Source organism: Camellia sinensis, chromosome 10, assembly GCF_055761805.1.
Source record: "Camellia sinensis isolate YWXY chromosome 10, ASM5576180v1, whole genome shotgun sequence".
NCBI lineage: Eukaryota > Viridiplantae > Streptophyta > Magnoliopsida > Ericales > Theaceae > Camellia > Camellia sinensis.
In genome coordinates this window covers 91,989,089-92,133,267 of record NC_138970.1, presented here as the reverse complement: position 1 = coordinate 92,133,267, position 144,179 = coordinate 91,989,089, and the positions used below count along the sequence as shown (strand labels likewise).

Sequence of the window (144,179 nt, the reverse complement as noted above, 5' to 3'; positions counted from 1 at the left end):
AAAATCCATACTCTTAACCATTAATTCAGTTTAAGATATATCAAGGTGTTGTTTCTTGTGTACAAATTGAATTTGGATAAATGGATTTTTTGATGCTGGTAGCAGAGGTGTGTTTTTAGGAGCTAAGTCCCAACAACCCTTGGTATTAGGTTGAATTTGCTGAATTAATTCCGATTGTTTTGGGTCTATACCCTTGGTCCACCATTTATAAAAGAAAACTCTTTTCAAATGGGGAATTTTATTTTGGTAATCACATTTATAATCCCACCTCCAAATCCATGGGATACTGAAATTGACCATAAAGGTTACAAAGGATTTGGACATAGAGATGGAAGTATTGCCAGGTGTGCGTGCATATGCTGCTTGCCACCAATTAAATTCTCATCGGATTGGTCCTGGTAAAAAAATCAAGGGAATGACCCAATTTATCCCACCAAATGTAAAACCGTTTGGTATACCTGTTTGTAGATTGTTGGCAAACTTTAAGAAATCAAGAATGATTACAGATTGAATTCTGGTAATATAATGCTTTTGAAAAAGCATCAACATAGTCAAATAACTATATTTCTGGTCATGTTGGCCAATACTGAGAATTCTGGTGGTATGAAAATGAATACCCCATTTGGCAATTGGCATAATATTTTTGATAATAACCTTACTAAACTTAATTGGGGTATTAGTTCTGTTTTCGTCAAAAAGATGACCGGTAAATTCTACTACTGCAGTATCTTTGAGAATATTCTTATAGATATACCTATACTCATCAAATTGAGGGGGAAATTGTTGTGTCGTCAAATAATGACTCTTGATTTCCCAAGGATCTGCCATCCATTTGGCATTCCCTCCCTTCAACTTTCATCAACTATCCCATTTTCCCCAAACCCTAACCCTAACCCCAATAGCAACCATAACAGACCGTGTTAGTAACCTTAGCATTTGACGCACTTGTCGTGTCAGCTTCACTCTCAAATGTCGCTTCCTCATTCTTTTTCTTCTTCTTCGCCACAGTTTGTTCCTCTATTTTCTTTGTCAGCTCCATCATCCATTTCAGCGCCTCTGGACCAAAGGGTGGTGGAATGGCCATTGGAGTTCTTGCTCACCACCTAACCCCTCCTCTTCCACCCACCTCCTTCTTATCTCTCAACCCTCCATCTTTTCTCCACCAGTTTGGCGGCTTAGCTCAAAATGCAGCCAATGCCCCTGACTTTGTCACCCGTGCCACCACATCATAGATCGCGTTCTTGTTTCTTTGACTAGTTTGCCTTTATATATATGTGTGTATATATATATTGTATTTGAATTTGTATAGGTTTTATTGTTTAATTGTATATGTATATAATCCAAGCATGATGCATTTTCAATTTGAGAAAATTTGAAATTGAATAGCAATCTTAGATGGTTTTACCTAGGAGAAAAATCATTCAAATATTTTTTAGATATGAAGTTACAATTACTGGATTGATGAGAAGGGTATTCGTCAAGTGGAAAAACTTACCAACTAACTTGTACGCCTGATATAATATAATATAGGGGAAATTAACTAAAAAAAATCCTAGAGTTTGGCTCTTATAACAAATTAAGCTCTGAATTTTAAATTTTATCAATTTAAATTTTAAAGTTTTAATTTGATTTCAATCGAAATCATTTTCCCATTTCCGTTAGTTAAAATCGATGAAAAAAAGTAATATTTTAGTTATTAAACTTAATAAAAATGATATTTTAGACATTTTATGTATTTCTACATTGAGTTTAATGACTAAAATACTCTTTTTATGTTGATCTTACTTAACAAAAACAAGCTAATAATTTAGATTGAAAATAAATCAAAAAATTGAGTTTTAAATTAACAAAATTGAAAATTGTTTATTTTCTTATAAGTCTCAAATCTTGGGATTTTTTTTTTTTCCCCTTATGATATAATAGAATAGATAGATAGATAATTGGATAAATAGATAGAATAGATGTTTAGGAACTATTCATATGAAAACACTCACACATGCATATATAGTATATATGAAACTATTTATAGTTTCCTTGAGTGTTTGTTTGTATGGACTAGATAAAAGGGGAATGGAATGCAATGGACAGTTTGTCTTGAGATAAATAGTCTATGGGATTATTTCGTTGAGAATGAATTGTATTTGACTATTAGTCCAACCTTCACTTTTCAAACCAAATGATGAAATCTTTTGGACATGGAGTCCAATTTCATGTCTCAATCCTATGAAACAAACGTCTACTCTAATTTTTGTTAAGTATGTGTACAATGAGTGGGATTGTTTAAGTGGTATTTGTGTTGTTTGTTGTTTGAAATATATGGGTGAGACATCCTATGCAAGGAACTCAAGGAATGGCATCCATAAGGTCATTTGGTTCGGGCCATCCATCGCGACGAGGTGGAATTGCTGTAGCTCATCATCAAAGACCATCTGTTAGACCACAAACTGCACCAAATAACCAGTCCTCTACTTCACAAGTCAGTACTGAGTTTTGAAATTTAAGTTCTTAATTCTTTTTGTTGTGTACTAAATCCCTAGAACTTCAATGATGATAACAAACTATATGGATTGTTCTATAATTTAATGGGAGGCGCATAATTTAGGGCAAGTATGGGTAGAAAATTATCGGCTAGGACTTTTGAATTGTTGCAGAAATGCCCTGCTAAGTCAATGTTCTTTCTTTTGAAGATTGTGAAGGAAAATATAGTAGCTATGTAAAAATTGCACAGAGTGTTTAATGTACTTGAAATTTTATAAATTATTAAAGACCCATTTCAATAGTTATCTAGATGAGCTTTGTGCTATTAAATTTAAAGATTAAAGCACAAGATGCTTTGATATAGTTGAAGGGCATATTATAATCTTTTTGGCATTTAACAAAGCTATTAGATGATCTCCATGTGCCCATACTAAAGATTTCTGGTTTCTATTATTAAATCTAGTCTATGCAATTATATATGTGTAATTAATCCCCCTTTTTGCAGAATTTCAAGGACATGGCTTGGTAAGAGTTTCAACAATTGGATCTCCAAGACTCATTAAAACATAAGAAAACAATTTAGACTAAGTGAAACATAAGTAAGTGAAAAGAGATTTATGAATAAATGTCTCTAATTTTTATGTATTCATTTATATATATTGGATAAATCACAAATATACTTCTAAGGTTTACTTAAAATATAGATTGCCCCTATAGTTTGAAAAATTACAAATATTCTATTGTCAGAATTTTTTATTTGACAAAATTAACTAAAAAAAAAATTTCTAACTACTCTTATATACAATAATAAAATTACTTGAATTATTAATTGAAATAAGTTTTTGACATCATTAAAAACTATTAATTGATTAGATGATTTATTAACAAAATAAGCTATTTATTATGAAATTAAAATTTTCAAAGAACATGATATAATTTTCAGAACCACCAGGGAAATTTATATTTTAAGTAAATCTTAGAATATGTATTTATAATTTTTTTCGGGTACATATTCGTTGTTTTCATTGACTTAAATATCGGTGTCATGTATATGACATTTCCTCCATTCCAAAATATTAGTTCCTTATTCCATTTTTTATTGTCTTAAAATATTAGTCAATTTTAAAATATTAGGATTAAAATAACACAAATTTCCTATTTTGTCCTTCTTTCAAATTCATTAACAACTCAAAAAGTACAATTTTGACAATTGATATTTGAAAAAAAGTGTACTATCAAAGGGTAATTTTGAAAAGTTAATATTTTTAGAGAGCTGTTATTAGCACCTACCTAATTTCTTTGAACCTCTCATTTCTTTGAACCCCCACCTTAAACTCTAAATTTTAATAAGATTTCTTTGAACACTCCACTTAATACCAAATTTACCCATATTCATAATATCATCACACTCAAATGCACACCACCTAATTTTGCACACCCCTTTTCTTCTTCTCTCAGTAAACAATGAATGATTGAGAACAACAAATGATTGAGAGACGAATCGATTGCTCCTCTCTACTCCTTCTTTCATAAATGATGGTCGCTTTCTCCTTATCACTGTGAATGATGGTATCTCAGCCAAAAATTTTGTTAGAAATCTCTTTGACGGTCTCTTTCTTCTTCTCTCAGGTAACTACCAACTCCCCATTACATACATATATATATTTGTTTATTTCGGGCAAAACCCTTGATATAGGGGATTTTAGATGGAAAAACTCTTATAAAAACTAGAAATAAGAGAAAAATCCTACAAAATGGAACCATTCGACATTTTAGTGCCGAAAAAAATGTTTATGTTTAGTACTATATTATTGAACTAAATGTTTAAGTTCAGCACTGTATTACTGAACAGAACCTTAACAGTCGGTAAACTAGTACCGAACCAAAAATGACCGTAAATATAAGATAAACTTACTAATACAACGCCAACCTCATCAAAGTTGTTGTAATCGTCCTCCATTACTTTATAAGTATCAACGAATAGTGAAAACGACCTCAAATGTAGAAACTCAAAGTCTGTAATAGGATTGTTTGCAATATTAACTAATTTGGAACACCAAACACATTTGAAATGACTGAACAAAACATTAATTGATTAGGTGGTTTCAAATGTTTTTCATTAAAAAGATGAATACGCGGGTTTAGAATGGTGATAAAGAAAAACACGATTATGGTTTAGATTGGTAAGGAATATGTATAGATGGGGATAGATGTGGGTATACAATATTGTAGATTGTCATTCTAATTGTTTTCATTTGGTGGGTGGGTGTTTCATTAAAAGTTGTTCTTTAATATAATTTTACTTTAGGGTTTAATTATAATAATAAAAAAAGGTGAGAATTGCGGGGTCCAAAGAAATTATGTACGTGCTAATAGCAGCAATCTATTTTTAAAGTTTAATAATTGTACTACAAAAAAATGGAATTCTCCAAAAGAGACTAATATTTTGGAACAGAGGGAATACTTGGGATCTAGGCATTGGGGACACATTTGAGCATACAACTCAGGAGGTTGGGATATTCCATGAGAATATTTGAGCAGCTACAAGTTTTCTATCAAATAAGATCCAAGTTAAATATGAAATTCTTTTTTTAAAAAAAAAACTTAACGTCGAAATTGACATAAAATTAACATTTTACTCTGTTTAACAGTATAATGTTACTTTATTTCACTTGATTTCGAGAGAGAACTTCGATTTCTGAGGATTCCATTGATAAGAAACTGAATCTCTGTGATAAATAGGGTTTAAACAACGCAGAGAGAGAGAGAGAGAGTGTTTGCGAGTGCATCGGTTCAATTTGAGAGTTGAGATTCTCAGATTTGAAAAAGGAAGCGCATGAGATAACACGCATTTGAAGACGTTTATAAACGCCTCCTATTCATAAAACGGTGCCGTTTTAATTAAAGAAAAATAAGATGTTTATAAAACGTCGTTAAATATTAGAAACAGTGGCGCTTTAAAAAATGCCGTTAAAAAAACGCCACCTAATCCCATATTTCCTGTAGTGGTTCTTTCATTACAAGTGCACAGACAAATCAACAATAATTAACAAACAACAATTCAAATCAACAATAATTAAACAACGAATCAATAATATAATGGTTGCGGCGTGGACCCGTTCTTTTCCATGTTCTTAGATCCAAAATTTCATATCTTTAATCATTGTTTATACCCTTTGCATCTTGTTGTTAGTTGAGTTTGGTTGTCGGAAGTTATTGGTTGCATTTGAAACTGGTTGAGAGTTGGTTTTTCAAAGGAGTTGTAGTCCATTTCATTTCTTGTTCACTCGAGCAGTGCTTTGGTTGCTCAAGTGGTCTTTGAGATCTTCCAGTATTTTTGCAAGTCTGTAAAACTTCTGAGAGTAGGGTAATCTTTGCTCGAGCGGTCTTTCGCAAGTCTGAACTTCTAGGAGGGGGTCATTATGTGCTCAAGTGGTGTCACTTATTGGGTTTGACGCTCGAGTGGTGGTTTGGTCACTCGAGCGGTCTATGCATATATCAGATCGGGGGAAAGTCTTTTTCAGTCACTTTTTCATCTCTATCTCTCTCTAAAACACTTATAAACCTAATTTCTTCACTCTCTCCCTCTAGTTCTTGCCTAAGTACCTCAAATACATCCAAATCCGTTGATTTCTGCACCATAGTTCCTTGGAGAAAAATGTAGAGCTCATTGAAAGCTTTGTTTCGGAGAAGATTTTGTTTTGGGCTTTGTCAAACTTTTACTCTTGCTCTCTTCCTCTTCTATTTTTGAGGTAGGGTTTTCTTTAACCTTTGTATGATTCTTAGCTTGGTTATTTGTTCTTTAAAAAGGTTTAGGGATTTGGGGACTTTGGGTTTAAATCTAGGGTTTGATTTTGAAATGTAAAATTTTTCAAAAGGAATCTTGAGAAAGGTGGTGGGTGTGTAAATATTGTTGGGTTGTGTTGAAATGTTGGAAATTCCTTCCTTTAAAGTGATCTTTGAAAGTAAAGGATGTTTTATTGGAAAATCATTGATGTTTGATTTATGAAAGAAAGGAAAAGGTGTTGTGTTTGAAAAGATAAGATAAATGTATTTGTTGATAATGAGAGTGGAATTGGATATATATATATATATATATATATATTCGCTCCCATTTTTGAAATTTATGAGATTATATATGTTTTTGGAAAATTGTCTATTGAGTAGAGATATCTATTTTGAGTTATTGGTGGAGGATAGCTTGATTATTGTAGAAATTGCATGAGGATTAGGTTAATTGAAACTAATTACTCATACATCTTGCCTTGAGCATCGTTCCATACTTAAACATTGCAAATGTATTGTTTTGAGAAAAATGGGTGTATATCTTGGTGAATCTGGTTAGGGCTTGTAGTTGTGGTTTATTATGTTAGCTTGTGTATCCTTGGTGAAAGTCTTAAAACCCGCGCGGTTAGGTTCCATTCCTTCCAGTTAGTACCGGTAAAATGGCTTTAGTAGTACTTGTATAGCCTACTAGCAAACATGTACCTAGAGATTCCCAGTATTTTGTATCCACTACCCTGTTTTTTGATTTAAAAAGTATTATTTTAAGAATTGGTATGCATATAATATAAACATTGCATTGTTTTAAAAGAGATAGCATAATGTTTGGTAAATGATATGCACATGCATTCACCTTATGACTTTGTTTAGCTTCATACATTTTGTTCAAGTATCTTAACGCCTTAGCTCACCCTACATAGAAAATAACTTTCAGGTGCTGATGACATGCCTCCACCAAGGACATAGCTTGGAAGGACTTGAAGCTGAGAGCTTCTTTTGTTTCTTTTTGTGTAATTATTTTATGCAAGGCTTAGACTTTTTATGTATTGAGTTTAACTCACTTTTGTTGTACCCAAGCAATGACTTGGAAAGAGTAGCCATTAGGGCAATAACTTATTTGTACTTCCTTTTATTACCATTCATTTACACATGTTAAATGCTACAGATTCAGGATCTAGGGTTTATGAATGTATATATGCACATGTCATCTTTTGTACGCTGAAATAGAATCAATGAAAGGTTAATATCATGTAAATTTATGTTTTTCCATTGATTATTATGCGATACATTATTGTTATTATTTTGGGGTGTTATAACTTAGTATCAAAATAATTGGGCTTAAATACTTTGGGATCATGAGATATGGTTTTTAACGCAATGGGTTTATTATCTCGCTAGATAATATGAAAAGTAGACCTGGTATGCTATGAGATACCATGTTTACATGATTAGATGAGTATGGGAATTGCTTTCTAAGATATTGATTGGGTCTACGAGTATTTAGAAGTCCTATTAGAAGAGCACTTGATCACTACTTATTTTAATTGGAACTCTGGCAATGTCGCGAAACAATTATTATCTAGAAATGAAGTTTGTTCGTAATTATGTGACTCGGTGCTTATGTGGAATGAATTAATTGTTGTCCGTTGTATTAAGATGTGAGTGAACTAGTTTCGACACATTATAAATGTGCTAAACTATTGTGTTACCTTTATTAGAATGTCAGGACGAGGACGTGGTGGTGGTAGACGTGATAGGCCTAGGCGACAGGAGGTGCTGATATCAGATGAAATTTCGGCGCATGAAGAGGGAGTTGGTCAGGCCAACGTGATCAAGCTAGCAGGTCAACAAGCTATAAGCACCTTAGTCCACAAAATGACAGGAGAATTGTTGGAATCCATGGACATTCTCAGGGCTAAGAATCAAGTCCAGGCCCATGTTGCAGAAATAGGCCATATTTTCTGAAGAGGGAGTTTTTTCAGTCGAATTCGGACGAGTTTGTTAGGGATCCGAAAGAGCCACTGAAAGCCAACAAGTGGTTTGAATATATGGTGAAAACGTTCGAGATACTTGGCATTGGGGACGATGAGTTGAGAGTGACCTTGGCATCTTTCCAACTGAAAAGGAGATGTGGGTCAATGGTAGAAGTATGTATGAGGGCATATTGGGGTGACTTGGGAGGCTTTTGACCTGAGCTGATTGGGTAGGCTGATGGCTCTATATCTGTCTCAAACCAAACGCACCAGGTATGCCACTTGCCTAAGGGCAAAACCTCCTCAAGTGTCCCGACTACCCACAATGATAACAGGTAGACGGTTGCCCTCTTCCCTGCATCTGGCTTTGTGAACGAGCCCTCGACGGTGTAGACTATTGCCCTCCTCCTCTCTATGGGCAAACTAGAGACTTGTGACCCAACTAGCCACACTTAAAACAAGTGATTCCACCTTAGCTTCCTCTCCCTGAACCAGAACTCGGTACAAGGAAAGTGGATCTGAACTATGCTACATGGGACTACTGTGGGGTAGAACCCCTCTGCCTCTTGTTGTCCCGTGTCTCCCCAGAACTTCCTAACTCCTCTGCTTAGAGCTCCTTATCCTCTCCTTCTCCGCCTGAATCACGGTCTTTAAGTGAGCCACCGCCTCCACAAGACGATCGTAATCCCTAACCATACATCCAGCCACCTTGAATAGGAGCCCAGTACTCAACCACTTCTCAAACTCCACATAACGGTGTTCCTCAAACGCCACCAACTCTGGTGCAAACCTAGAGAGGCTAGTAAAAGCTGCCTCAAACTCAACTATAGGTGTGTTCAGTTGCTTGAGCTTTACGAACTAATCCCTAAACTTCTCGCAAGTAGTGAGAGGCAAGAACTTGTCCTAGAAGGCATTGACAAAGGCCTCCTAAGTCACCCAAATGCGCCCACGGGCATACTTTCACCACTGACTCATATCTTCCTTCAACTGGAAGGATGCCAAGGTCACTTTCAAGCTGTCGTCCTCGATGCCCAGTATGTTAAATGTCTTCATCATTTGCTCTAGCCACTCATACGCCTTCAGTGGCTCTTTAGGATCCCCCAAAAACTCATCCGAATCGACCGGCAGAACTCCATTTTCAAAAAAGATGGCCCTGTCTTAGCAACATGGGTCTGGACTTGATTCTCAGCCCTAAGAATATCCATGGACTCCCGCAAAGTGCCTATATCATGCTGACCTGTTGGCTTGGCCACGTTGGCCTGACCAACTCTTTCCTCTTGCGCTGAAATTTCATTCGATAATGACATCTCCTGCCATCTAGGCCTATCACGCCTACCACGACCACGTCCACGTCCCAACATCCTAATAAAGGTAACACAATAGATTAGCACATTCACAAATGTGCCGAAACTAATTCACTCACATCCTAATGTAGTGGACAACAGTTAATTCACTCCACTTACGCACTTAATCACATAAACACAAATGAATTTCCTTTCTAGATAGTGACCGTCCTGCGATATTGCCAGAGTTATAGTTAGAAATAGCAGTGATCAAGTGCTCTTCTAATAGGACTTCTAGAAACTCGTAGACCCAATCAATATCTAAAAAATTAAATCTCATATCCATGTAATCACATAAGCATGTTATCACATAGCATACCATGTCTCTTTCTAATATCATCTAGGAAAAAAACACATTGTGGTAATAATCACTTCCCACAATCCCAAAGTATTCAAACCCGATAGGTCTGATACCAAGTTGTAACGCTCCAAAATTTATAACATCAACCCATCTCATAATAGTACTATAATTGATTAAGCATTTCATATCTTCTATTCATTATATTTGTGATCATTACAAAAGATGGCATATGTAATATATATTCATAAATTCTCGATTCTGAATCTATAGCATATGACATGGATACAAGAGTAAAAAGGAAAATAAAACAATTACAGAGATGCCCTAATGGCTACAACTTTCCAAGATAATACTTGGTTACAACAAAATAATTTTAAACTTCATACATGTAGAGCTCGAGGCTTAATAAAAAATAATTACATAAAGAAACCAAAAAGGAAGCCTTAAGCTCTGAGTTCTCCCAAGCTATGTCTTTGGCGAAGGCATATCATCAGCACTTGAAAGTTGTTTCCCACATAGGGTGAGCCAAAGCCTAGCAGAGATACTCTAACACAATATATGAATCTTAGCAAAATCATAAGGTGAATGCACAATGCATGCCAGTTTCCAAACATTTCACGTTTTTCGTCTCAAAACAATGCAATGCCAGATTATAATTCAATTCATGAAACTAATCCTTTTTATAACAAAAAACAAGCCATGGATACAACACACTGGGAATCTCTAGATACATGTTTGCAAGTAGGTGTAGGCGCTTCATTCCGAACACCCGATGATGAAGCATTACGTTATGCAATCTTTCGAATCTTCAACAAAGGAATTCGGTTTTGAGCTTCAAACCCAAACCATGCACCCCTTTTTGACCAAAATCTTTTTTTTTTCTAGCCTAACCACTTAAAGAGCAACAGGCCAATTGATTGGCTCATTTCCTTTGGACTGACCGTACAATTGTTTGGTCAACCGGCCATGTTTAGTGTCAGATTTTGTATTTTCAACTGTGAGGCCATGAAATATCCCGTCACAGGGATTGTTGGTGAGATTCAACAAAGATAGTTCCATGAACCTGCAAGAGATAAATATGGTTGATCCCACCCAACTAGGGTTACCAGTTGGGGACACTCCAATGATGAAATTAGAATCCATAAATGAAGATTATAGATAGTCAAGAGTGTTCTGTGTGAAGTGTAGAGAAAGATCATACCTATCTGCCATGAGGTGCCTTCTTTTTATAGACGGGGGTGGGCCAAATAAGCCCAATAGTTGGACCCTTGGCAGGCCTCGTTTGGGTTAGACCAATAAGTTGATATATATTATTTTTTGTCTCCCACAATTGCCCCAAAACTTCCATTGTCTTTTGTAGAAGGAATGAGAGTTTTTATTGTCGAGTTATGCTGTTCAAACAGATGTTAGGTCCTTTGACAAAGAATACATTTGATAATTAAATAACATAAATGAATGAGTGGCTGGATGAATGCATGTATGTATGAATGTATGTACGAATATATGTATATAAAGGAGAGAGGTGAGCTAAAGCCTAGTGAGTAATACTATCTCTATAACGGTGGGCCACGGTATTATAACCCTCGGGCAAGGGTGTAGGTTGCGATATTAAAATCTCGAGCAAGGGTGTAATATATTGCCGAGTGCAAAGATTGCTTCCAAATATGAACTTTCGTGCCGAGCTAAAAATATTTCTATATGCCGAGCACGGAAATGATTGCTTGAACCAAAGAAGATAGATTAAATAAGGTAGATATATTAGCCAAAATATGGACCACGGTATTATTACCCCCAGGTGAGGGTGTAGACTTGCGGTATTATAACCCCTGGGTGAGGGTGTAGGCCGTGGTATTCTAACCTCCGGGAGTAGGTGTAGGCTGCGGTATTCTAACCTCCGGGCATAAGTGTAGGCCTTTGCTGATGGCGCTCCGTGTTCAGTGTGAAGATTACGCTGTGCTCGGAGACTTTTACTGATTTTAAGTGGCGACCAAGCACTAATATGGCAAGGACTTTAAAGAATGCATCATGTGTCAGTGATAGCTAGTATCGAATGAGGTAGACGTGTTAATCACAAAGAATATTGCTCCACTTGTAAGGAATGGCCAAGTAGATATTGGGCCAACTATTTAATTGCCGAGTAAATTTTGGACCAATTAGCATTGTTCGGTTTGCGTTTAGTCCAATGTAGACTTGCCACATTGCTTTTGAATGACAGGCGTTAGTCAGAAGGAATGCAGATTGGTCTTGCCCCATTGCCCTATGTGGCGGGGTAGATTCGGCTTTGGTAAAATGATGGCGTGCAAAAATATGTGAACTGCCGACTACCAAATACGAATGGTCGACTGCCAAGTGTGTAATGTATTGCCCCAAAACTGGTGCTTGTTTGGAGTGGTGCGAAAAGGAGCTGGAGTTTGTAACTAAAGTAAATTTTGTTGCAATGTTTGTACCATGTTGGCCTAGTATGCATGCATAAGAGAGGTACCGAGATGATGATCGGCTGATTAATGGCCAAGGTAACGCAGGTAACATAATGAATGATCAGGGAAGACGAAAGATTATATCCTTGCCCCAAGATACTGTTGTTGAAATTGCATGCCGATCAATTAACGCAAGTAACATAATGAATGATCAGGGAAGATGGATGATTATATCCTCGCCCCAAGATACTGTTGCTGAAATTGCATGCTGATCAATTGAACTACCAAGTGGCCGAATTGAAAACGCCAAGTAAGAGTTGTTCAGTGAGTTCGGCGATAAGCATTAAGTCGATTAAATTGTACCATTGTCATGGAATTAGATGGAAAATTGATTCCATTATCGTGAATATGTAACATTGGATTGTCGTTGCCCCATTGCTTGCGAATGATGTTAGGTATTCAGAAGAAATTCAGATTGGACGTTGGCCAATATTGACGAGAAGTAAACAGAGAACAAAGTATAGTTGCCCTACTGCGCTCGAATGAGTGGTTATTCCAAAAGAATTCGGAAGACTTGAGCCAAAATAGCCGAATGATGCAGGTTATTATAGTGGCGAGGAGACGCCAAAATTGCTGAATGCGGCATTGATCAAATGCCAGACTTGGCAGCAAAAGTATTGTTTGAGTTGCGATGGATATTTTCTAGTTATTGAATTTGTAAAATCAGATCGTACGGATGTGTGCAGTAGGCTCCAAATAGTTGGAAACAACTGTTAGATCATTAGAATTGGGCTCCAGGTGGCGTAATTGTAGCCAAAATGAATATAATGGCTCGGATCGGTTGAAAATTATGAGTGGTTGAAATCTGCAAATTTAGGGTATGGAATTTGCAAAATCGGGCCGTACAGATGTGTTCGAAATGTCCCAAATAACTGGAAATGACTATACCAGTGTAATTTGCATGTTGCGGAGCCGAAAGTAAAACAAATCCAAGTGGGTCTTACCCTAGTAGGCGGCATACGGCCAAGTGATGAATGAAGGATCGGCGAAGATGGATAATTGTTTCCTAGCTTCATGAGCCTTCTGTTAAAAATGCATGCCGATCAGACACGATCTGACTGTTGATCTATCATGTAACGTTCCCGAGTTGCCAATTTATTGATCCTAATTTGAGACTCAGAATTTGCAAATTTGGACCTCAAAAATGGATTCTACACGGCAAAAAACTATAAGGTAGGCATCCTCGAAGTTATTGGACCATCCGATTAATCGGAATGTAGTAAGATGCAACGAAGCACTTTGTGCAGAGAAGCGCAGGATAAATCCTTATTTCATCATCTTCATCTTCATGCTGCATGTCGTGGAAGGCATAATGGTCCAGTTTCGAACTCGTGACTTTGAGGCCCTGTATCTTCTTCGTTTTAAGTCTGATTTTGACGTGGTCTGTTGTGTTGGACTCGTCTCAATGAGTGCTTCACACTGATATAGTCAAAACTAGCTTTCGGTAACTTTTAAAATTTTAGTTTTCTGTAAATTTGGTCCGTTTCGCAACTACCAGCGAACTTTGTTGACCTTTTGGCTGGGTTTGGACTCCTTGAGTTGACACGAATCCTTTGGTATATTCAGATATTGATTTCGACAAGCCGAGATGCTAGTTCTATGCCGAGAGAGAAATGCCGATCAATATTGCTACTGAGAAATCATGAGATTCGTGCCGAAGAGGTAGGTGAATTGATAGTGTTTGTTTCGAGTTCCCAATGCTATGGAACATGTTGCCAAGATGCTACTCAAAGAGAATAACTAAATTTGTTCTCGGCATTGCGGTTGAGCTGTCGAATTTGGTCGAATTTGTGCGACTAAATTTTGACAATCGGAGGTATTGTCTTCTTAAACGACCGGTTAACGCAGAATGGTTGTCGAGTAGAACGTTCATGCATGGACATGCCGAGTAGCTTTCCGCAAGTTGTGTTGCCACTACCGGGTTGTTTAGGTACCAAGTAACAATGGGCAGCTTGGGTGAGCTGTAGTGATGCCGAGAAGGGTAATAGCTGCCAAACAGCCTTATAGGGTTGCCGAACATCTCCATTGTCGGTTTGCCGAACAACCTTTGTTGAAGAACTTGTGATTCTAGTTTAAACCAAAATGATGGGAAAGCTAAGGAACTTAAGTTGTGTGCCGAGTAAGTAGCGCCAAAACAACTGGATCCCTCTCGTTTATAATGTGATGACTTCGCCGAGAGCTTGGTCAGCATCACTTAGGGCTGCAATTGTAGCTACCATGATTATGTATACTTGAACCAATGAGCGTGGTGACAGAATTGTGGTGCCGAGCATCCAGAAATGGTTGAACGGCTGCACAAATTTAACAAGGCGGTGGCCGAATAACTTATGTTTGGCCGAGTAATGTGATGTAGGAGATGGGAATTTTTGAATAATGTTATCGACTAAGCAACTTGATAAAGTTGCCAAATACTGTTACTACTGTAAAAAAAAAAAAAAAAAAAATTAATTATATGTATATATATAATCCCCAATAGTGTTCTCTACAAACTGATATATATAAAATTCCTAATCATGGTCTCGGCAAAAAGGTAAGGGTTATAAGGGGAACAATGTTTTCGGCAAACTTCTAATACCATTATATATATATAATTTATTTTAATAGCCGAATTGATTGTGCCCACTGGAATGCTCCCTGGAAAGGTAGGTGACAAAAGTTAGTTCCCAATTTTTAGAGAGAGAAAGTAAAGACCCAAGTTTGGAGTCCATAGAAATTGTTATTATAGATATATATATATATATGTGTGTGTATGTATATTCTAAGAAGAGATGAAATTTCATCAATCAACTTGAACAGTGTGAAGTGCACTTGCATAAGTTGGTAAAGTGCCAACTAACAGCTTTAACAGATTCAACAAGAAAATTTCATCACTTAGCTTTAATATGCTGAAAAGATGCTCTCTTCAAGAAAAGTGAAACCTATTTGTAGAGAGAGAAAAAGGAGATGCAAAAGATTCACAATGAACAAAATGCTCTATTTTGTAAACATAAACATATATATATCCAATCCAAGAACCAATCTTAAAATAATTTTCAGAGAGCAAATAAATCAAAAATGTTGTTAAATTTGTACTTACAAGAACATGTTTGTTGTGTTCTTCATTGATCTCATTCAGTCATTCCCACAAACAGCGCCAATTGTGAGGCCATGAAATATCCCCTCACATGGATTGTTAGTGAGATTCAACAATGATAGTTCTGTGAACCTGCAAGAGATAAATATGGTTGATGCCACCCAACCGGGGTTACCGGCTGGGGACACTCCGATGATGAAGTTAGAATCCATGAATGAAGAGTATAGATAGTCAAGAGTGTTCTGTGTGAAGTGCAGAGAAAAATCATACCTATATGCCATAAGGTGCCTTCCTTTTATAGACGGGGGTGGGCCAAATAAGCCCAATAGTTGGCCCCTTGGTAGGCCTCGTTTGGGTTAGCCCAATAAGTTGATTTATATTATTTTTTGGCTTCCACAACAGCACAGGTTGCTCCCATGCATGGGATTTGGCTAGTTATCTTCTTTTGAAGATATTTTCGACGTGAGATGATGAAATTCTATAAATAGACCACCTCCCCTCAGAGTTTAGGGTTAGAAAAATTTTCCCAAAGGCTTAGAAGATTGCCCAAAGAATTTCTCTACCCTCTTGAATATAGATACACTATAAATACACCATTGAAGCTCAAACTTAAGCCTTTTACTGAAGTTTTGAACCTTATTTCAGATGCTTGAGGATGCTTAGATTAAAATTTGCTAACTAAGAAGCTCTTCTTCTTTCCAAGAGGTTAACCTTTGAAATCCTTTCATCACCTTTCTTTTATTCTTTTGCTCTTCATTTCTTGCCATAATACACTGATTTTCAAAGTTATTTTAGGCTTAAAAATGTGATTGAGCGTTGTCAAAAGTGGAAGGGCTAGCCACCCTTCCATAGGCTAGTTGTAATCCCTTTATGCTCTTTCATCTTCGCTTTTTTTTTTTTCTTTTTTTTTTCCACTTTTTTTAGTTACTTTTCAGCACTGTTTTAGGTTGTTTTTTGTGTGATATGAACTGAATATGGGCTTGTAATGGTCCTCACGGATTTGGTGTGTTTAGGATATAGCTGCCAATCCGTTTGAGTTAATCGCTTTACTTTTATTCTTATAGCTTTCCATATGTATATTGGAACCTTGTGGTCATGGGAGGTTTAGAACTTAGCCACCCCGCTACAAGTTTGATTAACTAGTTGTAAATCTTTCACTTTCATACTATTGTTGTTCACCTCGAAGCTAAGTGATAGCTTCATTTTCAAAAGTGTTGAAAAGCTCTATTCTTGATTATTTTTGGAACATGAAAATGGATGTTTCATCCTTATTCCATGAGTAGGAATAGGAGTTGTCAACAATTTTGATGAGTTGTGTGTTTGAGCTTTAGTAGGTAGCTTGATTTTGATTTTCCCTCTTGTCTTCTTTAAAGTGTTGTAAACTCTCTTCGAGTTCCATTTTGAAGCTTGGATATGGGTGTCTCATCCTTATTCCATGAGTAGGAAGATGAACATACAACAACTTTTTATAGCTTTCATTTATTTGCTTAGTTTTACTTTTATTTTGCTTTGAAGCCAAATGAGAGCTCTTTCATCGAAAGTATTAGAAACTCTCTCCTAGTTCCATTTTGAAGCATGGAAATGGATGTCAATCCATGTTCCATGAGTAGGGAGAAGAGTCTATACTTTCTTTCTTCAATGAAGTAATCTCTTGTTTATAAGCTTCCATTTAAAAAATGGTTCTCATTAACCTATTCTCTCTAATTCGAGTACTTATTTACTCTTATTCATTATGAGACGTAGTAGGTTTGAACCATTTCTTCATTTGAAGTTTCAAGCTTTAATTCTCATTATTTGTTAGATCTTTTATCCCGTTGCTTCACTAATCATCATGTAATACCATTAGGATGTTTGATGATTTGAGAAACAAACCTATTTCCTTCTTCAATATCTTCATGATAGGAGGGAACATGAAGGGTAAACATCCTTTGGAAATCCTTTGTTTGCTTTGTTCCAATTCTGTTCCAACAGGTTGTCCAGAATCAATGGTCGGCCGACCATTCAAGTGTATGGCCGACCATTTCATCAGGCCAGCCGACCAAATTTTTTGTACAACAAGTGTGATTGTTTAGCCAAGTAGAGCAGATCCTGAGGATAAAACAGAATTGTATTCACGAACAAGGCAATTTCTGGTGACAAGTAGAGAGGTTTCTGAAGGATGTTCTCATTTGCACACATACAACTTCCCTCCTTTCACTGCTTAAAAATTTATATTTTAATAATTAGTTAATTCATTTGTGTTTGTAATAATTAGTTAATTAGGACATTCGGACCCTGTCACGACCCCATTCCGCCCCTAGTAGAATGGTGCCATGATGGCCAATAATCCGAGATTACCCAAGGCCAACTGACAAAGATTCACACACAAATAGAGTATACATATGGGCCTTACATGTGCAGAAGCAATGAATTTAAATCTAATTAGTCCACAAGAGCTGTGCATAAATCAAATGAAATGACATACATAATACAGTTTTACATCTTGGATACAAATGAAATAGAGTACATAATACATCTTGATCAAAAGGCTTCTCAAGCCGACATATACAAAAGACATAAGTGCAAAGCTAAGAAGCATAATCTTCAAGATGCTAGCAAAAGTGGGAATCCAAAACAAACTTGCAAACAAACATCTAGGCGTCACCGCCTTCCTACTCGTCACCTACATATATATAGAGATGGTGAGCTTGGATACTCAGTGAATGATATTAGTAATAAAGGGTTGCATGAATGATATACGAGATCATTATAAAAACAATATCAAAACAACACATAGCATATCTAGTACAAAATCAAGGGATGAACCAAGTTCATCTATCAAATCTTTCAAGCTTCAAGGGATGCTTACAAGCATCAATAATACAAGGGATGACATTAAACAAAGGTGCAACAAAAGCCTAGAGTCCTCTAGCACGTAAGGACTTGTGCTACAAAGGCTTAAAGTCCACTAGCACGTACGGACTTGTGCTACAAAGGCTTAAAGTCCACCAGCACGTACGAACTTTCAAAATAAGGGTGCAGTTGCATTATAGTCCCCTGACACTAAGGACTTGTGCTACAAAGGCTTAAAGTCCCCTAGCACGTACGAACTTGTGCTATAAAAGTTTAGAGTCCCCTAGCACATACGGACATTTAAAGAATGTCATCCAAAACAAAGCTAATACTTGACACACAAAATAGGGATATCATTCATGCTTACAAATACTTTTCCAAACAAGGCAAAACAAGACTTTATCAAAACGTTATAACATAGCTTTATTAAAAATACCACTCACATAGTTCTTCGAGTGTAGGGCTTAAGGCAAGGATCCAAGACCTACAATCATATAACAAGGTCTACTGAATGCACATCAAGAAGACAAGAAGAGATGCTCAAAATGGATACGAAATGCATTCCCAAAACAAGCTTCACATGCATGTAAATGATCCCGGCATTTCCTTCAAGACTAGATCAAGACAAAGCAAAACATGTTGGGAGTTAAAACACTATTTTTTATCCCGGCAAACATGCTGGGCACTAACCAGGTCTTGGTCGAGGTCTCACAGCTCCTTGCCGAGGTGTGGTCCCGATGGCCACATTCAAGAGAGTGAAGTCGGAAAAATCTGGGTTTCCCTTCAAATAACATGAAGAACATGAACATGGAGAAGATGAAAAATATGAATGCTAAAATCATAACTTCTTTATTCAAAATCTGAGATTTCATGCTAGGAGTTCAAAAACATGGACCTGAGTACCCGTACTTGGAGATTCCATGAAAACAAACACGAAAACATAAAACTTGATATAAGCTTTTGGATCAAAACTTGGTTTGCTTTCAAGAACACGAGAACACCATTTTGTCTTTCTAAAACCAAATTTAAATCAATGCATGGCTTGCAAATCGTGCTCGATCTTACAATGCAGCTAAATAAACAATAAGAACGACAAGTGTGGATTAAGATTCTAACCTCAAGGCACGAATCTAACGGTTTGAATCCTAAGGATCAAGCTTGGAAATCTACTTCTCTCTCAAGAAATCCTTCTTCCTCCTCTAGAGCTTCTCTCTCCTCAAGAACAAAGACATGTAGCAAATGATATATTTTCCTAGGTCTGCCGGCTGACTTAACCCTCTGCAGGGCACGTGGCACTGCCGGATTGGTTCTCCTCAAAAAGTTGATTGAAAGACAAGACATGTGTGAGACAAAGTGTATAAAACAAGCTAGATGGCAAGGACACTCTGGCAAGCAATGACATCGGCTAGGAAAAGGTTTCAGCAAGTAAGGTTGCAATGATCTCGGCTAGGAAGGACAACACTTGACTTAGCTATGCCACACCTTGGCCTAGATGTGCCACACCTCAGTCTAGGTCGTACCAATCCAGGAACAAGATCACTTGGGTTCAAAGATAACATCTCGGCCTAGATAATACACATCTCGGCCTTGGTGATGCACACCTCGGCCTACATAGTGACATTTCGGCCAATATGCAAGGGTGAAGGTGGAGGTCAACCAAAGTGGTTCCAAGATGGTCCTAGGTGTAAGAGGTTCAAAGGCGACCTAGGCTTAAGATGACCTCGGCTACGCTCACCAAGCAAGAAACAAAGCATACAAGCAACACTTAAGCAAAACAAGACAAGATTTGCAATGCAAACTTAACAAGACAAAATCATATAAATGCATGCGAGCATGACTAAGATAAGGTGAGGGTTGTTACATCCTACCCTCCTTAAAGAAGTTTGGTCCCCAAACTTGAGTTACCTTGCCCCAAAAACAATTCCGGATGTTGGATCCTCATTTCTTCTTCCATTTCCCATGTAGCATCCTTGCCGTAATGCTCCTTCTATTCAATTTTCACCATCGGTATCGACTTACTCCTCAACTGTTTCACTTGCCTATCAATAATCCGTATCGATTTATCCTCGTATCCTAAATCTTCATTAACCACAATCTCAAAATGATCAATCACATGTAGTGGATCCCGTATATACTTCCTCAACATCGAAATGTGAAACACATTGTGAACTTGACTTAGTTCTGGTGGCAAAGTAAGTCTGTAAGCAACGGGGTTAACTTTCTCAAGAATTTCAAATGGCCCAATGTAACGAGGTGCTAACTTACCCTTCTTTCCAAATCTTGTAACTCATTTCATCGGCGAAACCTTCAGGAATACATGATCCCCGACTTCAAATTCTAACTCCTTTCTTCTCTAGTCAGCATAACTCTTCTACCGACTCTAAGCAGTTTTGATTCTTTGATGAATGAGCTTAATCTTTTCGGTTGTCACCTAAACTAGTTCTGGACCAATCAGAGCTTTGTCTCCCACCTCAGTCCAACATATCGGCGATCTGCACTTCCTTCCATACAAAGCTTCATACGGCGCCATGCCAATGCTAGCTTGATAACTGTTGTTACAAGCAAATTCCACTAATGGTAAGTGCACTTCTCAACTTCCCTTGAAGTCCAATACACATAGTCTAAGCATATCTTCAAGTGTTTGAATTGTTCTCTCTGTTTGCCCATCGGTCTGGGAATGAAAAGCTGTGCTAAACCTTAACTCGGCTCCTAAAGCCCTTTGTAAACTCTGCCAAAATCTAGAAACAAACTTCGGATCTCGGTCTGACACAATGGACATCGGCACTCCATGAAGTCTAACAATCTCATTCATATACAACAAAGCAAGTCGATCGGCGTTAAAGGTAGTCTTACCAGGCAAGAAGTGTGCTGACTAAGTTAATCTATCCACGATAACCCAAATTGAATCCATACCCTTTTGTGTCTTTGGCAAACCAACCATAAAATCCATGGAGATGTGTGTAGACACCCCATTTTTGACCGTCCTCAAGACTTGGACGTCACCGCTTGAACGCTCGGTGATCATTCATGTTTGTGTTCGTCTTGAGTCCCTGGAGGTCTCGGATACGCGCCTTACCTCAGGACCTCTCGACTTGACTGTTTTGTGTCTGGTTTTGCACCAAACACTTGTGGTTTGCCTTGGAGGGGCAGGGAATAGCTTGTGAGCCATCCCCACACTTCATCGGCCATGGCTTGAGGCCACTGGCTGTATTTTGTTGCCACCGGCCAAATGTTTGGCCGACCGGCACTATAGATGGCCGGTCGGCTATCTTTTTTTGGTCAATTGCATTTTTGGCCGGCCGACTACTGTGCATCTGCTTTTGCAGATATTTTCATGCAGTTGGCATGCACTTGGCTCCCCTCCATACACGTGTATGGAGGGATTTCCCTCTTAGCTAGCTTGTCTTGTAAGCTTACAAGATTGAAGCTTTATAAAGAGGGGCCTCTTCTCCCTTGTTCTAGGGTTAGACAACTTAGAGAACATTGTTAGGGAGCTCTGGTTTTAGGTTAGGATTTGTATCTATCCTATATCTATATCTCTCTTCCTTTTGTGTTTTGTGTGTGTATTTAGCCTTAGTTTTACACACAAACACCCACCATCACACCTTTTCTTGGAGTTAAGGCCCTTGAGGGTTGTTTTTGGAGTTGTGGAGCTGGTTTGAGCTTGAAGAACCAGCTGGTTCACCATTGGTGAAGAGGGTCTACAAGGGTAAGAAACTTGTCCCTTTATTTTCCATTTTTGCATTGCATTTTTGCCTACCTTGCATCTGTTTTTGAGCTTTGTGTATAACATATAAAAGTTCTGATTTTTAGTGCTCTAAATAGTTTGTTAAGGGTGTTTTAAGCTTTGGGGTTGTTTGACCCCTCTTAAGGCTTGTTTGGCCCTTGTTTTGTGCCATTTCGGTTGAGCTCCGGGACCATTGTGTTTGGGCTTCCTCACCACTAAAATCTTGAGGGATTTCAGAGGTGAGGATGGTGCCTTGAGGTCCTAAGAAGGAGAGGGCCACCCCCTCTCCTTGTTGTCCTTGAAAAGGGTCATTTTTGCCTCTTGAGGGAGCATCTATTCTAAGTGTGTGTTGGCCATGCTTTAGCTGATTTTTGTGCTTATTATGTCATAATATAGCTCTGTTTTTAGTTGGTTTTGGTACACCATGCTTGCTTAGCATACATGCCTTGTAATGCCATGTTTAGGTCTTAAAATGCTTTTGGTTTTGATCCTGGTTCTAGCATGATTTTGGCCAAGCTTTGTGAAGTTTTTGTGTTTGTTTTAGCATGCTTAAGCTCTGTTTTTGGTTGTTTTGGTCGACCATCACATGCTTAATATAGCCACCTTGCATTTTGGCTTGTTAGCCTTGGGTGTGTGAGTGTGTAACATGTATTACTTGCAGTGTTTCAGTGGTTTGGAACCACTTACCATGTTATTTCAGTCCTTATAATATGCTTGCATGCTTGCATTTAATGCTCCTTTGATGCTTTAAGAGGTTGTGTTGTATGCTTCATGTTTAAGCATTTGTGCATGCCTCCATGTGTAGATCATTTAGATGCCATCTAGGTGGTTTTTAGGACTTGCCTTAACATGATTTAGGACTGTTTTGATCTATTTTGGTCATTTGCTTCATGTGTCATATGATCATGCTTCAGGTCCTTGGACCAATTACATGCTTTGCTTGCTTTGATTAGTTGTTTAGCACCTCTTTTCTATGCAGTTTCAAAGCTTAAAGTGCATGTCATTTGTCCATAATAGCATCCTCTTAAGTGTGCTTGAGAGTTACTTTTGATGTTTAAAGTTTTAAGCCATGTTTGCATGCATGCTTATATATGTAGATACTTGGCTCATGACACATTGTTGCACACTTTTGTGTTGTTGCATTTGGCATGCTTTGTATCTAACATGTTGTCCATATTGCACCTTGCATGTGTGCATGTTGTTGTTACACTTTGCATGCTTGATTAGTTGCATCTTTGCATTACTTGCTTGCATGCCCATATTGCACACTTAGGCTCACATGCTTACGATTGCATTGCATTGGTATGCATGCTTCACCTCTTGATCAAGCCATGATAGAGGTTGAAAGCCCCCTTGGTTTGTTTATGTGCATTGCATTTCATTTGAAATCGAAATGCACACTTGATTCTTTGGGCCATCATGCATAGAAATGCACGATTGGTGGTCCGAGAATCGAGGCCCATCCTCCTTTGAGTCATACATATGATAAGGAGTGTGGTTGGTGCATACATTGCTTGAAATACATTGCCATGCCAAGTTCTGTCCTCTGCTGCTGTCAGTTGCAGGTTTCAGCAGGAAGAATTGGCTGGCCGGCAGTGTTGGGTGCCGACCGGCAAAACATGTTTGGCTGAGAGCATATTATGCGGCTGGTGACCATTCTCCACGGCCGGTGACCATTTCCCTCAGTCGGTGGTGCTCCACAGCACTCAGAGAAACAACCCTGGGACTTGTACAATTTTTAGAGGAGTAGAGCAGGGAAAACAGAGGCAAACTTGTGCATGGCGTTGGATTTCCGAGCAAACCCGAGCACGCGCGCATTGGACCCTCTTTCCGAGGCTGTTTACTACTTTCTTAGATTAGTTAATTTGCTTAACTAGTTTAACTAGTTTAATTTGTCTGTAATAATTAATTAGCTTGTAGGTTAGTTAATTGTATTATTCTTTTGGTCCCTCCGAGCGAGGGCAAATTTGTAATAAGTGTGGGTGCGTGTGTGCATGTCTTCCAACCTCCACTTCTTTCTCCCTTTTACTTACCTGCTTTTGATGGTTAGTATTAGGACATGTTTACTTTAGCATACCTTATGCTATGCATGCGTGCATCATTCATTAGTCTTGCATGCACCAGGCTCGGCGCATCATGCTAACTGCATAAGTATTTCAAATCTAACTTGAATACATGCTACTTGTGCATTTTCACATGTCATTCTTAGATTAGCCGAGCCTATTCTAGATTGCATTATGTATGCGTTGCATTAGCCACTTAACATGAGTTAGGATCATGCATTGATTACTAACTAGCTTTTGTTTTGGCTCGGAATACATTGTAAGTATTTTTATGCTTTAGCATACCGCATGCGTGTGAGTGTTGCCATAATAGCATGATTACCATGAGACTAGCTGCTTATGTGATATAACTGCTTGAATGCCTGTGGATGAAGGTTAGATTGTTTGAGTTGGGATAACTCGTTGAAATCCGTATTTTAGCCTACTTGTGAGTAGCAAATTCCAAAGCGTTTTCCAAACAAACGGATATGCAATGTTTTGTTCCAAATTAGGCGATCTAGTCTATACTTGTTTGCTGTACGCATAACATAGTAATTCTAAGCTAATAATCGGAATAAGAACACATAACGTTTTCAAAAACGGATATCACGGTTAGTAGAGGCCGATCTTCGGATCGGGCGAGAGGGGGTGCTCATAGCTGACCTTCCCTAATCGTACCCAAGCTCCCGAGCTAAGGCAACTTTGGTGATGACGGACACGTGGCCTTTGGCACCGAGTCAGGGTTTCCTAAATTTCCCAAAATAAAATATTTAGGTGGCGACTCTGTATCTGGCAAAGCAGTCCATGTTTGGCACTTCTTTTCAAAAATCTGTTTCTCAAAACGATTTGCCGGATTGGGACTCTTTGGTTCAAATTAAGAACCGTGACAATTTGAGAGTCCGAACTGTAGCAAGCCCAAAACGAACAGAACGGGGGACTCGTCCTCCCGGGGCGTTCGGAGACATCTACAGTTTCTGGCGACTCCGCTGGGGATTTAGAGAGCTTGACTCAAACTCGTGATATCCTATTTTGATTTCATTTATGTATCTCTTTGCATTGCATGTGCATTGGTGCGCCTAGGACACCGTGTTTGCCATCTGCCATTCCTGAACGGTTTGCCGAAGGCTTGACTTTGTCAAAGCATGCCATAAGGCTGACTGGTTGTGGGCTCTGACAGTATGTGAACACAAACCCCGGTTTTACCGGGGCACCCTTTTCGACCATTCGACCTAGTGCATATCAAAATCCATAGTGACTATTCCAAACTAGGACAGGTTGCTTACCCGATGTTAGGTTGTTTGAAAACGGCTGCGTGCATAGCGAAACCCTAGCTCCTGACAAAATAGGACAGGGAAACCCTACCCCTCCATAGGGGTGTTTTGGCTCTCTTTACTTGCTATGTGCTTTTAGAGTGCATCTCTACAGGGAACGTACATATCAGTTTGCAAGTTTGAGTATCAGGCCTGAGGGCACCAGTATCAGTTTATGAGAATCAGTTATATCTGTGGGTATCCGATTTAGTATTTTAGGGGCAGTGATTTCGGGCAACAATGGTCAGCAGTAGAGTACAGTTGTTCGGCTACATCTGTGTTTGATCCATTTGGGCTGAAACGCTGCTTGTTTTTCCTTTAGGTTCAGAGAGTTGATACAAAATAGCTAGTGTTCCCCCTTGCTGAGGCAAGACAGATATCTAATCCGTCAGTCACCGTTCAGTACGGCGGACTTATCATGACGCAGAATTCAGAGGAGGTTGTGGTTATGATGGCCGCATTAGATCAAGGAATCACTCTGCAAAGCGAGACCAATGTCGATGTACCGCATCCACCCAGGACGCCTGTCGCGCACCCTGTCTGGACCCCCCAGTTGTATCAGGCTCGTGAGCCCACCACATTCGAATTGATGGGAATGATAGGCGACCTCCAGAGGTCCGTGGCGGATCTCGCTTACGGAATGTCAGCTTCGCCACCAGCCGCACCGTATGCCAAGAATTTTGTACCACAGGAGCCCCCCACTGTTGGGACGGATTGTGATCGAACTTAGCCAACCCGAGGTGGTCTCCAACTATAACAATGACGTATCAACATCAACCCAAACCCTCGATCAGGATGAGGCCAGAGGCAAGAACAAAATGAAGACAGATGCCGATCCCATTGAACAACTGCTGTGGGCAGTCGAGGCTTTGAAAATCGAGGGGATGAGTAAACAACAGGTATTCGCAGTCGTAGCTAAGGTTGTGGATGATGTTTCCCCACTCCAACCGAAGGCAGTACAAGCCAGTTAGAAAATCGGGATAGGCCCCGTCATGCCAGAAAAGTTCCTTCCACTCCCAACCCTGCACCTGGGAAAGATCAGAAAGCCAAGGCGGCGCCTGCCGACCCTTTCGCTAGTGCGTCTAGCAAGAATACTCAACCTTCAAAGTACCTACCCCGAGGGCGCAGGGTCTTTCACGCTCTCTATATGCCATTGTCAAAGGCACTTCAGATCCTTGTCGAAAGGGGGCATCTTAAACCCTTGGAGCCTCGGCCTCTCCCAAAGAATCTCTCTACTACACATGATGCTGCCTTGTACTGTGCGTACCACCAGCAAACCGGTCATGCTACCGACAATTGTTTTCGCCTCCGTCATGAGGTGCAAGACTTGATCGACAACGAAGTTATCCTCCCGCCCACCTCAGCCAAGTCCGTTACTGCCCAGTTATTGGATTTTGAGGATACTGATACTGCAAGTATGTAATCAGGGAGTGAACCACCTGCGGGCGGCGCTCGGCGTATTTTGGATGTGGCGTCTGGCACGCATTTTTGGAGCATCTGCGAATACTAGTTTTTTAAATTCTGGCTTGGGTATTGAGTCAGTCTTTTGTTTTGTTTTGAGTCCGTCTCATTGTCTTGAGTCAGTCCTTTTGCTTATAGGTCTGTCTTATTGTAAGCGAGTCAGTCCCCTTTGTATAGAATGTTGGGTGATTCCGGAGCTGTTGCCTTGAATACCGTTTTGTTTTGTAATTACCCTTTTGCTTTCTTTTGAGTCTGTCTCTGTTGTGGAGCCAGTTGCAACTAGGGAATCTGAATGAAACAGCTGCGGCTATCATGTTTCCATGCTTACTACTATTCTGAACTAGTTGTGCCAGGGGACTTGAATGGAACAGCAGTACATTCCACCTGTTCTCTTGTGCCCTGAAAATCATTGCATTGACCTAAGTTTTTCATAGCTTTTTAAACACTGCGGTGAAAACAAAGAGGAAGGAATTCCTCGGGTTTTGCAAACTTTGATCAAATTGAGAGAAAGAGAGGCGTGCTAAGCCCTTAATGAACGAAATCATGCTTGTCAGCGTGAGTACTAAGAAGGACCCTGGCTTGATCCAGACTGGTTCCACACTATCTTCAGCGTGAGCGATTTGTCGCTTCTTTAAAAACTTTCATAAACAAAATGTTGTGCGCGATCTTGCGAAGACCTGTGTGGAATCACTCTCGAGATTGTGCAGCTTAGGATCGCTCTCAGCCTCAAGACTCGAGCCCTTGTTTTAAAGCCTTGAACCAGAATTCGGAGCGTTCAACGATCGACCATCAAGAGAGGCCTGTGTGGCCAGATTGGAAGCAGCCCTCGAACAAGAGGCACCAAAGTCAGATCAAGAAGATCAGATCTCATCAGAAGAAGCCTGTAAAGCTAGAACAGAAGCACCCCTCCAAACTAGAGGCAAAAATGTCCGATTTGCTCGAAGAGCCGAAGTTGGGTCCTTCAGTAAGTCAATGCAACAGCCACTCTCCTGGATACGGATGGCTTCAAAACCCTAAAACCGTTTGGCATGGATTTGTTACACTTTTACCCTTTGAGCGGCTCGCTGGGCCGAAAATTCGGAAGGGCAACCCAGGCAAAAGTTAGAGCAAAAGAAAATATATGCAAAAAAAAAGAGAAAAAACATACAAAAGAAAGAAAAATACGAAAAAAGAAAAAATAATAATATACAAAAGAGAGGAAAAAAAAAGAAAGGGAAGAAAGAAAAAGAAGAAAAGCTCGCAAGGTCGAAAACCCGCATCGGGCGCCTTGGCAAAAGTTAGAGCCTAAAAAGTGAAGGTTAAAATACCCGAGTGTACCTTAACCGGAACTACGTAAGGCTTGATACCCATGTTTGGGATACGTAGGCAACTTCGTCCTTAAGTCCAGCCCCCAACGCTCTCATAGCACCTCAGTCCATGTAATGGTTTTGATTATTCTTGCCCTCCCCGAATCCGATAGTTCGGTTGTGACAACCGGATACGTAGGCAACTTCATCTCGAAGTCCAGCCCCCAACACCTTCAAAGTGACTGTGTCCATATATTGGTTTTGACCATCTTCGTCTTCTCTGTATCCGAGAAAGTTTGGTCGTGATCATCACTGGTGAGGACTGTTTACAATATGCTGCAGCATCATCCAGACAAGGGGCAACTTTCTGTTGCCATGAGTCGCCGTTCAAACCAGGGACAACTTTCCATTGCCGTGCAGGGATTCAAACAAGGGGCAATTTTCCATTGCCTCCGATCCGAGGTTGTGCATCTCGAGAGTGAGTTCCGCGCTCGTTGGGCGGCGGCCGTTTGCCAAAAATAGTTTTTGAAAATTTTTACTGAGGTTGACTATTTTTTCAAAACTTAGACCATTTTGGACCCAAAAAGGAAAATTTTCAATGCTCATAGCCTGACTTGTATGGTTTTCAAATCAAAAATCGAACAAGTATGTTAATCTAACTCTCACATTGGTCAAAATTGTTTTAGTAGAAAACCAAAACAAAAAATGGTCATAATGATGAACTAGGGGCACAGTTGAGTCAGGTGTTCTGTCTTTCCCCGTCGTCAACATACTTGCCAAGAAGGGCACTACTGAAGTTGTTATTAAAGGGCTGAAAGCTCTCTTAACCTCCGAGCAACGAGGTATCGAACCAAGTGCGAAGCACGAATCTGAAGGGATCAAGGTACTCCGTTTCCTTACCTGGGGCATCGACCAAGCACCACCGGAAGAAACAGCCGTGAGCTAACCATGTCGGGCGTGAACCCACAACTTCCTATTCATCCATTAGAAATCCTGGGGAGGGATAAAAATGAGAGAATAAAGAATAGAGAGGTGTAAGTTGAGAGAAAAAGTGAGCAAAAAGGGTTTTGAGAGAAAAACCGAGCTTGAGTGCCAGAGTGATGTGAGAATCACAAATGAGAAAAGGGTGGGAAACAATACCCAGAGAAACTGGCTCCTCGTGATCTGAGGTCCCCCGTCTTTGTTAACGCGTCTGTATGTCGTGTCTTTTGTTTTGTTTACCTCAACCTTTGTTTTGAGTCTTTTTCAAGTGTGTCTCGTTGTGTTTAGGGTGTTTACTTTTTTCTCTCCGCTGTTGAGTCGTTCTCGCTATGTCCAGTTGTAGGCTCACTACCCCTGGTTTAAAAAAAAAAAGACCCTTCTTCAATTTCAAAAATTAATCGTTTTGTGCTCAGAATGCTGTGTCATTCTCCACATTTGTGCAAAAACATGATTTGGTTCTTTCATACAACTGCAGGGCCCACCCCCGATAAGTGTGAACAGAAAAAACTGGGCCTCTTTTGAAGCTTCTGGGTTTCAGATCGCATCTGAGCGTGCTTCAACTTCAGTAGATTCAACCTTCATGGTCCGTCTTGTCAGATTTGGGCTGTTTGTTCAAAATCCGCTATGTGCAAAATGAACCAAGCGCTGTGTTATGAGCTGTATGCAGATTAATCCCTAGTAGAGTATGAGCCGAGTGTTCAGAATGTGAAGTGGTTGGTATGGGTTGTTTTGCTGTTGGCTGGTTCGTTATCTGATTATTACAATGCGAGTGCTCAATTTTCAGACAACAAATCAATTTCATTTACATTGAGGTGCAACATGATGCAATGCGATGCAATATATGAAATGTACAAATGCAACACTTTTTCAGACAAAAAGTTTGTTTCATTTCATCATCTTTTTCAAGTACATGGTTTTGGAAATAAAAATCTGCCTGCGGCAGTACAAGGTACTCTAACTACTAGCAAAAGGTACAAAAGAAAAAGAAAAAGAAAAACAGTAAAAATCTGGATCAATGACAAAGGATCTCAGGCCTGGGAGTCCGTCCTAGTCCTCTTCCTGGACGAAGGTCCAGGAGCATCATCAGCGCTGTCATCTGAGCCCGAGTCCGAGCCGTCTCCAGTCTCCTCCGACGATGACTCTGCCTCCGTCTTCGCCTCCGACTTCTCGACATCATCATCAGGGACTGGAGCCCACGAGCTACTCCTGACGTGAGTGCGCCCCGCCTTGGTGCGGGGGTATACTCTGCCATCTCCTTCGATAGGAACAGAAGGTCCAGCTGGAACACCTCCCACAGTGGAAATCTGGAAAGGAGGCTGAAAAGTATAAGAGGCAAACACATCAGTATGCCGTAAGCAGTTTATCAGTACAGAATGTAGTGTATGAATACAGTGTGCGAAAACTATGAGCAGTGTATCAGTGCAGAATGCAGTTGTATGAATACAGTGTGTGAATACTGTGAGCAGTGTATCAGTGCAGAATGCAGTGGCATGAATATCATGTGTGAATACCGTGAGCAGTGTATCAATGCCGAATGTAGTGTATGAGTACAGTGTATGAATGCCGTGAGGGCAGTGTATCCAGTGTTGTGTTGTGCTTCAGATTGTGTGAAATAGTTTATGTATGGTTTGAGACCGCAGTCAGTGGAACATACCGGAATGTTGTAAATCGCCGAAAGGTCGAGGCTCTGCTGGAGCATCCCCATCACAGAGGCAGTCAGCTCTAGGGATTGGCGAGTGTACTTAGAAGAGGCCTGCGAAAGTATTAGATGTATCAGTATTCTGCGGAATATCGATAAACTGAAATAAAATGACAATGCAAGATGCAAGATGAAATAGTACATACCGGAGGTAAGTCATAGAACCCGACCAACTCATGATCAGCCGGAGGGGGAGCAATGGGAATCTGGTATGTCGCCCCGCCCTGTCCTCTGCATGTCATCGTCGTGGGTAGCGCTGGCCAGCTAACCCCCCGACCCCTCTGAGCCCCACTCCTGCCACGGACATGAGCTGTCCTCGACATCCCTGCCCCTGCTCCCGCTCCAACTACCGGTACCGCAGGCCTCTCCCTCTCAGCTCGACGGCCACCGCTCAAAGGCCGCATAATGTACGTCCGAACATACTCTGAGTAGTCACCCTCGCCCCTAAAGCCCTCCGTGTCCCAGCCGATCATGTAATCGGCCATCTCCTCGGCAGTGCACCTCTCGGTGTCCCTCATGTGGGTAGGAGGCAGACCCGGAACTATCTGCTCCGGAAAACCCAAGGTCTGGCATAGGAAACGCTCACCCAGGTACCAAGCCCGACAGACCGGGCCCTCCAGCAAAATCCTGAAACGTGCAGTCTTCTCTGCACCAGCAAATCGATCTCGAATCATCGCAGGCAATGGAGCCCAAGGCTGCCAAGTGATCTGTACATGACATGCAGCTTGTTATCTACTGTTATTGAAAATACAGTGTAAAGCCAAGCCAAACAAAACTCTAAAAGTTGAACATACCTCCGCGGGAGTGATGGTATCGAAGTAGCGATGGAAAAAGATAAATGTCTCCTGGGGCCTCCGCACGCACCTCACGTCAAAGCAGCGCGAGAACGGAACGACGAGAGGGGTCTCTACGTCTGGCACTGGGGCGAGTCTCGGAAAGTAGGCGTAGACCCACAACTGCAGAACAAATACCAGCAGGATCATCAGATAAAGCAGAATACAGAATAAAGCAAAAATTACAGAACCGTGTATTGTGCAGTGTATTGTGCAGAGTGTACAATATGTGCAGTGTACAGTCAGTGTAAAATAGGGTATATGTGCGCCGTGTGTGCAGTGTACATTCAGTGTGAAGCAGACCGCAGTGTGTGCAGTGTACAGAGTACAGAAAATGAAAGGCAGAAATGTAAAACAGAGAAAGAGGTATACCTCCCAAGCTCGCCAGTAACCCCCGAGTAACTGCCCGCTGCAACGGGAGGCTGAGCTCATGTATCCGTATAGAGTGGCTAGAGCAGCGCCACCCCAGTCAAAGCGCAGAATCCGTGTGATGTGCACCAGTGCGCTCAACAAACAGAGGGGCACGGTGTTCGCCCGATCGGTGAAGATAGTCGTCCCCAATAGAAACATGAGGAAGCCGCGTGCGTACTGCTCCTCCCTTACCTGAGTGGTCGGCGCCTGATCCCGGAAGTGGCTCTCAAACCAAGAATATCACACATATCCTGCCCGAGTGAGTGGCGGCTGAGTGCCAAGCAAGTAGATCTGAGCGGCCTCCCACTCGTCCATGTCTGTGTCGAAAGGGATCGGATCACCCCCTACCCCGATGCCGGTGAGTATCGAGAAATCATAGGGAGTCATCGTCATGTCTCTCGCTACAGAAAAGTGGAACGAGTCGGTGGTGTCCCACCACCTCTCCACCAGAGCGGCGATAAGAGGCTTGCTCGCAGTAAGCCGGGAGAGTCCCCTGCAGAATGCGCCGAAGCCGGCCTGATCCACGATGTGGCGAACTGCGTCAGGTAGCTCCATGTACCAATCCCTGGCGGTGACATTCCCATACCCGCGGACAGTATGGGAATCTCCCTGTTCAAAAGCAAATAGTTGCGAAACAATATTCAATGTACAGTTTTGAAGAACAGTAAAAAATTGATACAAATATAGCGTGTGTGCACGTTTTCAGATTCAAACAAATATCAAGTGTCAGCGTACTCGAAGTGAATTACGGCATATGACGTGTCAGTGTTTCCAAGTGGTCCAGTATAGATACAGCGTAAGTATGCATTTTCAGGTTTGAGCAAACATCGGGTGCCGGTGTGCTTATAGTGAACTACAACATGCGATGTGCCAGTGTGTTTGGGTGGTTCAGTGACAATGCAACGTGTGTGCACGTGTTCAGATTCAAACAGACATCAAGTGCCAGTGTGTTCACAGTCAACTACAACATACAGTGTATCAATGTATCCGGGTTAAGCAGTTAAAGAACAAAATCAACTATGGCAGTTAAGTGTTCTACATTGCGGAAAACAAAACGGGGAAGAATATACCTCGAAAGCGCCATATGATAGGTGTGACTCCAGCTCGCGCAGAAGGAGCTCTGATGACACGCCTCTCACAAAACTCCGGAACTGGCGAAGCCCGTCGGGAGGCAAGACGTGGACCGCCAGCCGGTAGGTCGCCGGGTCGAACGGGCGGACGCTCAAGGGAAGGAGCTCGGCCTTTGGGTCCATCTCGTGATCCGGGGGAGTCCCGTCCCGTGGAATATCATCTGCCATCTCAGAGAAAATGAGAAAATGACCGGGAAAGTGGAAACCGGATGAGAATACGAAAGGTCAACTAAAAAAGTCAACCCCGAGAGGGTGAAAAATGTCCGGAAAAGCCGAAATGTGGAAAATGTGATGAAATCAAGGAAAACTTGGGGGAAACAAACCCCAAGAGGCGGAAATCGAAAAAACTACACCGAAACGAAGTTTCGATCGGATGAAAGTGTTCGAAACGCGATGAACTTCGCGAATCAAACAACTAAATGGGCCCTAAAACCGAGGAAAGCGGCGAATGGGAGAGAGGAAAATACTCTAGAGAGAGGGGGGAAGGAATTTCGGCCAAGAGAAAGTGAAAAGAATAGGGCTAGAGGCCCTATTTTATAAAACCCAAGGCGAAAGGACAAAACTACCCCGATTCAGCAACATTTGTCCGGTCGGCTACATTTTTGGCCGGTGAGATGTTTTGATGGCCGATGGATGGCCGGTGACCTTCCCTGATGGCCGGTGAGCCTCCAACCACCTTTTTTTGGGTCAGGTGTATAGTTTGGGGTATTTATTGCTCAAGATAGTGCAAGAAATGGCATTTTCAAAGCTCGACCGGCCTCCGTTTTGACCTCGAACCGTGTCTTCTGTGCGTAGCACTCGAATATGTGCAAGGTGTATCCTTTTTGTATCCTTTTGTCTCTTTTAAGATTCGAAAGTTGCCCCACATGTGTTGTTTTGCAAACACGCGTTGAGTTATATGCATGTTATGCTTGCATTGTTATGCATTCGCCATGGTCTGGCGAGACCTTAAATACGCTCGGTCTAGGAGACCTTAAATCCTCGGAAGGTGCAAGACCTTTGGTGCATTGATATGCACAGATCATGTGCACTGTCATGCATTTCAAGCGGCTCGCGTCATCGCGCATTCAAATTCACAAATATGCTTTGTCATGCATCTTCTCTATCATGCATTGCCATACGCACTTATCTCGCATTGTCATGAGCATGTCATGCTTGCATTGTTATGCATTCGCTATGGTCTGGCGAGACCTTAAATACGCTCGGTCTAGGAGACCTTAAATCCTCTGAAGGTGCAAGTCCTTCGGTGTTTGTCGTGCCCGAACGACTTTCGGTAAGTTGCATTGTACATCTATTTCAAGCGACTCGCGTCGTCGCATATTCAAGTTCACATGCATTATCATGCATTTCAATCGATGCGCGTCGTCGCGCATTCGAGTTCATAAGCATTTCGAGCGACGCACGTAGTCGCACATTCAAGATCATTTGCATTGTCATGCATATCACAAGACGTGCGTTGTCACGCGTTTACATCAGCATACATCAACATGCATCATTTGCATTTCAAACAAAACCAAAAAAAAAAAAAAAAAAAAACATGCATATGTCATGCATTTCATCGTAGATAGTGCATATGTCATGCATCCCTTGTATACATTGCATATGTCATGCATTTCATTACCAATAGTACATATGTCATGCATCACTGTAAATATCGCATTTACATCCATCCATTGCATATTGTAGATATTGCATTGTAGCTTGCATGCATTCATTGCATCACTTCTATCTAGGGTTTGCACCTTTCCTTGTTGAGCTTGGTCTGATATGTGCCCATACTTTTCACGTCTATACACTTATAGTTCTGTATGACCGTTCTATGTTAGACGTGGTTTGTTTGTGTACATGTCTTTCCTAGGCAAGATTTGGTTTGGCCCGCGTGCCTTATCCATTGTATATATTCCATTCCAGTGCATGTTGCATTATAGCTTGCATGTATCCACTACATCACATCCATCTATGGCTTGCGTCTTTCCATGTTGAGCTTGGTCCGGTATGTGCCCATACTTTTCACGTCTATATACTCATAGTTCTGTATGACCGTTCTATGTTAGACGTGGCTTGTTTGTGTCCATGTCTTTCCTAGGTAAGATACGGTTTGGCCGTAGGCCTTAATCAACATGCATATGTCATGCATTTCATTGTAATATATTGCATATGTCATGCATCCCACTATATCCATTCCATTGCATATTGTAGATATTGCATTGTAGCTTGCATGCATTCATTGCATCACCTCCATCTAGGGTTTGCGCCTTTCCTTGTTGAGCTTGGACTGGTATGTGCCCATACTTTTCACATCTATACACTCATAGTTCTGTATGACCGTTCTATGTCAGACGTGGTTTGTTTGTGTCCATGCCTTTCCTAGGCAAGATTTGGTTTGGCCCGCGCGCCTTATCCATCATACATATTACATTGTAGTGTAATTTTTGCATCCTGCATTAGGATCATGTTCTTTCGTTAGCGGATCATTCTCCACTTGTGTCATTCCACCCAATTACTTGTTCTTGTGTCCGTCTACATCACTCATAGTTTTGTGTGACCTTTTCTATGGTAGACGGATTTGTTACCTCCATCAATCTATTTGACATTTGTGTGGTTTTGAACTGCTCAGGATTTGATCATGATTCAATTGCATTGCATATCGTTTGCATTGTTTCAATTGCATTGCATTTTCATTTGCATTGTTTATACATAGTTTTGTATATATTGCATATCGTTTTGCATTCATTTTGCATTGTTATGCATGTTGCTAACAATATTGTACCTGTTAAGTTTGCTTTCTTTTTAGGCACGATATTGTATGTACAGTTCATTTGAGGCTGGTGCAACCAGACGAACCGGACTGGTATTGTATCCTCTGCGTGAGACGTATCGAGAATTGCATAATTCTCTTACATCCTTTCTGTATTGTAGTGTAGTTTGGTATATGCTAGCTTAAAACTGTCGCATGTTATGCTTCGTTACAGTTTTCTTTGCATGATCATAAGTTATGTTCGGCCTTGTGCATTGTCTTGCATTTTGCCCCAGCCTTCAGGCGCATATCTTGTTTGTCTTGCATGTTTGTCTAAGTCTTCGGCCTTGTCAAAAATGGGTCGTCTCTGGGCTTTGACATTCACTCCCGTCATTGTTATGACTTTCGAGTTCTGCCAAAGAGGGGCAACTGTAGACACCCCATTTTTGACCGTCCTCAAGACTTGGACGTCACCGCTTGAACGCTCAGTGATCATCCATGTTTGTGTTCGTCTTGAGTCCCCGGAGGTCTCGGATACGCGCCTTGCCTCAGGACCTCTCGACTCGACTATTTTGTGTCTGGTTTTACACCAAACACTTGTGTTTTGCCTTGAGGGGGCAGGGAATGGCTTGTGAGCCATCCCCACACTTCATCGACCATGGCTTGAGGCCACCGACTGTATTTTGTTGCCACCGGCCAAATGTTTGGCCAGCCGGCACTATAGATGGCCGGCCGGCTATCTTTTTTTGGTCAATTGCATTTTTGGCCGGCCAACTACTGTGCATCTGCTTTTGCAGATATTTTCATGTAGCTGGCGTGCACTTGGCTCACTTGTCTTATAAGCTGACAAGATTGAAGCTCTATAAAGAGGGGCCTCTTCTCCCTTGTTCTAGGGTTAGACAACTTAGAGAACATTGTTAGGGAGCTCTGGTTTTAGGTTAGGATTTGTATCTATCCTATATCTATATCTCTCTTCCTTTTGTGTTTTGTGTGTGTATTTAGCCTTAGTTTTACACACAAACACCCACCATCACACCTTTTCTTGGAGCTAAGGCCCTTGAGGGTTGTTTTTGGAGTTGTGGAGCTAGTTTGAGCTTGAAGAACCAGCTGGTTCACCATTGGTGAAGAGGGTCTACAAGGGTAAGAAACTTGTCCCTTTATTCCCCATTTTTGCATTGCATTTTTGCCTACCTTGCATCTGTTTTTGAGCTTGTATAACATATAAAAGTTCTGATTTTTAGTGCTCTAAATAGTTTGTTAAGGGTGTTTTAAGCTTTGGGGTTGTTTGACCCCTCTTAAGGCTTGTTTGGCCCTTGTTTTGTGCCATTTCGGTTGAGCTCCGGGACCATTGTGTTTGGGCTTCCTCACCACTAAAATCTTGAGGGATTTCAAAGGTGAGGATGGTGCCTTGAGGTCCTAATAAGGAGAGGGCCACCCCCTCTCCTTGTTGTCCTTGAAAAGGGTCGTTTTTGCCTCTTGAGGGAACATCTAGTCTAAGTGTGTGTTGGCCATGCCTTAGCTGATTTTTGTGCTTATTATGTCATAATATAGCTCTGTTTTTAGTTGGTTTTGGTACACCATGCTTGCTTAGCATACATGCCTTGTAATGCCATGTTTAGGTCTTAACATGCTTTTGGTTTTGATCCTGGTTCTAGCATGATTTTGGCCAAGCTTTGTGAAGCTTTTGTATTTGTTTTAGCATGTTTAAGCTCTGTTTTTGGTTGTTTTGGTCGACCATCACATGCTTAATATAGCCACCTTGCATTTTGGCTTGTTAGCCTTGGGTGTGTGTGTGTAGCATGCATTACTTGCAGTGTTTCAGTGGTTTGGAACCACTTACCATGTTATTTCAGTCCTTATAATATGCTTGCATGCTTGCATTTAATGCTCCTTTGATGCTTTAAGAGGTTGTGTTGTATGCTCCATGTTTAAGCATTTGTGCATGCCTCCATGTGTAGATCATTTAGATGCCATCTAGGTGGTTTTTAGGACTTGCCTTAACATGATTTAGGACTGTTTTGATCTATTTTGGTCATTTGCTTCATGTGTCATATGATCATGCTTTAGGTCCTTGGACCAATTACATGCTTTGCTTGCTTTGATTAGTTGTTTAGCACCTCTTTTCTATGCAGTTTCAAAGCTTAAAGTGCATGCCATTTGTCCATGATTGCATCCTCTTAAGTGTGCTTGAGAGTTACTTTTGATGTTTAAAGTTTTAAGCCATGTTTGCATGCATGCTTATATATGTAGATACTTGGCTCATGACACATTGTTGCACGCTTTTGTGTTGTTGCATTTGGCATGCTTTGTATCTAACATGTTGTCCATATTGCACCTTGCATGTGTACATGTTGTTGTTACACTTTGCATGCTTGATTAGTTGCATCTTTGCATTACTTGCTTGCATGCCCATATTGCACACTTAGGCTCACATGCTTAGGATTGCATTGCATTGGCATGCATGCTTCACCTCTTGATCAAGCCATGATAGAGGTTGAAAGCCCCCTTGGTTTGTTTATGTGCATTGCATTTCATTTGAAATCGAAATGCACACTTGATTCTTTGGGCCATCATGCATAGAAATGCGCGATTGGTGGTCCGAGAATCGAGGCCCATCCTCCTTTGAGTCATACATATGATAAGGAGTGTGGTTAGTGCATACATTGCTTGAAATGCATTGCCATGCCAAGTTCTGTCCTCTGCTGCTGTCAGCTACAGGTTTCAGCAGGAAGAATTGGCTGGCCGGCAGTGTTGGGTGCCGACCGGAAAAACATGTTTGGCCGAGAGCATAATATGTGGCCGGTGAGCATTCTCCACGCCCGGTGACCAATTTCCTCAGCCGGTGGTGCTCCACAGCACTCAGAGAAGCAACCTTGGGACTTGTACAATTTTCAGAGGAGCAGAGTAGGGAAAACAGAGGCAAACTTGTGCATGGCGTTGGATTTTCGAGCAAACCCGAGCACGCGCGCATTGGACCCTCTTCCCGAGGCTGTTTACTGCTTTCTTAGATTAGTTAATTTGCTTAACTAGTTTAACTAGTTTAATTTGTCTGTAATAATTAATTAGCTTGTAGGTTAGTTAATTGTATTATTCTTTTGGTCCCTCCGAGCGAAGGCAAATTTGTAATAAGTGTGGGGGCGTGTGTGCATGTCTTCTAACCCCCACTTCTTTCTCCATTTTACTTACCTGCTTTTGATGGTTAGTATTAGGACATGTTTACTTTGGCATACCTTATGCTATGCATGCATGCATCATTCATTAGTCTTGCATGCACCAGGCTCGGCGCATCATGCTAACTGCATAAGTATTTCAAATCTAACTTGAATACATGCTACTTGTGCATTTTCACATGTCATTCTTAGATTAGCCGAGCCTATTCTAGATTGCATTCTGTATGCGTTGCATTAGCCACTTAACATGAGTTAGGATCATACATTGATTACTAACTAGCTTTTGTTTTGGCTCGGAGTACATTGTAAGTATTTTTATGCTTTAGCATACCGCATGCGTGTGAGTGTTGCCATAATAGCATGATTACCATGAGACTAGCTGCTTATGTGATATAACTGCTTGAATGCCTGTGGATGAAGGTTAGATTGTTTGAGTTGGGATAACTCGTTGAAATCCGTATTTTAGCCTACTTGTGAGTAGCAAATTCCAAAGCGTTTTCCAAACAAACGGATATGCAATGTTTTGTTCCAAATTAGGCGATCTAGTCTATACTTGTTTGCTATACGCATAACATAGTAATTCTAAGCTAATAATCGTAATAAGAACACATAACGTTTTCAAAAATGGATATCACGATTAGTAGAGGCCGATCTTCGGATCGGGCGAGAGGGGGTGCTCATAGCTGACCTTCCCCAATCGTAACCAAGCTCCCGAGCCGAGGCAACTTTGGTGATGACGGACACGTGGCCTTTGGCACCGAGTCAGGGTTTCCTAAATTTCCCAAAATAAGATATTTAGGTGGCGACTCTGTATCTGGCAAAGCAGTCCATGTTTGGCACTTCTTTTCAAAAATCTGTTTCTCAAAACGATTTGCCGGATTTGGACTCTTTGGTTCAGATTAAGAACCGTGACAATTTGAGAGTCCGAACTGTAGCAAGCCCAAAACGAACAGAACGGGGGACTCGTCCTCCCGGGGCATTCGGGGACGTCTACAATGTGTTCCCATTTCCACTCAGGAATCGGCAAGGGTCGAAGAAGTCCTGCTGGCCTCTGGTATTCTGCTTTCACTTGTTGACAATACAAACATTGGGATACGAACTCGACTATTTCTCTTTTCATATTTGGCCACCAAAAGGTCTGCTTCACATCTTGATACATCTTGGTGTTCCCTGGATGAACAGCAAGTCTAGAACCATGGACTTCTTGCAAAATTTTTCTTTTCATCTCCGGGATGTCGGCCACGCACAATCTTCCCTCGAACTTAAGTACTTGATTTTCGATAGTGTACCCTGATCTCAGCTTTGTGATAATCTCATCGGCTATCTTCATGAAGAATCCATCCTCCATTTGTCTTGCCTTAACTTCCTCAATAATAGTCGACTCCACTAAAATCATTGCTAGACAGGCCAAATTTCCAACTATCTTTTTGCTTAAAGCGTCAGCTACGGTGTTAGCTTTACCTGGGTGATACTGAATTTGCATGTCATAGTCCTTCAATAACTCAAGCCATCTTCTCTGTCTCATATTCAATTCTTTCTGAGTAAACAAGTACTTTAAACTCTTGTGGTTTGTAAAAACTTGACAAGAAGCTCCATACAAGTAGTGACGCCAAATCTTTAAAGCAAATACTACAACTGCCAGTTCTAAATCATGGGTAGGGTAATTCTTTTCATGGGGTTTCAACTGGCGGGATGCATATGCTATAACCTTACCCTCTTGCATTAATACACAACCCAGACCCTTATGTGAAGCATCACTATAAATCTAAAATTCCTCATTACCTGTTGGTAGTATGAGAACTGTTGCTGTGACTAACCTCGTCTTCAGCACCTGGAAGGCTGATTCCCTATCCTTGGTCTATTCGTATGCCGCTCCCTTCTTAGTCAATTGTGTCAATGGAATTGCAATCCTTGAGAAGTCCTTCACGAACTTTCTATAATAACTTGCTAAACCCAGAAAACTACGAACCTCGGACACATTAGTCGGCCTTGGCCAATTCACAACAGCTCCAATCTTACTAGGGTCAACCGAAATACCCTTTTCATCAATTACATGACCCAGAAATGAAATACTAGAAAGTCAAAACTCACACTTGTTGAACTTAGCATACAATTTCCGGTCCCTCAAAACTTGCAAGGTAAGTCTCAAATGATTCTCATGCTCAATTTTACTCTTAGAGTAGATCAATATATCGTCGATGAAAACAACTACAAACTCATCCAAGTACGGCTTAAAGACTCTGTTCATCAAATCCATAAATGTTGCGAGAGCATTAGTTACTCCAAAAGGCATTACTAAAAATTCGTAGTGGCCATACCTTGTCCAGAAAGTAATCTTCTCAACATCCTCGGCTTTAAACTTAAGCTGATGGTAGCCCGACCTAAGGTCAATTTTTGAAAAGACTCGTGCTCCTTGTAACTGATCAAACAAATCATCTATCCTCGGCAATGGATACTTATTCTTGATGGTTACCTTGTTTAGCTCTCGGTAATCAATACAAAGACGAAGTGTACCATCCTTCTTCTTAACAAACAAAACTGGCGCTCCCCAAGGTGAAGTGCTCGGCCTAATAAAACCCTTATCTAACAACTCTTGGAGTTGCAGTTTCAATTCCTTAAGCTCGGCGGGGGCCATTCTATAGGGTGTTTTAGAGATAGGCTTGGTTCCTGACATAACTTCGACTGTAAGTTCTACTTCTCTATCAACTAAATGGCCAGGCAAGTCGTTTGGAAAGACGCCTGGAAATTCATTAACAACTGGGACATCGGCCAATTCAACATTTCCTTTCATATTACTTAGTACACTACATAAATAACGCTGACACCCTTTTTGAATCAACTTATAAGCTTTCATGGATGAGATTAAGTACGGTGGGGATACTACTCCTTGACACTGAAACGTAACCTCTGCTTGGTTTGAGGGTTTCAATGTGACACTTTTGGAAACACAATCAATGGATGCATGATTCGTTATTAACCAATCCATTCCCAATATAACATCAAAATGAGTCATGTTCAACGGCATCAAATTAACTAACAGTTCGACATTCTCAATCACAATAACACATGCTCTATAAATGGATGCAACAATCATATTTCTCCCAGATGGAGTAGACACACATAACACATAATCAAGGGGTTCTAGTTCTCTATTTAACTTCTCGGCAAACTTAGCAGATACAAATGAATGTGTAGAACCCGAATCAATCAATATATAAGCTTCTTAAGAGCAAATGGGGAGTATACCTGACACTACTGTCTCGGCATTCTGAGTGTCTCCTAGCACTAATGCAAAAACTCTGCCCTGCCTCATCTGTCCTTTCCCGACATTACTTTTCTACGCGGAACCCAAGGTATTCCCGTCTTTCTTGTTATCATTAGTTTTTGTCTTGGGGCAATCTTTCACACGATGACCTACTTCACCACATTCAAAACAAGCTCCAGACGCCCAACGACAAACCCTGAAATGTGGCTTTCCACAACTTGAACACGTCGGCTTAGCGTTACCCTCCTGATTCGAGTTGCTGGAATTACCCATACTTGCCTTCTTCTTGGCTCCATACGACACTCGGCGATTGTCATAGTTCGGCCTCTTTCTTTGGTTTTCTCCTGAATTCTGGTACCTGTTTAGGTTAGTTTCTGCCAAGATGGTTTTGTCCAATACTCCGGCGTAAGTCAGCATGTTGGGCATGCTAACTCGATCTTGTATCGGTCCACGAAGCCCACTTTCAAACTTTCTAGCCTTCCTATATTCATCGTTGACCATGTGAGGTGCGTACCTCGCCAATTCGGTAAAAGTACAGTCGTATTCAGCCACTGTTCTGTTGCCCTGCATCAAAGTCTAGAATTTCGTGGTTTTGCGATCTCGGACACTGAGGGGAAAGTGCTTGTTGTAAAACAACTCCAAAAATCTGGCCTAAGTTAGACCTGGATTGCTTTCTCGGGTCATCATCCACCACCTACAAGCGTCGTCATCCAATGTGAATGCTGCCAATGACACCTTCTGAGCGTCGGTGCTGGGAAAAACCTCGAACAACTTCTCCATCTCAAGAACCCATGCTTCGACTTTCATCGGCTCTATACCCCCAAGGAACCTCGGCAGTTTCATTTTCTTAAACTCTTTAATCAAGGCTATCGTGCCGTCCCCATACAAGGCTGGCTGTAGGGGCACTTGTGATACTGGAGGAGGTGAAGGCGGAACTACATTTCGGCCGTTTGTCTGCTCGGCCTAAGTGGAGGTGGTACTAGTGTCTTGTGGCCTAGGTTGTCTCAACTCACGAACCAAACCTTCGACCAATCTCTCTAATCTGTCCAATCTATCCTCTGGATGATCTCGGCCAACTGGAGGTCTACCCCTTCTCATGATGCTAAGAGTATGCAAAATGTGGCTTTAAACAAAATGAGCAAATAGACATGTATGCAAGTAACAAATAATCATGCCGAGAGGATGCACATCTTGTCAAGTAGCAAGCAATATGATGCAATCCTAAGATCATTCTAAGGGAAATCCTATACTCTTTAGGACTCAAAGTGTGTGAATAACATACTATAAGGAATTTGTGCTCTAATACCAATCTGTCACAACCCTATTCCGCCCCTAGTAGAATGGTGCCATGATGGCCAGTAATTCGAGATTACCCAAGGCCAACTAACAAAGATTCACACACAACAGAGTATACATATGGGGCTTACATGTGCGGAAGCAATGAATTTAAATCTAATTAGTCCACAAGAGCTGTGCATAAATCAAATGAAGTGACATACATAATACAATTTTACATCTTGGATACAAATGAAATAGAGTACATAATACATCTTGATCAAAAGGTTTCTCAAGCCGACATATACAAAAGACATAAGTGCAAAGCCAAGAAGCATAATCTTCAAGATGCTAGCAAAAGTGGGAATCCAAAACAAACTTGCAAACAAACATCTAGGCATCACCGCCTTCCTGCTCGTCACCTACATATATATAGAGATGGTGAGCTTGGATACTCAGTGAATGATATTAGTAATAAAGGGTTGCATGAATGATATACGAGACCTTTATCAAAACAATATCAAAACAACACATAACACATCTAGTACAATATCAAGGGATAAACCAAGTTCATCTATCAAATCTTTCAAGCTTCAAGGGATGCTTACAAGCATCAATAATACAAGGGATGACATTAAACAAAGGTACTACAAAAGCTTAGAGTCCTCTAGCACGTAAGGATTTGTGCTACAAAGGCTTAGAGTCCACTAGCACGTACGGACTTGTGCTACAAAGGCTTAGAGTTCACTAGCACGTACGGACTTGTGCTACAAAGGCTTAAAGTCCACTAGCACGTATGGACTTCCAAAACAAGGGTGCAGTTGCATTATACTCCCTTGGCACTAAGGACTTGTGCTACAAAGGCTTAGAGTCCCCAGCACGTACGGACTTGTGCTACAAAAGTTTAGAGTCCTCTAGCATGTACAGACTTTCAAAGAATGTCATCCAAAACAAAGCCAATACTTGATACACAAAATAGGGATATCATTCATGCTTACAAATACTTTTCCAAACAAGGCAAAACAAGACTTTATCAAAACGTTATAACATAGCTTTATTAAGAATACCACTCACATAGCTCTTCGAGTGTAGGGCTTAAGGCAAGGATCCAAGACCTACAATTATATAACAAGGTCTACTGAATGCACTTCAAGAAGACAAGAAGAGATGCTCAAAATGGATACGAAATGCATTCCCAAAACAAGCTTTACATGCATGCAAATGATCCCGACATTTCCTTCAAAACTAGATCAAGACAAAGCAAAACATGCTAGGAGTTAAAATACTATTTTTCATCTCGAGAAACATGCTGGGCACTAACCAGGTCTTGGCCGAGGTCTCACACCTCCTTGCCGAGGTGTGTTCCCGATGGCCACATTCAAGAGAGTGAAGTCGGGAAAATCTGGGTTTCCCTTTAAAGAACATGAAGAACATGAACATGGAGAAGATGAAGAATATGAATGAACTTCTTTATTCAAAGTCTGAGATTTCATGCTAGGAGTTCGAAAACATGGACCTGAGTACCCGTACTTGGAGATTCCGTGAAAACAAACACGAAAACATAAAACTTGATATAAGCTTTTGGAGCAAAACTTGGTTTTCTTTCAAGAACACAAGAACACCATTTTCTCTTTCTAAAACCAACTTTAAATCAATGCATGGCTTGCAAATCGTGCTCGATCTTACAATGCAGCTAAATAAACAATAAGAACGACAAGTGTAGATTAAGATTCTAACCTCAAGACACGAATCTAACGATTTGAATCCTAAGGATCAAACTTAGAAATCTACTTCTCTCTCAAGAACTCCTTCTTCCTCCTCTAGAGCTTCTCTCTCCTCAAGATCAAAGACATGTAGCAAATGATATATTTTTTTAGGTCTGCCGGCTGACTTAACCCTCTGCAGGGCACGTGGCACTACCGAATTGGTTCTCCTCAAAAAGGTGATTGAATGACAAGACATGTGTAAGACAAAGTGTATAAGACAAGCTAGACGGCAAGAACACTCCGGCAAGCAATGACATCAGCTAGGAAAAGGTTTCGGCAAGTAAGGTTGCAATGATCTCGGCTAGGAAGGACAACACTTGACTTAGTTGTGCCACACCTTGGCCTAGATGTGCCACACCTAGGTCTAGGTCGTACCAGTCCAGGAACAAGATCACTTGGGTTCAAAGATAACATCTCGACCTAGATAATACACATCTCGGCCTTGGTGATGCACACCTCGGCCTAGATAGTGACATCTCGGCCAATATGCAAGGGTGAAGGTGGAGGTCAACCAAAGTGGTTCCAAGATGGTCCTAGGTGTAAGAGGTTCAAAGGCGACCTAGGCTTAAGATGACCTTGACTACGCTCACCAAGCAAGAAACAAAGCATACAAGCAACACTTAAGCAAACCAAGACAAGATTTGCAATGCAAACTTAACAAGACAAAATCATATAAATGCATGCGAGCATGACTAAGATAAGGTGACGGTTGTTACAGACCCTCTTGTAACGAAGGCGAATTTGTAACACTTGATGTATGTCTTCCAACATCTATTTCTTTCTCCCTTTTTATTTACATGCTTACCGTGGTTGTATAAAGCATCACGTTTTCCTTTATCATTCCCATGCATCGTATCCATTTTTGCATGTATTAAGGTTCGACTCATCATACTTGATGTCATTATCATTTCCTACTTGATTATGTGCGCCAGCTCATGTTTTGAGTTGATTCACATGTCATGTTAATAGCCGAATCTAGTAGTTACATTTTGTATGTGTTGCATTAGTCATGTGCATTTTTAGTGTGTCTGTTGTTACCATGTTGAGCATACTACCATGGGGCTATTTGCTTATTTGAAATATCTCTATGAATGTCTATGGATGGCGGCTATTTTGCTTAAATTGGAATGACTTTGATTGTTATACATATGAGCTCATTTTTCCTTTGAGTTGCACATATTGTAAACTCTTTCAAAATCACATGAGATCAAAGCATTCTAAAGTAAGTGACGCGGTCTATACTTGTTTGCCTCACATAGTAATGTTAGCATATTAATAAAATAGAATATAAGCATATAATGTCTATAAAATTCACATTATGACTTAGTAGAGGCCGAACTGAGACAACTTTGGTTATGACAGACAAAAGGCCTTTGACACGAGTCACATGATTTTTAATTCTCCCAAAAATATTAGGTGACGACTCTGAAATCTGGCAATGTTGTCCATTTTTGGCATCTTTGGTGATTAATGGATTTTTCTAAGATTTGTTGGATATGGACTCTTATTTGTTTTTCTGTTTCACATTACACTTGTGAAGCCAGATTTAGAACCACGAGAGTTCGAACTATAGGGAATCGTATCCGAGGAGACAAAACACCTCTGAGGAGCGTGAAAAACCAACTACAGTTTCTGGCTACTCTGCTGGGGATATTAGAGAACTTGACTTGAACTTTATGATGTGAACTTTTATCTACATATATATGTTCTTTGCATTGCATTTGCATGGTGCTCTTAAGTCACTGTGTTTACCACCTGATATCTTGGAGAGCTTGCTAGAGGCTTGCCAAAATGTTGGTTGAACGTAGGCAATGTCACGTTAGGAACACAACCCTTGGATCTGGGTTACTGCTGTACTGCTTGATCCTCCTTTTACTTTTCAGTGTTAGTTGTAAGAGGTATATTAGGTAATCTTGTTAAGGTAACCTTTTGACTAATTGGCCTAGTGCATGTAGCTAGTGACTTTCAAATTAAGACAGAATACTCTCTAATTTTTAGGATGTTGTGATACTGCTTGTTTGAATTAATGAAACTCTATATCATTCCAAAGCTAGGACAGGGTAACCCTACCTCCTTATAGGGGTGTTTTGCTCTCTTTACCAGATATGTGCTATATAGTGGATCTATACAGGGGTTCCTAAATTCATATCAGTGGTTCAGTTATATCATTTTGTGGGGCAAAATTTAGTGGGAGTACAGTCATTCAGTTATGATCATATCTGTTCTAGTGAAATTAGACTGAGGTGCTATCTGATTTTTTATTTTTGCTTTTCTTTTTATTTCTTTTGCTAGATAGTCTTGTAATCATAGCTTCGGAAAGACCTGAAATCCCCTAAGTTTTGTGGACTCGCACCAGTAGGCTTTGCAAGATCAGATATCTGGTTGAAGGCCAGCCAGTGTTAGTCTCTCTCCCGTTGGTTGTTTGAAGAACGAGAATCAGGCAGTTGTCGCCAGTATAGAGCATTCACTAGTCACCTATACATTCCCACGCACTCCGCTCGCCAATAGCTGACTCTACCATATCCGTAATGGCACAAAGTCCAGAAAAGGTTGCAGTCATGATGACGTCCTTTCAAAAGGCCATAGATACACTAAACTAGAGAATCGCCATGCAGATGAGACCATTGCTGAAATGCGACATCTATCTGGGGCATCTACTATACATCCAGTCCTAGCCACCCAGCCGAATCCCGACCCACCTCCGCTACTAAAGATTTGTAGGGTCCAGATCCTCAAGAAGGGTTAGCATAAGCCCGGGTTTTTAGACCTCTGGTACAGCCTAATAAGGGACTTTTCCCTCTTGATATTAATGATTTCAATCCTACCATGATAAAAATCTCCAAGCTTGAGAAAATGCTCAAAAAATCTCAAGGCTTTAACTCTATTCCGGACATCGAGGATAGTTACACTGAGGCTTCTGTAAGGTTGCCAGAGAAGTTTAAGATGTTGGATATTGACAAATTCGACGAAAGTGGAGATCCGATCATCCACACCCGTCTTTTCTCAGATGCTTTAAAACCAATGGGCCTAACGCAGGCTCAAAAATTGTCTTTGTTCGGAAGGACTCTATTAGAAGTGGCAGCCATTTAGTATGTCAAACTAGAGGATTCGACCAAGCAGAATTGGGAAGAATTAGCTGAGGGATTTGTTGATCAGTATTCCTATAACACTCAGATAGAGGTGACAATTAGCTAGAGGTAACTTCTCAGAATCCCAAAGAACCCTTTATTGACTTTGTTGCCAAATGGAGAGCAAAGACCGTCCAAATGATGAATAGGCCTTTAGAGAAAGAGTAAGTCCGGTTGGTGGTTCAGAATCTTAAACAAGACATGCTGCAAAGGATGATAGTCTCTCCACTGTCCACTCTCACCGCTTTATATGAATTAGGGGTTCAGATCGAGAGTGCATTAAAAAAGAGGATCATTTAGAGGACAAGCGAACCTGCAAAAAAGGCCATTTACCAGGGGTTCCAATGCTAGCGGTAGCGCTATTCCTAGGTCCGCTGAAGTCAATGTCGTCACCACCACAACAAAGACAGCTGATCCCTTTGTTGGTGTAAACCCATAAACCACCTGCTCGACTCAAACCCAACTCAGAACCTTTACCCCTCTTCACATGTCTGAACCATGCTTTGAAGGTCCTGACAGAAAAATGGCACCTCAAGCCTCTTGACCCTCGTCCTCTCCCCGACCTATTCTTGGCTAGGCATGACCCTACCCAGTGCTATGCTTTCTATCAGTAGGATAGCCATCATACTGACCATTGCATCCACCTTCGTCATAAGATTCAGGATCTTATTGACGATGAGATCATAGCTCCATCCAAAAAATCCTATACCACCACTAACCCATTACCTCTACACCTTAACCTAATCCATACACTGCCATCTACCTACAATCCCAGTGTATACATCACCCTAGACAATTTACCCAAGCCTGAGGCGTTCATTCTAGAAAGCATGGACTTGTGTATGATGGACGCACTTGAACTCCAATCACCTCAAACCTAAAAATTGAACTCCTTAATAGCCCAATTCCAATCCAACCCACTTCAAAGAGCCTAGCCCAACCAACTCACCAAGACCAAGTCGGTTCAAATACACCGCAAACACTAATGGTCAAACCTACTACTTCTAAGCTGATGAGCATGATTGAAGATCTTAAGAGAACTACGGCAGATTTAGCCTTTGGGGTCTTGGCTCCATCATCAACTACATCACATGCCAGAAATTTCACGTCAAAAAGCTCCCCAATCTTGGGGCAAGCTATAATTAGAAAGGGCCAACCCGAAGCTATCTCAAGTCTGGGTGATGACATGTTAACAACAAATGGGACTCGCTCCGATATAGCCACCTAATCCCTTGGCCAAGCTGAAACAAGTGCAAGAACAAGGCCGAGGCAAGTATTGATCCCTATGTACATCTTCGGTGGGCTATTGAGACTTTGAAGGTTAAAGGGCTGAACAAGCAGCAAGTACTTGCAATTGTTGCAAAGACTATGGATTACACTTTTGTCGCTCAAGTTGGGGGCATTTTGAATCAGGGGGTAAGCCATGAAAAAGGATGCCTTACTAGAAACACCTTTTTCAGCTCTAATCCTACACCCGTAAGAGATCTCCAAAGCCAATCAACACTTGCTAACCCTTCTGTCAATACTTCTAGGACTGGTAGTCGCCCCTTCAATACCCTTTACATGATCTTGTCCAAAGCTCTCCAAATCCTTATAGGGCAAGGCCATCTCAAACCCCTTGACCCTCGGCCTCTCCTTGATCGCTTTCCAGCCAGACATGATGCTGGCAAGTATTATGCCTTCCATCAGCAACCTGGCTACGACACTGACCGTTGTTTTCATCTTCGCCATGAAATTCAAGACTTGATGGACAACAAGATCATCGCCCCACCAGGTCCTACCTAGTCTATCGGAGCTGGATCAATGAACTTGGGGGATAATATGAGTAGTTATGTGATCGGGGATGAACCACTTGCTGATGGCACTCATTTTACTCCTATATCAAGTGGCTATTAATATCTAATCAATATAATTTTTTATGAGAATAAAGTACTTGACGAGTCTTACACATTGAATAGTTTGAATCGTTGAGATGTACTCAAAATGGGCCCATACTGAGCCAGACTATACCATCTAATTGACTAGCTCAACTGGAGGCAGTTCAAACCCTTTAAAAATTGTTAACCAATATTATTAGGACATTTGTTAATAAGATCATTTTTTTTAGTGGCCCACTTTTAAAAAGATCTCCCATACAATAAAAAAATTCTACCCTAGAACATAATACAAATTTTACAAATTTAGAAAAAGGTCTTGGTCCATGTAGTTTATAAATGAAAAGTAGCTATTATATTTTTTTAAAACTCCACATATTTTGAAAAAGACTCACTTAAAAAGAATAAAAAATAAAAATCTCTACCAATTTAAAATTAGTTGAAGTTTAGTCTTTAATTATTTTTTTTTTCTAGCATAGGCTACATTTTAAATCCATAAGCGCTAATTATTAGATAATCTTCATAAAAGCATTAAATAAAGGGAAAACTACAAATCATTGTAGTTTTTCAAAAAAAATCAAATTATTGAAAAACTATATAAACATTAATGATTAAATTTATAAATTTTTTCATTAATTTATAAATATTTTGTCCAATTCTCACTTATGTGTAATTTTTCCTAAAATAAATCATAAAATTAATAACATTTTCGAATAAGGCACTCAGCCCCATAAATTCAAATTTGATTTTTTTTTACCAAAACGCTAAACTATTACGTCTATAAGGAGATTTTTAAGTGTATAAGGACACCATTCTCTATCTATACAAATAAACACATCCTCTCTCTCTCTCTCTCTCTCTCTCTCTCTCCGAATAATCGAATATTCGCCATTATTCTCAACGCCGGCGATCTCAAATTTGAACGAGTCATAACTTAGGATCTGATCATCAAACCTTCATATCTCACAGAATTCGGTCGACGAGTCAAATGAAACTTGCACCAACTCAATGACATCTTCATCGCTCATCGTCATGTTCAATAGAGGAAGACCAAACTCGTCATCAGAAGCTTCAATAAGGAAACCTAGATCAGGTTGAGACTCACTAGAATATAACGTCAAATCCACTACTGTCACAGGTGGTGAAACGATTATCTTTACCTCAAAGCTCTTCATAAAGGAGTCCAGATCTAGACTTGTTGTGCACACATCTAAGTCATCAAGATTGCAAAGGAGATCATCTCTGAGCCTCTTCACCTCTGATGAGTCAGATTCTAACTTGTATGAGAGAGAGAGAGAGACGGATAGATAGATAGATAGATAGAGGAAATAATATGTAGGTTTATAGAGAGAGATAGGTTTTAGAGATAGCAAAATATATTTGATTCAATGTTCAAGAACGTCTAGCCTATCATCGTTGGTTATTGATTTAGGCTGGGGGATACTGAAGACACACTAGCTAATTCAAATCTGAGTAGGGTTAGAAACTCAAAGGAAATACTCTAATGAAATGGGTTTGTAAAGAGAGAGTTGGATTTTGAACAGATAAAAAAATATTTTGACAGATATAACCCCGCTCTCTCTCCCTCTCTCTCTCTCTTCTCTTTATATATATTTGTATGTGTATGAGAATTTGAACAGATAGAATAAAAAATTGAACAAATATGAAAAAACAAGCTTGGTGAATTGCAATAGATATGGAAAATAACCTTGGTGAATTTCAATAGATAGGAAAAAATAGACTTGGTGAATTTTAATAGATAGATACAAATTTGAACAAATAGGCTAAAATAAAAATTTCAACAAATATGTGGTAATATCCTTTTAACCAACAAATGTCCTTATCACCAAAAAAGATTTTTCTTTAGATCTAATATTATACCTTCTTTAAATTAGACTTTTCACAAATTTTCTCTTTCAAATTTATATTTAAATATTAAAAAAATCACTGGTATTTATTGTAAGCACTATTAAGTGCTAAGTTGGAGTGTAAATTTGTTTACACACACCTTCTCATTGAATCATTTTATATTTTTTGTGAGACCATCTCATTGGTTATTATTATTATTATTATTTTTTGGTAACCCTTAAACCCTCAAGGCCGAGCCCTTAGGACCCGACCCTATAAGCCAACTCAAGAGAGGATGTCGAGGACCTTACCCCTCACCCCCTAATTTCAGTCAAGGGCTATAAGAAGACTAGTAGAGGTTTTAAACCCTGAACTTATCGTCATGCTGGCTGATGCCTTACCATGTTGGTTTTAAACCCTGAACTTATCGTCATGCTGGCTGATACCTTACCATGTTATCCAACCTTGGGATATCTCATTGGTTATTTATTGGTTTAGAAAAAAGAAGAGAAAGTAATTTGTATTTTTGTGAACAAATTTTCTATCGTAAAACCAAGCCCTGCTACACTTGTATTAGGGTTGGATATCGGCCCGTTAACCTGCCTAACCTAGCTCTATTTTTCTAAGGCTTTGGAAGGTTACTTTACTCCATAGGGCCAGGCTGGACCAACATTTTCAATTCGAAATATTAATAGGCTGGGCTTCAGATTTATACTTTCAACCCAACTTGGCTTGCTAATTAATTAATTAATTATTTATAATACATTAATATATATATATATATATATTTGGGATCTAAACTTTATCTTTATTAATTTTATTATAACTCACATTTTCGGTGACGTATGATTGAATTTATTTGAGAAATCCTTCAATCTATATTCAAAATCTTTCAAATTTATAATAATGTCAATATATTTATTTAAGAAATATAATGTGTGATTAAATTTAATTATTGAATGTTTTAATTTTTTTTAATCACATAGCCCGATTTATAGATTTAGGATTTATAATTATTTTTTAAATCGAATTTAGACAAATATAAAGTCTCGATGTTAAGGCCTAACCATACTTAGATAGGCACAAAATATCTTATTACGGGTTTGGACCGGCATTTGCCCACCCTTAGGGCTATTTTGGGAAGAGGGCTAAAAGCCATCTTTCAACTTTTAACTCATTTTAAATCATAAGGTGATTTTACTTACACAACTACTTTACCTCTTTACATTCTCTATATGAGTTTTTCCCCCTCCCAATTTTGTCCATGTGTGAAATTACCTTTAAGGACAAAACACTAAAATTAAATTTATTTTGTTATCTCCTTATATCCCTTGGTCTTCAATTCCCACTCCTTTTTTTTCTTTTCTTTTACATATCTCTTTTCAAAAAGTGAGAATCATAATATTTTGATCATTAAAGAAAATAATGAATGAAGAAACAGTGGTGAAGAACCATCAAAAAAAGTAAAATGGTGGGTTTTTTTTTTATTTATTTGGTAAGTTTTTATTGCGTTTTTCTAGACTGGTGTTCGACTTTCGTTCAGTGATTCGAAATCAAACAAAATAAAATAGTTCAGCAGTACATTGTCGAACAAAAAATATAAGTTTGGTAACCAACTACCAAATAAAAGATACATTTTCGGTAACCCCAAATCGAATTTTTTTAATTTGTTCGGCTTCTCATTACCATATATTTTCAGTTTTATTTTTTTATATTTTTAATTTTTTTGCCTGAAATGATAATATTTATATTCATTGCAACAACGCAAGTACTTCAATATTAGTGGACACTAGTCATGAATTCATTACAGACGAAATTTGTTAAGTCTTTTTTTTTTTTTACAAATATAATTTTTTCTTATTTTTAATTTGTATTGAGTTTTATTAATAATTTAACGTATAAATGTATTATCTTTAGATTTTTTGTAGTCGTGAAACATGAATTAAATAGGCTTCTGACGTTGGGAAAAAGACTAGATTTATCATTGTTATAAAGACATCAGATGCGGAAGGCAATGGCAGAAAACTATGACTTACACTTGTTTGTAAAAGAAGTGGTTATTATAGAGATAACATGAAGATCAAGGGGGAACGATTGAGATTGACAGGCTCTAAAAAGTGTGGACGTCTATTTCTATTAAGAGGAGAAAAATTACCTAAAAATTATCAAGACGAATTGTGATAGCATGTTTGATTGATAGATGCAAACAATGACAGATTTTATGGATACTTTATGGATATTCGTACACTTAATGTTTTTATGAATAATTTTATGGATACTTTTTATGTATGATTTTATGGATGCGTGTTTGATTTATAAATTTTTTTATGGATGCTTCAAGAAAAAAGTAAATCTTTCAATGTACAACGACAAGGGCCTAGACAATTCTATTGTAGTTTGGCAACATAACATTATAATAATCCCATTTGTATAACAATGTATCACTGAACATGCACTTCACAAGTGACCCAAATTAATTTCTTATTATCATCTAATTGGACGGCAACATAATGCTGGGAAAAAAAATATTATCCGATAACATGGCACTGGAGTAATTTAAATTAATTAGCGTTGTATTACCGAACAGGCCCACCACAAATTAAAAAATCATTGTTTGAAAGAAAGTGTCTCTGTAAATGTATAACAACAAAATATTAGAGAGATCTATTTTTCCCAACAATATAACACCGAATAATATAAATTGTTTAGTATGGTGTTACCAAAATTAGTGGTGTAAAAAGATAAAATAATTAATTTAGGTTAGTTTTGGTAGTATATTGGGGGTGTAATAAGAATTACATTTTTTTTAGTGGTGCAATGAGATGAAAAGTATAAAAAAGTTAAATAATGGTGTAAGTACAATCACCCTAAATCATATCATCTCTCATATCTTTTACATAATTTTTTTAGAAAAAAACAAAAAAAATTAACTTTTAGGTCAATGATCAAGTCGCATATGTTTGTCGTTCTCTTTTGACATTACCTATCCAGCAGCGATCAAGTCCGTTGTAATGGTTTACCAGTAGGATTGCAAACGAAACGAACTGTTCACAAACAAGCTCGAACTTGGCTCGATTAGGCTCGACTCGAGTTTGGTTCGATTACTTAATAAACGAGCTCGAGCTAAAAATTTAAGCTCATTTTATTAACGAGCCGAGCCCGAGCTTGGTAAGGCAAGGCTCGGCTCGGTTGGGCTCGCGAGCCTGTATGTGTGTATATATATATAACAAATATATATATGTGTTATGAAATTAGGGTTCAGTCCTCATATTTGGAAGCTGCTGTGTGGTTTTCTCTCACCCAAAAAAAAAAAAAAACTTGTTTCCTTCCGTCGAAGGTTTTCCTGATTCGCATAAGTGTGAGAGATTTGGTCTCATCTCTATTTCAAGAAACGTTGTTCTACAAGCTTTGTCTGGTACTCCTGCTTCCTTATTTTCTTATTTTTCATCTCTATTTCAAGAGATTTGGTCTCATCTCATCTCTCTCTGCAGACAAATTTTGGGGCTACCTACGGTCACAAACCCTAGAACTCCTCACTCATCTTCATCGCCTTTCAATTTCTAGAGAGAGAGTGTATGTTTACAGATCGGAAATGGCGGAGACCGAGACGTTTGCTTTCCAGGTTGAGATCAACCAGTTGTTGAGTCTCATCATCAACACTTTCTACAGCAATAAAGTGATCTTTCTCCGTGAACTCATTAGCAATTCCTCTGATGTAAGTCTCTCTCTCTCTCTCTCTCTTACATGTTGATTATTGTTATTATTATTGATTTCAAGATTGATCTGGTTTGAATCGTTCGTTTTTTGTTCTCTTTGATTTAGATCCTCCTTTGTTTATGAAATTTCAAGATGTGTTGTATAGAAATCAAAGATCTATGATTTTGTATCTCATTGTTTTTGTTTAATGTTTCAATGGAATGGAAAATATGAAAATAGAATTGATATATATGTATATATATTTTGTAAAAAATGTGTACTAATCTCTAGGCATTGATGTTTTTATTTATTTATATTTATCTCCCACTTTTCATGTTGTTGCACCTGGTGCTTTAGATTAATGGTATAGGTTGGTGTTGTCTATATATATATATACATATATACACGGTAGATTGACCATTCTATAACAATATGATGATCCACGTTTGATTTGAGTATTTATTGTTTTAGTGTATCAGATCACCTATATTCATTTTGGGTATGGTAGTAAGATTTGTGCTTGTTTATTTGGTGAATTATTTAATATATAAGAACAAGTCTGAAAGATTCAATTGTGATTTGGATTTGATTTTGGCAGATTTGAACAAGTCTATAAGAACAAGGCAGATTTGATTTTGGCTTTGTTCATAGCTTAATTTGTTTGTGTGTTCGAGCTCGAGCTCGAGCTCGTTCGTTTGTAAACGAGCTATGTCGAGCCAAGCTCGAGCTTTATAAATATCTAGCGAGCCGAGCTCGAGCGCAACTTTCATAACTCGACTCGAGCTCGAGCCGAGCCCGAACATTATCAAATTCTATCGAACCGAGTTCGAGCTTCACAGAACTCGACTCGACTCGGCTCGTTTGTAGCCCTATCTACCAGAGCAGCTGAGCTTACAAAGTGCCTGTTTGGCAGAGCTTAATTACAGCTTATTTCAGCTTTCAGCTTAATTTAAGCTATTTTGATATGTTTAGTTTAGCTTATAGCTTATAACTTATAGCTTTTTGGAAGTCAGAAATCAGCTTATTCTTTGAGTGGGGCAGGAGATGCTTTAAGAATAAGCTGGAAATCAGCTTAAGCTGAAAGTTATAAGCTATAAGCTGTTGAGGCATAAGCTATAAGCACTTTCCCACAATTCTACCAAACAGGGCCAAACAAAGCTGACAAAAGGTTTGATTTATTAATATAATTCGGTAGCTCCGAAATCTGAACCCTGCTAGTAATATTCCTCTCGATTCACAGTTAACAGTTAATGGCATCTGGGACCCCCAACGAAATGGGTTCCGGGAAACTTGTTCGTGTGAAGATCATAATCGATACAGATCCTGGTATTGGTATGTTCTCTCTCTCTCTCTCTCTCTCACCACTGCATAATTGTTTTCCCATTTTATTCCTTAGCTACCTGTTTCAGTGTTGAGTCAATTGGGCTTCACATCATCTCTTTCAATTCTCTCTCCCATATACCCTTTTGATATGTTGTCCCCTACTTGCAAAAATAGATAAACAGTTCAATGTGGTAGGAGTTTTTTTTTTTTTTTTGTGTGTGTGTGTGTGTGTGTGTGTGTGTGTGTGTGTGTGTGTGTAATATAAGTGGTTTAAGTAATAAATTGATAGTTGATTTTAAATGGAAAATTTTTTTTAACAGAGCATTCTATGTCAGTGGAATTCTTATATATTTCCAGTTTTTTAACTGCTTATATTATTGGGCACGAGATTTTATTTATTGAATGATTATTTTTTAACAAGAATCGATCATAAGTATTTGCATATGTGGTTGTGACAAAAATTAATCATAAACATATTATTTGACCCCAAAAAAAAAAAAAAAGCAAAAAGAAAAAAGAAAAAGCAGTGTCCACTAGCTCAGTTGGGATATGTGGTGGGTGCTGTCACCGCACTTGTGCCGTGACACCTCATGGGATTTGTCCCGAACTTGTTTTCATAATCTGAACCGCTTATAATAGGGTTCGTCAAACATCTTATCCATAAAAAAATTAAAAAAAATAAAAATAAAAATAAAAGAGAGATTAATCGAATATGTGTAGCCTCATGATCAGACTTTAATTTTTTTTTTTTTTTTTGTTAAATGAAATTTTATTACCACAACATCAAGAAGATGCCAAAAGAATACAAAACCAAGGCCCGCAAAACGGGAGCCTAACCAACTACATTATCAACAAAATCTAAGAGAGCAAATAAATCTGGATTCGCCTTTCTTGACACCCGGTTGTACAAAACACCCAAAAACCAAGCCTCTAACCGTGCAATGGATTGAGCACTATCCTGAAAAATACGTCGATTTTGCTCACCAACCACATCAAACACAAAGGCGCAATCGCCAAACCCTTCTGCCGCTGCTTCCTAACTCAACCACCCCCTAACACCACAACACATCCATGACCCGCCTAGGTTGAACCCCGACCACACCAAACAAAGAGAAAACAAGCACCCGCAAGCGAGAAGCAAACGGGCAACGGAGCAGCAAATGGTTCACTGTTTCCGCATTAGATTTTAATTGTTCTCCAAAAGATATGTCCAATTAACCTAATTTTTTTCATGAATGATTTATTCAATGAACCCTATTATATGAATGTTTTGGATCATCGAAATAGGTTCGAGACATGTTCCCATGAGCTTCATAACATGGTGTTGTGCCTATAAGGGCATCTCCAACGGTTCACCAAATATTTCATCAAATCTGAATAAAAAAAGCACGAATTCCTTTATCTAATATCAGCCACTCTGACGGTGCTGTCATCAGAACATAGATCGACCGGGGGGATGACCGGGCTGACGTCCGGCTGATCGACCGGCAACTGTTCCAGCTTACAGAGGCAACATTCATCACTATTCTAGTCTGTGGAAACATCAACCTCCTCCTCTGTAAAGAAAGAACCACCGCGAACATCCATTGATGTCCTTTTCTTAGCAGTCTCAACCCTCATACTCAGATCAATATCCATATTCAGTTCAGTTGCCAGTGCTCTCTTACTAATCTCTGACCTTATGGCTTCCACTTCAATCACATCATCACAGAGGCACCAAAGTATCTCAATTCTTACTACTGCTAGTTGTTTGTAATAATCACTCTCAAATAGCTTCAAGTATCTCAATTTTAACAAAGAACTCTTCGTTGATGGATACTTTTCAATCAGAGAGAGAGAGAGGTGCTTTGATAATGGAGGTTGTTGAAGAATGTCCAAAACAGAGCATAAGTGAGAGAGACAGTGAGAGTGTTCTTGATATGTGCGAATGAGTGAGAGAAGAGAGAGACATTGATGGAAGCACTTTGAAAGTCAGGGGTGAGTTTATGAAAGCACTTGAGCCTTTTATAAAAGTGCCTCATCAACCATCACAACCACCTCCTCCTCTCCTTCTTCCCCCTTCTCTTCTCACTCTACTTCCTCCCTCTCTCCTCCCTCTACCTCCTCTTCTTCTTCTTCTTCCTCCAATTACCCTTTTGGCTCTCCTTACTCTTCTCTCTCTTCAGAGCCCAAACCATTGGAGATTTGGGGATTTCTCTTCCAGGCTGAACATAAAGTGGTGAGTTGGGGATTTCTAAAATGGGTCATCTTTAAAAAGTGAAACTTTTTGTTGTTGTTGTTGTTGTTTTGTTTTTGGGGTTTTGAAGCTCAGGTCTTTTTTGTGTGAGCTCTCGATTGTGTTTTTACCAAAATCTTTGAATATTGATTAAGTAATCTCTGGAGAGGCAAGTGGGTTTTTGAAATGAAAAGCTGTTTATGAGCTCAAAGCAATTCCATCTACTGTTCTTGGTCTGGCATTGGATTTAACTCCAACAATCCATGGTCGAAATGCTCGATCTTACGCTCCGAGGGCTAGAAGGTAATGTCACTATCATTTCTAAGCTCAAAGCATTGAAATAGCTTGACCTTTCATATAATAACTTACATGGATCAATCCCACCTGCTTTTGGGAATTTGTCTGAGCTTGAGTGTCTTGATTTGTCTTCAAATAAGCTTTTAAATTCAATGAATTGTTCAAGGAAGAGGATGACCAAGGGGGACATCTGGCCGGACATTCGGTGGGTTCCATCCTCAACGGTCATATACAGTATAATGGTGAAAGGTTCCTAGATCCTCAGTTTGATGAAACATTTGCTATTTTTTCAATTTGATACATGTTTGGTGAAACCATTGGAGCATAAAAAGAGCTACTTTTTCACCAAATTTGAATTTGATGATAGATCTGGTGAAGCGTTGGAGATGGCCTAACTCCACTTCGAGCTCAGTTGGCCACTACTGATAGGGTTAATCATTGCCAAAAGTGAAGATTGATTATTTTTTCACTATTAGGGTGTTTTTCTTTAGTTGTTTATTTAGTTCCTATTATGGGGTTCTTTGTTGTAGTGTTGTAATGATTGTTGGTGTTGAGCTTGTGGATGTGTTACAGATATATGTTGTTAGACATTCTTACATAGTTGATTGCCCAATTTGATATAATTCTCTAGAAAATTGTGAATAATCTTCTATTGATTGAAAAAAATAAAAAATGGAGTGACGTATAGTCAAGGTAATCTTGTTTTTCTTTTCTCTGAACAAGTTTTTTATAAATAAATGTGACTCTTCTTGACAACAAATTGAGGTGGCATCTTAATTACTTTTATACAAAATTTATCACAATTACATGGTTGTGAGAGTCTTGAAAATAAACACCATGTGTTTGGATTCTCTATCTTAAAATCATAGATTCAAATTCAATCATATTGTTCTCTATCCAATTACCATATATATTTTATGTTTGTATAGCATTATTGTAATTATGTTTCACATCAATTTATGTTTTGAAGAGAAGGCATATAATAAAATCTCACATCAGTTTGTAAATTTTGTTTGTGTGTTTATATAGCATTTCTTGCTGTGCCATTATCCTTGGTAGTGCTCACATTCTCTCTTTCATAATGTAATAAGATTCCTATTTCATAGTGACAAAAAGAAGGGGAAAAAATTACTTAATTGTCATGTGTGAGATGTGAATGGAATCTTCATTGATCTACACAGATGATAGCGTCGCGATCTTCATGGCATTCCAAACCCCACAGCTGGAGGTCTTAGGTTTAACAACAATATTTGGTAATGTTACTACAGAAGATGCCACTCGCAATGCTTTGATCCTTGTATGTATTAATTAGTCGATTCTAATTCTAATTTCCTATACAGTAAATATAATTTTTTCCATAATTTGCGGTCTTTGATGTTTTTGGAACATTTTCATGATTATTTTTGATGTGCAAATCGATAGGGTTAGATTGCAGGATATCCTGATGTTCCTGTGGCAGAGGGTAGCCCTGAGCCTCTAAAGGTAACTTCTTTTTATGAGTTTATCTATAATTTTCTGCACAGTTGCACTATACTATATCAAAACACAGGCTACATGTGCATTTAATGTATTTTGGAACAGGGTGGAACACCAGATGTAGCATACTTCATTCACGGTTCAGATGGATTAGGGAACACAAATTTACCTCCTCCAAAATCCAAGAAAATTGAAAAGACTGCATCAGAATTTTTGGTGGATATGGTTTCTGAATATCCTGGCCAAGTATCTATACTGGCACTTGGACCATTGACAAATTTGGCTTTGGTAAGTTTCAGTATCCTTCCCTTCCGTTCACTGTGGTGCATATCACATTTATTTCCAAGTTTTATCAATCTTAAAGATGCATTTTGTTTTGATCAGGCTGTCAAAAAGGACTCATCCTTTGCAAGCAAGGTGAAAAGAGTGGTCATCCTTGGCGGATCTTTCTTTGCATTGGGAAATGTCAATCCTGCTGCTGAAGCAAATGTAAGTGCTCAGCTGGAATTAAGAATTTGGTCTGATCTCCACTCACTTACTCTTGTAAATAATCAGTTGCCGATAAAAAATCATCTTTGGGTCTTGCATTTGGTCACGGGTGATGCACCTGATTTTTGTGATTCCAAATTTTCCATATCAGAACTGCCCAAAGATCAAATTTTCTTAAATGACAAGCATAAAGAACCCCCTCCATCTGTTGTAAATAAATCAGTTGGCTGCTAGTCAAAACAAAAGTGAAGAGGCTGACTAGAGGTCAAAGGTTCATTAGAGAGTGGCAAAACACATCAGACACCAAGGACTTAGAGGACATCTGGGGAAGAGACATGGTGGTCCATCCATTTGAGAGAGAGAGAGAGAGAGAGAGTGACGCAGGGGAAGCTTATGTTGCAAAATGTACTTCTATTTATAGAAGGTTAGGCATGTGACCATAATTAACTATCAAGATTTCCTAGAATTCTGTTAGGATTTGGTAGAAATATATTTAATTATTAGGATTTGTCCAAATCTCAATTACCGAGGTCCCATACATAGTTTTTTGTGATGTGGTCTCTCTCTCTCTCCAGAATGCCTAAGTCAGCTTTGCTCGTGAGTGCATAGTGCTAAGGCAGAACGCCCATCTTTAGCCTCTAAGTCACAAGACCCCCCAGAGTCTTGTGATGAACATTGAATACTTTGGCATGCCTGAACCTTGCCTACTGGCTTAGGCACTTGAGCGGGCATTGTATACTCCTTGGAGTAGTAGCTCGTGCAGTTCAGACATGTGAAGTATGAGTTCTGTTGCTATGTTACATGGACTATGGTGTAGTTGTTGCTTGCCATGCGGATATGTGTCTTTGTGTCCTCATCTAATTATTATGTCGAAGGATATGAGGACATGACAACATATTTCTATTTCTATGTACTTGTCTTATTTTCTTGAGTAAATGGTGTTAACAAAACTGAAAAGTTTCATTCAGTGATAATTTTTCCATTAAAGCCTCATTTGGCAATTTCATTTTTTAGTTTAAAAGTAAAAAATTTACTAAAAAAAATCAAAAAGCCAATAATCTATAGCAAAAAGTTAAAGATTTATTTCTCTCTTTTTTTTACACATCTTTTTGTAAAAAAATAAAAAAATCATCTCAAACATGCTAATTTTTTTATATCATATTTTAGTTAAAAAATAAAAAAATTACTAAAAGAACTTGTTCCCAAATGAAGCCTAAATCCTACTAAACAAAACTACTTACACCATTAGGTATACATCAATAATAATTAGTTGTTAACACAATCAAAGGATATCAATCTCTATTTCATAGGATTTAGACATGTAATCTCGTTGTATACAATGGTACTACATATATAATTAATAGACCAAACACCTCGATTCCATCATTTTGATATTAAGGAAGTAACCTTGTTTGCTGTTGCGAAAATTATTAAATAATCCTGAAATACCCTGTGATCATACTTTCTCACTCATTACTCATTGTACCCTCTCATATTCCTTAATCACCCAATACAAAATCATAATACCCTCATTCTCCACTAATCATACTATTATGAAGCACCATGTGACCATACTCCCGAACTATCATAGTGATTATTCAGTAGTCCGAAAATATGGCCACGTTGTGCTCCATAGTAGTATGATTGGTGAAGAAAGTGGTGTATTATGATTTTGTTTTGAGTGATTAAAAAACAAGAAGAAACATAATGCATAATTGGTGAGGAAGCATGACTACCTGATATCTCAAAGGTATGTAATGATTTTTCCATTTTAAGTGTATTTAGATTAAGTGTATCTAAAAGATAAAATTTATGTAAAATATTTTTAAAAATTCACTAAAAAAAATACGAAAAATAAAAAATTTAATTTTTTGAAAAACGAACTCAATTTTATGGAACCAAACATGGAGAATTGACATAAAAAAATAAAAAATAAAAGCGTGGTCCCTAGGTGAACAATGACTTTGCCACGGTTACAAGAAAACTAATTAAATACATGACAGCAGGTGCCCCTCTCCCGATGATTATTTACACATGAAGAAAAATAATTAAATACATGACAAGACCAGTCTAGACTTGCTAATAGCCAAAAATCAAAAATGCTGTTACCATGCTCGCCAAAGGAACCGATATGTTATCATCCACCACCTCTGTAATTGGGAGTGACTCTACAATTGTTGCCACCAAAGAAACTAAAGCAACTCTTTCCACCGTCCAAATCCAATCCAACTGGAAGTATCAGAGGGCTGAAAAGCAGTAGAACATCCTATCATATGAAAAAAAGTCGTGAGTCAATATCAAATTTCATACGGGGTAAGCTAATCTACCGTCACGTGTTTGATTGCAAAACAAAGTTTCCAAAACTCACCCAATGGAGATCAAGAAACCAAATATAAACATTGAGATGCTACCAACCCGACTCTTCTTTTTGTAGGTGCTAGTAACAGCACTCAAAAATAAAAAAAGGGCAAATTACCTACCAGTCATTTTTTAAAAGTGTGTATTTTATTTAATCCCAAAATTTTTAGATAAACGAAAAATTCTGTGCCCATTATTTTCTACTCTTTCTCTGCATCTTACTTCTTCTCTTTATATCTATTTCTTTGAAATCCGGTGACGACCACACCTTCCTTTTGTTATTTTTCTTTCTAAAGTCACTAGCGACCAGCATTGCTTGGGGTTCACCGTCAACCACCAAGCACCGACTCCATGCTTCATGCTCACCGATGGCGAATAAGATAAGTTTCCGACGAAGAAGATGAGCAGATTTACATTAGATCTAGCTAGATTTAAACCAAAAATAGTTTTCGTAGTGCAAGCCTCTCTCTATATCTGTCTCTTTTCTTCGATCTCTTAGTTTTTTTTTGTTTTTTTTTTTATTTTATTTTATTTTATTTTACCTTTTTTGTACTTGATGAATTCTAAAATGTGAATGGTTCAGATTATCAAAATTGGGCAAAAAAAAGGGCCCACTAAACCAGACTAGACGGTCTAATCCAATAGAGGACTGGAGACAATCCAGTCCCTTTTATTTATCTCCGAAAAATGTACATGCACATACCGGTTTCATCCATTATATCTAATAAAATTAATTTAAGCAATTGATATAGCCACATTAAATCATAACTAACAGTAATTAGACTTGCAATAAAAAAATTACTTTAATCATAACCAAAATACAAATGGGGGCGATCGCAATAGATTATAACAAATATTATTTTATAACAAAATCAACTATCATAAGTTCTTTTATTTGGGTAGAATTTTACAAAATCAAATACAATTCTTTCCAACGGGAGGTAGGATTCGAAAAAATGGTAGGAGATGATTGTCCAATTTTACGATTGAATTAGAGGGTTACTATTTACCCCTACCTTATTTTAGGGGAGTACACGGTTCGGATTGGTTCGGTTCTGAGAAAATTCAAGAACCGAACCGATCTTAACGGTTCTGTAATTTTGAGAACCAAACCAGACCATTACACTTGTAAAACCGGACCAGAACCAATCCGAAAAAATGGTTTGGTTTCGGTTTGGTTTACGGTTTCAAAAATTTCTATTTACAAGAATAAATTGTTAATATTAACAAAATAATTACTCAAATTAATTACATTTAACTCATGATAAAAACTAATAATATTAAGGTATTACTCAATATTACATATCTATACCATCCTAATATCATTAAAATTATAAAAAAATAATTAATAAAAATAAAACTTGATATTATATATATATGTATCTTTTAAAATTCGGTTTAGTTCAGTTCGGTTTGAACTGCAGTTTTTTTATAAAATCCATCAACCGAACCGTTTTTGTAGTTCTCATTTCTTAATCCGAAACCGAACCAATTCTTAATAGAACCGAACCAAACCGTATGATTCGGTCTGGTTCGGTCCGGATTACCGGTTTGAACGGATCTGACTGTTCAAGAACAACTCGTTGGCCGAACTTATCGATCCATTACCTACTAAACTGTTCGGTGAGAATCCAAAAGAAAATTCAAACTTAACGAGCCTGACTCAGTTGACAAGAAAGAATCTGACTTAGGAGCGGGGGATAACACGTAATGCATAGGACTTACAGGAGCACTGGAGAAATAGCTGATGGCGGGGCAGCCGCAGCCGGGGCTTGAAGTTGCGGAGACGTAGGGAGTGGAACATGTGCTGTTGATTTCTTCGCTGAGACGGTGGCTTTTGTGAGCATCGTTGGTGTCGCCATTGTTGGAGGAGTGACGGTCGACGTTTGGTTCGCCATTGTTAGGGTTTGAAAAGAGCACCATTGCTGTGAATTCGAGAGCAGAAATGACAGAGGACCCCCACAACAACAATCCCCACAGAGACATGTCAGTGATGAGTGACCGGAGGGAAAAAAAAAAAAGCAAAAGCAACCAATTCCAATACATTGAGGTGGTGGGGTTTTTGCCGCTTGAGAGAGTTTTGGGGTGGGTTTAGAGACTAAAACGGGTCTGACTAGTTTATTGTACACGCAATAATTAGATAGAGAGCTCTGTGAATGAGGAGAGAATGCATACATGGTTATGCATTGTGCTTCCAATAAATATTGGAATTTAATTTTTTTAAATTAATTTTTTATTTTTTATATGTTCTTATTTGGAAAAATTATTCAAAAATTTTATTTCAGAAAATGTTGCTTCATTTAGTTTTGGATGTTTTCTTCGAAACTAATTATTCAAAAATTCCATTCCATTTCAGAAAATTATTTATGGTATGTTGTTTTGGTTTAATTTGGGAGTTTTGGAGTTTACTTTTTTACTTTTGGGTGTAATTTTGGTTTTAATTTTTTATTGGTGTTGTGGTGAGTTAGTTATGGTATAGTGTTATTTTTAATTTTTTGTGGGGGATTGTGTGGAGCGATTTAGAGGATTAGTGACGTTACCCATTTGGTGTGGGTTTGTAATGTAGGTCAACATATAATATGGTCGGGTTTGGTGTTGATATGTTACTATTTTATTGTATGTATGTATGTATATATATATATTAAGGAAAAGGGGACTTTCAACCCCCAAGTCTTGTGGAAACTCCAATATCCCAATTTAAATTTCTTGAATTTTTTATTTAAAAAAAAAAACCTTAACATTTATTAACTTTTCCCAACCCCCAAGCCTTACTCTCAAAATAACCCTTTAATGCATTAAGAACAAGCATAAAAAAAATTCCTTAAAAAGTCTTGAAAAAGGTACTGTAATAACTATATACGGATTATATTTATAATTATTTGTATGAGGGGATTTTAAATGCTGATTAGGGAATTTTGACCAAATCAATAAATACAGGCATGTGGAAAGACATGTGGATTGAAAAAAGTTAATAAATGCTGATCAGGGAATTTTGACGAAATCAATAAATGCTGAGTTTTTTTTTAATAAGAAATTTAGAAAATTCAGATTAGGATATTGAACCTCCCACAGGCCTTGGGGTTAAAAACTCCCTTTTTCCTTAATATATAGCATAGATATATATATATATATAAAATAAAATAGTAACATATCAATACCAAACTCGACCATATTCTATGTTGACCTGGATTAGAAACCCACACCAAATGGGTAACATCCCCTAAATGACTTCACACAATCCCCACAAAAAATTGAAAATAACACTATACCATAACCAACTTACCACAACATCAATAAAAAATTAAAACCAAAATCACACCCAAAGGTAAAAAAGTAAACTCCAAAACTCCCAAATTAAACCACAACAACGTACCATAAATAATTTTCTAAAATGGAATGGAATTTTTGAATAGTTGGTTTAGAAGAAAACATCCAAAAATAAATGAAGCAACATTTTCTAAAATGGAATTTTTGAATAATTTTTCCAAATAAGAATATATAAAAAATAAAAAATTAATTATTAAAAAATTGAATTCCAATATTTATTGAAAGCACAACGCATAACCATGTATGCATTCTCTCATTCACAGAGCTCTCTGTCTAATTATTGCGTGTACAATAAACCAGTCAGACTCGTTTCAGTCCCTAAGCCCACCCCAAAACTCTCTCTCAAACAGAAAAATCCCACCACCCCAATGGATTGGAATTGGTTGTTTTTTGTTTTGTTTTTTTTCCTCCTATCACTCATCACTGACATGTCTCTGTGGGGATTGTTGTTGTGGGGGTCCTCTATCATTTCTGCTCTCGAACTCACAACAATAGTGCTCTTTTCAAACCCTAACAATGGCGAACCAAACGTCGACCTTCACTCTTCCAACAATGCCGACACCAACGATGCTTACGAAAGCCATCGTCTCAGGGAAGAAAGCAACATCATATGTTCCACTCCCTATGTCTCTGCACCTTCAAGCCTCGGTCGTGGCTGTCCTGCTGTCGGCTACTTCTCCAGTGCTCCTACAAGTCCTATGCACTACGTGTTATCCACCGCTCCTAGGTCTGATTCTTTCTTGTCAACTGAGTCTAGCTCGTTTGAGTTCGAATTTTCTTCTGGGTTCTTACTGAACGGTTCAGTTGGTAATAGATCGATGAGTTCGCTCGACGAGTTGTTCTTGAACGGTCAGATCAGGCCGATGTCACCACTACGAGCAACACAGTTCCAATGCCAAGAACACGAAGAAAATGAGGCCTCTCATCATCATCATCGCATTCTGGAGTTGGAAGATTCTGAGAACAAAGAAGTTGAAACTCTGTTGATCGAGACAACACCGTCAGGCTCTGCTTCGTCTTCAAGGTCTTCATCGTCTGGAAGGACCTTGAAGAAGTGGATATTGTTCAAGGATCTATTGTATAGAAGCAAAACCGAAGGTAGAGGTAACAAAAAGAAGTTCTGGTCATCGATCACGTTCATTTGCTCATCATCTTCAAGGGACGAGAAGGAAAAGAATCGCAAGGAAACGCAAAAAATAGATCTCCGGAAAACTAGTGAACGGCGTCAGAAAGCGTAGGGTTCCGCTGTCGGTTCACGAGTTGCATTACACTGCGAATAGAGCACAAGCGGAGGAGATGAAGAAGAAGACCTTCTTGCTCTACCGGCAAGGATGGCTCGGATGTCTAGGGATTAGCGTTTGCATTTTTGAGTAATTTTATTTGTTACCGTATTATGGATTGTAATTTAAGCTCTTGTATAGTAGAAACAGAAGCCTTTGTTCCAGTCACCATTGATGATTTTGCTTCTTTAGCTATGAAGATATTATTGGATTCTTTAGCTATGAAGTATAAATAATATATTTATTTAAATTATTTTAAATAATTTCACTGTACTACGGAAACTATTTTTGGTTTAAATCTAGTTGGATCTAACGTAAATCTATTCATCTTCTTCGTCGGAAACTTATCTTATTCGCCATCGGTAAGCATGAAGCATGGAGTAGGTGGTTGGTGGTTGACGGTGAACCCCAAGCAATAGTGGTCGCTAGTGACTTTAGATTAGAAAGAAAAACAACAAAAGGAAGGTGTGGTCGTCACCGGATTTCAGAGAAATAGATATAAAGAGAAGAAGTAAGGTGCATAGAAAGAGCAGAAAATAATGGGCACAGGATTTTTCGTTTATCTAAAAATTTTGGGACTAAATAAAATACACGCTTTTAAAAAATGACTTGTAGGTAATTTGCCCTTTTTTTATTTTCGAGTGCTATTATTTGGTAGAAATATATTTAATTATTAGGATTTGTCCAAATCTCAATTACCGAGGTCCCATACATGGTTTTTTTGTGATGCAGTCTCTCTCTCTCTCTCTCTCCAGAATGCCTAAGTCAGCTTTGCTCGTGAGTGCATAGTGCTAAGGCAGAACGTCCATCTTTAGCCTCTAAGTCACAAGACCCCCCAGAGTCGTGTGAGGAACATTGAACACTTTGGCATGCCTGAACCATGCCTACTGGCTTAGGCACTTGAGTGGCATTGTATACTCCTTGGAGTAGTAGTAGCTCGTGCAGTCCAGACATGTGAAGTATGAGTTCTGTTGCTATGTTACATGGACCACGGTGTAGTTGTTGCTTGCCATGTGGATATGTGTCTTCGTGTCCTCATCTAATTATTATGTCGAAGGATATGGGGACATGACAACATATTTCTATTTCTCTATATACTTGTTTTATTTTCTTGAGTAAATGGTGTTTACAAGGTGCAATTATAGCATTCATGTATAATATGGGCACTTTATACTTTGTTTCACAATAAATGTGAATTACTAAATATATCTGTTAGGTGAATGTTTAACTAAACATGCCAGACACACCTCATATCCTTACCCATGAGTGTCAGTGTCCGACAAATGTACTTCATACACACCGAAGTGTCCATGTAATGATTCCTAACTACAAGGGATGTCAGGTTGGCGAGGCTTGCTAAAGATGAAGTCTTAGGACTTAGGCACATTTGAGATGCTTATCAGTCCTTTGATCCCTCTCAGCTTGGACTGACCATATGGAAGCTAGTTTAAGTTCTCATTCTGTCAAATTACACCACTTGCCTTTTCCGACTTGCAGATTTATGGGGACCCAGAAGCAGCTGATATTGTGTTTACATCTGGGGCAAATATTGTTATTACTGGCATAAACATTACAAGACAAGTCATAATGACAGGTCCTGCTTCGCCTTTTTAGTTTTCTTTGTTAGTGTTTTTGTTTTGTATCATGCTTTAACGAATCTATTTCTCCCCTAAATCAAAGATATCTTGCGGTTTCAGATGCTGACCTTGATGAATTGAGGCAGTCTGAGGGAAGACATGCTCAATTGTTAAGCACTATGTGCAAATGTTACAGAGATTGGCATGTTGAGTCTCTTGGAGTCTATGGTAACTTCTGTTCATAAATTGGGCAATATTAAAGTTGTGCTGTTTTGATTGTTAATCAACGTAGTCAGTTATAAACATTAATCAAAATAACAAATTGAAGTTAACAAATGTAGGGATTTTCCTCCATGACCCAGTCAGTTTTGTGGCACTAGTTCGACCCGACCTCTTTACATACAAAAAGGGGGTTGTGCGAGTTGGAACAGAGGGGATATATATGGGGCACACACTCCTGGACCATGAACAAAAGTACGTTTAAAAGACCAAGGATACTCTGTTCCCAAATCCCTATGCCTCTATGTCCTAATGTCATTGATGTTTTGTGGGAATTTCAAGAAATGATCGGGTTGGGAGTGCATTGGGATAGAGTGATAGGGATTAGGGGAAAGAGGGTTCCGTGCCCATTTCAAGTAAAATGCATTTTTGGGGGTGTATTTTGGTCTTTTTCATTATCGTTTCTAAATTTATCTTAATAATCTGATACAGATGGGATTCAAGCAACCCATGGTCAGGAGCCTGTTTCAGTGGCGTGGACGGTTAATGTGGATGAAGTTCTTGATTATATTAAGAAACTGTTGATGGAACCATGAAATCTTTTGAAGTTGTGCTCGACGCCCACTGAAGATGTCAAATACTTTGAAAATAAATGTTGGGTTGTCTTCATTTTCTACTTGAGATCCCTTGCACTGTTAGTGACAAACCAAATTTTGGGGGTTGAGTTCTAGTTTGCCGGTCTCCCATAGCTGAAAGTTTGCTGTAATATATGAAATATATAAACGCATTTACTTAATATACATCAATCAAAGCAAACATTTTACGAACATATACCTTCATGAGTACGCACTGTTTTGTAAACTTTTGAAGTTGTGTTGTTTCTTTATACATGGCTTTGTTTTCTTTTAATCTATATTTTGCATGCTTTAATTTATGTTTTGTTTGCATTCATCGGATATATAGTTCCTTTGTTGCATTATTTCTTGTATTAGTTTTGTGTACATCTCTGTTTCATTGTTTTTGTACTGTTTAGTCTTCCAAATTCTGATTTGTTGCATACTATGTTGATTTTATTGTTTTGTATTATGCAAATTTGGATATAGTTGCATTTTACTGTTACATATTAGTTTGTTTCGCCTTCAAACCCTGAGCCATCATAATTTTGTTTATTAATTTAGACTACACTAGTCTACATATTGAAGGTGTAGTTGATATTAATCTTAAAATTATGACCTGAAAAGTGCAATTATATATGCTACTAGCAAGTTGGTCTCTGCTCAGTTCCCTTCATCTCCCTAACCAAAAAGGAGGTGATTATGGTCTTGTTTGGTGTAATTTTCTGAAGCTAAATGTTGATAACAGCAAAAAAAACAAGATAAACACACATTTTTCTAACTTTTAGATAATCAACTCTTTTTTTTCCCTAGCTTATTTAATCCATTTCTGCCTCATAAATAATAATTAGGTGCTATACAAAAAAATTCTACACACACACATATATATATATATATATATATATAAAATAATAAATTATAAGCAACTCTAATAAATTAGGTCAAACAAGACCGATATATGTTTGAAGTCATCTTGATGGAGATTTGCACCTAACCTCAACTTTGTCTTTTATTCCCTTTCTTCCCTTCCTTTCCTTTCCTTTCCTTTCCTTTCCCTTCTTTCACCCAGCAAACTTCTCCCCTTCTTTTCTCCTAAATTAACTCGACGCACCATGTTACTTTCGGTTGTGGTAGGTGCTTCAGTCTTTGACCTTCGTAGTTGTTTGTTGAGCTTTTTATTTTCCGTTTCTTTTTTCTTGGATAAGTTTGCATTTTCATCAAAATCAAAATTATTAGTAGAGGAATAACAGCCCCTTAGACGTCTTCCTTAAGTATTATACATGTTAAAAACTGAAGGGGTTACCCTCAAGTGGGGGTTTGTATCAGTTTTATTTTTACATGTTCATGGCATTGAGTCTCTTTTAAATACACTATAACTAGAATATCATTCGTGCTATGCACGAAATAATTATAGATATTTATATTTGTTTTAGATGTTTTTTAATATATAAATTATATTTTTTAAGATTTTTTATAAAGATAATTTAACAATCTTATCACTAACCATAGTATATGGGAGAAGTTGAAAATGATGCTGCAATAACTATACACGGATTTTATCTATAATTATTTGTATGAGGGGATTTTAAATGTTGATCAGGAGATTTTGACCAAATCAATAAATGCAGACATGTGGAAAGACATGTGAATTGAAAAAAGTTAATAAATGCTGATAAGGGGATTTTGACCAAATCAATAAATGCTGATTTTTTTTTTAATAAAAAATTTAGAAAATTCAGATATTGAAACTCTCACAGGTTTTGGGGTTAAAAGCTCCTTTTTGCTTAATATATAACTAGCATATCACTCGTGCTATGCACGGATTATGTTTACAATCTATACTATATATTAAGCAAAATGGGATTTTTAACCCCAAGGCCTGTGAGAGTTCTAATCTCCTAATCCTAATTTTCTAATTTTTTGATTTAAAAAAAAAATCTCAGCATTTATTGACTTCTCCCAACCCAACTTCAGCATTTATTAACTTCTCCCAACCCACAATCCCTTTTGACTTCTCTCATAATTATTGTAACACCCTTTTTAATTTCTCTCATACACTATGGTTACACACAAAAATAAAAAAATATATAATAATTTAGCTATAGATCTCAAAAAGATATAACATCTAAATTTGAATTATGATTTAATAATATAATTATGTAATTTTTTTTTATGTATATCTATCAAAATTTTAAATCACTTAATAGGACAAATTAATCAATTTTTCAAAATTATTGATTTTTAATTTACAAAATAGATTTAAAAAAAACTATTGACTGATTTACTTATTTTATAACAAAAATATTTCATAGTCTCTCCCTCCTAATCTCTCTCACAAATTTTCAAAAAAAAAAAAATTAAAACTTGCATTCTTTTTCTCTTTCCCAAAAAATCAGATAATATTTTTTATTAAAGTTGTAGATATCTACCTATATTTTATATATTATATTATAACATAACAAAAAAAACTAAAATACTAAAAAAAAAATCTTTAAAGTTTATCTAAATAAACTTTAACTCAATAAAACTCACATGTCTATCACATATCTAACTCACGTCATAACCTACCTAAATAATAATAATTAAAAACAAATAGAAACCACAAATAAATTAAATTTAAAAAAAAAAAAAGATACCCACAACTCTATCTTAAATAAATTGAAAAAAAAAAATACCTGAATAGAAACCACACAAAAATAAAAATAAAAATAAAAAGATATATCTATCTATCTATATTTATACTATATATTAAGTAAAAGGGGGTTTTTAACCCCAAGTCTTGTGGGAGCTTCAATCTCCCAATCTAAATTTCCTGATTTTTTGAATTATATAAAAAAAAAACCTTAGCATTTATTACCTTCTCCCAACCCCCAAGTTTTACCCTCATAATAACACTTTAATGCATTAAGAACAAGCATAAAAAAATATTATTTGAAATCCAACACATATGAATTCCTTGAAAAGTCCTAACAGATATGATTATCATCCCTTATAATAATACTTTAATGCATTAAAAATAAGCATAAAAAAAAATTATTGAAAAGTCAAAAACATATGATTATTATCAAAATATTAAACTTTAATATAATATAATAAAAGAAAGAAGACATTTAATTTCTTGAAAAGTCAAACACATATGATTATTATCAAAATATTAAACTTTAATATAATATAAAAAAAGGAAAAAAAAGACATTAAAAAAAAAGACATTTAAAAATCGCAATTCACATATATAAATAATTGTAAATATATTAAGAAAAATGGGGTTTCTAAACCCCAAGCCTTGTGGGAGCTCCAATCTTTCAATCTTAATTTTTTAAATTTTTTATTTAAAAAAAAAATCTCAGCATTTATTGATTTGGTCAAAATTTCCTGATCAGCATTTATTAACTTTTTTCAATCCACATGCCTGCATTTATTAATTTGGTCAAAATCTCTTATTAGTATTTAAAATCCCCTCATACAAATAATTATAGATACAGCCCGTGCATAGTTACTGCAGTAGTTTTTTTAATTTCTCCTATACACTATGGTTAGTGATAAGATTGTTAAATTATTTTTATAAAAAATCTTAAAAAACATAATTTATATATTAAAAAAAATTAAAAAAAATATAAAATATCTATAATTATACCGTGCATAGCACGGGTGATAGGATAGTTATCTATATATGTGAATTGCGATTTTTAAATGTTTTTTTTTTAAATGCCTTCTTTTTTTTCCTTTTTTATTTTTTTTAAATGTTTTTTTTTAAATGCCTTCTTTTTTTTCCTTTTTTATATTATATTAAAGTTTAATATTTTGATAATAATCATATGTGTTAAACTTTTTAAAGAATTAAATGTCCTTTTTTTTATTATATTACATTAAGGTTTAATATTTTGATAATAATCATATGTGTTAGACTTTTCAAGAAATTTTTTTTATGCTTGTTCTTAATGCATTAAAGGTTATTATAAGGGATAATAATCATATGTGTTGAGACTTTTCAAGAAATTCATGTGTTGGATTTTAAAGAATTTTTTTTATGCTTGTTTTTAATGTATTAAAGTGTTATTATGAGGGTAAGACTTGGAGGTTGGGAGAAGTTAATAAATGCTAAGTTTTTTTTTTTTTTTAAATCAAAAAATCAGGAAATTTAGATTGGGAGATTGGAGATCCCACAAGACTTGGGGTTAAAAACCCCCTTTTGCTTAATATATAGTACTAGCATATCACCCGTGCTATGCACGAGATTAAATTTAAAAAAAAAAACTATTTATATTATGTTAAACATATTTATAAATTGTTAGCATAAAATATATGTAATTTTAAAAGAAAATGTTGGCATTGCATAATTAAAGTAATAAAAATAATAATTTATTACATTTGTTCGAAATTCATTGAATAAGTAAAACAAAAAAACAACTAAAATCTAAATTGTTGTGAGCATTCCATCAGCATTCCTGCATTGTCAACATGATAGTTAGGTGGTGTTTGGTTATCATATTTGGCTAAATAATCACAAAAAGACAAAAAAAAAAAAAAAAAAATCCACTATTCCAAAGCTAAAAAATCAAAAATCCAATCAAGAATACCAAACAAACAAACAAAAAATTCTCAGGCTAAAAAAGTCAAAAAGGCCAAAAAATCAACTAAAAAAGTCATTGCCAAACAAAGGCTTATAATTAATGAACAATACATATATTATGTATTTATAAAATGTTATAAAGTAAAAATGTTATACTTACATATTTTTTTTTTAACCTTCTGAAATGTATAGACATTCTTCTGACCAATCTACATTTAAAAAAAATAACTGTTGAACAAATTACAATCACATTTTTCTCTTTGTGAGTGTTTATATTTATCTAACTTCAATCATATTAAAAAATTAAATTATAATTTTTTTTTGGCTAGACCAAATACAAATAAAAAAAATGAGATAACTTCAATCATACAAATCAAAAATATTTTTATGCTACCTAACTACAATCATATTTTTTTCATAATAAAAAAATAATTATAAAGAAGAACCATTAAAGCAGTAAATAAAACGATTAAATCACGTTAAAAAAAAATCATTTGAATAAACTACAATCACATCACATTTTTCTCATAATAAAAAAAAATAAATGAAAAAAAAAACCATTGAACTAACTACAATGCAATCACATTAAAAAAAAAGAACCATTGAACAAACTACAATCATATCACATTTTTCCCATAATAAAAAAAATAAATGAAAAAAAAAGAACCATTAAACTAATCACAATACAATCACATTAAAAAAAAAGAACCATTGAACTAACTATAATCACATTAAAAAAAAAAGAACCGTTGAACTAACTACAATCACATTTTTCTCTTTGTGAGTGTTTACATTTATCTAACTTCAATCATATTAAAATATCAAATTATAATTTTTTTTTTAAAAAGGAGATAACTTCAATCATACAAATCACAAATATTTTTATGCTATCTAACTACAATCATATTTTTTTCATAATTAAAAAAAATAATTGTAAAGAAGAACCATTAAAAACAGTAAATAAAACAATTAAATCACATTAAAAAAACCATTGAACAAACTACAATCACATCACATTTTTCTCATAATAAAAAAAAGTAAATGAAAAAAAAAAGAACCATTGAACTAACTATAATACAATCACATTAAAAAATAGAACCATTGAACAAACTACAATCACATCACATTTTTCTCATAATAAAAAAAAACAAATGAAAAAAAAGAACCATTAAACTAATTACAATACAATCTCATTAAAAAAAAGAGTCATTGAACTAACTACAATCACATTAAAAAAAAAAAAAACTATTGAACTAATTACAATCACATTTTTCTTTTTGTGAGTATTTATATTTATCTAACTTCAATCATATTAAAAAATCAAATTATAATTTTTTTTTTTACAAATCACAAAAGGAGATTACTTCAATCAAAAGAACCATTAAAAGAACTATTAAAATAGTACACAAAAGAAGAAATTGCTAAACCAAATACAAATTATAATATATATTTTTTTGGCTAGACCAAATGCATCAAAAAATGAGATAACTTCAATTATACAAATCACAAATATTTTTATGCTATCTAATTACAATCATATTTTTTTTCATAATAAAAATAATAATTGTAAAAATAAAACGATTAAATAATTATGAGGGGGTTTTAACCAAATCTCCCAAAAGGCATGGGGATTGAGAGAAATTAATAAATGTTGAGTTTTTTTTTTTAAATCAAAAAATTAAAAAATTAGGATTGAGATATTGAAACTCACACAAGACTTGTGGGTTAAAAATCTTTTTTTGCTTAATATATAGTAAGTATAGATAGATAGATAGATATATAGATATAGATAGATAGATAGATAGATAGATATAGATATAGATAATATAATATAGATAGATAGATAGATGTGTTGAAATTTTCAAGGAATTTTGTTTATGCTAGTCTTTAATGCATTAAAGTTTAATTATGAGGGAGTTTTGACCAAATCTCCCAAAAGGCATAGGGATTGGAAGAAATTAATAAATACTGAGGTTTTTTTTTTAAAAACAAAAAAATTAGAAAATTAGGATTGCAATATTGGAGCTCCCACAAAGCTTGTGGGTTAAAAACCCCCTTTTGCTTAACTAGCATATCACCCGTGCTATGCACGGGATTAAATTTTTTTTAAAAAAAAAACTATTTATATTATGTCAAACATATTTATTAATTGTTAGCATAAAATATATGTAATTTTAAAAGAAAATGTTGACATTGCATAATTAAAGTAATAAAAATAAGAATTTATTACATTTGTTCGAAATTCACTGAATAAGTAAAACAAAAAAATAACTAAAATCTAAATTATTGTGAGCATTCCATCAACATTCCTGCATTGTCAACATGATAGTTAGGTGGTGTTTGGTTATCATACTTGGCTAAATAATCACAAAAAGACAAAAAAAATATTCAAAAAATCACAGAAAGTCAAAAATCACAAAAAGACAAAAAAAAAATCCACTATTCCAAAGCTAAAAATCCAAAAATCCAATCAAGGATACCAAACGAACAAAAAACTCTCAGGCTAAAAAAGTCAAAAAGGCCAAAAAGCCAACTAAAAAAGTCATTGCCAAACAAAGGCTTAGTATTATAATTAATGAACAATACATATATTATGTATTTATAAAATGTTATAAAGTAAAAATGTTATACTTACATTTTTTTTTTAACCTTCTGAAATGTATAGACATTTTTCTGACCAATTTACATTTAAAAAAAATAATCGTTGAACTAACTACAATCACATTTTTCTCTTTGTGAGTGTTTATATTTATCTAACTTCAATCATATTAAAAAATCAAATTATAATTTTTTTTTGACTGGACCAAATACAAATAAAAAAAAATGAGATAACTTCAATCATACAAATCACAAATATTTTTATGCTATCTAACTACAATAATATCTTTTTCATAATAAAAAAATAATTATAAAGAAGAACCATTAAAGCAGTAAATAAAACGATTAAATCACGTTAAAAAAAAACCATTGAACAAACTACAATCACATCACATTTTTCTCATAATAAAAAAAATAAATGAAAAAAAAAGAACCATTGAACTAACTATAATACAATCACATTAAAAAAAAGAACCATTGAACAAACTACAATCATATCACATTTTTCTCATAATAAAAAAAATAAATGAAAAAAAAGAACCATTAAACTAATTACAATACAATCACATTAAAAAAAAAGAACCATTGAACTAACTATAATCACATTAAAAAAAAGAACCGATGAACTAACTACAATCACATTTTTCTTTTAATGAGTGTTTATATTTATCTAACTTCAATCATATTAAAAAATCAAATTATAATTTTTTTTTAGTTAGACCGAATACAAATCAAAAAAGAAGATAACTTCAATCATACAATTCACAAATATTTTTATACTATCTAACTACAATCATATTTTTTCATAAGAAAAATAATAATTGTAAAGAAGAACCATTAAAACAGTAAATAAAAAAATTAAATCACATTAAAAAAAAATATTGAACAAACTACAATCACATCACATTTTTCTCATAATAAAAATAAGTAAATGAAAAAAAAAAGAACCATTGAACTAACTACAATACAATCGCATTAAAAAATAGAACCATTGAACAAATTACAATCACATCACATTTTTCTCATAATAAAAAAAACAAATGAAAAAAAAAACCATTTAACTAATTACAATACAATCTCATTAAAAAAAAGAATCATTGAACTAACTACAATCACATTAAAAAAAAATTGTTGAACTAATTATAATCACATTTTTCTCTTTGTGAGTATTTATATTTATCTAACTTCAATCATATTAAAAAAATAAATTATAATTTTTTTTTTTTTTTTACAAATCACAAAAGGAGATAACTTAAATCAAAAGAACCATTAAAAGAACTATTAAAATAGTACACAAAAGAAGAAATTGTTAAACCAAATACAAATTATAATTTTTTTTTTGGCTAGACCAAATACATCAAAAAAGGAGATAACTTCAATCATACAAATCACAAATATTTTTATGCTATCTAATTACAATCATATTTTTTTTTATAATAAAAAAAATAATTGTAAAGAAGAACCATTAAAATAGTAAGTAAAATGATTAAATAATTATGAGGGGGTTTTAACCAAATCTCCCAAAAGGCATGGAGATTGAGAGAAATTAATAAATGCTGAGTTTTTTTTTTAATCAAAAAATTAGAAAATTAGAATTGGGATATTGGAGCTCCCACAAGACTTGTGGGTTAAAAACCTCATTTTGCTTAATATATAGTATATATATATAGACAAATATAGATAATATAATATAGATAGATAGATGTGTTGAAATTTTCAAAAATTTTTGTTTATGCTAATTTTTAATGAATTAAAGTTTAATTATGAGGGAGTTTTAACCAAATCTCCCAAAAGGCATAGGGATTGGAAGAAATTAATAAATGCAGAGGTTTTTTTTTTTAAAATCAAAAAATTAGAAAATTAGGATTGGGATATTGGAGCTTCCACAAAGCTTGTGGATTAAAACCCCCTTTTGCTTAATATATAGTATAGAAGTATAGATAGATATAGATAGATAGATAGATATATCTTTTTATTTTTATTTTTATTTTTGTGTGGTTTCTATTCAGGTATTTTTTTTTTTTCAATTTATTTAAGATGGAGTTGTGGGTATCTTTTTTTTTTAATTTAATTTATCTGTGGTTTCCATTTGTTTTTAATTATTATTATTTAGGTAAGTTATGATGTGAGTTAGATATCTGATAGGCATGTGAGTTTTATTGATTTAAAGTTTATTCAGATAAGATTTAAAGTTTATTTAGATAAACTTTAAAGTTTTTTTTTTAGTTTTTTTTGTTATGTTATAATATAATATAATATATAAAATATAGGTAGATATCTACAACTTTAATAAAAAATATTATCTGATTTTTTGGGGAAGAGAAAAGGAATGCAAGTTTTAATATTTTTTTTTGAAAATTTGTGAGAGAGATTAGGAGGGAGAGATTATGAAATATTTTGGTTATTAAATAAATAAATCGGTCAATAGTTTTTTTAATTTATTTTGTAAATTAAAAATAAATAAATCAGTCAATAGTTTTTTTTAATCTATTTTGTAAATTAAAAATCAATAATTTTGAAAAATTGATTAATTTGTCCCATTAAGTGATTTAAAATTTTGATAGATATACATAAAAAAAAATACATAATTATATTATTAAATCATAATTTAAATTTAGATGTTATATCTTTTTGAGATCTATAGCTAAATTCTTTTTTTTTTTATTTTAAATTTTGTGTGTAACTATAGTGTATGAGAGAAATTGAAAAGAGTGTTGCAATAATTATGAGAGAAGTCAAAAGGGATTGTGGGTTGGGAGAAGTCAATAAATGCTGAGTTTTTTTTTTTTTTTTTAAATCAAAAAATTAGAAAATTAGGATTAGGAGATTGGAGCTCCCACAGGCCTTGGGGTTAAAAATCTCCTTTTGCTTAATATATAGTATAGATATATAGTACTAGCCTAGCACCCGTGTTATGCACGAAATAATTATAAATATTTATATTTATTTTAGATTTTTTTTAATATATAAATTATGTTTTTTAAGATTTTTTATAAAAATAATTTAACAATTTTATCACTAACCATAGTGTCTAAGAGAAGTTGAAAAATGTACTGCAATAATTATGTAAGGATTGTATCTATAATTATTTGTATGAGAGGATTTTAAATGCTAATTAAGGGGTTTTGATTAAATTAATAAATGCAGGCATGTGAAAAGACATGTGGATTAAAAAAAGTTAATAAATGTTGATCAAAAAATTTTGACCAAATCAATAAATGCTAAGTTTTTTTTTTTTTAAATAAAAAAATCAAGAAATTTAGATTTGAATATTGGAGCTCCCACAAGGCTTGGATTAGAAACCCCCTTTTCCTTAATATAGAGATATAGATTAAAGTTTAATATTTTGATAATAATCATATGTGTTGGACTTTTCAAGAATTTTTTTTTATGTTTATTCTAAATACATTAAAGTGTTATTATGAGGGATACTAATCATATGTGTTGGGACTTTTCAAGGAATTCATATGTGTTGGATTTCAAATAAGTTTTTTTATACTTGTTCTTAATGCATTAAAGTGTTATTATGAGGGTAAGACTTGGGAGTTGGGAGAAGTTAATAAATGCTAAGATTTTTTTTTAAATCAAAAAATTAGGAAATTTAGATTGGGAGATTGGAGCTCCAACAAGGTTTGGGGTTAAAAACCCCCTTTTGCTTAATATATAGTATAGACTAGCCTATCACCCGTGCTATGCACGGGATAATTATAGATATTTATATTTGTTTTAGATTTTTTTTAATATATAAATTATTTTTTTTAAAGATTTTTTATAAAAATAATTTAACAATCTTATCACTAATCATAGTGCATGAGAGAAGTTGAAAATGGTACTGTAGAAACTATACACAGATTGTATCTATAATTATTTGTACGAGTGAATTTTAAATACTGATCAAAGGATTTTGATCAAATCAATAAATGCAGGCATGTGAAAAGACATGTGGATTGAAAAAAGTTAATAAATGTTGATCAGAGGATTTTGACCAAATCAATAAATGTTGAGTTTTTTTTTTAATAAAAAATTTAGAAAATTCAGATTGGGATTATTTAGAGCCATTGAACAAACTACAATCACATTTTTTTTTGTGAGTTAACTTCAATCATATTAAAAAAATCAAATTATAAACAAAAGGAGATAACTTCAATCATACAAATCACAATTTTTTTAATGCTATCTAACTACAATGACATTTTTCTCAAAATAAAAAAATATGATTGAAAAATAATAACCATTAAAATAGTAAATAAAAAAGATTATTTAGAACTATTGAACAAATTACAATCACATTTTTCTTTTTGTGAGTATTTATGTTTATCTAACTTCAATCATATTAAAAAATAAAATTATAAACAAAAGGAGATAACTTCAATCATACAAATCACAATTTTTTTAATGCTATCTAATCATCATCAATAATTAAAAAAATCAATCACAAATTAAGTCAATTGATAATTAAAAAATACAATAATTTATTTTTCAAAAAACATAGTGAGTTAAAAAGATCCATTACAATTTTTTTTTGTCAAAATACAATCTAATCATCATCAATAATTGGTACATTATGTGATTCTAATGAGTACAATCCATTTTGTTTTTCAAAAAACACAGTGAGTTAAAAATCAAATCACAAATTAAGTGAATTGATAGTTAAAAAAACACAATAATTTTTTTTTCAAAAAACATAGTAAGTTAAAAAAATCAATTACAATTTTTTTTTCAAAATACAATCTAATCATTATCAATAATTGGTACTTTAAAAATCAAATCAGAAAAAAATAAATCAAATCACAAATATTTTTATGCTATCTAACTTCATATTTTTTCATAAATAATTGTAAAGAAAAACTATTAAAACAGTAAATAAAAGATTAAATCACATTAAAAAAAAGAACCATTGAACAAACTACAATAACATCATATTTTTCCCATAATAAAAAAAATAAATAAATGAAAAAAAGAACCATTGACTAACTACAATCACATTAAAAAAAAAAAAATCATTGAACTAACTACAATCATATTTTTTTTTATTTGTGAGTGTTTATGTTTATCTAACTTCAATCATATTAAAAATAAAATTAAAATAGAAAATAAAAAGATTAAATAACATTAAAAAAATAAAACCATTGAACTAACTACAACAATCATATTAAAAAAAAGAGCCATTGAACAAACTACAATCACATCACATTACAATCACATTTTTTTTCTTTGTGAGTGTTTATGTTTATTTAATTTCAATCATATTAAAAATAAAATAAAATAGTAAATAAAAAGATTAAATAACATTAAAAAAAACCCATTGAACTAACTATAACAATCCTATTAAAAAAAAGAGCCATTGAAAAAACTACAATCACATCACATTTTTCCCATAATAAAATAAATAAATGAAAAAAAAGAACTATTAAACTAACTACAATTACATTAAAAAAAAAAAGAATCATTCAACTAATTATAATCACATTTTTCTCTTTGTGAGGATTTATATTTATCTAACTTCAATCATATTAAAAAATCAAATTATAATTTTTTATTCGCTAGATAAATCACAAATATTTTTATGCGCTATCTAACAACAATAGTAAAACAGTAAACAAAAGGAAAAGTCAAGAAGGAGAAAACAAAAATAACTTTTTGATTTTTTGGCTAAAAAGGAGAGTTCTCAAACGAGGCCTTACTGTTTGCATACGTGGTCACTAAAGTTGAAAGTGTAGAAGTGAGAAGTCAAGAAGGAGAAAACAAAAAGGAGACTCACTGTTTGCAATAAGTATGTGAAAAATTAAAAAGAGTGTGTATATTGGAGAAGTTAAAAAGATTTGGAAGAATTTAATAAGTGCTAACTTTTTTTTTTTTCAAAAAAAATCAAAAAAATTAATAAATTAAGATTCAGATATTGGAACTCCCACAAAACTTGTGGGTTAGAGATAGATATAAATAAATAGATAGATATAGATATAGATATTTATATTTGTTCTAAATTTTTTTTAATATACAAATTATTTGTTTTGGAAAATGTACTACAGTAATTATGAGAGAAGTCAAAAAATCTTGTGAGTTGAGAGAAGTTAATAAATGCTGAGGTTAAATTTTTTTTTTAAAAAACAAAAAATTAGAAAATTAAAATTTACATATTGGAGTTTCCACAAGTTTTGGGGTTTAAAAACTCTCTTTCGCTTAATATATAATATACATATAGATAGATGTCCACCAATGTCTGTTTATTATCATTACTGCAACCTATTGATTCCAAGATTATCAACAAACGAAGTGTTGAGTCACTGATCAAATTTTGAAAACAAAAATTCAGAGAAACCGCTCTGATACTACAACTGGTGAGTTCTTTTAGAAATAAAAATTAATTTATTTAAGGAAACACTGACTTGAATTAATTAGATAATGCCAAAATAAATCAAATCAATTAAGTTCAGCTGAGTTAGAACATGCATCCACCATAAGAATAAGCCATCATGCATAAGAGACAAGGATTTGCCATTTATAATGGGACTTCCAATTGAGAAGGTAAAAAAACTCATTGTGATGCAATTCAATATGGTACTCAGAGATGTACAAAAAACTAATATGGTTTTATTTGTCAATTATGTATTTTAGTCAAAAAGTCATTATAAGTTGTCACATTGTTCTCTCTACTTTTTTGTATATTTTTTCGTAAAAAGTCAAAAGTTACTGAAATAACATGTTCCCAAACGAGACTTACAAGTCTAAAATTAGCTTTTCGGTGAGAAATGGACATGTCAAATGGCTCAAAATGTTTTTTTTTTAATTTTTTTTTAAGTGAAATGAATTTATAAGCCAGCTTATGAGAGCTGCCAAACAAAGCCTAACTTAATCAAATCAAGTTGCATGACTCCATATTCAGACAAAGATTCTTCCTACTTACATCCCAGAGCAGTCCATACTTATAAATGTTTTTCCTTATCCGTGCCAATTTCTCTTAAACTTCGCTGATTTACTATCCCTTGCTAGCACGCCATTGTCAAACTCTAGCTCCAAGTTACCTGATCGACATAACTAATTTATGTGCAATTGTGTGTGCTTTAAGCTTGTACATTGTGTCAAGGATTTGCAACTCACAAAGAAATTCAAAACCCAATCCCATTGATTATAAACCACATATAACACTGAGCATTCAACCCACTCAACCTTTAGAATGAAATTTTCAACACAAAAAATAACCAATTGGTACATAGACATTTTCCCTCACTACTTGTGCAAATCATGTTGACAGATCGGCTTTCTCAATTGTAGTTCTCAAATGTGTCTTACTGTTAAAATATTTTCAAAATATTTTAAAGTTGTTTGTTCTTTGGGTTTTTAAAACTTCCCTTTTTTCTTTTTTTTTTTTAAACCTACTTCTATAAAATCCAGTCCCACATAAGAAAAAGAGGACAAAGTAATGCCTTAACAAATGAATTCATGAAAGATTCTCTTAATTTAAAGAGAATCAAAGGCCATGCTAGTGTGTATTTATATGTTCCATCGATGGTATTCGCACATGCGCGTGCGCGAGTAGTTGGAAGCATTGTAGCGCTTTAGAGGCGCACTTAGACACTGGAAATTATTTAATATTTCCATAATATTATGTGGTTATACTCTTAAATTGATCATCAATTATTTAATCTCATGTTGCTCCCCCATCTCCAAAATAAATTATGGATTCTTACGCCTCTACACTAATCAAAATCTTATGAAATATCACGTATCCATACTCCGAGAGTACTAAATAATCACCCCTTAAACACATGGCAAGTGTGCATGTGACAAATGATCAAAGATTGTTGATTTTTTCAATTCATAGTGGGTGATCATTGAATGTTTTACTTATGTCGTACTAAAAAATTATTTTAAAATTTAAAAGAAAAAATAGTTGGGATTATGTCAATAAATTGTTTTCATTTAAATTGTAATGGGTAATATTTTATTTTAGGTATTAACATCATCTTGTGATCGATCTCTAACATTTAGAGCAAAAAAAAATTAAGTGAATTATAAAAAGAGTTAATTATACTTAGCACCACTGTAGTTTTATCAAAATCTTATTTTAGATCTTAAACTTTCTATTATGATAGTCAACCCTTTATACTTTAAGTCAAGTTGCAATCTTGTATTTCCATTCATCTACCGTTAACAAAGTTGTAATTTGTCATTTGAATCATGTATGACATTTTTGTTGTCTCATTAACACTCTTACACTTTTATTAAAATATTACTTTAGTCCTTACACTTTCTCCGAAATCTCACTTTAGTGCCCCCACTATCAATTTCCGTTTGCTTTATTGACGGTAGATAAATGGAAGGATGTGAATGAAACTTGATTTAAAGTGTAATGGGTTGATTGTTACAAAAATCAAAGTGAGATTTTAATAAAAGTACATTAGAATTAAATATAAGTTACCCATTATAAAAATTACTTTTAGCATAAAAGATAAATATATATATTTTTATTTCATATTTTCTCCAATGACATAGCAACTAAAATTTTTAATTCACAATTAAATATTGAAATTTATTTAAAATTTGTTAAAATTAAAAGTAGATTGGAGAATGAAATGGAAATTTTTTGAAGAGTAGCATTGACCTCTTTTTCCGATCCTTCCCAGATCAAGTCCTTCCTAACCCGTATTAGGCTTTACCTCTAAATCATTTTACTTCCCTTGTTAACCACTTGTAATTAGGGATGTGTGCGGTGCGGGTCGGTGCGGTTTAAAGGAAAAATAGAAACCGTATGGCGGGTGGCGAATTGATAAAATTATCATTAGAATTTGCCATTTTTATTATCAAAAACCGGCGGTTCGGTTAGCAAATAATGTAGGATTTGCCTTGGCGGTTCGGGCGGATTGGCGGTTTATAAAAAATGTAATTCAAATTATAAAACTTGAATAAAAAACATTAACAAACTAGTAAACTAAAAATCCAACACTTTAAATAAATTATACAATAACAATTTAGCAAGACAATAAATACTAGAAAAAGTTCAAAAAAAAATTCTAAAGTTAATCTAAGTTCAACATAGTTCACAACAATCCAACATAGTTCATCCAATATACAACATCCAACATAGTTCTAAAAAAGGTTCTGAAAAGTTAATGATAGTGCACAAACAATCCAAAAGTTCGAAAGTTAATCTAAGTCCAACATCCACCATAATTCTAAAAAAAAATTTCTGAAAAGTTAATCAAAACTCACAAACAATCCAAAAATTCAAAGAAATTAATCTACTAATCAAACTCCACAATAACTTCAATCCTTCACAGTTGCTTCAACCAAACTCCAAAAACTTCATTAATCTGTGGACATAAGCAAAGAAAACATAAATAAATAACAAAAAACTATCATCAAAATCATTAAAAAAAAATTTTAAAAAAAAAATTATAACAAAATAATATTCAAGAGTAAGAATTAAGTCTAACCTCAAGAACTTTAAAGCCAAACTAACTTAGAGACAAATTAGTCCTCAACAATAGTTGCTTCTTGTGTAGTAGATGATGAAAAAAATTCTAAAAAATAAAAAAATATTTTTAATGTTATTCAAAATTACATAAAAGCTAAAATCAATATTGAATAATCTTTTCAAAATAAACGCATATAAAAAAAATTACCTGACTCAATTTCTTCATATTGTTCAACATCATCCATACATTCTCTAAGATTGATTGGAATTGATGAAGACCGTAACCAATTTTGTGCACAAATTAGAGCCTCCACCATCTTTGGCGTCAAAGAACTCCTAAATGGATCAAGCACACGTCCACTGGTACTAAAAGCTGACTAGGCCACTGTAGAAACTGGAACAGCCAACACATCTCTTGCTATTAGAGAGAGAACCTTATACTTATTGCCATTAACCTTCCACCAATTCAAAATATCAAAGTTTGGAACTCTTGGGTCTACACAATCATCAACCAAATATTTTTCCAACTCTAATTTGTTCTCCACACTTTTTTCTGACTCCAACTGGTTAATATATTGAGAGGCAAAGAGTGTCATGGGATTTTCTTCTTCCTCTTCATCAACTTCCATCACTTAAGGAGCTTGACTTGCATATGAAGGTGCAACATTACCAACATTGTTCTTCTCAACATAATGATCAAACAAGCGCTCCAATGTTGCCTTCACCCTCGCCACTAAAATTTCTACCTTGTCATTTTCATACACTTTATTGAATGAAAATTTAAGATATGTCAACTTGTAGCGAGGGTCTAACACAACGGCAACATATAACAAGAAATCGATATTATCGAGATTTTTCCAATATTTGCCGTATTTTAATTTCATCTTATCAGCCATGTTACTCAACACTGCATCTCCACTTTTACTCAATTGAACTAATTTAGATTGCACCGATACAAGTTGGTGAAAAAAAACATTAGATGTCACATGCAAAGACCCTGAAAGTTGCAAAGTCACATGATAAAAAAGTCTTAAAAATTTCACAAAGACTCTAGCTACCTCCCAATCTTCTTCTTTAGGATATGAGATGAATCTTTTTCCTTTCCCTTAGCCTCTTCCACCATCATTCTCATTTTCAGCATCATTCTCCATGAAAAATAACTTGAATCGTGGGTCATCCTCTTCTAAACACTCAAAAGCTTTTTGAAATTTCTCGGCTACCTCCAACATCAAATAGGTGGAATTCCACCTTGTTGGAACATCAAGGCATAACAAACTTTTAAAAGTAATCTTTTTATGCTCCACACAATTTTTAAAAGTTTGTAGCCTAGCTGGAGATGACTTTACATATTTCACAGCTTTTCGAATCTTGGCAATTGAGTGATTTTGTTCTTTTAAACCATCACAAACAATTAAATTTACTATGTGTGCACAACATCTCATATGCAAAAACTCATTTGCCAAGATAGTGGAAGGCCAATCTTTCGTTCTTCTCTTCAAAAATGTAATAGCACCATCATTACACTACAGGAAATCAGGGATTTAGCAGCGTTTAATTAAACGTCACTTTTTCTAATTTTTAACTACGTTTTATAACCGTCGTATATTTTTTTTAACCAAAACGGCACCGTTTTCTATTTAAAGGCATCTAAAAGCGCCTCCAAATGCGGTAGATACACGCGCCCCTTTTTTGAAACCCTTATTTTTTAATCTGAGCCCTCTCTCTCTTATACGCACACCTCTCTCTTATCTTATACGCAGACATCTCTTTCTCTCTCTCTCAGCGACGAAGAAGGCGGAGGACATAACTTTACGAAGAAACTTTGTATCTCGAAAGATCAATCGGCTGTTTAGAGCAATTTCGAAGTGATTTCAAAGATTCAGATCGATATCAATTGGCTGTTCAAAACGTTTTCGAAGATTCAGATCGATTTCGAGATTCAGAGCGATTTCGATGCTCCGTCGCCACCGTCATCTGCACCGGCGAGGTAGCGAGCTCCACCGTCTCTCTCTCTCTCTAGATCTCTCTCTCTAGATCTCATACTGATTGTACCTTTATAAGGGTTTCTGGCTCTGAGTTGGTTCAGAAGTATATTGGTGAGGGCTCTCGAATGGTTAGATAATTTTTTGTTATGGCCAGATTTGTCTGACTTCATTGATAACATTGTTATTGCCAAAAAATTATAATATCTTGTATATCAGGTTAATAAATATTTTTAGTCTACAGAAGTGTTATATAGTTCCTCTTACATGTTTTTATGTGTGATTTATTTTTGTTTATGTTGCATAGGGAGCATGCTCCATCAATCATCTTTATGGATGAAATCGACAGCATTGGATCTGCTTGAATGGAATCTGGATCTGGTAATGGTGATAGTGAAGTGCAGCGGACGATGCTGGAGCTTCTCAATCAACTGGATGGATTTGGGCATCATTCTCTTAAACTAGCAACATGTATGTGCACTTATGTTCCTTTCTGATTATATTTCTAAGGAGATGTAGTGATGTTGAATGAACTTATGTAGGGGTTGTTTTGTTGAATGAAGCCCTCATCTAATTAAGTGAGTAGGTTTCATCTTCAACTGCCTAGGTGGGATGTACTTTAAGACTACCATTAAAGACTTTGAAAAAGAGCCTATTGAAGAAAGTTTAAAAGAGAAACACAAACTAGGTTCCATATTTCTTTAATTGGCCAGGTGAGCCGCCTTATGTTAGGTTGGAACAATAAGAACATTCAAATGATGTTCTAATAAAGAGAATTTTTTAGATTGTGTTTGGTCCTTGGATTTATAGAGAGATTTGTGGAGGGAAATAGAAAATGGGATGGAAAAATGAATGAAATAGACGCTAATTTTTATAAAATTATCAATCTTAAAAGCTTTTGCCGAACAGGTCAGATTCAAGTTTCCCTAGAAATTCACCGATTGTCACATTGAAAAGGTTGACTTGTGATAATAATGTCAATCTTCATTGTTATTGGATGACCTCTGGACAAGCTTTAGCAAACAGAGGACAGTGAAGTTTAAATGTTTGGGGAAATCAAATTGTTGGGGTTAGTATTTATGATTTGTTTTGTACACTTGTTTTGGAATATTAATCATCAAAAGAACAAATCACTAGAAAACAAATTGTAAAACTTTTCTAACTTGGTGGATTTTGGCAAGATGAACCACTAAGGATAATTAATGGGACAGTGAGTTTTAAATCAATTAATATGATGCTTATCAGTTGTTATTGTCAATTTGTCATTGCTTTCTTTTGCAAGTCGTTTGATGCTAGAGAGTAGATGGAAGATGATCAAAACATAGGAGAGAAAAGCTACCTATAGCTAGCCAGAATTTGGAGCCTACATGCAAGGACTTGGTATATAAAGGATAGTATTCTCTCTAATTCAATTGAATATCTAGTTTAAATTTTGTGAGAGGGTTACAAACTATTGATGTGTTATAACCTTATATATTGAAATGGACAATCTTCATTCAACTATGTAATGGGGAGAATCTAAATGTGAAAGATCTGTTTCATCATGTATGATATTTAACTTGGATGTAGAATTATACCTTTGGTCGGATTAGAGGAGAAATGTAGGCCCACATGTCCCCTTGAAATTGTTTTGACATTGTTTAATTGGTTTTTGAGGAGTATGAACAATTTCATGGGAGTTAAAAAATGATTCTCACTTTATCTCATGTTATATTTTTCTAATTAACATAGTATGAGTAGTCTCATGCTATTACTAATCTTGTTCATTTATGAAATTATCATTTTATTTAAATTTACAAGAAAATTATAGTAGTTATTAAAAAGAGCATAAGAGAATCTCTAACAGATTCTTTAAAAAAGCTTAAATTAGGAATTTTGGCTAGCATTGATTCAGTTGTAGTCCTCCAACATTCTTTGAAAGTATGTTATTTTGATTCATCCACTACAAACTCTCTACATTCGAAGAGCATAACAGTATCTCCAATAATGTTTTTTTAATTTTTTCTATAATAGGGAAAATACTTAATTTTTTTAAATAAAAAGTAGGGACTTATTTTTTTTTAATTTTGTCTTATATGTAGGTAGGGAGTCTGTTAGAGTGAATTTTGAAGATTTATCTTAGTTTTTTAATTGCCTCTGCCAATTGTTTCTTGCCTGTATTTTTGAATAACGATAGGTAGCATGTCCAGTGTAGGTGTAAAATATGTTGTCTATCATTGTTTCTATTAGCTGTTTTTGTCTTGATGCTGGCCAAGATATTTTTAACTTCTATACTTGGCTAGAGTGTGATTGGAAGTAGATGTGGAGGCATATTATGATAGTGACATTAGTTTATTGAATGTGAGCATGCCCAATCACTGAATCTACCATTACTTGAATCATTTATCAATTTGTGCCAGTTAAGCTCCAAGGCCCAATATGAGAATCTAAGTTCATTTTGTTTTTTGTAGTTCCTTGCTATTCAAATGTTGAGAGAAGACATGGTGCCTCACCCTTAGTCATTGTCATAGGTGGTGGCTTTGTCGGTATGGCAGCTGCTCGGGCCCTTCATGATGCTTCATTTCAGGTATTTGTTATAGTTATTTGTGTGTCTCTGTGTGATGCAATAAACTGGAATTTATTTACAATAGTAAACTGTTCTAGATTCAATGTTGTGGTGCTTTAATATAGTTGATAGTGAATTGTTCTAGATTCAATTTTCTTATTTTTGTTAAAGGTCACACAATTGGCATTCCATTAATAGATGATCAATGTTCAAACTACTCGTATTTTGTAAAACAATTACGATGGGGAACATTCAATTTTTTGCACAACAATCTCATGCATTTTCATCTCAAGAGGTGAGCAATCATTTAATTAAAGCTTTTTTGACAAATACAATATCTTATTAATTACAATACTTGTTCTTATTAAATATAGGTTCACCTTTCAAAGAAAGAAAAGAGGAGAAGAATAAAAGGAAGAAGAACTAACAAGGTAAAAGTACTAACATCACTAGTTTTAATTTCTCACTAACATTACACTGCATGTTGCAGCCTGTGATTTATATGCTCTGATTCGCCCCCAATCCAAGATTGATCCAAATGAGATTAGGGCCCGTGCTAAATAGGTTGTGCAAGATCAGCGCTGTTTGAAGGTTGGTCTTCCTCTCTTGGACACTTAAAATGAAATAGATCAGGATAATTATGGATGACAAACTTTTAGTCTACAGGATGCATGTATAAATAAATATGTATGGATGGATGGATGGATGTATATTAATATTATATATGTATAAATATTATATATAAATATATAGTGAGGAAATTGGATGTATGTATATAAATATTATATATAACCATTTATCAATTTGGTTCCCCTTTTAGATGTGCAAATAAAAACTGGGGAAATTGAACATACTGAGAATTAGGCATGCGTTTGGCTGCCGAGAAAATACTGAGGAAATTGGAAAACAAGAAAGCTTCCATGATTTATTTTTATTTTTATTTATTTATTTATTTTATAAATGGAGATTGCTTATCCAAATAACCTTCTTTGCTAAACTTTAGTTGAGTTTTTGTTTCTAGAGGGAAAATCAAGGGACATTTACGATGCAAATCGTTCATATGGTTTTTCCCCCATTGTATATTTTTAAGCAACCTAGCAGATTGTAAGAAAAGGTTCCACACTTCTATACTAGTGCATGATCTTTGTGCTAATTTCGTGGAATTGAAAAGATTTATAATCTGTATCATCAATTAGTTGATTGTATTGATTGTTTTAGGGTTATCTATCTATAGGATTGGAAGACTGAAAGATACAAAGAAATTATCAGATCTGGGACTGTAAGTACAAATTTTTGTATTCTTCGTTTATGATTACTTGTTAGTTCATCTATGTGGGTGATTACTCTGGATGAGTGATTGTGAAGAAAATGGATTTGAGTTAATGGGCAGGTGGAGCCCAGACCTGGAGTATTGAGATTGATGGATGCAGCCAAGGATGCTGTAAGATGAACATTTTACCTTTTAAATGCAATTATCACTTTGTCACGGTTCTTAAGTTTTTTGTTGAATTTGCATATGTTATCCACATTTAATTAGGTTATAAAACTACTATTCTTTCCAAAGTTGTCAAATTCCATGTCCTTTTTCATACATGAAGAACCCTACTTGTCTATGCTTCCCTCTGTTATCATATTTACCTTTCGGCTGATGGTTATAGGGTAAAAAATTAGCAGTCTGCTCTGCTGCAACTAAAAGTTCTGTTATGCTCTGCCTTGAGAACCTTGTCGGAATTGTAAGTCCTTCTTAGAAATTTTTTATTATTTTTTAATTATATAAGATAGGGTAACCTATTTAATGTTGTCTTCATTTTTTAGGAGCACTTCAAAAATCTTGATTGCTTCCTTGGAAGTTGAATCAATTGAGTTGGCCAATCTGTATTTTTCAGAATGCTCTGTTCAATTTGTAGGGTTATGCAAGTAGTTGATCCCTTTTCATCCATCAGTGTCCTTTTGATTTCTAATTATTCTTTACTTGTTATTTGAGATTTTGTCACTTATAATTAAGATCTCCTTATGCTCATAATTTATTATCATTCTTGATTAAGCTTTCATTTCCATATATATTAACCATAAATTTGCATTTATCTAGAAATTCATTTCACATGCAAATTAGGATAGAATTTGGATCTTTGAGTTCCATTCTAATGACAAGGACACATGCTATGCCCTTTACAAATGAACATGCTTGACAAATCTCTGATGTTCTCCGTTAGGCACATGCAAAACAAGGAAGACACATCATATGTGAACCATAGTTTATTATATAGTTCAGATTTACTAACCACAAAATATATTTTGAACCATAGTTTATTATATATAAATATATAGTTTATTTTTTGCCAAGCAATAGAAAAATCTCTAATCTCTTGATCACATGTTTTGAACCATCACCCATTATCAACTGAGGTCTTTTCTTTTTAGTTCATCCCCGGGCCACGAAACTGATAGATCACTGGTAATGTTGCAGCTACGTTGAAGACACGTATTTTAAGGTTTCATAATTACTCAAAGTTCTCATTTTGGTACTGTATGTAGCCTTGATTGGTTAGTCTTCAATTTCATTGTTCTTTATTATTTGTGTTATTTAGCCGGATCTAGAATGAGACTTGGTTGGCAAGCCTTTTCTACAAACCTTGCAACTATGAGTTATTTGTCAAGCAATCCCTCAACATGGAACATTTTTCTCTACTAAGCCCATAGAACATTTTTCTCTCTAATTTATCTCTTTTCTTTACTCAGCATATAAGTAATTGATGACAATGAAAATGAAAACCCACTAAGAGAAGAGAGAACAGAGCAAAATTCAATGCACAAACTTGAGAGTCCATAGATCAACAACACACATGTCAATGGCAGAGCAGCTCAACGTTGATCGCATGGCTTGCATGCGAGTGTCAATCGATTCTTGTTCTCATTGATGGAACAAGATCACACACAGACAAATCAAGGAGTAAAAAAAAAGTCAGCCATGGAAGCTAAAGAAATTTAGGAGACTTTTCCATTCTCTGAGTTTCAGGTAACATTTCTCATCATTGAGTCTAATTCTTAAGATGATTTACTTTTTCTGATTCTCTACCTTAAGTTCTAAATCTGTGATTTGCAGTTGAATTTATCGAATTTGGTCATTATGCTGAGGAATAGATATAGAGCAGTGACGACCAAGCAAGCTCTAATGGCGGACCAGAGCTCTCTAGCTTCTCTCCCACCACATCACACCATACCCATTTCTTCTTTCTGTGGTTCTCCAAGGTTTTTCAATGGCTTTCAAGCAATGGGTCACTCTGAAACTGAAAAAATGAGTCCTATTCCTAGTTCAATTCCTGACATCAAACCATTCTCCCCTGTTGGCAACCAATTCCCCAACAATTTCTCAGGAAACAAACACTCTTGGGAAATTTAAACTTGAAAGGCATTGGTCTTTCATAGTACTAGTATGTATAATTAGTTTGAATTGCATCTTTTGTGCCGATCTGTTTTGTAATAACTTTCAACTTAACATATTTTGTTCAGTTTAATGGGCTTCTTCACATTTAAATTGACATGCAAGGTTTTGCTCTTATTGTTTTGGTCTTTATTTCTACATTTGTGCCACTGTGTTGCAGGTATCAAGCATACAATCACGAGATGACCTTTTGTCAATGTTAGTTTTTGGGCATGAGACCACTGGTTCAGTGTTGACTTGGACAACATATCTTCTGAGCAAGGTATTGCATATAGTACCTTTTATTTTAATGAGTGTACCTTTTATCTTAATGATCTGTGTCTCCCTTTTCTGTTGTTTACCATTGTAGATTCTATACTTCTTGAGGATTGGCTTGATGTTGATTCAAGGGCTAGTATTTTTTTCCTTTTCAATTTCCTTGAGTTAAACATTGTCATAGTTCATCCCTGTGATAAATTTTGTCCTTGTGTATTTTCTTTTCATTTGTTTTTACTTTGAATTACTATAGGATGTCTTGTAGGCTGTAGGATTGTTATTATTATTTTATTTTTGGGGAAAAAAGGAGGAAAAGTAGCTATTTAGGTTCTATTCTTTTGATTGATTGATTTTTAACGAATTATTTCTGTGTTGTCATTATTTTTGGGCATTGTTGTTAGGGTTGTGGTAACAGTCCACTATCTGCTTGTAAATTGCACTAATTACCTGTCTTTTGCATGTTTTAATTTGTAAACTCAATGTGTTAATGTTGTAATTTGATGATAAATTTTGAACTATTACAGACATGTATTTGGAATAGAGTAGTACTAGTAGAGTTCAAAATCTGCTTTGTGGAACCAGGGATTGCAAAGTTTAATCCTTTTGATTGTGAATTGGCCAGAACCAAGTTTTACATTCATTCTTAGATTCAGTAAATGCTTATATACAGAGAATTCATCATGGTTCAGTAGTTGTCTACAACATCTCTGTTTCTGAAGTTTGATTTTCTTCACTCTTCTGCTGCTGCTTGCTATGTTTGAACTTACCATAGAAGTAGGAAACCCAATTCTCTGCTTGAAATTTGGATGGGACTCTGGCACTTTTCAGGTTATGTGGGTTTGCCTTGTAGAGTGAATAATGCTCATTCATGTCATGCTTTCTTTCTTCTAGGCCATAGCCCTCTTATCTGCTGCCTTGGCTATTGCATTCTGAAGCGAGGCATTGGAGTTTATGTCAAATGGTGTCACTATGCATTTATGTGATGTTTGTTGTTTGAACCTATTCAGAACACAGTAACAGTTTTTACTAATATTCGTTCATATTTATAATGTGGGTCTGACCTTGGTTTTGGCTATAGATGATGTTGCTAGATCTGTTTCTTCAAGTTTTATTTTATTTTTTCTAAAAAAACAAAGAGTGGTCTTTCTTTCTTCCTCTTCCCTCACAGTTCTTTTAGTTCTTTCTCTTATATTGTGTACAACATGACAAATATCTAACTACCAATCTAGTGCATTTTTCACTATTTAAATTATAATCACTTGTACCCCTCACGAATAATTCCAGAACAGCATCTATGTTTTAACTCTATTTTGCTTCGTAGGCTGTATGTGTCAGGGTATCAGTTGAACCAAAGAAAGCAATTCAAAAGCTCCCTAGAGTCCAACATCTCTATGCCCCGATTGACGGGGAGGTTGAGAAGTGAAGATGATGAGGTGAAGTTCAACATGTCAAGTAACTAAGTTTAGCTTTTATTTTAATAAATAAGATTTCCAGTTCAGAATTTATCTGTACCGTCTTCTGTATCGGAAACCTGTTACGTAACCATCTAAAATTGTCTTCCTTAACCAATATATTGTGAACATTGATGTTGTTTCATATGTGGGTGTGTATGTATATAATTATTTGACTTTAGATTTTGAATGTTTCATATGTTGATAATGAATGTCTAGTTGACTAGTTTCTCTTACACGATTGCTTTGTTACAAGTTTGAGGTATTGTCTTCCCTTCATCCAACTCCAGCAGTTTGTGGGTTTCCTACAGAAGAGGCACGTGTTTTAATTGCAGAAACTGGTACATGTATATTGCTATATCATTTCTGTTCTGCAATCTATGTTTTATGGCTTGTTTACATCGACGTGAAATTTTTAAGATGAGACATAATTCAATTCTTGACTGAAGTTGAACAAGAAAGGAATCAATGATTTAAAGAAAGTATACATAGTTATCTTGCCTAGACGGAATCATATATCATGATTTACACTTGCCTGTAATGCTTATGTGTTTACTGTCCATTTAGTGCGACTCGTCTAATTTGAAGTACATATAACAGTGATAAGAATTGCACTATTAATGAATTCAATCTTTACTCTAGAACACTAGATTTAGGCTGACTAACATTGGTCATATTATTGTCCTTATGGTTTTGGTTCCACTTCCTGATGTGTTTTGGCAAAAGACCTCTGGTTTATTTTCAGTAATGATGCTCAATTACTAACTGATGCAGCAGATGATCGACTTGTATCAAGTCATAGACAAAAAAATTTAAGGTGGTATCTGAATTTTTACTTTGACATAGACAAAGAAATTTAGGTCAACACTTTGAAGATGGAATGTTGAGTAATCTAAAATTTATGAATGTTACAAGCAAAACTAGTTCAGGTTGTAAACTGCCACACTTTCAAGCACAATCTCAAGCACAATCTCATATAACTATTTATTATTATTATTATTATTATTATTTTCTCTTACGATGCAGTTACCAGTTGATGCAAATGATGCTGAGCTTGAATCCATTGGTTATAAATTTGCAGTGCACTTTCTTATTATTATCTTCCTACTGTCCTAATACAATGGTATCAATCAAAAGGCAAACCAATTGCCTTGGGTAGTTCAGGATTTGTAGTTCTATTTACAGCTTAGCTAATTTTGAGTGTATTAGATTGCTTTGACAACAAACACATTATGTTTTGTGCCAGAATAAAATTTAGTGGAGACTTGGTTACTGTAACTCCTGATATTTTTCAAGTTCCTCTTAGCTCAGATGCAGAATTTATACTATTAGCATCTGATGGCTTATGGGATTACATCAACAGGTTTGTGGTTTCCTGTTTGAACCTTGTACTTACATTCTGTAAATTATCTTAAGCTAGCATGATAGTTATTTATTTAATATTTTTCTCAATTAACCACAAGATGAGTATTATCTCGTCAACTTTGCTATTGTTTCAGCTCAGAAGCAATTAATTTTGTTAGGAATCAGCTTCGGCAACACGGAGATGTTCAGGTAAAAATTTTTACTCAATTCTGGTATACCAGTGTTATGGTTTACAAAGTTTTAATTTCTTTTATTATGATTTTTGTTAGCTTGTGAGGCGCTTGGAAGAGCAGCTCTGGTAATGGATGCATAGATGTTTATTTTTCTTGCACAATGCTTGATCATACTTGTATTGCTTGGCTGTTCTAATTACCTGCAAATTTATGTATATTACAGGACCGACGTTCACAAGATAATGTTAGCATCGTCATTGTTGATTTGGGGTATGCATTTGGATGCATTAAGTTAATTTAATCTACTGTTTTCCATTCTAATCTAATGTGTCAATCTATTGTACTGATATTAACCTTTCTAATTTGGTCCTGGCTGTGACTTTTTGCAGGAGGATAGATTGGCAAAGTTTGCCTAGTCAGAAAGAAAATTTTGTTTATGAACTGGGCAAGCTTTTGCTACTATTGGTATTGTGTCATTAGGAATATGGATGTCTTCTCTGCTTTCTACATGAGTTTTCAAGCCTGCTAACTTTGTAAATAAATCCTCACGAATTTCCAATATATTTTGTAATTGTACATGTATCACATCTTATTGCATTATTTTTTATTTTGTTTTCAAGCTTAGTTTATTTATTATTTTAATAAACATCAATTATTAGTTCTTAATAATTGTTTATGACAGGTATTTTTTTAGTTAAACTATATAAAATTAGCACAACTTCAAAAATAAAAAAAATAAAAAAAAGGCTATGGTGGCGTTTTTTAAACGTCACTATATCCCTACCCAACGGTTAGATTTTTAAAATATATAAATGTCTATGACGGCGTTTCCAAAACGTCGCTAAATGTCATAGTGACGTCATAGTACAGTTAGGGTAGTATATTTGGCGGCGTTTTTAAAAACGCCGCCTATACTAATTTAACGACGTTTTTCAAACGTCATAAAGCTATAGCGACAGCCACGTCATCGGCGTTTGGTACTAAACGTCACAAAAAGAATTAGCGACGTTTTTAGTATCTATAGCGATGTTTTTAAAACGCCGCTAAAAGTCGATTTAAGTGTATAAGGACACCATTCTCTATCTGTACAAATAAATACATCATTTTCTCTCTCTTTCTTTCTCTCTCTCTCTCTCTACCCAACAAAACCCTTAAACATAATCACTCTCACACTCACTCTCTTTCTCTCTCTTCGAATAATCGAAGAACCCGTCTAATGGCACATATTCGCCATTATTCTCAACGCCGGCGATCCCAAATTCGAACAAGTCATAACTTAGGATCTGATCATCAAACCTCCACATCTCACAGAATTTGGTCGACAAGTCAAATGAAACTTGCAGCAACTCAATGACGTCTTCATCGCTCGTCGTCATATTTAATAAAGGAAGACCAAGCTCGTCATCAGAAGCTTCAATAAGGAAACCTAGATCAGGTTGAGACTCACTAGAATATAACGTCAGATCGACCACTGTCACAGGTGGTGAAGCGATTATCTCTACCTCAAAGCTCTTCATAAAGGAGTCTAGATCTAGACTTGTCGTGCATACATCTAAGTCATCGAGATTGCAAAGGAGATTGTCTTTGAGTCTCATTACCTCCGATGAGTCAGATTTTAACTTGTATGAGAGAGAGAGAGAGAGAGAGATAGAGATAGATAGAAAGATAGATAGAGAGAAATAATATGTAGGTTTATAGAGAGAGATGGGTTTTAGAGATAGCAAAATATGTTTGATTCAATGTTCAAGAACGTCTAGCCAATCATCATTGGTTATTGATTTAGGTTTGGGGATGCTGAAGACAAGCTGGCTAATTCAAATCTGAGTATGGTTGGAAACTCAAAGGACAGACTCAAATGAAATGGGTTTGTAAAGAGAGAGTTGGATATTGAACAGATAAAAAAATATTTTGACAGATACAACCTCTCTCTCTCTCTCTCTCCCACTCTCTCTTTCTCTCTCCTCTCTATATATATTTGTATGTGTATGAGAATTTGAATAGATAGAATAAAAAATTGAACAAATATGAAAAAAACAAGCTTGGTGAATTTCAATAGATATGGGAAACAAGCTTGGTGAATTTCAATAGATAGGAAAAAATAGACTTGGTGAATTTTAATAGATAGATACAAATTTGAACAAATAGGTTAGAAAAATTGAATAGATAAAAAAGAAAGAAAGATTTGGATAGATAGGTTAAAATAAAAATTTCAACAAATAGGTGGTAATATCCTTTTAACTAACAAATGTCCTTATCACCAAAATAGATTTTTCTTTAGATCTAATATTATACCTTCGTTCAATTAGACTTTTCACAAATTTTCTCTTTCAAATTTGTATTTAAATATTAAAAAAAATCACTGGTATTTATTGTAAGCACTATTAAGTGCTAAGTTGGAGTGTAAATTTGTTTACACACGCCATCTCATTGAATCATTTTATATTTTTTGTGAGACCATCTCATTAGTTATTATTATTATTATTATTTGGTAACCCTTAAACCCCCAAGGCCAGGCCCTTAGGACCTGACCCTATAAGCCAACTCAAGAGAGGGTGTCGAGGACCCTACCCCTCACCCCCTAATTTCAGTCAAGGGCTATAAGAAGACTAGTAGAGGTTTTGAACCCTGAACTTATCGTCATGTTGGCTGATACCTTACCATTTCATCCAACCTTGAGATATCTCATTGGTTATTTATTGGTTTAAAAAACAAAAAAAAAAAGGGAAAGTAATTTGTATTCTTGTGAACAAATTTTCTATCGTAAAACCAAGCCCTGCTACACTTGTACTAGGGTTGGATATCAGCCCGTTAACCCATCTAACCCAGCTCTATTTTTCTAAAGCTTGGGAAGGTTACTTTACTCCATAGGGCCAGGCTGGACCAACATTTTCAATCCGAAATATTAATAGGCTAGGTTTGAGATTTATACTTTCAACCCAACTTGGCCTGCTAATTAATTAATTAATTATTTATTTATAATACATTAATATATATATATATATATATTTGGGATCTAAACTTTATCTTTATTAATTTTATTAAAACTCGCATTTATGGTGATATATGATTGAATTTATTTGAGAAATCCTTCAATCTATATTCAAAATCTTTCAATTTATAATAATGTCAATATATTTATTTAAGAAATATAATGTGTAATTAAATTTAATTATCGAATGTTTTAATTTTTTTAATCACATAGCCCGATTTATAGATTTAGGATTTATAATTATTTTTTAAATCGAATTTAGACAAATATAAAGTCTCGATGTTAAGACCTAACCAGACTTAGATAGGCACAAAATATCTTATTACGGGTTTGGACCGCCATTTGCCCACCCTTAGGGCTATTTTGGGAAGACAGCTAAAAACCAACTTTCAACTTTTAACTCATTTTAAATCATAAGGTGATTTTACTTACACAACTACTTTACCTCTTTACATTCTCTATATGAGTGTTTCCCCCCCCCCAATTTTATCCACGTGTAAAATTACCTTTAAGGAGAAAACACTAAAATTAAATATATTTTGTTATCTCCTTATATTCTTGGTCTTCAATTCCCACTCTTCTTTTTCCTTTCTTAATTTTTCTTTTCTTTTACACATCTCTTTTCAAAAAATGAGAATCATAGTATTTTGATCATTAAAGAAAATAATAGATGAAGAAACAGTGGTGAAGAACCATCAAAAAAGTAAAATGGTGAGTTTTTTTTATTTATTTGGTAGGTTTTTGTTACGTTTTTCTAGACTGGTATTCGACTTTCGTTCGGTGGTTCGAAATCGAACAAAATAAAATAGTTTAGCATCACATTGCCGAACAAAAAATATAAGTCTGGTAACCAACTACAAAATAAAAGATACATTTTCGGTAACCCCAAACCAAAATTTTTTTAATTTGTTCGGCTTCTCATTACCATGTATTTTTAGTTTCATTTTTTTATATTTTTAATTTTTTTGCCTGGAAGGATTATACTTATATTCATTTCAACAATGCAAGTACTGCAATATTAGTGGACTCTAGTCATGAATTCATTACAGACGAGATTTGTTAAGTTTTTTTTTTTTTTTTAATAAATACAATTTCTTCTTATTTTTAATTTGTATTGAGTTTTATTAATAATTTGACGTATAAATGTATTATCTTTAGATTTTTCGTAGTCGTGAAGCATTAATTAAATGGACTTCTGACGTTGGAAAAAGCCTAGATTTGTCATTGTTATAAAGACATCATGCGGAAGGTAATGGCAGAAAACTAAGACTTACACTTTCTTGTAAAAGAAGTGATTATTATAAAGGCAACAGGAAGATCAAGGGGGAACGATTCAGATTGATACGTTCTAAAAAGTGTGGACGTTTATTTCTATTAAGAGAGGAAAAATTACTTACAAATTACCAAGACAAATTGTGATAGCATGTTTAATTGATGGATGCAAACAATGACAGATTTTATTGATACTTTATGGATATTCGTACACTTAATGTTTTTATGGATACTTTTTATGTATGATTTTATGGATGCGTGTTTGATTTATGAATTTTTTTATGGATGCTTCAAGAAAAAAGTAAATCTTTCAATGTACAACAACGGGGGCTTAGACAACTCTATTGTACTTTGGCAACATAACATTAGAGTAATCCCATTTGTATAACAATGTATCACTGAACATGCACTTCACAAGTAACCCAAATTAATTTCTTGTTATCATCTAATTGGACGACAACATAATTTTGGTAAAAAAAAATATTGTCCGATAACATGGCACTAGAGTAATTCAAATTAATTAGTGTTGTATTACCGAACAGGCCCACCACAAATTAAAAAATCATTATTTGAAAGAAAGTGTCTCTGTAAGGGATTGTTTGGGATGTCCTAAATAAGTACACTTTTTGAATTTTTGGACTAAAAAGTTGAGAAAAAAAATATGGTTGTTTGGATTAAGTTTTTGACTTTTTATGGGAAAATGTGTACTAAAAAATTGTATAAATTAGTGTGTAGAGAAAAATTAAGATTGGGAGTTGTGCAGCCGTACTTTTTGACTTTTAGTAAATAGTGATAACTTTTTAACTTTTTGAGTAACTTTTTGACTTTTTAGCCACATGCCAAACTTGGCCTAAATGTATAGCAACAAAATACTAGAGAGATCTATTTTTTCCAGCAATATAATACCAAATAATGTAAATTGTTTAGCACCATGTTACTAAAATTAGTGGTGTAAAAAGATAAACTAGTTAATATATGATTAGTTTTAATAGCATATTGGGGGTGTAATGAGAATTATATTTTTTTTTAGTGGTGCAATGAGATAGAGAATATAAAGAGGTTAAATAGTTGTATAAATAGAATCACCATAAATCATATTATCACTCATTTTTTACATAATTTTTTTTAATTAACTTTTAACTATCTCTTTATGGTTTAATTGGTTAACGATCAAGTCACATATGCTTGTCGTTCTCTTTTGACATTACCTATCCAGCAGTGATCAAGTCCGTTGTAGTAGTCTACCAGAGTAGCTGACCTTACAAACAAAGCAGACGAAAGGTTTGATTTATTAATGTAATTCGGTAGCTCCGAAATCTGAACCCTGCTAGTAAAATTCCTCTCTTTTCGATTCACAGTTAACAGTTAATGGCATCTGTGACCCCCGACGAAATGGGTTCCGGGAAACTTGTTCGTGAGAAGATCATAATCGATACAGATCCTGGTATTGGTATGTTCTCTCTCTCTCTCTCTCTCTCTCTCTCTTTCTCTCTGTTTTCACCACTGCATAATTGTTTTCCCATTTTATTCCTTAGCTACCTGTTTCAGTGTTGAGTTAATTGGGCTTCACATCATCTCTTTCAATTCTCTCTCCCATATACCCTTTTGATATGTTGTCCCCTACTTGCAAAAATAGATAAACAGTTCAATGCGGTAGGATTTGTGTGTGTGTGTGTAATATAAGTGGTTTAAGTAATAAAATGATAGTTGATTTTAAATGGCAAAAAAATTTTAACAGAGCATTCCATGTCAGTGGAATGCTTATATATTTCCAGTTTTTTAACCGCTTATATTATTGGGCACGAGATTTTATTTACTGAATGATTATTTTTAAACAAGAATCGATCATAAGTATCTGCATATGTAGTTGTTACAAAAATTAATCATAAACATATTATTTGACAAATAAAAAAAAAAGAGAAAAAAGGAAAAAGAAAAAGAAGTGTCCACTAGCTCAGTTGGGATATGTGGTGGGTGCTGTCACTGCACTTGTGCCGTGACACCTCATGGGATTCGTCCCGAACTTGTTTTGATAATCTCAACCGCTTATAATAGGGTTCGTCAAACATCTTATCCATAAAAAAATAAAAAAAATAAAAAAAGAAATAAAAGAGAGATTAATCGAATGTGTAGCCTCATGATCAGACTTTAAATTAATTTTTTTTTTTTTGATAAATGAAATTTTATTACCACAACATCAAGAAGATGCCAAAAGAATACAAAACCAAGGCCCGCAAAACGGGAGCCTAACCAACTACATTATCAACAAAATCTAAGAGAGCAAATAAATCTGGATTCGCCCTTCTTGACACCCAGTTGTACAAAACACCCAAAAACCAAGCTGTGCAATGGATTGAGCACTACCTTGAAAAATACGTCGATTCCGCTCTAACCAAACCAACCACATCAAACACGAAGGCGCAATAGCCCAAGCCTTCTGCCGCCGCTTCTCAACTCGACCGCCCCCCAACACCACAACACATCCATGACTAGCCTAGGTTGAACCCAAACCCAAGGTTTTGAAAACCGGACCGGACCGGCCGGTTCGACCTGTCGGGGTTCCGGTCCGGATAGACCCTCTAAACCGGCCAGAAATGAAATCCGGCATTTTTAAGGAGAACCGGAAAAACCGGCGGTTGGACCGGCGAACCGGTCGACCCGGAGCCGGTTCGCCGGGTTGATCCGGATCGATTTTTTTTTTTTTTTTTTCTTTCTTTCTTTTCTCTTTCTTTCTTATTTTATATATATATATATATATATATATATATAAAATATAAGAAAATTTTAATTTGAAACTCTTTTTCAAGGGTCTCTTCTTGTGAGGAATCCCATTAAGAGCTTGATGAAATTATTGTGAAAGTCTTCACCTATTTATAAGAGAACAACTCTTTCAAAAAAATTCAAGAAATCCATGTGGGATTCAATTAAATGTATTGGAGGGAATATTGAAAATTTGACATCCCTCCAAAATTTTTGCTCTCCTTTCAATCAAATTATTTGAATTAAAATCATATGGAGGGAATATTAAATATTTGATTTCATCTTCCAAAATTGAAATTAATAATATTTTAAAATATATTATTATATTTTTCAGTAAAAAAAATATTAAGACAAATATTTAAGATAATTTAATATTTTTAATTTATAATTTTATTACTTATATTTTTAATTAAATATAATTTTAATATATTTATTACGTCACGGTTCGATTCCGGTTCAACCCGACGGTTGAACCGGTGACCCGTCCACCCGATCTCTTTTCCGGTTCGCTCACCGGTCCAGTTTTTAAAACATTGCCCAAACCACACCAAACCAAGAGAAAATAAGCACCCACAAGCGAGAAGCAAATAGGCAATAGAGCAGCAAATGGTCTACTGTTTCCGCATCAGATTTTAATTGTTCTCTAAAAGATATGTCCAATTAACCTAATTTTTTTCATGAATGATTTATTCAATGAACCCTATCATATGAATGTTTTGGATCATCGAAATAGGTTCAAGACATGTCTCCATGAGCTTCATAGCATGGTGTTGTGCCTATAAGGGCATCTCCAACAGTTCACTAAATATTTCATCAAATCTGAATAAAATAAGCACGAATTCCTCTATCTAATATCAGCCACTCCGACGATGCGGTCATCAGAACACAGGTCAACCGGGAGGATGACCAGGCTAACGTCCGGCTGATCGATCAGCTTACAAAGGCAGCATTCATCACTATTCCAGTCTGTGGAAACATCAACCTCCTCCTCAGCCAAGAAAGAACCACCGCAAACATCCATTGATGTCCTTTTCTTAGCAATCTCAACCCTCATACTTTGATCAATATCCATATTCAGTTCAGTCGCCAGTGTTCTCTTACTAATCTTTGACCTTATGGCTTCCACTTCAATCACATCATCACAGAGGCACCGAAGTATCTCAATTTTTACTATTACTAGTTGTTTGTAATAATCACTCTCAAATAGCTTCAAGTATCTCAATTTTTACAAAGAACTTTCCTTTGATGGATACTCTTCAATTAGAGAGAGAGAGAGGTGCTTGATAATGGAGGTTGTTGAAGAATGTCCAAAACAGAGCATCAGTGAGAGAGATAGTGAGAGTGTTCTTGATATGTGCGAATGAGTGAGAGAAGAGAGAGACATTGATGGCAGCACTTTGAAAGTCAGGGGTGAGTTTATGAAAGCACTTGAGCCTTTTATAAAAGTGCCTCATCAACCATCACCGCCACCTCCTCCTCTCCTTCTTCCCCCTTCCCTTCTCACTCTACTTCCTCTCTCCTCCCTCTACCTCCTCTCCTTCTTCTTCCTCCTATTACCCTTTTGCTCTCCTTACTCTTCTCTCTCTTCAGAGCCCAAACCATTGGGGATTTCTCTCCCAGGCCAAACATAAAGAAAGTGGTGAATTGGGGATTTCTAAAATGTGTCATCTTTAAAAAGTGAAACTTTTTTTTTTTTTTTTTTTTTTGTTTTGTTTTGTTTTTGGGGTTTTGAAGCTTAGGTCTTTTTTTTGTGAGCTCTCGATTGTGTTTTTATCAAAATCTTTGAATATTGATTAAGTAATCTTTGGAGAGGCAAGTGGGTTTTTGAAATGAGAAGCTGTTTATGAGCTCAAAGCAATTCCATCTATTGTTCTTGGTCTGACATTGGATGTAACTCCAACAATTCCATGGTCGAAAAGCTCGATCTTACGCGCCGAGGGCTAGAAGGTAATGTCATTATTATTTCTGAGCTCAAAGCAATGAAATGGCTTGACCTTTCATATAATAAGTTCCATGGATCAATCACATTTGCTTTTGGGAATTTGTCTGAGCTTGAGTTTCTTAAATTGTCTTCAAATAAGCTTGGAAAGTCAATGAATTGTTCAAGGAAGAGGATGATCGGGGGGACATCTGGCTGGACATTCGGTGGGTTCCATCCTCAACGGTCATATACAGTAAAATGGTGAAAGGTTCCCAGATCCTCAGTTTGATGAAACATTTGCTATTTTCTCAATTTGATATATGTTTGGTGAAACCATTGGAGCATAAAAAGAGGTACTTTTTCACCAAATTTGAATTTGATGATAGATCTTGTGAAGCGTTGGAGATGGCCTAACTCCACTTTGAGCTCAGTTGGCCACTACTGATAGGGTCAATCATTGCCAAAAGTGAAGATTGATTATTTTTTCACTATCAGGGGGGCTTTCTTTAGTTGTTTATTTAGTTCCTATTATGGGGTTCTTTGTTGTAGTGTTGTAATGATTGTTGGTGTTGAGCTTGTGGATGTGTTACAGATATATGTTGTTAGACATTCTCACATAGTTGATTGCCCAATTTGATATAATTCTCTAGAAATTGTGAATAATCTTCTATTGATTGAAAAAAAAAAATAAATAAAAATTGGAGTGACATATAGTCAAGGCAATCTTGTTTTTCTTTTAACAAGATTTTTATAAATAAATGTGTGACTCTTCTTGACAACAAATTGAGGTGGCATCTTAATTACTTTTATACAAAATTTATCACAATTACATGGTTGTGACAGTCTTGAAAATAAATACCATATGTTTGGATTCTGTCTTAAAATCATAGATTCAAATTCAATCATATTGTTCTCTATCCAATTACCATATATATTTTATGTTTGTATAGCATTATTGTAATTATGTTTCACATCAATTTATGTTTTGAAGAAAAGGCATATAATAAAATCTCACATCAGTTTGTATATTTTGTTTGTCTGTTTATGTAGCATTTCTTGCTGTGCCATTATCCTTAGTAGCACTCACATTCTCTCTTTCATAATGTAATAAGATTCCTATTTCATAGTGACGAAAAGAAGGGGAAAAAATTACTTAATTGTCATGTGTGAGATGTGAATGGAATCTTCATTGATCTACACAGATGATAGCGTCGCAATCTTCATGGCATTCCAAAATCCACAGCTGGAGGTCTTAGGCTTAACAACAATATTTGGTAATGTTACTACAGAAGATCCCACTCGCAATGCTTTGATCCTTGTATGTATTAATTAGTCGATTCCAATTCTAATTTCCTATACAGTAAATATATTTTTTTCCATAATTTGTGGTCTTTTATGTTTTTGGAACATTTTCATGATTATTTTTGATGTGCAAATGGATAGGGTGAGATTGCAGGATATCCTGATGTTCCTGTGGCAGAGGGTAGCCCTGAGCCTCTAAAGGTAACTTCTTTTATGAGTTATATCTATATTTTTCTGCACAGTTGCACTATATCAAAACACAGGCTACATGTGCATTTAATGTATTTTGGAACAGGGTGGAACACCAGATGTTGCTTATTTCATTCACGGTTCAGATGGATTAGGAAACACAAATTTACCTCCTCCAAAATCCAAGAAAATTGAGAAGACTGCATCAGAATTTTTAGTGGATATGGTTTCTGAATATCCTGGCCAAGTATCTATACTGGCACTTGGACCATTGACAAATTTGGCTTTGGTAAGTTCTAGTATCCTTCCCTTCCATTCACTGTGGTGCATATCACATTTATTTCCAAGTTTTATCAATCTTAAAGATGCATTTTGTTTTGATCAGGCTGTCAAAAAGGACTTATCCTTTGCAAGCAAGGTGCGAAGAGTGGTCATCCTTGGCGGATCTTTCTTTGCATTGGGAAATGTCAATCCTGCTGCTGAAGCAAATGTAAGTGCTCAGCTGGAATTAAGAATTTGGTCTGATCTCCACTCACTTGCTCTTGTAAATAATCAGTTGCTGATAAAAAATCATCTTTGGGTCTTGCATTTGGTCACGGGTGATGCACCTGATTTTTGTGATTCCAAATTTTCCATATCATAACTGCCCAAAGATCAAATTTTCTTAAATGACAAGCATAAAGAACCCCCTCCATCTGTTGTAAATAAATCAGTTGGCTGCTAGTCAAAACAAAAGTGAAGAGGCTGACTAGAGGTCAAAGGTTCATTACAGAGTGGCAAAACACATCAGACACCAAGGACTTAGAGGACATCTGGGGAAGAGACACGGTCGTCCATCCATATCACAGAGAGAGAGAGAGAGAGAGAGAGATCTTTGAAAGGGTGTGACGCAGGGGAAGCTTATGTTGCAAAATGTACTTCTATTTATAGAAGGTTAGGCATGTGACCATAATTAACTATCAAGATTTCCTAGAATTCTGTTAGGATTTGGTAGAAATATATTTAATTATTAGGATTTGTCCAAATCCCAATTACCGAGGTCCCATACATAGTTTTTTGTGATGCGGTCTCTCTCTCGACAGAATGCCTAAGTCAGCTTTGCTCGTGAGTGCATAGTGCTAAGGCAGAACGTCCATCTTTAGCCTCTAAGTCACAAGGCCCCCCAGAGTCTTGTGATGAACATTGAACACTTTGGCATGCCTGAACCTTGCCTACTGGCTTAGGCACTTGAGCAGCATTGTATACTCCTTGGAGTAGTAGCTCGTGCAGTCCAGACATGTGAAGTATGAGTTCTGTTGCTATGTTACATGGACTCTGGTGTTGTTGTTGCTCGCCATGCGGATATGTGTCTTGGTGTCCTCATCTAATTATTATGTCGAAGGATATGGGGACATGACAACATATTTCTATTTCTCTTTATACTTGTTTTATTTTCTTGAGTAAATGGTGTTTACAAGGTGCATTTATAGCATTCATGCATAATGTGGGCACTTTATACTTTGTTTCACAATAAATGTGAATTACTAAATATATCTGTTTGGTGAATGTTTAACTAAACATGCCAGACACACCTCATATCCTTACCCATGAGTGTCAGTGTCCGACAAATGTACTTCATACACGCAGAAGTGTCCATGTAATGATTCCTAACTACAAGGGATGTCAGGTTGGGGAGGCTTGCTAAAGATGAAGTCTTAGGACTTAGGCACATTTGAGATGCTTATCAGTCCTTTGATCCCTCTCAGTTTGGACTGACCATATGGAAACTAGTTTAAGTTCTCATTCTGTCAAATTACACCCTTGCCTTTTCCGACTTGCAGATTTATGGGGACCCAGAAGCAGCTGATATTGTGTTTACATCTGGGGCAAATATTGTTATTACTGGCATAAACATTACAACACAAGTCATAATGACAGGTCCTGCTTCGCCTTTTTAGTTTTCTTTGTTAGAGTTTTTGTTTTGTATCATGCTTTAACGAATCTATTTCTCCCCTAAATCAAAGATATCTTGCGGTTTCAGATGCTGACCTTGATGAATTGAGGCAGTCTGAGGGAAGACATGCTCAATTGTTAAGCACTATGTGCAAATGTTACAGAGATTGGCATGTTGAGTCTCTTGGAGTCTATGGTAACTTCTGTTCATAAATTGGACAATATTAAAGTTGTGCTGTTTTGATTGTTAATCAACGTAGTCAGTTATAAACATTAATCAAAATAACAAATTGAAGTTAACAAATGTAGGGATTTTCCTCCATGACCCAGTCAGTTTTGTGGCACTAGTTCGACCCGACCTCTTTACATACAAGAAGGGGGTTGTGCGAGTTGGAACAGAGGGGATATATATGGGGCACACACTCCTGGACCATGAACAAAAGTACGTTTAAAAGACCAAGGATACTCTGTTCCCAAATCCCTATGCCTCTATGTCCTAATGTCATTGATGTTTTGTGGGAATTTCAAGAAATGATCGGGTTGGGAGTGCATTGGGATAGAGTGATAGGGATTAGGGGAAAGAGGATTCCGTGCCCATTTCCAAGTAAAATGCTTTTTTGGGGGTGTATTTTGGTCTTTTTCATTATTGTTTCTAAATTTATCTTAATAATCTGATACAGATGGGATTCAAGCAACCCATGGTCAGGATATTCCCCTGTTTCAGTGGCGTGGACGGTTAATGTGGATGAAGTCCTTGATTATATTAAGAAACTGTTGATGGAACCGTGAAATCTTTTGAAGTTGTGCTCGACACCCACTGAAGATGTCAAATACTTTGAAAATAAATGTTGGGTTGTCTTCATTTTCTACTTGAGATCCCTTGCACTGTTAGTGACAAGCCAAATTTTGGGGGTTGAGTTCTAGTTTGCCGGTCTCCCATAGCTGAAAGTTTGCTGTAATATAAGAAATATATAAACGCATTTACTTAATTTACATCAATCAAAGTAAACATTTTACGAACATATACCTTCATGAGTACGCACTGTTTTGTAAACTTTTGAAGTTGTATGTTGTTTCTTTATACATGGCTTTGTTGCATACTATGTTGATTTTATTGTTTTGTATTATGCAAATTTGGATATAGTTACATTTTACTGTTACATATTAGTTTGTTTCGCCTTTCAAACCCTGAGCCATCATAATTTTGTTTATTAATTTAGACTACACTAGTCTACATATTGAAGGTGCAGTTGTTGATATTAATCTTAAAATTATATGACCTGAAAAGTGCAATTATATATGCTACTAGCAAGTTGGTCTCTGCTCAAGTTCCCTTCATCTCCCTAACAAAAAAGGAGGAGATTATGGTCTTGTTTGGTGTAATTTTTCTGAAGCTAAATGTTGATAATAGCAAAAAACAAGACAAACGCACATTTTTCTTACTTCTAGATAATCAACTTTTTTTCCCCTAGCTTATTTAATCCATTTCTGCTTCATAAATAATAATTAGATGCTATACAAAAAAATTCTACACACATATATATATATATATATAATAAATTATAAGCAACTCTAATAAATTAGGTCAAACAAGACCGATATATGTTTGAAGTCATCTTGATAGAGATTTGCACGTAACCTCAACTTTGGCTTTTATTTCCCTTTCTTCCCTTCCTTTCCTTTCCCTTCCCATCTTTCACCCAGCAAACTTCTCCCCTTCTTTTCTCCTAAATTAACTCGACGCACCATGTTACTTTCGGTTGTGGTAGGTGCTTCAGTCTTTGACCTTCATAGTTGTTTGTTGAGCTTTTTATTTTCCGTTTCCTTTTTCTTGGATAAGTTTGGATTTTCGTCAAAATCAAAATTATTGGTAGGGGAATAACAGCCCCTTAGACGTCTTCCTTAAGTATTATACTTGTTGGAAACGGAAGGTCATTTTCCTTACCATCATCTTGAGATGAGCAGTCAACCATTTTGCCCATTTGTTGATTAAATGTTAACGATTTTTACATAAAAAATGAGCAAGGCCTCCACCACTCCCATTGAATGCTGATTGATTCATTTTATTTTTTTTTACCCTCCTCTCGTTGACCCCCACGTGTATGGGTGGGGAGGGGGGGGTGGGAGTTACCCCCAAGTGGGGGTTTGTATCAGTTTTGTTTTTACATGTTCATGGCATTGAGTCTCTTTTAAATACACTATAACTTACCTATCCCTTGTGCTATGCACGGGATAATTATATATATTTATATTTATTATAGATTTTTTTTAATATATAAATTATATTTTTTAAGATTTTTTATAAAATAATTTAACAATCTTATCACTAATCATAGTGTATGGGAGAAGTTGAAAATGATATTGCGGTAACTATACACGGATTGTATTTATAATTATTTGTATGAGGGGATTTTAAATGTTGATAAGGGAATTTTGACCAAATCAATAAATGCAGGCATGTGGAAAGACATGTAGATTGAAAAAAGTTAAGGATTTTGATCAAATCAATAAATGTTGAGTTTTTTTTTTTTTAAATAAAAAATTTAGAAAATTCAGATTGGGATATTGAAGCTCACACAGGCCTTGAGGTAAAACTCCCTGTTACTTAATATATAACTAGCATATCACCCGTGCTATGCACGAGTTGTGTTTATAATTATCTATATATGTAAATTGCGATTTTAAATGTCTTTTTTTTAAAATTTAAAATGTCTTCTTTTTTTTTTTCTTTTTTATATTATATTAAAATTTAATATTTTGAAAATAATTATGTGTTGTACTTTTCAATGAATTAAATGTCTTCTTCTTGTTTTATATTATATTAAAGTTTAATATTTTGATAATAATTATATATGTTAGATTTTTCAAGAAATTCATATGGAATAATATGCTAGGGATCATGAAAAACATATCATGGAAATTTTTTATCCTTTGATTAATGTGTGGTGTTTTATTGTATATGTAATCCAAAAGTGAAAAATCTTTCATGATCATTTTCATGATATTTTTTTCATGATTCCTAACATTACTCATTCATATGTGTTGGACTTTTTAAGGAATTTTTTTTATGCTTGTTCTTAATGTATTAAAGTGTTATTATGAGGGATAAAAATCATGTGTTGGGATTGTGTTTACAATTATCTATATATGTGAATTGTGATTTTTAAATATATATTTTTTAAAAATGTCTTCTTTTTTCCCTTTTTTATATTATATTAAAGTTTAATATTTTGATAATAATCATATGTGTTGGACTTTTCAATGAATTAAATGTCATTTTTTTATTATATTATACTAAAGTTTAATATTTTGATAATAATCATATGTGTTGGACTTTTCAAGAAATTTTTTTTTATGCTTGTTCTTAATGCATTAAAGTGTTATTATGAGGGATAATAATCATGTGTTAGGACTTTTCAAAAAATTAATGTGTTGGATTTCAAAGAATTTTTTTTTTATATTTGATCTTGGTGCATTAAATTGTTATTATGAGGATAAGACTTGGGAGTTGCGAGAAGTTAATAAATGCTAAGATTTTTTTTTTTAAATTAAAAAATCAGAAAATTTAGATTGTGAGATTGGAACTCCCACAAAATTTGGGATTAAAAATTTCCTTTTTACTTAATATATAGTATAGATATAGATAGATGTCCACCGATGTCTGTTTATTATCATTACTATAACCTATTGATTCCATGATTATCAACAAACGAAGTGTTGAGTCACTGATCAAATTTTGAAAACAAAAATTCAGAGAAACCGCTCTGATACCACAACTGGTGAGTTCTTTTAGAAATAAAAATTAATTTATTTAAAGAAACACTGACTTGAATTAATTAGATAATGCCAAAATAAATCAAATCAATTAAGTTCAGCTGAGTTAGAACATGCATCCACCATAAGAATAAGCTACCATGCATAAGAGACAAGGATTTGTCATTTATAATGGGACTTCCAATTGAGAAGGTAAAAAACTCATTGTGATGCAATTCAATACGGTACTCAGAGATGTACAAAAAACTAATACGGTTTTATTTGCTATTTATGCATTTTAGTCAAAAAGCCATTATAAGTTATCACATTATTCTCTTTACTTTTCTGTATATTTTTTCATGAAAAATCAAAAAGTTACTGAAATAGCATTTTCCAAAACGTGACTTACAAGTCTAAAATTAGCTTTTTGGTGAGAAATGGGCATGTCAAATGACTTAAAATGTTTTTTATTTTTATTTTTTTTTTAAAGTGAAATGAATTTATAAGCCAGCTTATGAGAGCTGCCAAACAAAGCCTAACTTAATCAAATCAAGTTGCATGACTCCATATTCAGACAAAGATTCTACCTACTCACGTCCCAGAGCAGTCCATACTTATAAATTTTTTCCTTATCCGTGCCAGTCTCTCTTAAACTTTGCTGATTTACTATCCCCAGCTAGTACGCCATTGTCAAACTCTAGCTCCAAGTTACTAGATCGACATAACTAATTTATGTGCAATTGTGTGCCCTTTATGCTTGTACATTGTGTCAAAGGATTTGCAACTCACAAAGAAATTCAAAACCCAATCCCATTGATTATAAACCACATATAACACTGAACATTCAACCCACTCAATCTTTACAATGAAATTTTCAACACAAAAAATGACCAATTGCTACATAGACATTTTCCCTCACTAGTTGTGCAAATCATGTTGAGAGATTGGCTTTCTCAATTGTAGTTCTCAAATATGTCTTACTGTTAAACTATTTTCAAAATATTTAAAAGTTGTTTTTTTTTTTTTGGGTTTTTAAAACTTTCCCTTTTTTTTTAAATTCTTTTTTTTTAAAACTTACTTATAAAATCCAGTCCCACAAAAGAAAAAGAGGACAAAGTAATGCCTTAATAAATGAAGTCATGAAAGATTCTCTTAATTTAAAGAGAATCAAAGGCCATGCTGGTGTGTATTCATGTGTTCCACTAATGGTATTTGCACATGCGTGTGCGCTAGTAGCTGGTGTTAGTGTATAATTGTTAATAGCTGTTATAGTACATCATAGCTTAGCATTATAGCTTTAGCACTTTCTCTTTTATGTTGTAAATACTTTATGCTTTCGGTGGGCATCCAATGCATCATATTCTCTCTATAAAGAGAATGCCTTCTCTTTGTAAAATATACACACAATTACAGACAGACAATTCAGTCTCTCTCTCTCTCTCTCTATCCTCTCTCTCTCTATCAAACTATTGTTTCATGGTATCAGAGCCCAGGTATACAATTCTGGCATTTTTCAATTTTGGTGTTTAGTCCCGTACGCAGTGGAACTACATCAAACAACTCGGAATCTCCTTACGATTCCAACGGCACCACGCACGTCATCAGAAAATCCTTCACGCGCTCTCACGCGCCTCCTTTGTGATCGGCGCTTCACTTCTTCCGTCGCCACTCTCACACGCGCCTTCACGCGCTTTTAGGTCTGCTCCTTCGTGTGCCGCGTCTGCTACCGTGCACCCGCGTGCGCCATCCCTCTACCGTGAGCCGCGCCTGCGCCGTTCCACTATCGTGCGTCCGCCTGTGCCATCCTGCTATTGTGAGCCGCGCCTGCGCATCCTGCTATTGTGAGCCGCGCGTGCGCCAGTTTTGCTAACGTGCGCCGCTGACATCATCTTGCATTCTGCTGACATCATCTCTACACAGCACACCTTTCCTCGCTATTTTCGACCTTCCGGACTCATTGGTACACTCTGTTTTACCTAATTTTGCTCCTACAGGTCTATTCCTATTAATTTAGTTCGACTCAACTAGTATTATGGATCGTCATGATGCCTCCCATCCCATTTCCGTTATTTTGAATGGTTCAAACTATGTTCTGTGGGCTGAAGCCATGTCCTCCTTCCTCAAAGGAAAGAAGCTCTGGCGAATTGTCACCGGGGATGCGACTAAACCGGTGAAAGACAGTGACACTAATGCAACTATTGCTCCTACTGCTACATATGAAGACCGACTTGAGGAATGGGACAGTAAGAATTACCAAATCATTACCTGGTTTCGTAATACCTCTGTTACCTCTATCAGTCTTCAGTTTGGTCGCTTTCAGCTTGACTCTGTAACTACTCCTGCAAAAGACATCTGGGATTTTTTGAAAGAACGATACCAGACTACTGGTCTTGCCCATCAATATCAACTTCAGAACCAACTTCACCGCATGCGCCAAGAATCCACTCAGTCCATTAATGACTTCCTTTTCTCAAATGTACTCTGTTTGGGATCAGCTTGCTCTTTCAGAACCAACTTGGCACAACCAAGAAGATGCTGTTTTATTTACTATCTATCGCAACCAGCAAAGGTTAGTGCACTTTCTCATGGCTCTTACTTCCTCTTTTGAGCCCGTACGTGCCTCTCTGCTTCATCGCCATCCATTGCCCACTCTTGAACAAGCAATTTCTGAGTTGCTATCAGAGGAGACTCGTCTCGGTACTCTTTAAACTCATCATGTGGACTCTGTTCTTGCCACTCCTCCGTACCGGCCATCATTTACCCAGCGGACCACTGCCTGCCTCTATTGTCAGAATCGGGGCCTTCCTTCAACCCATCTCCTGGTCAATTGCCCCGTCTGGTCCTGCCGCTACTGCAACAAACTTGGTCCTGGTCATCTGCAACAGGATTGTTTTCGCAATCCATCCCGATCATCCTCCAATAGCCACTCCTCTCGCGCTGGCTCTTCCCGGGGAAGCTTTCATCGTTCCGGGAATCAGTCTCATCACACTGCTGTTGCTGCTTCCTGGAATCAGTCTCATCACACTGCTGCTGCTGCTTTCGGGAATCAGTCTCATCACACTGATGCTGCTGCCTCTAAGGGGTTCTCTGAGTCACCTGCTTCGTCTACCCCTCACTTTTCTCCAACGGATGTAGAGGCCATGCTCAAACAACTTCTCTCCCCTTTTGGTACACCTCCTCCTACTGCTTTGTCTGTAATCCCAGGTAACTCTTCTTGGTATTTTGACTCTGCCTGTTGTAATCATATGATCTCCAGTTCTACTATCTTTTCTTCCTTCTCCTCATCTCCTCATATTCCCTCAATTCATACTGCTGATGGTTCCCTCATGTCTGTCCGTCATGTTGGTACTGTTTCTACATCTTCTTTATCTATACCTCAAGTTTATCATATCCCTGCTCTCACCTTAAACCTTATTTCCATTGGTCAATTATGTGAACTTGGTTTAACTGTCACATTTTCTGCTACTGATTGTTTGGTACAGGACCCTCAGATGGGGTAAACTATTGGGATCAGCCGTAAGCATGGACGTCTCTATGAACTCATTCACCTTCATGTTCCTGCCTCTCCTCAGATCGCTGCTCCTGCATCTCCTTCCTCGTTATCTCCTTTTCATCTTTGGCATTGTCGTTTAGGGCATATTTCTGTTAATCGCTTAAAGTGTTTGGTTTCTAGTGGACAGTTGGGTCATGTAATTCCCGATAATTTTGATTGTATACCCTGTCAACTTGCCAAACAACCTGCTTTATCATTTAATAAAAGTACTTATGTTTCCCGTGCACCTTTTGATCTTATACATTCGGATATTTGGGGCCCCTCCCCTACTACTACTATGGGGGGATCCCGCTATTTTGTTATTTTTATTGATGATTTTTCCCGGTTTACTTAGCTTTTTCTCATGAAAAATAGGTCTGAACTTAAACACATTTATTATAGATTTGCCCAAATAGTCCACACCCAATTCTCCAACACCATCAAAATTTTTCGCTCTGACAATGCTATGGAATATCGGGATTCAGATTTCCTTTCCTTTTTTCAGCTTCATGGTACACTGCCTCATCGTTCCTGTGCTGGCACATCCTAGCAAAATGGCCGCGCTGAACGGAAACATAGGCATATTCTTGACACTACTCGCGCTCTCCTTCTATCTTCTTCCTGCCCTGAAACCTTTTGGGGGGAAGCTGCCCTCACTGCTGTTTACACTATCAACTGTGCTCCTACCCCTGTCATCCATAATCAAACTCCCTTTGAACGTCTGCATGGCACTTCCCCTCCTTACGCTAATCTTCGGGTTTTTAGCTCTGCCTGCTTTGTTCTGCTTCAATCCCATGAACACACTAAGCTTGAACCTCGTTCTCGTCTTTGTTGCTTTCTTGGGTATGGAATTGAACATAAAGGCTTTCGCTGTTGGGATCCTCTCTCTAAACGTCTTCGTATCTCCCGCCATGTCGTTTTCTGGGAGCACCAAATGTTTTCCTCGCTATCCTCCTTTCACTTACCCGCACTTTCCACTACTGTACTGTTTACTAATCCTTCCATAGATCTTTTTTCTGATGATTTTGATATAGGTTCCTCCTTCATCGAGACGCCCTTGCTCACTCCTGATCCCATCCAGCCTGCTCTCCCTGAAGGTCTACCTCTCATTGACACACCTCCTTCTCCACCGGTTCTTCCTCCCATCGATCCTCCTACGAGTCGACCACGCCGGGTAACTCAACCTCCTATCCATCTTCGTGATTATATTGTTGGATCTGCTGCCTTCTCTACTTATGAACCTACCTCCTATCGTGAGGCTTGTACTAATCCTCTTTGGCAGCAAGCTATAACTGATGAACTCTAGGCCTTGGACAAAGCTCATACTTGGGATCTTGTTGATCTTCCTCCTGGCAAGACTGCGATTGGCTGCAAATGGGTTTACAAAATCAAAACACATTCTAATGGCTCTATTGAACGCTACAAAGCTCGTCTTGTTGCCAAGGGTTTCAACCAGGAATATGGTATTGATTATGAGGAGACATTCTCTCCTGTTGCTCGGCTTACCTCTGTTCGCAGTTTACTTGCTGTTGCTGCTGCTCGCTACTAGGGGCTCTTTCAGATGGATGTCAAAAATGCTTTCCTCAATGGTTATCTTCTTGAGGAGGTCTACATGCAACCTCCACCTGGGTCCACTTTTTAACCTCATCAGGTTTGCAAATGTCACGACCCAAACCTGCCCCGAGAAGGTTGGCATCGTAACCGGCCAGTAATTCTAGATTACCACAGGCCTTTCTGTACAAAACATACATAAGCGGGGCTTGCGGAAGCGAAAACAAAACACTAATAGTCCAAAGAGCTGTGCATTTATATGAACATACATTACATGCCAAAAATGTGGTTCATTTACCCACTAACTGTACATCACATATAAACAAGATTCATGTACAAAACATAGGCTCACGCCACATGCACAACCAAAACCAAGCTTCCTAACGGCCTTCTAGGCCTAGCCCCAACTCGGAGGCACCAAAACACCGGGTAGGCTTCAAAACGGCGGCTCGGCTCGGACCCCGCCTAGGCTTGACTCCCAGAGTGCTCACCTATAAATACATATATACAAACAATGAGCTAAAGCTCAGCAAGTAACATTAAAGTAAAGGGGTAGTGAACGGATTCCACATTCATATACCATAAAATAAATCATCCATAAACATAATCATCTCATATCAGAACATACATAATGGCATACTCCATAGAACATAACATTTGTCGTCCAACGACTAGAGTAACCGGTCTCGGACACCGATTAAACACATACCGAGATCTCGTAAACTGGTCTACTTAGGACTATCTATGGATGCCATACTAGATTCGCAAACTGGACATTCGTTCATAGAAAACATTTATCATTTCAAAACCGTAGCATAACGTAGCACTTTTAAACATAGATCATACTAACATATCTTTACAGAAATGTTACTCACAGTGGGTTTCCAAAACCGATTGCACGGTCTTCGCCTCTTGACCTGCAATTATCAACATTAGAACACATTTCTCCCATACACATTATCATTAAATCACTTAATACATGCCATATTATCCTTTCTTTACTCTATTTCATGATTATGAGATGCTAAATGATGTCAATAACATGGTAAAATCAAGTAATTCAACTTCTCAAAATTTCCTGAAAAAGAGGTCCCCGCTCGAGCGCCACTTTGTCCGCTCGAGCGCCACTTTGTCCGCTCGAGCGGACTGCACAATTTTCCGAAACTGCTGGGAGGCCTATTTTCACGCTCGAGCGGGAATACCTCTGCTCGAGCGGACCGCGCGAAAATCTGAAATTCTGGACTCTTCTCAAGCTTTAACCTTTCCTTTTTGCAAAAACACTTCAACATTGATGAAAACCCAAGTCCCAAAACACTTGGAACCCACTTGATTTCAACATTTTAGCTTCTAAACAAACCCAAATGCATCATGCACAAGATCAAACCATGATTTAAAGTGAAGAATCATAACTATTCATGTAAAAGCTTCATTTCTTCATATCCATGGAGGTTCTTCCTCAAAAATGCCAAATATAAACATAAATCATCAACTTATGCCATACATGCTCAAATTAAACATATTTCTTCTTCAATCCACTTATTTACCATGAGGTCATGCATGAACCAACCTTATTTCAAGAAATTAGAGAGGAATCCTTACCTTAATCACTTAATTGTAGAAGATTTATCTTGATTCTCTTTTTCCTCCTCTTCTTCCCCTTTCTCACGAATTCTCTCTCTCTCTCTCTCTCTCTCTCTCTCTCTCTCTCTCTCTCCTTTCCAGATTTTTCTTCTCTTTTGTTTTGAGTCAAAACATGGTCAACATCTTTATCTATATATATATATACCATAAAAATAGAATTGTTCCATTATCTTGAGCCAAACATGACTTAGCGATTCAGACGAAATTCAGTCCTCAATTTATTTTCCCAAATGGTTCTAAAAATTCCCGGTATCACATAGACGTGATCAATTTCGTTTTCTGAACCCATTACGGTCATCAATTTCAGTCCCAAAGTTCTCATCTCAACAGATATTCTTCTAAGTTCAACAGATAATCTTCAATTAAATCATGCTAACGCATAATTAATTACTGGTAATCATGGTATACGGTTCTGGGTCGTTACAGCAAACTACAGCGTGCTCTCTATGGCCTCAAGCAAGCGCCTCGTGCTTGGTTTGCTAAGTTCAGTTCTACCATTCATGACTTCGGGTTCACCTCTAGCTCCTATGACTCTGCTCTTTTTATACAGACTACTCCTCATGGTACCACTCTTCTTCTTCTGTATGTGGATGATATGATTATCACTGGTAATGATGAAGCTAATATTCTCCACCTCAAACAGTTTCTCCACCGTCAGTTTGAGATGAAGGACCTTGGTACTCTTAACTACTTCTTAGGCCTTGAAGTCTCTCATGATTCTACTGGTTCCTATTTGTCCCAGGCCAAATATGCATCCGATCTTCTGGCTCGTGCTGGTGTTACTGATTGCAAAACTACCTCTACTCCAGTTGATCCTCAGATTCGTCTCACTCCTCTCGATGGGACTCTTCTCTCCGATGCTACTTTTTATCGCCAGCTCGTCGGCAGTCTTGTCTATCTCACAATAACTCGTCCTGACATTGCCTATGCTGTTCACATTGTCAGTCAGTACATGTCGACTCCTCGCACTCCCCACTATACTGCTCTACTCCGCATCCTTCGCTACCTCAAAGGCACTCTGTTCCATGGCCTTCACTTCTCTGCTTCCTCCTCTCTTGAACTGCGTGCCTTTTCCGATGCTGATTGGACTGGGGATCCTACGGATCGACGCTCTACCACGGGATTCTGCTTCTTCATAGGGGATTCTCTTCTTGCATGGCGTAGCAAAAAACAATCCCTCACTGCCCGCTTTAGCACCGAAGCTGAATACCGAGCTCTTGCTGATACTACTCAGGAACTTCTCTGGCTTCGCTGGCTCCTTGCTGATATGGGTGTTTCTTCTTCTGGTCCTACCCCTCTCTATTGTGACAATCAGAGTGCCATTCAGATTGCTCACAATGATGTTTTTCATGATCGCACCAAACATATTGAGATTGATTGTCATTTCATTCGCCAGCATGTTACCTGTGGTACTGTTCATCTTCTCCCTATTGCTTCAGTCGATCAACCTGCTGATATCTTCACTAAGGCTCATTCTCCTGGCCGCTTCAATGATTTTGTTTCCAAACTCAACTTGGTTGATGCTTTCCCTCCTTGAGTTTGCGGGGGGATGTTAGTGTATAATTGTTAATAGCTGTTATAGCACATCATATCTTAGCATTATAGCTTTAGCACTTTCTCTTTTATGTTGTAAATACTTTTTGCTTTCGGTGGGCATCCAATGCATCATATTCTCTCTATAAAGAGAGTGCCTTCTCTTTGTAAAATATACACACAATTACAGACAGACAATTCAGTCTCTCTCTTTCTCTCTCTCTCTCTCTATCAAACTATTGTTTCAGTTGGGAATGATCAAGATTGTTGATTTTTTCAATTCATAATTGGTGATGATCGAATGTTTTACTTATGTTGTACTAAAAAATTATTTTAAAATTTAAAAGAAAAAATAGTTGGGATCATGTGAATAAATTGTTTTCATTTAAATTGTAAACGGTTATATTTTATTTTAGGTATTAACATCATCTTGTGATTGATCTCTGACATTTAGAGCGAAAAAAAAATTAAGTGAACTATAAAAAGGGTTAATTATACTTGGCACCATTGCAATTTTATCAAAATCTTACTTTACACCTTAAACTTTCAATTATAATAATCAACCCTCTATACTTTAAGTCAAGTTGCAATCTTATCTTTCCATCCATCTACCGTTAACAAAGTTGTTGTAATTTATTATTTGAATCGCGTATGACATTTTTGTTGTCTCATCAACACTCTTACACTTTTATTAAAATCTTACTTTTCCTTACACTTTCTCCGAAATCTCACTTTAGTGCCCCCACTATTAATTTCTGTTTGCTTTATTAACGATAGATAAATGGAAGGATGTGTATAAAACTTGATTTAAACTATAAAGGGTTGACTGTTACAATGATCAAAGTGAGATTTTAATAAAAGTATATTAAAATTAAATATAAGTTACTCATTATAAAAATTACTTTTAGCATAAAAGATAGATATATATATACTTTTATTTTATATTTTCTCCAATGACATAACAACCAAAATTTTTAATTCACAATTACATATTGAAATTTATTTAAAATTTTTTAAAATCAAAAGTAAATTGGAGAATGAAATGGAAATTTTTTGAAGAGTAGCATTGACCTCTTTTCCCGAACCTGCCGGTATTAGGCTCTTCCTTTAAATCATTTTACTCCCCTTGTTAATCACTTGTAACTTCCGTTTCTAATTTCCTTCTCAGTCATATTTTTGTATTCCCCTTCACTTAGCTATTTATACAATTTCTAACCTTACAATCAATCTCTAACTAAACCTTGTTAGAAATCCTACCCACCGTATTCTTTAATCTTTTCATTAACTAAACTAATCTCTTTTAAACAATATCATTGAATATTTATCTTGAAAGGGTAGCTACGTGAGCCAGTTAGAAGTCGAGGGAAAATTACAAAATACTCCCGAAATACCACACATATATATATTAAATTTTGTTTTGGTTATTAATTGTGGCTACAACTTTTGTTCACATATCTTTTATAGGCAGGTAGCAGTACAATTTTTTTTTTAATTATAAATGTTGATTACTTTTTGTCTGTAAGCAATTTGGGAAAATGAAAAAGTTAATTAAGAGAGTTTCTATATGAAATCTACATATTATTATGGTAGACTCCACATGTAAGTTCTATTTGTTGTTATCTATGTGCAATGCTTTTTGCATGTTTTTATTTTTAAAATATCTCATCTTCGTTTAACTTATAAAACATGGTAATGTTTACAAAAATATTCACAACAAAATTCAATAAATAACAATCTTATTAAAAACATACAATTCCAAACATTATTGGATGGTTAAATGTTAATATTTTTTTTGACAATCAATCATCTTTGACCTCTTATATTTTTAGTAAGATTATTAGTATGTATAGAATTATTCATAAATAAAAATAAGGGACACTTACGTATAGGTCTTAATAGATGAACTTTTTGTCCAATAGGTCCTGTGAGAATTAATGGCATTTTTCATCAAACACTATTAAAAAGCGTCACTAATTGTTAATTTTCAGCAAAAGTTTGAAAATTTGATCACAAAAAATGTCACTAATTATGAGTTTTAGCGACAGTTTAAAAAAATCGTCACAAAAAGTCACTAATTTTCAACTTTCACCGAACAATTTGAAAAATTTGTCACATAAAAGTGTTATTAATTGTAAGTTTTAGCGACAATTTTTCAAAATCGACATATACAAAAAATCATTGCAAAAATTATTTTTAGTAACGATTTTATTAGGACTTATTTTCAATAAAACTTGATGGAAATTAAATCTAACTATTAGGACCTATTGGTAGGTCGCAACAACCAAATTCACACAAAAATAATGAAATATATATATATATATATATATATATATATATATATATATATATATATATATATGTGTGTGTGAGTGTGCGCGTGCGCGCAATCTGTTTCTTGAGTTCACAAATTTTGTTAATTTTTCAATTTAAAACACATATAGGCTAACAATTAAATTTGTTAATGCTTAGATTTAAAACAAATTTGTTACCTAAAAAACAATCTAAGAGGGGGGATAAATTGAATTTCTATAAATAAAAATTAATAATACCCCAATAAAAATTGCAACTAGTGCAACAAATAATTAACGGAAGATAGATGATGAATAACAATTAATGATAAAGCACAATGAAGAACTTAACAGTGAAGTAGCTAAACAAAAATGCAGTGAATGATTTTTAACTTAACAGATTATGATTTAGATAAATAAGCAATTATAACTCTAACACTCCATGAATGAAGAGTATCAGATAGCAATATGAGGTGAGAGAAGAGATTTGATGATTAGCACAAAAACAACAAATACTATAACAGCTATATCAGTAACACAATGAGTATATCAGATAGTTATAGCAGTTGAGGAATAAAAGAGATTAGGGAAGAGGAGGCAAATAAATTTATTATGGTTGAGCTTCAACCAAGCTTACATCCACTCCTTAAGCTTCACTTGAGATTTTTCACTATCTTCTACCTTCACAGGGGTGCTAGCAACCTCTTCACAAATGGAGCAATCTTTCATAGATTTTACACAGACTTTCCAAGTCCAAAAACTTGCAAATCTTAGGTGGTTCACAATCACTTTCAAGGAATCAAGAATACTAAATGTATGGCACTCTTACAAGATTGAATGATAGATTATTTTTTTCAAAGAAAGCTACAATAATAATCTTTCAAAGATAGATACACAATATTGATGCTCAGATTATTTACTTTTTTTTTATAAAAAAAATCCTCTCACAGGAGTATATGCTTAAGGCTAAAGTTTAGTATATAATTTCTGAAGAAGAAGGAAAGTTCAGCTGAAGATCTCTTTAGAAAATCAGAGAGATGAAGAATATGAGATTGAAGAAGGGTTGAAAAATGTTTAGCATGTTGCTTTGTTGCTCTATGTATCAGTGTGTCTTCTTCATTTCCCAAGCCTCTGTATATAACGGAGATGAGTGCTCGATTTGTGTCTGATAGAGCCCATCATCATCTTCCTGTTGAGTGATGGGTTGGTGATGGCTGAGGATGATATATAATTTATTTCTCAGAGTATCTCTGTCACCCATGTGTGTTTTGTTTGTTGAATGATAGAGAAACATTTCTTTTCAGTTCACTGCTCTGTTACTAATATAAGCAGCTTTCATAGAGGGACGTCCGCCCGGATGTCCAAAGCCAAGCTTTGTTTCTGTCCGCCCGGATGTCCGATTCTGTCCGATAGTCAAGGATGACTACCTCGGTCATCGAACATACTGCTGGTCTAACAGTCGGAGCGAAGCAGAACTGAACTTGAGCTTAACTGGGTCGAAATTCCTCCATGGGTCATCCGGCTGGACATCCTCCCGAATGTATGCCCGGGTGTCCACCCGGATGTCCCTTGTAGTAGTCGACTGCCTGATCGTTCGCCCGATTGATTGCCCCTCAATGGGTTGGTCTCCTTTGACTGTTGCTTTCTACTACTACTATGGTGCACTGGTTTAGTACCTATTTAAGCCACATTTTGAACTCCAAATGGCATGATTAGGATAGAAACATAGATGAAAATATGATGGAATAAATTATAAGAATTCAATTATTTTAACTCTTTCAAATAAATCAAAACAAAACAAAATGCAATCATCAAAATACAATATGTCTAACAATCTCCCTCCTTTTTGATAATGGCACACCATGATGTTTTGATTTGTTTGAAAGGACGAAAGCTCCCCTTCAAGTCATGCTCCCCTTGAATGTTTGCTCTTTCTAGATATATAAATATGTTAGCACAGTACTAGCATAAATCAATATAAGCATAGCATGATATGATACTAAGATACCAAACAATAGATGTGGGAGATTAGTTAGAAAAATCTAGCCTAGGCTAAGATACCAAAAGCATAGCACTCCTTAGAATAAAATTTATTCTGATATCCTGATAGATGCCATTTCAAAACATAACACCATTCCAAAACAAACATCACCATTTCTCCCTTAATAGTCCAAAACCACACATCACCATTTCTCCTCCAATCTATCTCAAAACAAAACAAAACATCTCCATTTCTCCCCCTGTGGCATTATCAAAAGCACATTAAAAGATGGATTTCACAATGTAGCATCAAGTTCTGATAAATGCCATGATTTGTTATATAAAAGAAGCCAAGAAAATGCCAAACATTTTCAAGCTTAGTATATATTAGACAAGGAGACTACAAATCAAATTTTGAAGAAATTGCCAAGTTTAGCCAAAAAGATATAACAGTAAGTGTGAGAAAAAAACAATTTAGTTCATATAATTAAGAGTGGAGCACACATTCTGTTTAGCAAGGAAATATATGGCAATTGTTTTGAGTCAGTGAGTTCATCCATTATGAAAAATTCATGCTATCTCAAGTAAACAATCTATAAACAATCTATTATCAAGCAAGAACCATAGATATTAGATTGTTAGCTAGGATATGTGAAGCATTTTGAGCAACATTTTGAAAATCAACATACTAAGGTTAAGTATTGAACAAGAAGCATAAATTGATGGTTTGCATCAAAACATAAAAGATTTCTAGTGAAAAGGTTCTAACAATGGCACATTATGTTAAGTTTATGCAATATGTTTATATGCCTCAAGAGAAAGTAACATGAATTATACATATGAGGTACTTTTAAGCATAAGAACCCAAATTAGTATCAGATTCAAGACTATTAGAGATGATAAAAGCATAACAGTGCATAGTCCAACATGGTTGTCAATCAAGAGCATAAAACCGTTTTGATATGTGATGGAAATGTTTCCATATCAGTGTAATAGTATACATACCTCTTTTTAAGAAAAATTCAAGTTTCACATTCACAACAAAAACTTTAATTTTAAATCGACATTCCAAGTTCGCCATGAATAAATTGAAATGTTCCTCATTTAGGGGTTTTATGAAAATATCCACCAATTGATTGTCGGTGTTTATAAATTCAAGAACAATATCCCCTTTTTGAACATAAACTCTTAAAAAATGATGTTGAATTTCAATATGTTTTGTTCGTGAGTGTTGAACTGGATTTTTGCTTAAGTTGATGGCACTAGTATTATCACATTAACAAGGATATGATTATGATGCAAGTCAAAGTCTTCCAATTATTGTTTCATCCATAGAACTTGAGCACAACAACTTTCGGAAGCTATGTATTCAGGTTCGGCTGTTGACAAAGCAACAATTTTTTGAATTTTACTAAACCAAGATACTACTTAGTCACCAAGGAAGTAACAAGTACCGCAAATGCTTTTTCTATCAAGTTTGCCCCTGACAAAGTTGGCATCTGAGTAACCAGTCAAATCAAATATAACACCTCTCAGATAAAACAGTCCCAAAATTTGAGTGTCAACAAGATATCTAAAAATTCTTTTAACAGCATTAAGGTGTAATTTTTTAGGATTTGATTGATATCTAGCACACATGTAAACAGTAAACATAATGTCATGTGTACTTGTAATTAAATAGAGAAGTGAGCTGATCACACCTTGATATTTTGTTTGATCAATGGACTTACCCTTTTCATCCTTATCTAGCTTAATTGATGTGCTAATGGGTGTTCTAGTTATTTTTGATTCATTCATACCAAACTTTTTGAGTAGTTCCTTTACGTACTTAGCTTGGTTCATATAAATCCCTTCCTCAACTTGTTTGGTTTGAAGCCCAAGGAAATAAGTAAGCTCTCCTATCATGCTCATCTCAAACTCACCTTGCATACACTTAGCAAAATCCTTACACAAAGTTTTATTAGTAGCACAAAATATAATACCGTCCACACATATTTGCACAACAAGTAGATCATCACTTTTGGTTTTAACAAAAAAGATTGTGTCAATCTTTGTTCTAGTAATATCATTTTCAATCAAAAATTTGCTCAAGCGTTCATACCATGCACGAGGTGCTTGTTTCAAACCATATAAGGCTTTTAAGAGTTTAAACACATGATTTGAAAATGCATGATTTTCAAAACCAAGAGGTTGTTTGACATATACTTCTTGTTGTTCAAATTGTGAAATTAAATAAATAGATTTATGAAGAAATCAAATTATATACCAAGAACATATGCTGATAATTACAATTAAATTTCAACAGAAATACACAAAACAATAAAAGGGTAAAGAGACGAAACCGAAGCCTGCACGGAAGCAGTTTCCTTAAAATAGATTTCGCCGCCTCACGGGTCGAGTGCTTGAGGAATCCCGGTGTCTGTCTCCCAGGATACGACGGTCAAAACCAGCTACGGCAGAAGCACTTTCTGTCTAGCTTAGCGAACAAGAACAGTGGCAGCACTCTCTCAATGTAGGAACTTTCTGGCAAACTGACTTGTAAAATGGAAGCAAAAAATTTCTATATTGAAACTTGATAGGAGGGTCTCAATTTATACATATAAAGGGGAGAGAAGAAGAGCCTTCAGCCTTTAAGGCTGGTCATTAAAACACCAAGCATCCATAGCCCCTTTCCAAAATATGAAAGTTTGGATGCCCAAAGGATTCACACCCTTTAGTCAAGAAAAAAGGATTTAAATACTCTTTAAAATCCTATTCACGAATCTAACATCATGAGGCAATTTCTTGGCAATTTCTTATTCAAAACCCAATGGTTTTTGGCTCACTTGGACCTAACACAATAAAAGGTTGGGACCCACTTTAATATTTAATTAAAGTCACTACACTTTAATATTTAATTAAAGTCACCAAAAATCATTTTTTCCAATAATCCCCCACATGAATAAAAATTGACCGAAAGACTCAACAAACGGACATCGTTCAACAACAATGACTCGAAGAGAGAGTACAACGAACTAACCCCGACATCAGAGAAGGTAGCTTTTGGCTTTGAACCTCTCCTAGTGAAAACCTATCGAGTTTACTGGCTGATCAGTGAATAAGACATCTTGAACTGCTCTGCCGTTTATGTAAACTGAGACAATAGATCTCACACGAGAATTACTCCTACCACCATTCTATTCTCACTGGTGTGCCCTGTGTGGCCCTGGACACTAGCCAGGTTCAACGAGTGGTTTCAAAGAATCTTGGCCTGCCCAATTCTTCTAAAAGCGGCCCCATTTCACACTCACATAGGTGACTCTACTTGAGTATCCTGCAATACTCAGCTCAACAGCTTAACACACTAGAGTCATTAAAAGCTCAGCTTAACCTCTACGCTTGCAAGTATCACTGATAGAAGGAATGGCTGGAGGTTTAACCTCCTCAGTGACATACCACCGTTACACGCAATTAGGTTGTCCCATTGAACCTAGATCTTGGGATCTCCAGTCAACTAGGTTGGGTTTCCATTCCGGTAACTTCCAAAGGCCTCAACCCTATTCCTTTTGACGACGTTTCGACTAACACTCGACTTAACCCTTTGGTTAGCGGATCCGCAAAGTTGTCCTTAGACTTTACAAAGTCTAAAGAGACAATTCCATTCGAGAGTAGTTGTCGTATGGAATTATGTCTACGACGGATATGCCTAGACTTTCCATTATACATATTACTCTATGCCCTACCAATTGCAGATTGACAATCACAATGAATACAAATAACTGGCACAGGTTTAGACCAACGTGGAATATCTTCAATGAAATTACAAAGCCATTCTGCTTCTTCCGTTGCTTTATTCAAAGCAATAAACTCTGATTCCATCGTTGATCTAGATATACACGTTTTCTTGGAAGATTTCCAAGGCACGGCTACCCCACCAAGAGTGAACACATATCCACTAGTGGACTTTGAGTCCTTTATATCTGATATCCAATTCGCGTCACTATATCCTTCAAGCACCACTGGATATCGAGTATAATGTAGCCCATAATCCTGAGTGTAGCGTAAATACCTTAACACCCGCACAATGCCCTTCCAATGAGAAGCATCTGGATTACTTGTGTATCTACTAAGCTTGCTAACCGAGTAAGTTATATCCGGCCTAGTACAACTCATCAGATACATTAAACTTCCAATTACCCGAGAATATTCTAACTGTGAGACACTTTCATAATTATTCTTGGTAAAATGTAGACTTAAGTCTACAGGTGTCGATGACACACTTGTATCTGATCCACTAAACTTCTCAAGTATCTTATCAACATAATGAGACTGAGATAGTACAATTCCACCAGAGATTTTGGTAATCTTAATTCCCAGAATAACATCTGCAATGCCCATATCCTTCATGTCAAACTCAGAGTTTAACAACTTGGTAGTTTTGATCATTTCATCGTTACTACCTATAATGAGCATATCATCAACATATAGACACAAAATGACATAACCTCTGTCAGTGTCTTTGACATAAAAACACTTGTCACATTCGTTGATTCTAAACCCATTTGACAACATAACATTGTCAAACTTCTCATGCCATTGTTTAGGAGCTTGCTTCAAACCATACAAAGATTTGACAAGTTTACAGACTTTCTTCCTTTGTCCTAGAGCTGAAAACCATTCAGGTTGCTCCATGTAGATTTCTTCATTCAAATCCCCATTTAAGAAAGCAGTCTTTACATCCATCTGGTGTATCTCAAGATTGCGCAAAGCTGCTATCGCAATCACCATACGAATGGATGTCATCCTAGTTACAGGTGAGTACGTATCAAAGTAATCCAGGCCTTCTCCTTGCTTGTACCCTTTGATAACGAGCCTCGCCTCATACTTGTCAATTGACCCATCGGCCTTCATCTTTCTTTTAAAAACCCATTTGCAGCCTAAAGGCTCTGGAGGTAAATCTACTAACTCCCAGGTATGGTTCTGTAAGTTGGAGTCAATTTCACTTTTGATCGCTTCTTTCCATAAAGGACTCTCAGGAGAAGTCACAACTTCGTGGAAAGTTTGAGGTTTGTTCTCAACCATATAAGTCAAGAAGTCTGGATCAAAAGATTTGGATAACCTAGCCCTTTTACTCCTTCTAGGCTCATCATCACCTTGATTCTCAACTTAATCATCAAAATGATCATCATTACTAGCAAGCTCACCAAATTGCTCCAAAACCTCGGAACCCCTTCATGGGTTCGGCAAGGAAAAATGTCTTCAAAGAAACATGCATTCCTTGACTCCATGATGGTATTCTTGTGAATGTCTGAAGTTTCAGACTTATGAACAAGAAACCGATATGCACTACTATTATATGCATAACCAATGAATATACAATCCATGGATTTCGGGCCTATCCTAACTCGTTTGGGTGTAGGAATCGCCACAATTGCAAGACACCCCCACATTCGTAAGAATTTATAAGAAGGCTTAACGCCTTTTCATAACTCATACGGGATCTTGTCCCCTTCGCTTCAACACAAGTTTCACACTTGTGTTTCGTCAGAACGACCTTGTCGGACTCAAAACCATGCGAAAAACATGTTTACTGAGAAGAGACCTTGAGACAAGATTCTAACGAATGTCCGGAACATACAGGACTTCGTTCAAGGTTAGCTCCTTTCCTGACGTCAACTTCAAGACCACCTTTTCTTTCCCCTCAACAATCAGGGTAGTAGAGTTTCCCATAAACAACTTCTTACCATTTGTAACCGGTTCGAAAGTTGTAAACAACTCATTCTCGGAGCAAATGTGGCATGTAGCCCTAGTAAAACTAAAACCCCTCGCTACCACAGTTGTAGCACTTTCCAAAGAACCAATAACCAGGTTCCCGCGACTTGTATGCCAGCTTCTTTGCAACACCACCCCTTGGCCCCAACAAAGAGCCCTTGTTCATGGGGGGCTTCTTCCTCATCCCAGAAAATTTGCCATGCTCAATGACATTGGCCTTCACTGAAGAGGTACTCCCTCTTTTTCTTTCTATTATCCTCCTCAATACGGAATCGGATAAGTAAGTCTTCTTTGTAGAATTTATACAAAGTCTTTAAACAAATCCTTGTGTCACAATGATTATGAAACTCTCAAAATCATATCACAGTAAATACATTCCCAGAATGTAATCAACCGAATTAGGCACCCAAATATATTTGGTCCAACCTATCATTCTAAAGCCAATAGTCTTACTATTAGGAAACACAAATCCAGTGTTCAATAGTCTACTATTTGGAATTTCATAACATGGTCAGTAGTCTTATCACTTGGAATCACTAATTTCTCAGCATGTGGTCAGTAGACTTTCTACTACTAGGTATCACAATGTCTTAACCTGTGATCAGTAGTCACTTTACTACTAGGAATCACAACGTCCTGACATCGGATCAATTTACTAGGAATCATCATGTCTTGACATATGATCAGTAGCCTCTCTACTACTAGGAACCATGATGTCTTGACATGTGATCAGTAATCTGTTCACTACCAGGAACCACAATCTCATAACTATATAGCCAGTGGTCTAACACCTCCTAGGAACCACCAGTTTTCTATCTCTGTGATCCATCTTGTACTCACTAGGAGCCACCAATTTAAGAATATAGTTGGAATTTAAAAATCCAGAAAATATTCACCCACTATAACAGGTTGTCTCATCTTTGCTTTCAAGCAAAGTCACATAGCAATCATAAATGCTATAAATAACACAAGGATACCATACTAATTGCCTTTGATCAATTGAGAGATATTTAATGCAATCTTATTATTTCCTTTAATCATACTTGATCTCTCAAGATCTTCCTTTAAGAATCTCGCGAGGCTAAGGTTGTCAGGTGGAACAACATTTCTGTTTATCACCTTTTGAAACATCACAACAGAATTTCACTTCTGTGATTCCAGAAATTAAACTTAACCCTTAGAAAATTCCTCAGATGGAAATTTAATTCAAAACTAGTCTCACCATTAACCTAGAATCGAACATGGTCAGGAATGTTCCCAGGAAGACTAGAGGGGTCACATCGGTCCCACTTAAAACCCAGTTAACCTTTTGACAAAACATCCAAGAGCATGTTGACTCCTAGTCCATAGGAAACAATTTTAAAATTAAGATTTCCAGGGGATAAACCAGGTTATAACAAACCGATTTCCAAGCAAATAAAATTTGCTACCAGAATTACACCACTCATAAAAGTTAACCGGTACTCCCGGAACTGAGCCCATGATTTCTGAATAAAAATCAGAGATATTTTAGCTAATGCTAAAATTTGGTTTCCTTTTTCAAAAACCAAAACACTTTGGACATAATTAGATTATAACCAAAGACTTTCTCCAAACACGGTTTTCCAACACTTTGGGAATAAAAAGATTAAACCCAAAGACTTCCTCAAACTCCAAAAGTTCGAAACCAAATCCGTCTTAGTTGTCATTTCTGAACAAATAAGAACTATTCTTCAGTCAAAGCTAAAACTTTGGTTTCTATCACAGAAAACCAAACCAAGTTCCAAACTTACAAACAATTTAAAAAATTGCTATAACAATTACACGCATATAAAATGCTTCTAACAAAACAAGCAAGTAAAACTTGGTACTACAAATTGGTAAACAAACCAACTAAATCTCAAGCAAAACATGCTTTAAACATTTAAATAAAAAAGCCAATCCATAAGGATCCTATTTAGTCCAAAAGTCTTTCCATGCTTAGGTATTCATATTCAATACAAAGGTTAGTAGTCCAAATATTTTTTATTTTTACATCCCAAATACTATTCATTTGGTTTTGTATTTTTTTTTCCATTCCCTTTCACATTGGTATGCCTACAAAGAAAGTCAGTAGCAAACCACAACAAAATACAAACAAATAATCTAAGCAAAAAAAAAAAAAAATTAATATAATAAAAAATTGAAATCATTTAGCCAACTATTTATAAAATTAACCAATGAATTAAAATGCCAACTAAATTAAAACTTTAAAATAAAGTTCAATACTCATGAGTTATGAATGGAATTAATTTATAATAAACATTTAAACTAATAACTCCAAATAAATAAGTTAAATTCAAAGTTAATGCACCCAATTAGATAATTTAGATTACTACACCTAATTAAATAATTCACATGAATGCACCCAATTAGATAATTTAGATTAATGCTCCCAATTAGATAATTTAGATTAATGTACCTAATTAAATAATTCACATTAATGCACCCAATTAGATAATTCAGATTAATGCGCCTAATTAAATAATTCACATTAATCATGTACACAATTAAAAAAAAAAAACTCTATAACTTCAAAATACTTTAAATTATGGAATCTAGTCTAGAAAATAATAAGCATGTAACAAATTAAAACTAGAATAGAATTAGCATGTCAAAATTGCAACATCCATAAATTATATTTTATAACCTTAAAATTCATGCAAATCATGGTAGGGGAATGATGAACCATACGAATAAAATAAGATCATACTAATACAATTAAGTATGCAAATTATGATAGAGCATTCTAATTAAACTAAGCAATTAGAGAATAACATTGCATAATTTACAATCATTGAAATAGTGAGCAAATCTGCAACAGTTCCTAGTAACATTATACAAAACTAACCTAATTGTCTATATAAATCTATTCGATCAATTTCATAGAAAATATATATAAAATCTGTTTTAAGCTTGTTGTTCAAATTGTGAAATTAAATAAATAGATTTATGAAGAAATCAAATTATATACCAAGAAAATATGCTGATAATTACAATTAAATTTCAATAGAAATACACAAAACAATAAAAGGGTAAAGAGATGAAACCGAAGCATGCACGGAAGCAGTTTCCTTAAAACAGATTTCGCCGCCTTATGGGTCGAGTGCTTGAGGAATCCCGGCGTCTGTCTCCCAGGATATGACGGTCAAAACCAGCTATGGCAGAAGCACTTTCTGTCTAGCTTAGCGAACAAGAACAGTGGCAACACTCTCTCAATATAGGAACTTTCTGGCAAACTGACTTGTAAAATGGAAGCAAAAATTTCTATATTGAAACTTGATAGGAGGGTCTCAATTTATACATCTAAAGGGGAGAGAAGAAGAGCCTCCAGCCTTTAAGGCTGGTCATTAAAACACCAAGCATCCATAGCCCCTTTCCAAAATATGAAAGTTTGGATGCCCAAAGGATTCATACCCTTTAGCCAAGAAAAAATGATTTAAATACTCTTTAAAATCTTATTCATGAATCTAACATCATGAGACAATTTCTTGGCAGTTTCTTATTCAAAACCCAATGGTTTTTGGCTCACTTGGACCTAACACAATAAAAGGTTGGGACCCACTTTAATATTTAATTAAAGTCACCAAAAATCATTTTTTCCAACACTTTTTCATTTATTAAACCATGTAAAAATGCACTTTTTACATCCATTTAATAAAGTTTGAAATCTCTAAAACATACAAATGCAAGTAACATGCAAATGGCTTCTAATCTAGCAACTGAAGAAAAGGTTTCATCGAAATTAATACATTCTTCTTGATTGTACCTTTGTGTTACAAGTCTAGCTTTATTTCTAACAATGGTACTGGATTCATCAAGTTTGTTTCCAAAGATCTATTTTGTTCCATTAATGGAATGATCTTTAGGCCTTGGCACTAAATTCCAAACTTTGTTTCTCTCAAATTGGTTGAGCTCTTCATACATAGCCATCATCCAATGTTCATCGAATTCGGCTTCTTGAAAATTCTTTAGCTCAATCTGTGAAAGAAAAGCTAAGTTACCACAAATATTTATAAATGAAGAGCGAGTAGCAACACCTTTGGTGGGTTCACCTAGGATTAAATACTTAGGATGATTATGAACAAACTTCCATTCTTGTGGCAAATTATCGTTGTTTCCACCTTCTTCTTGAGGAGAGAGAATAGGTTGTTCATCTTCTTTGTTCACTTCACATGGTTGGTCATTTTGTTTGTAGATGCTTGAATCTTCCACATTTGTTTCCAATTCTACAAAATCATCACTAACAACTTGCTTTGGAGAAGAAATGTTGGTTTCATCAAACACAACATGTATAGATTCTTAACCAACAAGAGGTCTTTTATTAAAAACACGATAAACTTTACTAGATAAAGAGTAATCAAGAAAAATTACTTTATCGGATTTTAAATCAAATTTACCCAAATTGTCCTTACTATTATTGTGCACATAACATTTACAACCAAATACATGCAAGTGACTAATGTTAGGCTTTCTACCATTCCAAATTTCATAAGGAGTCTTTTTGAGAATTGGTTGAATCAAGGCACAAATTAAAGTATAGCAAGCGGTGTGAACAGCCTCGGCCCAAAAATATTTAGGAAGGTTATTTTCGCAAAGCATGGTTTTACTCATTTCTTCTAAGGTTCTATTCTTCCTTTCTACTACACTATTTCTATTCTTCCTTTCTACTACACTATTTTATTGAGGGGTTCTACGTGTTGAAAAATTATGCCTAATACTATGCTCATCACAAAATAATTCAAATTTTTTATTTTCAAATTCTTTACCATGGTCGGTTAGAATATTAGTAATAAGAAAACATTTTTCATTTTGAATTTTGCGACACAATTTTGTGAAAGAAGAAAAGGTTTCATCTTTGTGTGCTAAAAACATAACCCATGTAAATCTTGAAAAATCATCAACAACAATAAGACAATAATGTTTATCACCAAGACTAGATGTCCTTGAGGGACCAAATAAATCAATATGCAATAATTGTAAATGTCTAGTGGTGGAAATATGAGATTTTGATTTAAAAGAAGTTTTAATTTGTTTTCCTTGTTGACCAGCACCACAGAGTCGATCTTTTTCAAATTTAATTTTTGGAAGTCCAACGACCGAATCTTTTCTCAAAAGTTTAGCAATTAAATCTATATGAGCGTGACCAAATTTTCTATGTCATAACAACTACTATCATTATTAGCATATAAACATTTAACATCACTAGCATAGAGATCGTTGAGATGAAAAACATAAACATTATCAAGGTGATTATCAACAAATAGTGCTTTGTGATCAATTGTGCAATATGATTTATAAAAAATAACTCGATTTCCCTTATCACATAATTGGTTAATAGTAAGTAAATCATGCTAAAGTCCATCTACAGGGAGAACATTTTCAATAGAAGAGTTAGGGGAGATACTGATACTACCAATACCAATAATTTTTCCTTTCTTATTGTCTTCGAAAGTGACAAATGGATGATAGAGTGGTGAAGAAAGATTTGTCTCCGGTCATGTGTCTAGAGCATCCACTATCAACATACCACCTTCGTTTTTTAGCTTTGGACTTAAGGTATACCTACAATAAGCCAATCAAATGTTGGATTTTAGTACCCATGATTTCTTGGGTCCTCTTGGTTAGTACGGTTAGTACCTTTTACAATCCAAATCTTTTTAATTTCCATGTTCATATTCTTATTGAATAGACAAGAAGAAATATAATGGTCTTTCTTCCTACAATAATGACAAGTAATATGAAGGTGTGTCATAGGAGGTACTTTTTCAAAAATTGTTTTGAGATTCTTTTGTTTCTTAAAAGGGTCATATCCAAGAAGTTTGTTGAGATTATCTCTTTCTTTTACAAAATTTTCAAGTGTTTTATTTAAATCATTAACATTGTTTTTCAAAACAATTTTCTCACTTGAAATGGTGTTAAGGTCATTTTTCAAAATAAGGTTCTCTTTTTTCAATTCATTCACAATGTTATATAAAGATGCAACTAATTTACATTATTTTTGGCACATACTTTTCTAAAATCATCATGTAATTCATTGAAAGCACTCTCAAGTTCTTCATAATTAAAAGTTACCTTATCTTGAGTGGATTCTTCTTGTCCTAGAGCCATGAGACACAAGTTTGATACTTCATCATTTTTAGCTTCATCATTTGAACTATCATCATCACTCTCTCCCCAAGCTGCTATGATGGCCTTCTTGTTTCTTTTGTGGTCTTTTTCAGGTTTCTTCAATTTTGGACAATCCATTTTAATGTGTCCCAGATTTTTGCACTCATAATAAATGATAGGTTCTTTCTTTTGGATGTCATCTTTGTTGTACTCTTTCTTGAAAGGTCTTCGCCTTCCATGATTGTTTTTCTTGTAGTACTTCATGAGATTTCTACTGAACATAGCATAAGCTTCATCTTCACTAGAATTTCATTTTCTTTTTCATAAGATGAGGCTTTGAAAGCAATTTCATCATTCTTTTTATCCTCATCATTCTCATGTTCTTTCATAGTGATTTCATGAGTCATAAGAGAACCAATGAGCTCATCTAATCCAAGAGTTGTGAAATTCTTTGCTTCAATAATGGTTGTGACTTTAGCTTCCCAATTCTTTGATGAACACCTAAGAATTTTTCTCCAACTCACTGTTAGTATAGATTTTGCCAAGAGATTTCAAAGAATTTACAATTTCAGTAAATCTAGTAAACATGCTTGAAATAGATTTATCAGATTTCATTTCAAATAATTTATTACTATGAACAAGTATATCAATACAAGATTCTTTTACTTCGTTGGTGCCTTCATAAGTTACTTCAAGTTTGTCCCAAATTTATTTAACAGAGTCACAACTAGATATTCTATTATACTCCTTAGAGTCTAAACCACATACAAGGGTGAGTTTGGCTTTGGCATTGGCTTGTAACAATTTATGATCTTTCTCATCACATTCATCTTCAATCTTAGGTACACTAATGTTGTTTACTAATTTGGTATGGATTTTTGGTCCTTTAGTGACTATAATCCACATAGCATAATATGTGGCTGGAAGATATATGGTCATCTTATCTTTTCAATGACTATAGTTATTTCCATCAAATAAGGGTGGACCTATTGGTGGCTTGACCTTCAACAATGCTAGTACTATTTATGGTTGCCATGGATCAAAAACTTTAAGATGGTAAAATCTAAGCAAGAGACTAGGCTTTGATATCAATTGTTAACTAAAAGGCAATCCAAGAGGCCGGGGGGGGGTGAATTGGATTTCTATAAATTAAAATTGATAATACCCCAATAAAAATTGCAACTAGTGCAACAAATAATTAATAAAAGATAGATGACGAATAACAGTTAATGATTAAGCACAATGAAGAACTTAACAATGAAGTAGTTAAACAAAAATGCAGTGAATGATTTTTGACATAACAGACTATGATTTAGATAATAAAAATAAAAATAAAAATAAAAATAAAAAAGCAATTACAACTCTAACACTCCATGAATGAAGAATATCAGATAGCTATAGTAGTTGAGGAATTAAAGAGATTAGGGAAGAGGAGGCAAACAAATTGATAGTGGTTCAGTGTCAACCAAGCCTACATCCACTCCTCAAACTTCGCTTGAGATTTTTCACTATCATCTACCTTCACAGGGGGTGCTAGAAACTTCTTCGCAAATGGAGTAATCCTCCACAGATTTTACACAGACTTTCAAAGTCTAAAAACTCGCAAACCTTAGGTGATTCACAATCACTCTCAAGGAATCAAGAACACTAAGTGTACTACACTCTTACAAGATTGATGATAGATTTCTTCTTTCAAAGAAAGCTACAACAATAATCTCTCAAAGAGAGATACAAAATATTGAAGCTCAAATTATTTATTTATTTATTTATTATTATTATTATTATTATTATTATTCTAAATCCTCTCATAGGAGAATATGCTTAAGGCTAAAGCTTAGTATGTAATTTCTGTAGGAGAAGGAAAGCTCAGTTGAAGAACTCTTCAGAAAATTAGAGACATGGAGAATATGTGATTGATGAAGAATTGAAAAATGTTTGGCACGTTGCTTTCTAGCTCTGTGTATCAATGTGTCTTCTTCATTTCCCAAGCGTTTGTATATAACAGAGGTAAGTGCTCTGTTTGTGTCTAACATAGCCCATCATCTTCTTCCCGTTGAGTGATGGGTGGGTGATGGTTGAGGATGATATATAATTTATTTCTCAGAATATCTCTGTCACCCGTGTGTGTTTTGTTCGTTGAATGATGAAGAAAACATTTCTTTTTAGTTCACTGTATGTTACTGATATAAGTAACTTTCATAGAGGGATGTCCGCCCAGATGTCCAAAGCCAAGCTTTGTTTTTGTGGGACGTTTGTCTGGATGTCCGATTGTGTCTAGTCATCAAGGATGACTACTGTAGTCGTCGAGTATACTGCTGGTCTGACAGCCGGAGTGAAGCAGAACTGAACTGGAGCTAAACTGGGTTGAAATTCCTCCATGGGTCGTTTGTTTGAATGTCCACCTGGATGTCCCTTGCAGTAGAACAAAACAGAGCAATTTTTCCTTAACCGATCCACTGCCTGGTCATCCGACCAGATTACCGCCCCTCAATGGGTTGGTCTCCTTCGGTTGTTACTCTCTATTGCTGCTATGGTGCACTGGTTTGGTACCTATTTAAGCCTTATTTTGGACTCTATATGGCATGATTAGGATAAAAACATAGATGAAAATATGATGGAATAAATTATAAGAATTCAATTAATTTGAACTCTTTCAAATAAATCAAAACTAGAATCAAAACAAAATAAGAAAAACAATCATCAAAATACAATGTGCCTAACAAAATTAAATAACATCTATTGCCTAACCATCTTTAAACAGGGCTGACTCTGCCTTTTTCGAGACTCAAAGCAAGTTTCTAATATGAGACCTTTTATACACACACATATATATATATATATATATATATATATATATATATATATATATATATATATATATACTAGCAGCAACCCGTGCTTTGCATGGGAATGTATAATTTAAATAATTTATTATTCTCATTTTTGTATTATAAAATAAAAATTTCTTATAAATTTAAAATATAATAGGGAGTTATAACTAACAAATATTTTGAATATGATAACTATCTAATACCTAAGTTCATACATTCATTTTTTCCATAAATTTGTCATTTGAAACATTGATTATAAAATTATCTTAGTCCAAGTAGGTCATTTAGCAGCGTGAACTATATTTCTATTAGACATTATTATAGCTTTAAAAACGAATAATGCAATTCGTGTCCCCTTTTTTTAGAGCTCGAATTGGTCCTACAATTCGGATTCCTGTTATGGTTCTGAATCTAATCTCACAAAGTGCAATGTGAAACTGATAAACACCAAAGAGTCCAATCCAACAAATCTTTTTGGAAAATCAATTTTAGATCAAATAATACCAAAATTGGACTACTTTGCCAGATTACAGACTCGCCATCTAAATATTTTATTTTTGGAAAATTTAGGAAACCCTGACTCGTGCCAAAGGCCACGTGTCCGTTATCACCAAAGTTGCCTCCGCTCGGGAACTTGGGTACGAGATGGGAAGGTCCTGAAATGAGCATCCCCGCTCGCCTGATCAAAGATCGGCCTCTACTAATCATGATATGTTGTTTTATAAACGTCAAGTGTTCTTATTCCGGTTATTAGCTAACTTTACTATGTGACACACACAAGTAAGTATAGACTAAAATTGCAAGAATTGGAACATTTCAACTCATGTTTGCTTTTGAAAATGGTTTGAATTTGCCACTTTGCAAAGCGGGCTTAAAACTCACATTCGTTGAACTGTTCCAATTCAAACAACAAGCCTCCATCCACAGGCATTCATGCAATTTAGCAAATAAGCATATAGCCTCATGGCAAGCATGCGAAACATGGCATCATTCACACTCATGCAAGTATGCTAAAGCGTAAAAGCTCACCGAGTACTCCAAGCCAAAACAAAAGCTAGTTAGAAAAAAAATGCATGATCCTAACTATGCTAAATGGCTAATGCAACACATGCAATGATGTGACTAAATAGGCTCGGCTACCTAATCATGGTATTTGCAACACTTTGATAGTATGCTTTGAAATACGTATTCAAAGAAGTATTGAAATAACAATGCAGTTTGAATGATGTGACGAGCCTCGGTGCATGCAAGACAAATGAATGGATGTAAACATGCAAGCATAAGGTATGCTAATCGAAAATGTCCCCAATCTAACCATCGAAAGCGGTTAAATAAAAGGGAGAAAGACGTGGGGTTGGAAGACATGCACACACGCATGCACACTTATTACAACATCATGCCCTCACGAAGGAGGGTCTGAATAAATAAGCTAACCAACTACGCTAATTAAGCTAACTATTACAACACGGAATCAATTAACTATTCTAGTTAACTAATTATTACAAACCAAAGTAAATAACTAGCTATGCTAAGCTAATTAAAGCAATTAATTAATTAACTATCTAAGCTAATTAATTACAATACTTGAATTAAATAATTAGCTACGCTAACTAATTAAAGCAATTAAATCGCCTCGAGAGCGAGGGAGGCATGCAAACTCGGTTGACTTCCTCTCGAAAATCCACCACCTTGCCATTAGACGCCTTTATTTGCATTTTCTTTGACCACTGAAAATTACACTAACTTCCAGCACACCTCTGCTCCACCTCAGGAACATACTAAAAAAACTTTTCATTGATGGCCGGTCGGCTACAATTGGTGGCTGTCGGCCACTGCTGGTGGTCGGTCGACCACTGCTGGTGGCTGTTGGCCATTACTGCTGGTCGGTAGGCGTTGAACTTCTCTTTTCTGCTGCAACAGAGAGCAAACAGAGGCAAATCAGTGTATTCTCAAGG

At 35.8% G+C, this 144,179-nt stretch overlaps 3 protein-coding genes across 11 annotated transcripts; all 3 read left to right on the top strand.

Annotated features, from left to right (window-relative positions):
* The first annotated feature begins 55,627 nt into the window (after positions 1–55,627).
* On the top strand, positions 55,628–112,257 carry LOC114299867 (uridine nucleosidase 1). 4 transcript variants are annotated; one of them, XM_082891800.1, is made up of 10 exons: positions 55,790–55,918; positions 104,490–104,581; positions 109,015–109,130; positions 109,256–109,315; positions 109,410–109,592; positions 109,689–109,793; positions 111,124–111,220; positions 111,324–111,431; positions 111,545–111,677; positions 111,916–112,257. In XM_082891800.1, the coding sequence occupies exons 2-10, from the start codon at positions 104,500–104,502 to the stop codon at positions 112,022–112,024; spliced, it is 993 nt and encodes a 330-aa protein (XP_082747926.1). In that variant the 5' UTR covers positions 55,790–55,918; positions 104,490–104,499; the 3' UTR covers positions 112,025–112,257. The 4 variants fall into 4 exon arrangements, with proteins under 4 accessions (XP_082747928.1, XP_082747926.1, XP_082747927.1 ...); XM_028244697.2 differs by lacking the exon at positions 55,790–55,918 and adding an exon at positions 104,251–104,412; XM_082891801.1 differs by lacking the exon at positions 111,545–111,677.
* LOC114322051 (uridine nucleosidase 1) lies at positions 56,664–71,291 on the top strand. 6 transcript variants are annotated; one of them, XM_082891805.1, is made up of 10 exons: positions 56,664–56,797; positions 57,053–57,231; positions 60,916–60,987; positions 61,170–61,216; positions 61,316–61,498; positions 61,595–61,699; positions 70,162–70,258; positions 70,362–70,469; positions 70,583–70,715; positions 70,953–71,291. In XM_082891805.1, exons 2-10 carry the CDS (start codon positions 57,150–57,152, stop codon positions 71,005–71,007), a joined length of 882 nt encoding a protein of 293 aa, XP_082747931.1. In that variant the 5' UTR covers positions 56,664–56,797; positions 57,053–57,149; the 3' UTR covers positions 71,008–71,291. The 6 variants fall into 6 exon arrangements, with proteins under 6 accessions (XP_082747931.1, XP_082747929.1, XP_082747932.1 ...); XM_082891803.1 differs by having other exon boundaries at positions 60,916–61,031; positions 61,163–61,216; XM_082891808.1 differs by lacking the exon at positions 60,916–60,987 and having other exon boundaries at positions 56,692–56,797; positions 57,053–57,067; positions 57,140–57,231.
* On the top strand, positions 67,489–68,922 carry LOC114322049 (uncharacterized). Its single transcript, XM_082891799.1, has one exon. It carries the CDS (start codon positions 67,624–67,626, stop codon positions 68,620–68,622), a length of 999 nt encoding a protein of 332 aa, XP_082747925.1. The 5' UTR covers positions 67,489–67,623; the 3' UTR covers positions 68,623–68,922.
* Positions 112,258–144,179: the final 31,922 nt, after the last annotated feature.

What these genes read in the sequence shown, in the direction of transcription:
- LOC114322051 (XM_082891803.1), top strand. Translation starts at nt 57,150, where the DNA reads ATGGCATCTGGGACCCCCAACGAAATGGGTTCCGGGAAACTTGTTCGT. An exon ending in TGAGTCTCTTGGAGTCTATG is followed by an intron (nt 70,470 to 70,582) that starts GTAACTTCTGTT and finishes TAACAAATGTAG; the next exon opens with GGATTTTCCTCCATGACCCA. An exon ending in CTCCTGGACCATGAACAAAA is followed by an intron (nt 70,716 to 70,952) that starts GTACGTTTAAAA and finishes AATCTGATACAG; the next exon opens with ATGGGATTCAAGCAACCCAT.
- LOC114322049 (XM_082891799.1), top strand. Translation starts at nt 67,624, where the DNA reads ATGTATGCATTCTCTCATTCACAGAGCTCTCTGTCTAATTATTGCGTG.
- LOC114299867 (XM_082891800.1), top strand. Translation starts at nt 104,500, where the DNA reads ATGGCATCTGTGACCCCCGACGAAATGGGTTCCGGGAAACTTGTTCGT. An exon ending in GTAGCCCTGAGCCTCTAAAG is followed by an intron (nt 109,316 to 109,409) that starts GTAACTTCTTTT and finishes ATTTTGGAACAG; the next exon opens with GGTGGAACACCAGATGTTGC. An exon ending in CTCCTGGACCATGAACAAAA is followed by an intron (nt 111,678 to 111,915) that starts GTACGTTTAAAA and finishes AATCTGATACAG; the next exon opens with ATGGGATTCAAGCAACCCAT.